This window comes from Anastrepha ludens, chromosome X (genome assembly GCF_028408465.1).
Source record: "Anastrepha ludens isolate Willacy chromosome X, idAnaLude1.1, whole genome shotgun sequence".
NCBI lineage: Eukaryota > Metazoa > Arthropoda > Insecta > Diptera > Tephritidae > Anastrepha > Anastrepha ludens.
Genome location: NC_071503.1, coordinates 54,435,219 through 54,579,397, shown reverse-complemented (window position 1 = coordinate 54,579,397; position 144,179 = coordinate 54,435,219). Strand labels below are relative to the sequence as shown.

Sequence of the window (144,179 nt, the reverse complement as noted above, 5' to 3'; positions counted from 1 at the left end):
GTCTTAGGTATAGAAAATGTATAGCTCTCTTTCTCCTTCTCTCTACGTTGTACCTTTTTTTCTCTTTCGCGTAACGAAATCTCTAAACGTAATATAAAATTTTTTCCAATTCACTCTCCATTCTCGCTCAAATATCAGACCGCCGCTAAAGAAGTTTCACTTCAAAAGTATTATAATTTCATATCCATAATTTGACTAGTAACAGAATTTAGGTTTCACTATTTTTATTCAAAATACGGCCGTATGGCCCAGGACTTCACAACGTCATCTAGGCGCCACTTCTGAAAGACCCTTTAAATACGGAGTTGCCGGTACTTGCTTTGCTTCGAGAAATATGCACTTGCGTTTATGAACGGAATAGTGTTTGTTGTATTAAAGAACATTGAATGATTGGCGGAAGAGCGGCCATCGCGTTAGGTATGCTACTGTCTTTGCGTCTATGAAGGTATTTTGCTTTTTGTGAGTACAATATTTGAAATATGGACTGGAGGACGGCAAATTTCATTGAACAAATAATGAATAAAGGGCATACATGTTTTTTAACATTTGTGGATGTATGCATATACATTTATTACATAAAACCCTCTAACTTTTAGTTGAAGCATAGGGCGTCTAATGATAACGTATGCCCCTCTGCTTATGTGCTTAATAACTATCGTAATTTTAATATCTGATAGATCGTTTCTCCTGGCTAGTTCTGTGCTGCCATCTGCTGTCGCCATCAAGGCGAATTTATGTTTTCGTTTTGGTATCTCATTCGCTCGCTTTTGTTACCCGTCGGTTCGCGAAGTCTCCCGTTCGCAACAATATTTTATGTAAAAACTAAAAAATTGGCAAATCAAGATGTCGCCATGGCATCAAATATGCTACATTTATGCGTACATACAAATGAATCCATGGAAATTTTATATGTACATCTGCATGTACGTTTACCGTGCGCTTGCTCAGTGCTTAGGCAAGAAAAAGTCGGCAGTTGATTCGTGTCTCATTCTTTTTGTGGATACGAGCAAAGACATTTACTCGCTCCTACAACTCGTCACCATGTTATATCCTTCTTATTATTTTCACCCCACCGACCGCATCAATATGCCCGTTTGCCAAAAATTTAGTGGTTGTGACTCTATCTTATTACTTACTCAATACTTAACCCAAATTGAGCATCATCGAAGCTTTCAGAGCCACAAATAGGGAATATATGTGGAACCAAATTCAAAAGTCTTGGTACTCTATTTCTTGGGATAAATGTTCAAATTAAGTGAAGTTTTTTATTTTGTAGTTAATATTTGGAAAATTCGCTTTTACGACAGATGAAATTGGCAAACTGAGTTCCCATTTTTTGTTCAGTAAGATTTGACAAGTTATCATGAATCTAACGCCAAAACAACTCCTCCAAATTGTGAAAATAAGCTTTGAAAGAAAAAAAACTGTTTGCGAAGTTCACAGATCACTTCGTCCATTTAAAAAGCGTTTTACACGCTGGCGACATCATCGGTCCTTATATCTTTCGAAATGAGGAAGGAGATGCTGTTACGGTAAGTGGCGAGCGCTATCGAGCAATGCTGACTGATTTTTTGTTTCCAAAAATTAATCAGCTTGACATCAACCTAATTTGGTTCCAACAAGACGGCGCATTCAATGCGCCTAAAAATCGATTTATTGGACTGATCTCGCAGCCGCGGCAGACATATCTGGCATATAACCAATAAATCCGGCACAGTATTACAACTGCAGCAGTTTTAGTTTACTAGATCAAATACGTGTGCTTTAATAACCATTTTCTTCCATAAAAATTATAGCCTATAACCAAGTGAACCGGGCTGTATGTCTTGCCGCTTTTCTCTTTAATCTTCTTATAAGTTGTTGTTGCTTCATTACTTCGTACGAAATCTTCTTGTAAGCTGTAGTTGCTTCATTACTTATTACGAAAACTTCTGCATAAATGTGCGTTTTTATCCTTTCAGCTTGTTTCATGGAAAAGAGATTGCCTGAATCTGATACAGTTTTTACAGATACAGTCATTACGCCCGTACCCCAGATTGTTTTAGTTTGGAAACGCTGTATAACATCAATGTTTGTCTGTGCGTACATCCCCATATTTAAAGACCATAGGTCCATACCTATTTTAGCACTTGGGTGTATATGTGGAGCTTGTTTTGAGTTGACAGCTCAGAATTTCTACCAATTAACCTTTGAAGCTTCTGCATTTTTAAATTAAGTTCAAAAGCTCTGATTTGAATGTGCTCCATTATGCCATTTGTTCAGAATTCGTCCAATCTGGCACCACCTTAATTTATAGCAACTTCCTATGTACCATAACATATCTACTATGTATTTGTATTATTTCTTCGTACGCATCTGTTATTTACTTCATGATGTACATACATACATTTGGTATTTATGCGCAGTTAGCTTTAAACAGTTATTTTCCTGATATTCTGCTTTGTACTTAAAATGAGACGCTCAATAAATTTCATTGCTTGTACAGCTTCGAAGTGATCACGTTGTATATTTTTGCTTAAACATTTGGTGCCTCCTGTGAGGACAAATAATTAAATTGTGGAATAGAACCGTTTATTTAAATTATTTTTTCGCTAATGGCAGCATTAAATTTGCGCGCTTCGGCAATAAAGGCCATTAAACGCATACACGATCGGGTGAGTGGATTCCAGCAGGGTGTATTTGATGAATTTCATCTTGAGCAAGAGTTGAAATCATTGTCAGCACATTATGCACGTTTCGTGACCAACTGACCTGTTGGTGGGCAATGCAGCAAACGCCGAGTTGGAGGCCCACGAGAAGTTATGGGAAGAGATTGAAGGTATTTATAACAATGCATGTACCCACTTGAACCGTGCAATCATGGGTGCGAAACCGAGTCAGTCTGCTGTGATGCCTTTGCGAGAGTGTGAGGTTAAGTTAGAACCGCTTGCAATTCCAACATTCGATGGAACTGTGCAGAATTGGCTGGCGTTTAAGGACGTTTTTGAATTGCTTGTCCACAATACAGACTATCCTGAGGCCTACAAGTTAGGCAAGTTCCGCTGTACCGCTCGTCGGGAGTGTATATTCTGGGGGATACGCTGATTTATGGAAGGCGCTTAAAGAACGTTTTGACAATAGAAGGCAACTGGCTGAGACTCATGTGTCACGCTTACTCAATATCAAGCCGACAACTGAGGACACACCAACTGCGTTACTGTTCATCGTCGACAAACTTCTAAAAATGTTGTTCCAAAGGTTTAACGTGGCCACCATTCAACCTCCGTAATGGTTTGGTGGCGAGTGTCTTATAGAGGCGTTACATCTCTTCATTTCTGCGGAAAAGGGGATAAGACCGTGGCAAAAGTGTACCAGGAAGATATCTTAGAAGACGTGGTGAACCAATAGAGCAGCACTCTCTTCAATGCAGAGCGTTGGCTCTTCAAGCAAGATTCCGCTCCAGCCCATAAGGCAAAAAACACCCAGCAGTGGCTAAAAACAATATTCCTAGGTTCATAGCCACAGAAGATTGGCCGTCTGGAAGTCCAGATCTGAATCCATCGGACTATAGTTTATAGTCAGAATTGGAGAACATGGCCTGTCGAAGACCTCACAGAAATTTGGAGAGTCTGGAGAGAGTCAAAGATTGCTTGAGCAGCGACGTCAATATCCATGGAAACCGAGCGTGCTGCAGTAGGTTAACACGTTCCCTGTCCGCTGAGCCACATATGGTTCAGGAAACGTGCGCCTGTTAAGCACTGATACGTTCCTGAGCCATATGTGTGTCAGCATAGAAAAAGTTCCCTGAACCACATGTGTTTCATGAACATGCAGAAGCAAAAATGTCCCTCTACGCTCATGGACCATATGTGTTTCAGGTAGAAATACCCTACATCCGTTTTTTTTTTAGTTATTATTATTACTAAAGCTATCCTATGACTACAAAAAAACCAATTTTTCCAAAAACCTTGTTGGACTTGTCGGTAAATTTTGCATTTTTGTATTAGGACAGGGAACGTGTTAATGACGTAATGGTTCGAAGGATTGTGTAAAATAAAATGGAGATTATTTCGAGTGAAAATAAATTTTTTTTTTTAATATTTACATGATTAAATGAAACTAACTTCTTTAAAACAAATCATGTGCAGCATCGTACACGTGGTAGAAGTGAAACTACTGTGTGTGAATGAGTGTGAATAAGAGAGAGAGAGAGAGAGAGAGAGAGAGCGAGAGAGGAAGAGAAGGAGACAGGGATAATTTCAAAAGAAATACAACAGTATAAAATTTGTGTAACCAAAATTCGAAGTGAATAAGAGAGAGAGAGAGAGAGAGAGAGAGAGAGAGCGAGAGAGGAAGAGAAGGAGACAGAGATAATTTCAAAAGAAATACAACAGTATAAAATTTGTGTAACCAAAATTCGATTTTATTAACTATACATGCATTATGCTATCATCTGTTGGTGGTTCAATTGGTAATACTGATATAATTGGTTTGTAATAGCTGAAATATGAAATATATATACGTGATTCAATATTTTCTAGATAACGTGTGAAAATTGCATCTAGTGTAGTTCCGCATTTTGTTGTTGATTCGTTAGGGTTATTGTTTATCTGCAAACCGAATGTTTCTCGAAGAAATTGAATCAACGGCAAAGAATCATTGGATCCGAAATTTGCGTTGAAATCTCCCCCGAGAATCAATGGAATTTTGTCTTCGCCTCTTCCAAGTGCATTTGCAAATGCGTGGCTGTAAACCAGTAGTGAGCGGTGAATGAAATATATTATGTCATCAAGATTTTGGTTCGGTGAGATATAGATGGCGGCTATGACAATAGTTTTTCCATTCAGAGTGTGACATTCTGCAATGCAAACATCGCCAACTGGTGTGACTGTTGATGAATATGACTGAGACTGCCTTGCAGTCATTTCCATGTTTGGTGTGACGATATTTACGCTATCATCTTGATTGTGGTAGATTGCCACACCGCCAGCTCTAACATTTAGTCGCTTATATTTGATGACGCAATTGAAATTTGGTATACTAATATCCTCGTTATCGATTTGCGGATGACAGAGTCTGTTAAACCTGCGGAATGTGCTCGTATGCTCTGACAATTAAGAGTATATACAGATAGCCCTCTTCTCTGAGTCAAGAAATCGATTATTTGTTTATCCACAGTTTCCAGTCTATTTAACGATAGTCTCCGGAATTCATCTTGTAAATGAGACATACTGACTGATGCTCGTCGACCATGGTAGAATCTAAAATCATTTCCGTTCGTTATAATCCACAAGCCTTCAATACAAGTGACTCGAGATAAAGCAACGTAAACTAATGATTGCGAATGTTTTTTATCATATTCGTAAACAACTTCAGAATACGTGCTTCCCTGAGACTTGTGAATGGTCGTCGCACAAGCACAAACTAATGGTAAATGTGATCGTTTAGTTGTTGTTAAGCGGGATTGTTGATGTGCGTCGTCCGATTGGTACCGCTGTTTTACTGATATTATGCGCTGCAACATTACCAGCAACTTTTTTCTGATTTTTTGACCTGTAGAAGAGCAATCCGGAAATTCAAGCCATGCAACGGTGACTTCTCTATTGTCATCAAATTCGAGATGCACTAACTTGCCCACTGCGCCATTTGCTAAGCCGTCTGCCACATCTATATTCGTTGTTATCATGTACAGTACGCCAATCACAAACACAGTTTCATATGGTGATGTATATGATGTATAGCTCTCCTTCTCTTTCTCTCTATGTTATATATCTCTATACTCTGTCTTTCAACGAAGCCTATGTCTTAGGTATAGAAAATGTATAGCTCTCTTTCTCCTTCTCTCTACGTTGTACCTTTTTTTCTCTTTCGCGTAACGAAATCTCTAAACGTAATATAAAATTTTTTCCAATTCACTCTCCATTCTCGCTCAAATATCAGACCGCCGCTAAAGAAGTTTCACTTCAAAAGTATTATAATTTCATATCCATAATTTGACTAGTAACAGAATTTAGGTTTCACTATTTTTATTCAAAATACGGCCGTATGGCCCAGGACTTCACAACGTCATCTAGGCGCCACTTCTGAAAGACCCTTTAAATACGGAGTTGCCGGTACTTGCTTTGCTTCGAGAAATATGCACTTGCGTTTATGAACGGAATAGTGTTTGTTGTATTAAAGAACATTGAATGATTGGCGGAAGAGCGGCCATCGCGTTAGGTATGCTACTGTCTTTGCGTCTATGAAGGTATTTTGCTTTTTGTGAGTACAATATTTGAAATATGGACTGGAGGACGGCAAATTTCATTGAACAAATAATGAATAAAGGGCATACATGTTTTTTAACATTTGTGGATGTATGCATATACATTTATTACATAAAACCCTCTAACTTTTAGTTGGAGCATAGGGCGTCTAATGATAACGTATGCCCCTCTGCTTATGTGCTTAATAACTATTGTAATTTTAATATCTGATAGATCGTTTCTTCTGGCTAGTTCTGTGCTGCCATCTGCTGTCGCCATCAAGGCGAATTTATGTTTTCGTTTTGGTATCTCATTCGCTCGCTTTTGTTACCCGTCGGTTCGCGAAGTCTCCCGTTCGCAACAATATTTTATGTAAAAACTAAAAAATTGGCAAATCAAGATGTCGCCATGGCATCAAATATGCTACATTTATGCGTACATACAAATGAATCCATGGAAATTTTATATGTACATCTGCATGTACGTTTACCGTGCGCTTGCTCAGTGCTTAGGCAAGAAAAAGTCGGCAGTTGATTCGTGTCTCATTCTTTTTGTGGATACGAGCAAAGACATTTACTCGCTCCTACAACTCGTCACCATGTTATATCCTTCTTATTATTTTCACCCCACCGACCGCATCAATATGCCCGTTTGCCAAAAATTTAGTGGTTGTGACTCTATCTTATTACTTACTCAATACTTAACCCAAATTGAGCATCATCGAAGCTTTCAGAGCCACAAATAGGGAATATATGTGGAACCAAATTCAAAAGTCTTGGTACTCTATTTCTTGGGATAAATGTTCAAATTAAGTGAAGTTTTTTATTTTGTAGTTAATATTTGGAAAATTCGCTTTTACGACAGATGAAATTGGCAAACTGAGTTCCCATTTTTTGTTCAGTAAGATTTGACAAGTTATCATGAATCTAACGCCAAAACAACTCCTCCAAATTGTGAAAATAAGCTTTGAAAGAAAAAAAACTGTTTGCGAAGTTCACAGATCACTTCGTCCATTTAAAAAGCGTTTTACACGCTGGCGACATCATCGGTCCTTATATCTTTCGAAATGAGGAAGGAGATGCTGTTACGGTAAGTGGCGAGCGCTATCGAGCAATGCTGACTGATTTTTTGTTTCCAAAAATTAATCAGCTTGACATCAACCTAATTTGGTTCCAACAAGACGGCGCATTCAATGCGCCTAAAAATCGATTTATTGGACTGATCTCGCAGCCGCGGCAGACATATCTGGCATATAACCAATAAATCCGGCACAGTATTACAACTGCAGCAGTTTTAGTTTACTAGATCAAATACGTGTGCTTTAATAACCATTTTCTTCCATAAAAATTATAGCCTATAACCAAGTGAACCGGGCTGTATGTCTTGCCGCTTTTCTCTTTAATCTTCTTATAAGTTGTTGTTGCTTCATTACTTCGTACGAAATCTTCTTGTAAGCTGTAGTTGCTTCATTACTTATTACGAAAACTTCTGCATAAATGTGCGTTTTTATCCTTTCAGCTTGTTTCATGGAAAAGAGATTGACTGAATCTGATACAGTTTTTACAGATACAGTCATTACGCCCGTACCCCAGATTGTTTTAGTTTGGAAACGCTGTATAACATCAATGTTTGTCTGTGCGTACATCCCCATATTTAAAGACCATAGGTCCATACCTATTTTAGCACTTGGGTGTATATGTGGAGCTTGTTTTGAGTTGACAGCTCAGAATTTCTACCAATTAACCTTTGAAGCTTCTGCATTTTTAAATTAAGTTCAAAAGCTCTGATTTGAATGTGCTCCATTATGCCATTTGTTCAGAATTCGTCCAATCTGGCACCACCTTAATTTATAGCAACTTCCTATGTACCATAACATATCTACTATGTATTTGTATTATTTCTTCGTACGCATCTGTTATTTACTTCATGATGTACATACATACATTTGGTATTTATGCGCAGTTAGCTTTAAACAGTTATTTTCCTGATATTCTGCTTTGTACTTAAAATGAGACGCTCAATAAATTTCATTGCTTGTACAGCTTCGAAGTGATCACGTTGTATATTTTTGCTTAAACATTTGGTGCCTCCTGTGAGGACAAATAATTAAATTGTGGAATAGAACCGTTTATTTAAATTATTTTTTCGCTAATGGCAGCATTAAATTTGCGCGCTTCGGCAATAAAGGCCATTAAACGCATACACGATCGGGTGAGTGGATTCCAGCAGGGTGCATTTGATGAATTTCATCTTGAGCAAGAGTTGAAATCATTGTCAGCACATTATGCACGTTTCGTGACCAACTGACCTGTTGGTGGGCAATGCAGCAAACGCCGAGTTGGAGGCCCACGAGAAGTTATGGGAAGAGATTGAAGGTATTTATAACAATGCATGTACCCACTTGAACCGTGCAATCATGGGTGCGAAACCGAGTCAGTCTGCTGTGATGCCTTTGCGAGAGTGTGAGGTTAAGTTAGAACCGCTTGCAATTCCAACATTCGATGGAACTGTGCAGAATTGGCTGGCGTTTAAGGACGTTTTTGAATTGCTTGTCCACAATACAGACTATCCTGAGGCCTACAAGTTAGGCAAGTTCCGCTGTACCGCTCGTCGGGAGTGTATATTCTGGGGGATACGCTGATTTATGGAAGGCGCTTAAAGAACGTTTTGACAATAGAAGGCAACTGGCTGAGACTCATGTGTCACGCTTACTCAATATCAAGCCGACAACTGAGGACACACCAACTGCGTTACTGTTCATCGTCGACAAACTTCTAAAAATGTTGTTCCAAAGGTTTAACGTGGCCACCATTCAACCTCCGTAATGGTTTGGTGGCGAGTGTCTTATAGAGGCGTTACATCTCTTCATTTCTGCGGAAAAGGGGATAAGACCGTGGCAAAAGTGTACCAGGAAGATATCTTAGAAGACGTGGTGAACCAATAGAGCAGCACTCTCTTCAATGCAGAGCGTTGGCTCTTCAAGCAAGATTCCGCTCCAGCCCATAAGGCAAAAAACACCCAGCAGTGGCTAAAAACAATATTCCTAGGTTCATAGCCACAGAAGATTGGCCGTCTGGAAGTCCAGATCTGAATCCATCGGACTATAGTTTATAGTCAGAATTGGAGAACATGGCCTGTCGAAGACCTCACAGAAATTTGGAGAGTCTGGAGAGAGTCAAAGATTGCTTGAGCAGCGACGTCAATATCCATGGAAACCGAGCGTGCTGCAGTAGGTTAACACGTTCCCTGTCCGCTGAGCCACATATGGTTCAGGAAACGTGCGCCTGATAAGCACTGATACGTTCCTGAGCCATATGTGTGTCAGCATAGAAAAAGTTCCCTGAACCACATGTGTTTCATGAACATGCAGAAGCAAAAATGTCCCTCTACGCTCATGGACCATATGTGTTTCAGGTAGAAATACCCTACATCCGTTTTTTTTTTAGTTATTATTATTACTAAAGCTATCCTATGACTACAAAAAAACCAATTTTTCCAAAAACCTTGTTGGACTTGTCGGTAAATTTTGCAATTTTGTATTAGGACAGGGAACGTGTTAATGACGTAATGGTTCGAAGGATTGTGTAAAATAAAATGGAGATTATTTCGAGTGAAAATAAATTTTTTTTTTTAATATTTACATGATTAAATGAAACTAACTTCTTTAAAACAAATCATGTGCAGCATCGTACACGTGGTAGAAGTGAAACTACTGTGTGTGAATGAGTGTGAATAAGAGAGAGAGAGAGAGAGAGAGAGAGAGCGAGCGAGAGAGGAAGAGAAGGAGACAGGGATAATTTCAAAAGAAATACAACAGTATAAAATTTGTGTAACCAAAATTCGAAGTGAATAAGAGAGAGAGAGAGAGAGAGAGAGCGAGAGAGGAAGAGAAGGAGACAGAGATAATTTCAAAAGAAATACAACAGTATAAAATTTGTGTAACCAAAATTCGATTTTATTAACTATACATGCATTATGCTATCATCTGTTGGTGGTTCAATTGGTAATACTGATATAATTGGTTTGTAATAGCTGAAATATGAAATATATATACGTGATTCAATATTTTCTAGATAACGTGTGAAAATTGCATCTAGTGTAGTTCCGCATTTTGTTGTTGATTCGTTAGGGTTATTGTTTATCTGCAAACCGAATGTTTCTCGAAGAAATTGAATCAACGGCAAAGAATCATTGGATCCGAAATTTGCGTTGAAATCTCCCCCGAGAATCAATGGAATTTTGTCTTCGCCTCTTCCAAGTGCATTTGCAAATGCGTGGCTGTAAACCAGTAGTGAGCGGTGAATGAAATATATTATGTCATCAAGATTTTGGTTCGGTGAGATATAGATGGCGGCTATGACAATAGTTTTTCCATTCAGAGTGTGACATTCTGCAATGCAAACATCGCCAACTGGTGTGACTGTTGATGAATATGACTGAGACTGCCTTGCAGTCATTTCCATGTTTGGTGTGACGATATTTACGCTATCATCTTGATTGTGGTAGATTGCCACACCGCCAGCTCTAACATTTAGTCGCTTATATTTGATGACGCAATTGAAATTTGGTATACTAATATCCTCGTTATCGATTTGCGGATGACAGAGTCTGTTAAACCTGCGGAATGTGCTCGTATGCTCTGACAATTAAGAGTATATACAGATAGCCCTCTTCTCTGAGTCAAGAAATCGATTATTTGTTTATCCACAGTTTCCAGTCTATTTAACGATAGTCTCCGGAATTCATCTTGTAAATGAGACATACTGACTGATGCTCGTCGACCATGGTAGAATCTAAAATCATTTCCGTTCGTTATAATCCACAAGCCTTCAATACAAGTGACTCGAGATAAAGCAACGTAAACTAATGATTGCGAATGTTTTTTATCATATTCGTAAACAACTTCAGAATACGTGCTTCCCTGAGACTTGTGAATGGTCGTCGCACAAGCACAAACTAATGGTAAATGTGATCGTTTAGTTGTTGTTAAGCGGGATTGTTGATGTGCGTCGTCCGATTGGTACCGCTGTTTTACTGATATTATGCGCTGCAACATTACCAGCAACTTTTTTCTGATTTTTTGACCTGTAGAAGAGCAATCCGGAAATTCAAGCCATGCAACGGTGACTTCTCTATTGTCATCAAATTCGAGATGCACTAACTTGCCCACTGCGCCATTTGCTAAGCCGTCTGCCACATCTATATTCGTTGTTATCATGTACAGTACGCCAATCACAAACACAGTTTCATATGGTGATGTATATGATGTATAGCTCTCCTTCTCTTTCTCTCTATGTTATATATCTCTATACTCTGTCTTTCAACGAAGCCTATGTCTTAGGTATAGAAAATGTATAGCTCTCTTTCTCCTTCTCTCTACGTTGTACCTTTTTTTCTCTTTCGCGTAACGAAATCTCTAAACGTAATATAAAATTTTTTCCAATTCACTCTCCATTCTCGCTCAAATATCAGACCGCCGCTAAAGAAGTTTCACTTCAAAAGTATTATAATTTCATATCCATAATTTGACTAGTAACAGAATTTAGGTTTCACTATTTTTATTCAAAATACGGCCGTATGGCCCAGGACTTCACAACGTCATCTAGGCGCCACTTCTGAAAGACCCTTTAAATACGGAGTTGCCGGTACTTGCTTTGCTTCGAGAAATATGCACTTGCGTTTATGAACGGAATAGTGTTTGTTGTATTAAAGAACATTGAATGATTGGCGGAAGAGCGGCCATCGCGTTAGGTATGCTACTGTCTTTGCGTCTATGAAGGTATTTTGCTTTTTGTGAGTACAATATTTGAAATATGGACTGGAGGACGGCAAATTTCATTGAACAAATAATGAATAAAGGGCATACATGTTTTTTAACATTTGTGGATGTATGCATATACATTTATTACATAAAACCCTCTAACTTTTAGTTGGAGCATAGGGCGTCTAATGATAACGTATGCCCCTCTGCTTATGTGCTTAATAACTATTGTAATTTTAATATCTGATAGATCGTTTCTTCTGGCTAGTTCTGTGCTGCCATCTGCTGTCGCCATCAAGGCGAATTTATGTTTTCGTTTTGGTATCTCATTCGCTCGCTTTTGTTACCCGTCGGTTCGCGAAGTCTCCCGTTCGCAACAATATTTTATGTAAAAACTAAAAAATTGGCAAATCAAGATGTCGCCATGGCATCAAATATGCTACATTTATGCGTACATACAAATGAATCCATGGAAATTTTATATGTACATCTGCATGTACGTTTACCGTGCGCTTGCTCAGTGCTTAGGCAAGAAAAAGTCGGCAGTTGATTCGTGTCTCATTCTTTTTGTGGATACGAGCAAAGACATTTACTCGCTCCTACAACTCGTCACCATGTTATATCCTTCTTATTATTTTCACCCCACCGACCGCATCAATATGCCCGTTTGCCAAAAATTTAGTGGTTGTGACTCTATCTTATTACTTACTCAATACTTAACCCAAATTGAGCATCATCGAAGCTTTCAGAGCCACAAATAGGGAATATATGTGGAACCAAATTCAAAAGTCTTGGTACTCTATTTCTTGGGATAAATGTTCAAATTAAGTGAAGTTTTTTATTTTGTAGTTAATATTTGGAAAATTCGCTTTTACGACAGATGAAATTGGCAAACTGAGTTCCCATTTTTTGTTCAGTAAGATTTGACAAGTTATCATGAATCTAACGCCAAAACAACTCCTCCAAATTGTGAAAATAAGCTTTGAAAGAAAAAAAACTGTTTGCGAAGTTCACAGATCACTTCGTCCATTTAAAAAGCGTTTTACACGCTGGCGACATCATCGGTCCTTATATCTTTCGAAATGAGGAAGGAGATGCTGTTACGGTAAGTGGCGAGCGCTATCGAGCAATGCTGACTGATTTTTTGTTTCCAAAAATTAATCAGCTTGACATCAACCTAATTTGGTTCCAACAAGACGGCGCATTCAATGCGCCTAAAAATCGATTTATTGGACTGATCTCGCAGCCGCGGCAGACATATCTGGCATATAACCAATAAATCCGGCACAGTATTACAACTGCAGCAGTTTTAGTTTACTAGATCAAATACGTGTGCTTTAATAACCATTTTCTTCCATAAAAATTATAGCCTATAACCAAGTGAACCGGGCTGTATGTCTTGCCGCTTTTCTCTTTAATCTTCTTATAAGTTGTTGTTGCTTCATTACTTCGTACGAAATCTTCTTGTAAGCTGTAGTTGCTTCATTACTTATTACGAAAACTTCTGCATAAATGTGCGTTTTTATCCTTTCAGCTTGTTTCATGGAAAAGAGATTGACTGAATCTGATACAGTTTTTACAGATACAGTCATTACGCCCGTACCCCAGATTGTTTTAGTTTGGAAACGCTGTATAACATCAATGTTTGTCTGTGCGTACATCCCCATATTTAAAGACCATAGGTCCATACCTATTTTAGCACTTGGGTGTATATGTGGAGCTTGTTTTGAGTTGACAGCTCAGAATTTCTACCAATTAACCTTTGAAGCTTCTGCATTTTTAAATTAAGTTCAAAAGCTCTGATTTGAATGTGCTCCATTATGCCATTTGTTCAGAATTCGTCCAATCTGGCACCACCTTAATTTATAGCAACTTCCTATGTACCATAACATATCTACTATGTATTTGTATTATTTCTTCGTACGCATCTGTTATTTACTTCATGATGTACATACATACATTTGGTATTTATGCGCAGTTAGCTTTAAACAGTTATTTTCCTGATATTCTGCTTTGTACTTAAAATGAGACGCTCAATAAATTTCATTGCTTGTACAGCTTCGAAGTGATCACGTTGTATATTTTTGCTTAAACATTTGGTGCCTCCTGTGAGGACAAATAATTAAATTGTGGAATAGAACCGTTTATTTAAATTATTTTTTCGCTAATGGCAGCATTAAATTTGCGCGCTTCGGCAATAAAGGCCATTAAACGCATACACGATCGGGTGAGTGGATTCCAGCAGGGTGCATTTGATGAATTTCATCTTGAGCAAGAGTTGAAATCATTGTCAGCACATTATGCACGTTTCGTGACCAACTGACCTGTTGGTGGGCAATGCAGCAAACGCCGAGTTGGAGGCCCACGAGAAGTTATGGGAAGAGATTGAAGGTATTTATAACAATGCATGTACCCACTTGAACCGTGCAATCATGGGTGCGAAACCGAGTCAGTCTGCTGTGATGCCTTTGCGAGAGTGTGAGGTTAAGTTAGAACCGCTTGCAATTCCAACATTCGATGGAACTGTGCAGAATTGGCTGGCGTTTAAGGACGTTTTTGAATTGCTTGTCCACAATACAGACTATCCTGAGGCCTACAAGTTAGGCAAGTTCCGCTGTACCGCTCGTCGGGAGTGTATATTCTGGGGGATACGCTGATTTATGGAAGGCGCTTAAAGAACGTTTTGACAATAGAAGGCAACTGGCTGAGACTCATGTGTCACGCTTACTCAATATCAAGCCGACAACTGAGGACACACCAACTGCGTTACTGTTCATCGTCGACAAACTTCTAAAAATGTTGTTCCAAAGGTTTAACGTGGCCACCATTCAACCTCCGTAATGGTTTGGTGGCGAGTGTCTTATAGAGGCGTTACATCTCTTCATTTCTGCGGAAAAGGGGATAAGACCGTGGCAAAAGTGTACCAGGAAGATATCTTAGAAGACGTGGTGAACCAATAGAGCAGCACTCTCTTCAATGCAGAGCGTTGGCTCTTCAAGCAAGATTCCGCTCCAGCCCATAAGGCAAAAAACACCCAGCAGTGGCTAAAAACAATATTCCTAGGTTCATAGCCACAGAAGATTGGCCGTCTGGAAGTCCAGATCTGAATCCATCGGACTATAGTTTATAGTCAGAATTGGAGAACATGGCCTGTCGAAGACCTCACAGAAATTTGGAGAGTCTGGAGAGAGTCAAAGATTGCTTGAGCAGCGACGTCAATATCCATGGAAACCGAGCGTGCTGCAGTAGGTTAACACGTTCCCTGTCCGCTGAGCCACATATGGTTCAGGAAACGTGCGCCTGTTAAGCACTGATACGTTCCTGAGCCATATGTGTGTCAGCATAGAAAAAGTTCCCTGAACCACATGTGTTTCATGAACATGCAGAAGCAAAAATGTCCCTCTACGCTCATGGACCATATGTGTTTCAGGTAGAAATACCCTATATCCGTTTTTTTTTTAGTTATTATTATTACTAAAGCTATCCTATGACTACAAAAAAACCAATTTTTCAAAAAACCTTGTTGGACTTGTCGGTAAATTTTGCATTTTTGTATTAGGACAGGGAACGTGTTAATGACCTAATGGTTCGAAGGATTGTGTAAAATAAAATGGAGATTATTTCGAGTGAAAATAAATTTTTTTTTTTAATATTTACATGATTAAATGAAACTAACTTCTTTAAAACAAATCATGTGCAGCATCGTACACGTGGTAGAAGTGAAACTACTGTGTGTGAATGAGTGTGAATAAGAGAGAGAGAGAGAGAGAGAGAGAGAGCGAGCGAGAGAGGAAGAGAAGGAGACAGGGATAATTTCAAAAGAAATACAACAGTATAAAATTTGTGTAACCAAAATTCGAAGTGAATAAGAGAGAGAGAGAGAGAGAGAGAGCGAGAGAGGAAGAGAAGGAGACAGAGATAATTTCAAAAGAAATACAACAGTATAAAATTTGTGTAACCAAAATTCGATTTTATTAACTATACATGCATTATGCTATCATCTGTTGGTGGTTCAATTGGTAATACTGATATAATTGGTTTGTAATAGCTGAAATATGAAATATATATACGTGATTCAATATTTTCTAGATAACGTGTGAAAATTGCATCTAGTGTAGTTCCGCATTTTGTTGTTGATTCGTTAGGGTTATTGTTTATCTGCAAACCGAATGTTTCTCGAAGAAATTGAATCAACGGCAAAGAATCATTGGATCCGAAATTTGCGTTGAAATCTCCCCCGAGAATCAATGGAATTTTGTCTTCGCCTCTTCCAAGTGCATTTGCAAATGCGTGGCTGTAAACCAGTAGTGAGCGGTGAATGAAATATATTATGTCATCAAGATTTTGGTTCGGTGAGATATAGATGGCGGCTATGACAATAGTTTTTCCATTCAGAGTGTGACATTCTGCAATGCAAACATCGCCAACTGGTGTGACTGTTGATGAATATGACTGAGACTGCCTTGCAGTCATTTCCATGTTTGGTGTGACGATATTTACGCTATCATCTTGATTGTGGTAGATTGCCACACCGCCAGCTCTAACATTTAGTCGCTTATATTTGATGACGCAATTGAAATTTGGTATACTAATATCCTCGTTATCGATTTGCGGATGACAGAGTCTGTTAAACCTGCGGAATGTGCTCGTATGCTCTGACAATTAAGAGTATATACAGATAGCCCTCTTCTCTGAGTCAAGAAATCGATTATTTGTTTATCCACAGTTTCCAGTCTATTTAACGATAGTCTCCGGAATTCATCTTGTAAATGAGACATACTGACTGATGCTCGTCGACCATGGTAGAATCTAAAATCATTTCCGTTCGTTATAATCCACAAGCCTTCAATACAAGTGACTCGAGATAAAGCAACGTAAACTAATGATTGCGAATGTTTTTTATCATATTCGTAAACAACTTCAGAATACGTGCTTCCCTGAGACTTGTGAATGGTCGTCGCACAAGCACAAACTAATGGTAAATGTGATCGTTTAGTTGTTGTTAAGCGGGATTGTTGATGTGCGTCGTCCGATTGGTACCGCTGTTTTACTGATATTATGCGCTGCAACATTACCAGCAACTTTTTTCTGATTTTTTGACCTGTAGAAGAGCAATCCGGAAATTCAAGCCATGCAACGGTGACTTCTCTATTGTCATCAAATTCGAGATGCACTAACTTGCCCACTGCGCCATTTGCTAAGCCGTCTGCCACATCTATATTCGTTGTTATCATGTACAGTACGCCAATCACAAACACAGTTTCATATGGTGATGTATATGATGTATAGCTCTCCTTCTCTTTCTCTCTATGTTATATATCTCTATACTCTGTCTTTCAACGAAGCCTATGTCTTAGGTATAGAAAATGTATAGCTCTCTTTCTCCTTCTCTCTACGTTGTACCTTTTTTTCTCTTTCGCGTAACGAAATCTCTAAACGTAATATAAAATTTTTTCCAATTCACTCTCCATTCTCGCTCAAATATCAGACCGCCGCTAAAGAAGTTTCACTTCAAAAGTATTATAATTTCATATCCATAATTTGACTAGTAACAGAATTTAGGTTTCACTATTTTTATTCAAAATACGGCCGTATGGCCCAGGACTTCACAACGTCATCTAGGCGCCACTTCTGAAAGACCCTTTAAATACGGAGTTGCCGGTACTTGCTTTGCTTCGAGAAATATGCACTTGCGTTTATGAACGGAATAGTGTTTGTTGTATTAAAGAACATTGAATGATTGGCGGAAGAGCGGCCATCGCGTTAGGTATGCTACTGTCTTTGCGTCTATGAAGGTATTTTGCTTTTTGTGAGTACAATATTTGAAATATGGACTGGAGGACGGCAAATTTCATTGAACAAATAATGAATAAAGGGCATACATGTTTTTTAACATTTGTGGATGTATGCATATACATTTATTACATAAAACCCTCTAACTTTTAGTTGGAGCATAGGGCGTCTAATGATAACGTATGCCCCTCTGCTTATGTGCTTAATAACTATCGTAATTTTAATATCTGATAGATCGTTTCTCCTGGCTAGTTCTGTGCTGCCATCTGCTGTCGCCATCAAGGCGAATTTATGTTTTCGTTTTGGTATCTCATTCGCTCGCTTTTGTTACCCGTCGGTTCGCGAAGTCTCCCGTTCGCAACAATATTTTATGTAAAAACTAAAAAATTTTCAAATCAAGATGTCGCCATGGCATCAAATATGCTACATTTATGCGTACATACAAATGAATCCATGGAAATTTTATATGTACATCTGCATGTACGTTTACCGTGCGCTTGCTCAGTGCTTAGGCAAGAAAAAGTCGGCAGTTGATTCGTGTCTCATTCTTTTTGTGGATACGAGCAAAGACATTTACTCGCTCCTACAACTCGTCACCATGTTATATCCTTCTTATTATTTTCACCCCACCGACCGCATCAATATGCCCGTTTGCCAAAAATTTAGTGGTTGTGACTCTATCTTATTACTTACTCAATACTTAACCCAAATTGAGCATCATCGAAGCTTTCAGAGCCACAAATAGGGAATATATGTGGAACCAAATTCAAAAGTCTTGGTACTCTATTTCTTGGGATAAATGTTGAAATTAAGTGAAGTTTTTTATTTTGTAGTTAATATTTGGAAAATTCGCTTTTACGACAGATGAAATTGGCAAACTGAGTTCCCATTTTTTGTTCAGTAAGATTTGACAAGTTATCATGAATCTAACGCCAAAACAACTCCTCCAAATTGTGAAAATAAGCTTTGAAAGAAAAAAAACTGTTTGCGAAGTTCACAGATCACTTCGTCCATTTAAAAAGCGTTTTACACGCTGGCGACATCATCGGTCCTTATATCTTTCGAAATGAGGAAGGAGATGCTGTTACGGTAAGTGGCGAGCGCTATCGAGCAATGCTGACTGATTTTTTGTTTCCAAAAATTAATCAGCTTGACATCAACCTAATTTGGTTCCAACAAGACGGCGCATTCAATGCGCCTAAAAATCGATTTATTGGACTGATCTCGCAGCCGCGGCAGACATATCTGGCATATAACCAATAAATCCGGCACAGTATTACAACTGCAGCAGTTTTAGTTTACTAGATCAAATACGTGTGCTTTAATAACCATTTTCTTCCATAAAAATTATAGCCTATAACCAAGTGAACCGGGCTGTATGTCTTGCCGCTTTTCTCTTTAATCTTCTTATAAGTTGTTGTTGCTTCATTACTTCGTACGAAATCTTCTTGTAAGCTGTAGTTGCTTCATTACTTATTACGAAAACTTCTGCATAAATGTGCGTTTTTATCCTTTCAGCTTGTTTCATGGAAAAGAGATTGACTGAATCTGATACAGTTTTTACAGATACAGTCATTACGCCCGTACCCCAGATTGTTTTAGTTTGGAAACGCTGTATAACATCAATGTTTGTCTGTGCGTACATCCCCATATTTAAAGACCATAGGTCCATACCTATTTTAGCACTTGGGTGTATATGTGGAGCTTGTTTTGAGTTGACAGCTCAGAATTTCTACCAATTAACCTTTGAAGCTTCTGCATTTTTAAATTAAGTTCAAAAGCTCTGATTTGAATGTGCTCCATTATGCCATTTGTTCAGAATTCGTCCAATCTGGCACCACCTTAATTTATAGCAACTTCCTATGTACCATAACATATCTACTATGTATTTGTATTATTTCTTCGTACGCATCTGTTATTTACTTCATGATGTACATACATACATTTGGTATTTATGCGCAGTTAGCTTTAAACAGTTATTTTCCTGATATTCTGCTTTGTACTTAAAATGAGACGCTCAATAAATTTCATTGCTTGTACAGCTTCGAAGTGATCACGTTGTATATTTTTGCTTAAACATTTGGTGCCTCCTGTGAGGACAAATACATTTGGTATTTATGCGCAGTTAGCTTTAAACAGTTATTTTCCTGATATTCTGCTTTGTACTTAAAATGAGACGCTCAATAAATTTCATTGCTTGTACAGCTTCGAAGTGATCACGTTGTATATTTTTGCTTAAACATTTGGTGCCTCCTGTGAGGACAAATAATTAAATTGTGGAATAGAACCGTTTATTTAAATTATTTTTTCGCTAATGGCAGCATTAAATTTGCGCGCTTCGGCAATAAAGGCCATTAAACGCATACACGATCGGGTGAGTGGATTCCAGCAGGGTGCATTTGATGAATTTCATCTTGAGCAAGAGTTGAAATCATTGTCAGCACATTATGCACGTTTCGTGACCAACTGACCTGTTGGTGGGCAATGCAGCAAACGCCGAGTTGGAGGCCCACGAGAAGTTATGGGAAGAGATTGAAGGTATTTATAACAATGCATGTACCCACTTGAACCGTGCAATCATGGGTGCGAAACCGAGTCAGTCTGCTGTGATGCCTTTGCGAGAGTGTGAGGTTAAGTTAGAACCGCTTGCAATTCCAACATTCGATGGAACTGTGCAGAATTGGCTGGCGTTTAAGGACGTTTTTGAATTGCTTGTCCACAATACAGACTATCCTGAGGCCTACAAGTTAGGCAAGTTCCGCTGTACCGCTCGTCGGGAGTGTATATTCTGGGGGATACGCTGATTTATGGAAGGCGCTTAAAGAACGTTTTGACAATAGAAGGCAACTGGCTGAGACTCATGTGTCACGCTTACTCAATATCAAGCCGACAACTGAGGACACACCAACTGCGTTACTGTTCATCGTCGACAAACTTCTAAAAATGTTGTTCCAAAGGTTTAACGTGGCCACCATTCAACCTCCGTAATGGTTTGGTGGCGAGTGTCTTATAGAGGCGTTACATCTCTTCATTTCTGCGGAAAAGGGGATAAGACCGTGGCAAAAGTGTACCAGGAAGATATCTTAGAAGACGTGGTGAACCAATAGAGCAGCACTCTCTTCAATGCAGAGCGTTGGCTCTTCAAGCAAGATTCCGCTCCAGCCCATAAGGCAAAAAACACCCAGCAGTGGCTAAAAACAATATTCCTAGGTTCATAGCCACAGAAGATTGGCCGTCTGGAAGTCCAGATCTGAATCCATCGGACTATAGTTTATAGTCAGAATTGGAGAACATGGCCTGTCGAAGACCTCACAGAAATTTGGAGAGTCTGGAGAGAGTCAAAGATTGCTTGAGCAGCGACGTCAATATCCATGGAAACCGAGCGTGCTGCAGTAGGTTAACACGTTCCCTGTCCGCTGAGCCACATATGGTTCAGGAAACGTGCGCCTGTTAAGCACTGATACGTTCCTGAGCCATATGTGTGTCAGCATAGAAAAAGTTCCCTGAACCACATGTGTTTCATGAACATGCAGAAGCAAAAATGTCCCTCTACGCTCATGGACCATATGTGTTTCAGGTAGAAATACCCTATATCCGTTTTTTTTTTTAGTTATTATTATTACTAAAGCTATCCTATGACTACAAAAAAACCAATTTTTCAAAGAACCTTGTTGGACTTGTCGGTAAATTTTGCATTTTTGTATTAGGACAGGGAACGTGTTAATGACCTAATGGTTCGAAGGATTGTGTAAAATAAAATGGAGATTATTTCGAGTGAAAATAAATTTTTTTTTTTAATATTTACATGATTAAATGAAACTAACTTCTTTAAAACAAATCATGTGCAGCATCGTACACGTGGTAGAAGTGAAACTACTGTGTGTGAATGAGTGTGAATAAGAGAGAGAGAGAGAGAGAGAGAGAGAGAGCGAGAGAGGAAGAGAAGGAGACAGGGATAATTTCAAAAGAAATACAACAGTATAAAATTTGTGTAACCAAAATTCGAAGTGAATAAGAGAGAGAGAGAGAGAGAGAGAGAGAGAGAGAGAGCGAGAGAGGAAGAGAAGGAGACAGAGATAATTTCAAAAGAAATACAACAGTATAAAATTTGTGTAACCAAAATTCGATTTTATTAACTATACATGCATTATGCTATCATCTGTTGGTGGTTCAATTGGTAATACTGATATAATTGGTTTGTAATAGCTGAAATATGAAATATATATACGTGATTCAATATTTTCTAGATAACGTGTGAAAATTGCATCTAGTGTAGTTCCGCATTTTGTTGTTGATTCGTTAGGGTTATTGTTTATCTGCAAACCGAATGTTTCTCGAAGAAATTGAATCAACGGCAAAGAATCATTGGATCCGAAATTTGCGTTGAAATCTCCCCCGAGAATCAATGGAATTTTGTCTTCGCCTCTTCCAAGTGCATTTGCAAATGCGTGGCTGTAAACCAGTAGTGAGCGGTGAATGAAATATATTATGTCATCAAGATTTTGGTTCGGTGAGATATAGATGGCGGCTATGACAATAGTTTTTCCATTCAGAGTGTGACATTCTGCAATGCAAACATCGCCAACTGGTGTGACTGTTGATGAATATGACTGAGACTGCCTTGCAGTCATTTCCATGTTTGGTGTGACGATATTTACGCTATCATCTTGATTGTGGTAGATTGCCACACCGCCAGCTCTAACATTTAGTCGCTTATATTTGATGACGCAATTGAAATTTGGTATACTAATATCCTCGTTATCGATTTGCGGATGACAGAGTCAGTTAAACCTGCGGAATGTGCTCGTATGCTCTGACAATTAAGAGTATATACAGATAGCCCTCTTCTCTGAGTCAAGAAATCGATTATTTGTTTATCCACAGTTTCCAGTCTATTTAACGATAGTCTCCGGAATTCATCTTGTAAATGAGACATACTGACTGATGCTCGTCGACCATGGTAGAATCTAAAATCATTTCCGTTCGTTATAATCCACAAGCCTTCAATACAAGTGACTCGAGATAAAGCAACGTAAACTAATGATTGCGAATGTTTTTTATCATATTCGTAAACAACTTCAGAATACGTGCTTCCCTGAGACTTGTGAATGGTCGTCGCACAAGCACAAACTAATGGTAAATGTGATCGTTTAGTTGTTGTTAAGCGGGATTGTTGATGTGCGTCGTCCGATTGGTACCGCTGTTTTACTGATATTATGCGCTGCAACATTACCAGCAACTTTTTTCTGATTTTTTGACCTGTAGAAGAGCAATCCGGAAATTCAAGCCATGCAACGGTGACTTCTCTATTGTCATCCAATTCGAGATGCACTAACTTGCCCACTGCGCCATTTGCTAAGCCGTCTGCCACATCTATATTCGTTGTTATCATGTACAGTACGCCAATCACAAACACAGTTTCATATGGTGATGTATATGATGTATAGCTCTCCTTCTCTTTCTCTCTATGTTATATATCTCTATACTCTGTCTTTCAACGAAGCCTATGTCTTAGGTATAGAAAATGTATAGCTCTCTTTCTCCTTCTCTCTACGTTGTACCTTTTTTTCTCTTTCGCGTAACGAAATCTCTAAACGTAATATAAAATTTTTTCCAATTCACTCTCCATTCTCGCTCAAATATCAGACCGCCGCTAAAGAAGTTTCACTTCAAAAGTATTATAATTTCATATCCATAATTTGACTAGTAACAGAATTTAGGTTTCACTATTTTTATTCAAAATACGGCCGTATGGCCCAGGACTTCACAACGTCATCTAGGCGCCACTTCTGAAAGACCCTTTAAATACGGAGTTGCCGGTACTTGCTTTGCTTCGAGAAATATGCACTTGCGTTTATGAACGGAATAGTGTTTGTTGTATTAAAGAACATTGAATGATTGGCGGAAGAGCGGCCATCGCGTTAGGTATGCTACTGTCTTTGCGTCTATGAAGGTATTTTGCTTTTTGTGAGTACAATATTTGAAATATGGACTGGAGGACGGCAAATTTCATTGAACAAATAATGAATAAAGGGCATACATGTTTTTTAACATTTGTGGATGTATGCATATACATTTATTACATAAAACCCTCTAACTTTTAGTTGGAGCATAGGGCGTCTAATGATAACGTATGCCCCTCTGCTTATGTGCTTAATAACTATCGTAATTTTAATATCTGATAGATCGTTTCTCCTGGCTAGTTCTGTGCTGCCATCTGCTGTCGCCATCAAGGCGAATTTATGTTTTCGTTTTGGTATCTCATTCGCTCGCTTTTGTTACCCGTCGGTTCGCGAAGTCTCCCGTTCGCAACAATATTTTATGTAAAAACTAAAAAATTGGCAAATCAAGATGTCGCCATGGCATCAAATATGCTACATTTATGCGTACATACAAATGAATCCATGGAAATTTTATATGTACATCTGCATGTACGTTTACCGTGCGCTTGCTCAGTGCTTAGGCAAGAAAAAGTCGGCAGTTGATTCGTGTCTCATTCTTTTTGTGGATACGAGCAAAGACATTTACTCGCTCCTACAACTCGTCACCATGTTATATCCTTCTTATTATTTTCACCCCACCGACCGCATCAATATGCCCGTTTGCCAAAAATTTAGTGGTTGTGACTCTATCTTATTACTTACTCAATACTTAACCCAAATTGAGCATCATCGAAGCTTTCAGAGCCACAAATAGGGAATATATGTGGAACCAAATTCAAAAGTCTTGGTACTCTATTTCTTGGGATAAATGTTGAAATTAAGTGAAGTTTTTTATTTTGTAGTTAATATTTGGAAAATTCGCTTTTACGACAGATGAAATTGGCAAACTGAGTTCCCATTTTTTGTTCAGTAAGATTTGACAAGTTATCATGAATCTAACGCCAAAACAACTCCTCCAAATTGTGAAAATAAGCTTTGAAAGAAAAAAAACTGTTTGCGAAGTTCACAGATCACTTCGTCCATTTAAAAAGCGTTTTACACGCTGGCGACATCATCGGTCCTTATATCTTTCGAAATGAGGAAGGAGATGCTGTTACGGTAAGTGGCGAGCGCTATCGAGCAATGCTGACTGATTTTTTGTTTCCAAAAATTAATCAGCTTGACATCAACCTAATTTGGTTCCAACAAGACGGCGCATTCAATGCGCCTAAAAATCGATTTATTGGACTGATCTCGCAGCCGCGGCAGACATATCTGGCATATAACCAATAAATCCGGCACAGTATTACAACTGCAGCAGTTTTAGTTTACTAGATCAAATACGTGTGCTTTAATAACCATTTTCTTCCATAAAAATTATAGCCTATAACCAAGTGAACCGGGCTGTATGTCTTGCCGCTTTTCTCTTTAATCTTCTTATAAGTTGTTGTTGCTTCATTACTTCGTACGAAATCTTCTTGTAAGCTGTAGTTGCTTCATTACTTATTACGAAAACTTCTGCATAAATGTGCGTTTTTATCCTTTCAGCTTGTTTCATGGAAAAGAGATTGACTGAATCTGATACAGTTTTTACAGATACAGTCATTACGCCCGTACCCCAGATTGTTTTAGTTTGGAAACGCTGTATAACATCAATGTTTGTCTGTGCGTACATCCCCATATTTAAAGACCATAGGTCCATACCTATTTTAGCACTTGGGTGTATATGTGGAGCTTGTTTTGAGTTGACAGCTCAGAATTTCTACCAATTAACCTTTGAAGCTTCTGCATTTTTAAATTAAGTTCAAAAGCTCTGATTTGAATGTGCTCCATTATGCCATTTGTTCAGAATTCGTCCAATCTGGCACCACCTTAATTTATAGCAACTTCCTATGTACCATAACATATCTACTATGTATTTGTATTATTTCTTCGTACGCATCTGTTATTTACTTCATGATGTACATACATACATTTGGTATTTATGCGCAGTTAGCTTTAAACAGTTATTTTCCTGATATTCTGCTTTGTACTTAAAATGAGACGCTCAATAAATTTCATTGCTTGTACAGCTTCGAAGTGATCACGTTGTATATTTTTGCTTAAACATTTGGTGCCTCCTGTGAGGACAAATAATTAAATTGTGGAATAGAACCGTTTATTTAAATTATTTTTTCGCTAATGGCAGCATTAAATTTGCGCGCTTCGGCAATAAAGGCCATTAAACGCATACACGATCGGGTGAGTGGATTCCAGCAGGGTGCATTTGATGAATTTCATCTTGAGCAAGAGTTGAAATCATTGTCAGCACATTATGCACGTTTCGTGACCAACTGACCTGTTGGTGGGCAATGCAGCAAACGCCGAGTTGGAGGCCCACGAGAAGTTATGGGAAGAGATTGAAGGTATTTATAACAATGCATGTACCCACTTGAACCGTGCAATCATGGGTGCGAAACCGAGTCAGTCTGCTGTGATGCCTTTGCGAGAGTGTGAGGTTAAGTTAGAACCGCTTGCAATTCCAACATTCGATGGAACTGTGCAGAATTGGCTGGCGTTTAAGGACGTTTTTGAATTGCTTGTCCACAATACAGACTATCCTGAGGCCTACAAGTTAGGCAAGTTCCGCTGTACCGCTCGTCGGGAGTGTATATTCTGGGGGATACGCTGATTTATGGAAGGCGCTTAAAGAACGTTTTGACAATAGAAGGCAACTGGCTGAGACTCATGTGTCACGCTTACTCAATATCAAGCCGACAACTGAGGACACACCAACTGCGTTACTGTTCATCGTCGACAAACTTCTAAAAATGTTGTTCCAAAGGTTTAACGTGGCCACCATTCAACCTCCGTAATGGTTTGGTGGCGAGTGTCTTATAGAGGCGTTACATCTCTTCATTTCTGCGGAAAAGGGGATAAGACCGTGGCAAAAGTGTACCAGGAAGATATCTTAGAAGACGTGGTGAACCAATAGAGCAGCACTCTCTTCAATGCAGAGCGTTGGCTCTTCAAGCAAGATTCCGCTCCAGCCCATAAGGCAAAAAACACCCAGCAGTGGCTAAAAACAATATTCCTAGGTTCATAGCCACAGAAGATTGGCCGTCTGGAAGTCCAGATCTGAATCCATCGGACTATAGTTTATAGTCAGAATTGGAGAACATGGCCTGTCGAAGACCTCACAGAAATTTGGAGAGTCTGGAGAGAGTCAAAGATTGCTTGAGCAGCGACGTCAATATCCATGGAAACCGAGCGTGCTGCAGTAGGTTAACACGTTCCCTGTCCGCTGAGCCACATATGGTTCAGGAAACGTGCGCCTGTTAAGCACTGATACGTTCCTGAGCCATATGTGTGTCAGCATAGGAAAAGTTCCCTGAACCACATGTGTTTCATGAACATGCAGAAGCAAAAATGTCCCTCTACGCTCATGGACCATATGTGTTTCAGGTAGAAACACCCTACATCCGTTTTTTTTTTTAGTTATTATTATTACTAAAGCTATCCTATGACTACAAAAAAACCAATTTTTCAAAGAACCTTGTTGGATTTGTCGGTAAATTTTGCATTTTTGTATTAGGACAGGGAACGTGTTAATGACCTAATGGTTCGAAGGATTGTGTAAAATAAAATGGAGATTATTTCGAGTGAAAATAAAATTTTTTTTTTAATATTTACATGATTAAATGAAACTAACTTCTTTAAAACAAATCATGTGCAGCATCGTACACGGTAGAAGTGAAACTACTGTGTGTGAATGAGTGTGAATAAGAGAGAGAGAGAGAGAGAGAGAGAGAGCGAGAGAGGAAGAGAAGGAGACAGGGATAATTTCAAAAGAAATACAACAGTATAAAATTTGTGTAACCAAAATTCGAAGTGAATAAGAGAGAGAGAGAGAGCGAGAGAGGAAGAGAAGGAGACAGAGATAATTTCAAAAGAAATACAACAGTATAAAATTTGTGTAACCAAAATTCGATTTTATTAACTATACATGCATTATGCTATCATCTGTTGGTGGTTCAATTGGTAATACTGATATAATTGGTTTGTAATAGCTGAAATATGAAATATATATACGTGATTCAATATTTTCTAGATAACGTGTGAAAATTGCATCTAGTGTAGTTCCGCATTTTGTTGTTGATTCTTTAGGGTTATTGTTTATCTGCAAACCGAATGTTTCTCGAAGAAATTGAATCAACGGCAAAGAATCATTGGATCCAAAATTTGCGTTGAAATCTCCCCCGAGAATCAATGGAATTTTGTCTTCGCCTCTTCCAAGTGCATTTGCAAATGCGTGGCTGTAAACCAGTAGTGAGCGGTGAATGAAATATATTATGTCATCAAGATTTTGGTTCGGTGAGATATAGATGGCGGCTATGACAATAGTTTTTCCATTCAGAGTGTGACATTCTGCAATGCAAACATCGCCAACTGGTGTGACTGTTGATGAATATGACTGAGACTGCCTTGCAGTCATTTCCATGTTTGGTGTGACGATATTTACGCTATCATCTTGATTGTGGTAGATTGCCACACCGCCAGCTCTAACATTTAGTCGCTTATATTTGATGACGCAATTGAAATTTGGTATACTAATATCCTCGTTATCGTTTAACCAAGTTTCGGACAAAAGTACTATACTCGATTTGCGGATGACAGAGTCTGTTAAACCTGCGGAATGTGCTCGTATGCTCTGACAATTAAGAGTATATACAGATAGCCCTCTTCTCTGAGTCATGAAATCGATTATTTGTTTATCCACAGTTTCCAGTCTATTTAACGATAGTCTCCGGAATTCATCTTGTAAATGAGATATACTGACTGATGCTCGTCGACCATGGTAGAATCTAAAATCATTTCCGTTCGTTATAATCCACAAGCCTTCAATACAAGTGACTCGAGATAAAGCAACGTAAACTAATGATTGCGAATGTTTTTTATCATATTCGTAAACAACTTCAGAATACGTGCTTCCCTGAGACTTGTGAATGGTCGTCGCACAAGCACAAACTAATGGTAAATGTGATCGTTTAGTTGTTGTTAAGCGGGATTGTTGATGTGCGTCGTCCGATTGGTACCGCTGTTTTACTGATATTATGCGCTGCAACATTACCAGCAACTTTTTTCTGATTTTTTGACCTGTAGAAGAGCAATCCGGAAATTCAAGCCATGCAACGGTGACTTCTCTATTGTCATCAAATTCGAGATGCACTAACTTGCCCACTGCGCCATTTGCTAAGCCGTCTGCCACATCTATATTCGTTGTTATCATGTACAGTACGCCAATCACAAACACAGTTTCATATGGTGATGTATATGATGTATAGCTCTCCTTCTCTTTCTCTCTATGTTATATATCTCTATACTCTGTCTTTCAACGAAGCCTATGTCTTAGGTATAGAAAATGTATAGCTCTCTTTCTCCTTCTCTCTACGTTGTATCTTTTTTTCTCTTTCGCGTAACGAAATCTCTAAACGTAAAATTTTTTCCAATTCACTCTCCATTCTCGCTCAAATATCAGACCGCCGCTAAAGAAGTTTCACTTCAAAAGTATTATAATTTCATATCCATAATTTGACTAGTAACAGAATTTAGGTTTCACTATTTTTATTCAAAATACGGCCGTATGGCCCAGGACTTCACAACGTCATCTAGGCGCCACTTCTGAAAGACCCTTTAAATACGGAGTTGCCGGTACTTGCTTTGCTTCGAGAAATATGCACTTGCGTTTATGAACGGAATAGTGTTTGTTGTATTAAAGAACATTGAATGATTGGCGGAAGAGCGGCCATCGCGTTAGGTATGCTACTGTCTTTGCGTCTATGAAGGTATTTTGCTTTTTGTGAGTACAATATTTGAAATATGGACTGGAGGACGGCAAATTTCATTGAACAAATAATGAATAAAGGGCATACATGTTTTTTAACATTTGTGGATGTATGCATATACATTTATTACATAAAACCCTCTAACTTTTAGTTGGAGCATAGGGCGTCTAATGATAACGTATGCCCCTCTGCTTATGTGCTTAATAACTATCGTAATTTTAATATCTGATAGATCGTTTCTCCTGGCTAGTTCTGTGCTGCCATCTGCTGTCGCCATCAAGGCGAATTTATGTTTTCGTTTTGGTATCTCATTCGCTCGCTTTTGTTACCCGTCGGTTCGCGAAGTCTCCCGTTCGCAACAATATTTTATGTAAAAACTAAAAAATTGGCAAATCAAGATGTCGCCATGGCATCAAATATGCTACATTTATGCGTACATACAAATGAATCCATGGAAATTTTATATGTACATCTGCATGTACGTTTACCGTGCGCTTGCTCAGTGCTTAGGCAAGAAAAAGTCGGCAGTTGATTCGTGTCTCATTCTTTTTGTGGATACGAGCAAAGACATTTACTCGCTCCTACAACTCGTCACCATGTTATATCCTTCTTATTATTTTCACCCCACCGACCGCATCAATATGCCCGTTTGCCAAAAATTTAGTGGTTGTGACTCTATCTTATTACTTACTCAATACTTAACCCAAATTGAGCATCATCGAAGCTTTCAGAGCCACAAATAGGGAATATATGTGGAACCAAATTCAAAAGTCTTGGTACTCTATTTCTTGGGATAAATGTTCAAATTAAGTGAAGTTTTTTATTTTGTAGTTAATATTTGGAAAATTCGCTTTTACGACAGATGGAATTGGCAAACTGAGTTCCCATTTTTTGTTCAGTAAGATTTGACAAGTTATCATGAATCTAACGCCAAAACAACTCCTCCAAATTGTGAAAATAAGCTTTGAAAGAAAAAAAACTGTTTGCGAAGTTCACAGAGCACTTCGTCCATTTAAAAAGCGTTTTACACGCTGGCGACATCATCGGTCCTTATATCTTTCGAAATGAGGAAGGAGATGCTGTTACGGTAAGTGGCGAGCGCTATCGAGCAATGCTGACTGATTTTTTGTTTCCAAAAATTAATCAGCTTGACATCAACCTAATTTGGTTCCAACAAGACGGCGCATTCAATGCGCCTAAAAATCGATTTATTGGACTGATCTCGCAGCCGCGGCAGACATATCTGGCATATAACCAATAAATCCGGCACAGTATTACAACTGCAGCAGTTTTAGTTTACTAGATCAAATACGTGTGCTTTAATAACCATTTTCTTCCATAAAAATTATAGCCTATAACCAAGTGAACCGGGCTGTATGTCTTGCCGCTTTTCTCTTTAATCTTCTTATAAGTCGTTGTTGCTTCATTACTTCGTACGAAATCTTCTTGTAAGCTGTAGTTGCTTCATTACTTATTACGAAAACTTCTGCATAAATGTGCGTTTTTATCCTTTCAGCTTGTTTCATGGAAAAGAGATTGACTGAATCTGATACAGTTTTTACAGATACAGTCATTACGCCCGTACCCCAGATTGTTTTAGTTTGGAAACGCTGTATAACATCAATGTTTGTCTGTGCGTACATCCCCATATTTAAAGACCATAGGTCCATACCTATTTTAGCACTTGGGTGTATATGTGGAGCTTGTTTTGAGTTGACAGCTCAGAATTTCTACCAATTAACCTTTGAAGCTTCTGCATTTTTAAATTAAGTTCAAAAGCTCTGATTTGAATGTGCTCCATTATGCCATTTGTTCAGAATTCGTCCAATCTGGCACCACCTTAATTTATAGCAACTTCCTATGTACCATAACATATCTACTATGTATTTGTATTATTTCTTCGTACGCATCTGTTATTTACTTCATGATGTACATACATACATTTGGTATTTATGCGCAGTTAGCTTTAAACAGTTATTTTCCTGATATTCTGCTTTGTACTTAAAATGAGACGCTCAATAAATTTCATTGCTTGTACAGCTTCGAAGTGATCACGTTGTATATTTTTGCTTAAACATTTGGTGCCTCCTGTGAGGACAAATAATTAAATTGTGGAATAGAACCGTTTATTTAAATTATTTTTTCGCTAATGGCAGCATTAAATTTGCGCGCTTCGGCAATAAAGGCCATTAAACGCATACACGATCGGGTGAGTGGATTCCAGCAGGGTGCATTTGATGAATTTCATCTTGAGCAAGAGTTGAAATCATTGTCAGCACATTATGCACGTTTCGTGACCAACTGACCTGTTGGTGGGCAATGCAGCAAACGCCGAGTTGGAGGCCCACGAGAAGTTATGGGAAGAGATTGAAGGTATTTATAACAATGCATGTACCCACTTGAACCGTGCAATCATGGGTGCGAAACCGAGTCAGTCTGCTGTGATGCCTTTGCGAGAGTGTGAGGTTAAGTTAGAACCGCTTGCAATTCCAACATTCGATGGAACTGTGCAGAATTGGCTGGCGTTTAAGGACGTTTTTGAATTGCTTGTCCACAATACAGACTATCCTGAGGCCTACAAGTTAGGCAAGTTCCGCTGTACCGCTCGTCGGGAGTGTATATTCTGGGGGATACGCTGATTTATGGAAGGCGCTTAAAGAACGTTTTGACAATAGAAGGCAACTGGCTGAGACTCATGTGTCACGCTTACTCAATATCAAGCCGACAACTGAGGACACACCAACTGCGTTACTGTTCATCGTCGACAAACTTCTAAAAATGTTGTTCCAAAGGTTTAACGTGGCCACCATTCAACCTCCGTAATGGTTTGGTGGCGAGTGTCTTATAGAGGCGTTACATCTCTTCATTTCTGCGGAAAAGGGGATAAGACCGTGGCAAAAGTGTACCAGGAAGATATCTTAGAAGACGTGGTGAACCAATAGAGCAGCACTCTCTTCAATGCAGAGCGTTGGCTCTTCAAGCAAGATTCCGCTCCAGCCCATAAGGCAAAAAACACCCAGCAGTGGCTAAAAACAATATTCCTAGGTTCATAGCCACAGAAGATTGGCCGTCTGGAAGTCCAGATCTGAATCCATCGGACTATAGTTTATAGTCAGAATTGGAGAACATGGCCTGTCGAAGACCTCACAGAAATTTGGAGAGTCTGGAGAGAGTCAAAGATTGCTTGAGCAGCGACGTCAATATCCATGGAAACCGAGCGTGCTGCAGTAGGTTAACACGTTCCCTGTCCGCTGAGCCACATATGGTTCAGGAAACGTGCGCCTGATAAGCACTGATACGTTCCTGAGCCATATGTGTGTCAGCATAGAAAAAGTTCCCTGAACCACATGTGTTTCATGAACATGCAGAAGCAAAAATGTCCCTCTACGCTCATGGACCATATGTGTTTCAGGTAGAAACACCCTACATCCGTTTTTTTTTTTAGTTATTATTATTACTAAAGCTATCCTATGACTACAAAAAAACCAATTTTTCAAAGAACCTTGTTGGACTTGTCGGTAAATTTTGCATTTTTATATTAGGACAGGGAACGTGTTAATGACCTAATGGTTCGAAGGATTGTGTAAAATAAAATGGAGATTATTTCGAGTGAAAATAAAATTTTTTTTTTAATATTTACATGATTAAATGAAACTAACTTCTTTAAAACAAATCATGTGCAGCATCGTACACGTGGTAGAAGTGAAACTACTGTGTGTGAATGAGTGTGAATAAGAGAGAGAGAGAGAGAGAGAGAGAGAGAGAGAGAGAGCGAGAGAGGAAGAGAAGAAGACAGGGATAATTTCAAAAGAAATACAACAGTATAAAATTTGTGTAACCAAAATTCGAAGTGAATAAGAGAGAGAGAGAGAGAGAGAGAGCGAGAGAGGAAGAGAAGGAGACAGAGATAATTTCAAAAGAAATACAACAGTATAAAATTTGTGTAACCAAAATTCGATTTTATTAACTATACATGCATTATGCTATCATCTGTTGGTGGTTCAATTGGTAATACTGATATAATTGGTTTGTAATAGCTGAAATATGAAATATATATACGTGATTCAATATTTTCTAGATAACGTGTGAAAATTGCATCTAGTGTAGTTCCGCATTTTGTTGTTGATTCTTTAGGGTTATTGTTTATCTGCAAACCGAATGTTTCTCGAAGAAATTGAATCAACGGCAAAGAATCATTGGATCCAAAATTTGCGTTGAAATCTCCCCCGAGAATCAATGGAATTTTGTCTTCGCCTCTTCCAAGTGCATTTGCAAATGCGTGGCTGTAAACCAGTAGTGAGCGGTGAATGAAATATATTATGTCATCAAGATTTTGGTTCGGTGAGATATAGATGGCGGCTATGACAATAGTTTTTCCATTCAGAGTGTGACATTCTGCAATGCAAACATCGCCAACTGGTGTGACTGTTGATGAATATGACTGAGACTGCCTTGCAGTCATTTCCATGTTTGGTGTGACGATATTTACGCTATCATCTTGATTGTGGTAGATTGCCACACCGCCAGCTCTAACATTTAGTCGCTTATATTTGATGACGCAATTGAAATTTGGTATACTAATATCCTCGTTATCGTTTAACCAAGTTTCGGACAAAAGTACTATACTCGATTTGCGGATGACAGAGTCTGTTAAACCTGCGGAATGTGCTCGTATGCTCTGACAATTAAGAGTATATACAGATAGCCCTCTTCTCTGAGTCATGAAATCGATTATTTGTTTATCCACAGTTTCCAGTCTATTTAACGATAGTCTCCGGAATTCATCTTGTAAATGAGATATACTGACTGATGCTCGTCGACCATGGTAGAATCTAAAATCATTTCCGTTCGTTATAATCCACAAGCCTTCAATACAAGTGACTCGAGATAAAGCAACGTAAACTAATGATTGCGAATGTTTTTTATCATATTCGTAAACAACTTCAGAATACGTGCTTCCCTGAGACTTGTGAATGGTCGTCGCACAAGCACAAACTAATGGTAAATGTGATCGTTTAGTTGTTGTTAAGCGGGATTGTTGATGTGCGTCGTCCGATTGGTACCGCTGTTTTACTGATATTATGCGCTGCAACATTACCAGCAACTTTTTTCTGATTTTTTGACCTGTAGAAGAGCAATCCGGAAATTCAAGCCATGCAACGGTGACTTCTCTATTGTCATCAAATTCGAGATGCACTAACTTGCCCACTGCGCCATTTGCTAAGCCGTCTGCCACATCTATATTCGTTGTTATCATGTACAGTACGCCAATCACAAACACAGTTTCATATGGTGATGTATATGATGTATAGCTCTCCTTCTCTTTCTCTCTATGTTATATATCTCTATACTCTGTCTTTCAACGAAGCCTATGTCTTAGGTATAGAAAATGTATAGCTCTCTTTCTCCTTCTCTCTACGTTGTACCTTTTTTTCTCTTTCGCGTAACGAAATCTCTAAACGTAAAATTTTTTCCAATTCACTCTCCATTCTCGCTCAAATATCAGACCGCCGCTAAAGAAGTTTCACTTCAAAAGTATTATAATTTCATATCCATAATTTGACTAGTAACAGAATTTAGGTTTCACTATTTTTATTCAAAATACGGCCGTATGGCCCAGGACTTCACAACGTCATCTAGGCGCCACTTCTGAAAGACCCTTTAAATACGGAGTTGCCGGTACTTGCTTTGCTTCGAGAAATATGCACTTGCGTTTATGAACGGAATAGTGTTTGTTGTATTAAAGAACATTGAATGATTGGCGGAAGAGCGGCCATCGCGTTAGGTATGCTACTGTCTTTGCGTCTATGAAGGTATTTTGCTTTTTGTGAGTACAATATTTGAAATATGGACTGGAGGACGGCAAATTTCATTGAACAAATAATGAATAAAGGGCATACATGTTTTTTAACATTTGTGGATGTATGCATATACATTTATTACATAAAACCCTCTAACTTTTAGTTGGAGCATAGGGCGTCTAATGATAACGTATGCCCCTCTGCTTATGTGCTTAATAACTATCGTAATTTTAATATCTGATAGATCGTTTCTCCTGGCTAGTTCTGTGCTGCCATCTGCTGTCGCCATCAAGGCGAATTTATGTTTTCGTTTTGGTATCTCATTCGCTCGCTTTTGTTACCCGTCGGTTCGCGAAGTCTCCCGTTCGCAACAATATTTTATGTAAAAACTAAAAAATTGGCAAATCAAGATGTCGCCATGGCATCAAATATGCTACATTTATGCGTACATACAAATGAATCCATGGAAATTTTATATGTACATCTGCATGTACGTTTACCGTGCGCTTGCTCAGTGCTTAGGCAAGAAAAAGTCGGCAGTTGATTCGTGTCTCATTCTTTTTGTGGATACGAGCAAAGACATTTACTCGCTCCTACAACTCGTCACCATGTTATATCCTTCTTATTATTTTCACCCCACCGACCGCATCAATATGCCCGTTTGCCAAAAATTTAGTGGTTGTGACTCTATCTTATTACTTACTCAATACTTAACCCAAATTGAGCATCATCGAAGCTTTCAGAGCCACAAATAGGGAATATATGTGGAACCAAATTCAAAAGCCTTGGTACTCTATTTCTTGGGATAAATGTTCAAATGAAGTGAAGTTTTTTATTTTGTAGTTAATATTTGGAAAATTCGCTTTTACGACAGATGGAATTGGCAAACTGAGTTCCCATTTTTTGTTCAGTAAGATTTGACAAGTTACCATGAATCTAACGCCAAAACAACTCCTCCAAATTGTGAAAATAAGCTTTGAAAGAAAAAAAACTGTTTGCGAAGTTCACAGAGCACTTCGTCCATTTAAAAAGCGTTTTACACGCTGGCGACATCATCGGTCCTTATATCTTTCGAAATGAGGAAGGAGATGCTGTTACGGTAAGTGGCGAGCGCTATCGAGCAATGCTGACTGATTTTTTGTTTCCAAAAATTAATCAGCTTGACATCAACCTAATTTGGTTCCAACAAGACGGCGCATTCAATGCGCCTAAAAATCGATTTATTGGACTGATCTCGCAGCCGCGGCAGACATATCTGGCATATAACCAATAAATCCGGCACAGTATTACAACTGCAGCAGTTTTAGTTTACTAGATCAAATACGTGTGCTTTAATAACCATTTTCTTCCATAAAAATTATAGCCTATAACCAAGTGAACCAGGCTATATGTCTTGCCGCTTTTCTCTTTAATCTTCTTATAAGTTGTTGTTGCTTCATTACTTCGTACGAAATCTTCTTGTAAGCTGTAGTTGCTTCATTACTTATTACGAAAACTTCTGCATAAATGTGCGTTTTTATCCTTTCAGCTTGTTTCATGGAAAAGAGATTGACTGAATCTGATACAGTTTTTACAGATACAGTCATTACGCCCGTACCCCAGATTGCTTTAGTTTGGAAACGCTGTATAACATCAATGTTTGTCTGTGCGTACATCCCCATATTTAAAGACCATAGGCCCATACCTATTTTAGCACTTGGGTGTATATGTGGAGCTTGTTTTGAGTTGACAGCTCAGAATTTCTACCAATTAACCTTTGAAGCTTCTGCATTTTTAAATTAAGTTCAAAAGCTCTGATTTGAATGTGCTCCATTATGCCATTTGTTCAGAATTCGTCCAATCTGGCACCACCTTAATTTATAGCAACTTCCTATGTACCATAACATATCTACTATGTATTTGTATTATTTCTTCGTACGCATCTGTTATTTACTTCATGATGTACATACATACATTTGGTATTTATGCGCAGTTAGCTTTAAACAGTTATTTTCCTGATATTCTGCTTTGTACTTAAAATGAGACGCTCAATAAATTTCATTGCTTGTACAGCTTCGAAGTGATCACGTTGTATATTTTTGCTTAAACATTTGGTGCCTCCTGTGAGGACAAATAATTAAATTGTGGAATAGAACCGTTTATTTAAATTATTTTTTCGCTAATGGCAGCATTAAATTTGCGCGCTTCGGCAATAAAGGCCATTAAACGCATACACGATCGGGTGAGTGGATTCCAGCAGGGAGCATTTGATGAATTTCATCTTGAGCAAGAGTTGAAATCATTGTCAGCACATTATGCACGTTTCGTGACCAACTGACCTGTTGGTGGGCAATGCAGCAAACGCCGAGTTGGAGGCCCACGAGAAGTTATGGGAAGAGATTGAAGGTATTTATAACAATGCATGTACCCACTTGAACCGTGCAATCATGGGTGCGAAACCGAGTCAGTCTGCTGTGATGCCTTTGCGAGAGTGTGAGGTTAAGTTAGAACCGCTTGCAATTCCAACATTCGATGGAACTGTGCAGAATTGGCTGGCGTTTAAGGACGTTTTTGAATTGCTTGTCCACAATACAGACTATCCTGAGGCCTACAAGTTAGGCAAGTTCCGCTGTACCGCTCGTCGGGAGTGTATATTCTGGGGGATACGCTGATTTATGGAAGGCGCTTAAAGAACGTTTTGACAATAGAAGGCAACTGGCTGAGACTCATGTGTCACGCTTACTCAATATCAAGCCGACAACTGAGGACACACCAACTGCGTTACTGTTCATCGTCGACAAACTTCTAAAAATGTTGTTCCAAAGGTTTAACGTGGCCACCATTCAACCTCCGTAATGGTTTGGTGGCGAGTGTCTTATAGAGGCGTTACATCTCTTCATTTCTGCGGAAAAGGGGATAAGACCGTGGCAAAAGTGTACCAGGAAGATATCTTAGAAGACGTGGTGAACCAATAGAGCAGCACTCTCTTCAATGCAGAGCGTTGGCTCTTCAAGCAAGATTCCGCTCCAGCCCATAAGGCAAAAAACACCCAGCAGTGGCTAAAAACAATATTCCTAGGTTCATAGCCACAGAAGATTGGCCGTCTGGAAGTCCAGATCTGAATCCATCGGACTATAGTTTATAGTCAGAATTGGAGAACATGGCCTGTCGAAGACCTCACAGAAATTTGGAGAGTCTGGAGAGAGTCAAAGATTGCTTGAGCAGCGACGTCAATATCCATGGAAACCGAGCGTGCTGCAGTAGGTTAACACGTTCCCTGTCCGCTGAGCCACATATGGTTCAGGAAACGTGCGCCTGATAAGCACTGATACGTTCCTGAGCCATATGTGTGTCAGCATAGAAAAAGTTCCCTGAACCACATGTGTTTCATGAACATGCAGAAGCAAAAATGTCCCTCTACGCTCATGGACCATATGTGTTTCAGGTAGAAACACCCTACATCCGTTTTTTTTTTTAGTTATTATTATTACTAAAGCTATCCTATGACTACAAAAAAACCAATTTTTCAAAAAACCTTGTTGGACTTGTCGGTAAATTTTGCATTTTTGTATTAGGACAGGGAACGTGTTAATGACCTAATGGTTCGAAGGATTGTGTAAAATAAAATGGAGATTATTTCGAGTGAAAATAAATATTTTTTTTTAATATTTACATGATTAAATGAAACTAACTTCTTTAAAACAAATCATGTGCAGCATCGTACACGTGGTAGAAGTGAAACTACTGTGTGTGAATGAGTGTGAATAAGAGAGAGAGAGAGAGAGAGAGAGAGAGAGCGAGAGAGGAAGAGAAGGAGACAGGGATAATTTCAAAAGAAATACAACAGTATAAAATTTGTGTAACCAAAATTCGAAGTGAATAAGAGAGAGAGAGAGAGAGAGCGAGAGAGGAAGAGAAGGAGACAGAGATAATTTCAAAAGAAATACAACAGTATAAAATTTGTGTAACCAAAATTCGATTTTATTAACTATACATGCATTATGCTATCATCTGTAGGTGGTTCAATTGGTAATACTGATATAATTGGTTTGTAATAGCTGAAATATGAAATATATATACGTGATTCAATATTTTCTAGATAACGTGTGAAAATTGCATCTAGTGTAGTTCCGCATTTTGTTGTTGATTCTTTAGGGTTATTGTTTATCTGCAAACCGAATGTTTCTCGAAGAAATTGAATCAACGGCAAAGAATCATTGGATCCAAAATTTGCGTTGAAATCTCCCCCGAGAATCAATGGAATTTTGTCTTCGCCTCTTCCAAGTGCATTTGCAAATGCGTGGCTGTAAACCAGTAGTGAGCGGTGAATGAAATATATTATGTCATCAAGATTTTGGTTCGGTGAGATATAGATGGCGGCTATGACAATAGTTTTTCCATTCAGAGTGTGACATTCTGCAATGCAAACATCGCCAACTGGTGTGACTGTTGATGAATATGACTGAGACTGCCTTGCAGTCATTTCCATGTTTGGTGTGACGATATTTACGCTATCATCTTGATTGTGGTAGATTGCCACACCGCCAGCTCTAACATTTAGTCGCTTATATTTGATGACGCAATTGAAATTTGGTATACTAATATCCTCGTTATCGTTTAACCAAGTTTCGGACAAAAGTACTATACTCGATTTGCGGATGACAGAGTCTGTTAAACCTGCGGAATGTGCTCGTATGCTCTGACAATTAAGAGTATATACAGATAGCCCTCTTCTCTGAGTCATGAAATCGATTATTTGTTTATCCACAGTTTCCAGTCTATTTAACGATAGTCTCCGGAATTCATCTTGTAAATGAGATATACTGACTGATGCTCGTCGACCATGGTAGAATCTAAAATCATTTCCGTTCGTTATAATCCACAAGCCTTCAATACAAGTGACTCGAGATAAAGCAACGTAAACTAATGATTGCGAATGTTTTTTATCATATTCGTAAACAACTTCAGAATACGTGCTTCCCTGAGACTTGTGAATGGTCGTCGCACAAGCACAAACTAATGGTAAATGTGATCGTTTAGTTGTTGTTAAGCGGGATTGTTGATGTGCGTCGTCCGATTGGTACCGCTGTTTTACTGATATTATGCGCTGCAACATTACCAGCAACTTTTTTCTGATTTTTTGACCTGTAGAAGAGCAATCCGGAAATTCAAGCCATGCAACGGTGACTTCTCTATTGTCATCAAATTCGAGATGCACTAACTTGCCCACTGCGCCATTTGCTAAGCCGTCTGCCACATCTATATTCGTTGTTATCATGTACAGTACGCCAATCACAAACACAGTTTCATATGGTGATGTATATGATGTATAGCTCTCCTTCTCTTTCTCTCTATGTTATATATCTCTATACTCTGTCTTTCAACGAAGCCTATGTCTTAGGTATAGAAAATGTATAGCTCTCTTTCTCCTTCTCTCTACGTTGTATCTTTTTTTCTCTCTCGCGTAACGAAATCTCTAAACGTAAAATTTTTTCCAATTCACTCTCCATTCTCGCTCAAATATCAGACCGCCGCTAAAGAAGTTTCACTTCAAAAGTATTATAATTTCATATCCATAATTTGACTAGTAACAGAATTTAGGTTTCACTATTTTTATTCAAAATACGGCCGTATGGCCCAGGACTTCACAACGTCATCTAGGCGCCACTTCTGAAAGACCCTTTAAATACGGAGTTGCCGGTACTTGCTTTGCTTCGAGAAATATGCACTTGCGTTTATGAACGGAATAGTGTTTGTTGTATTAAAGAACATTGAATGATTGGCGGAAGAGCGGCCATCGCGTTAGGTATGCTACTGTCGTTGCGTCTATGAAGGTATTTTGCTTTTTGTGAGTACAATATTTGAAATATGGACTGGAGGACGGCAAATTTCATTGAACAAATAATAAATAAAGGGCATATATGTTTTTTAACATTTCTGGATGTATGCATATACATTTATTACATAAAACCCTCTAACTTTTAGTTGGAGCATAGGGCGTCTAATGATAACGTATGCCCCTCTGCTTATGTGCTTAATAACTATCGTAATTTTAATATCTGATAGATCGTTTCTTCTGGCTAGTTCTGTGCTGCCATCTGCTGTCGCCATCAAGGCGAATTTATGTTTTCGTTTTGGTATCTCATTCGCTCGCTTTTGTTACCCGTCGGTTCGCGAAGTCTCCCGTTCGCAACAATATTTTATGTAAAAACTAAAAAATTGGCAAATCAAGATGTCGCCATGGCATCAAATATGCTACATTTATGCGTACATACAAATGAATCCATGGAAATTTTATATGTACATCTGCATGTACGTTTACCGTGCGCTTGCTCAGTGCTTAGGCAAGAAAAAGTCGGCAGTTGATTCGTGTCTCATTCTTTTTGTGGATACGAGCAAAGACATTTACTCGCTCCTACAACTCGTCACCATGTTATATCCTTCTTATTATTTTCACCCCACCGACCGCATCAATATGCCCGTTTGCCAAAAATTTAGTGGTTGTGACTCTATCTTATTACTTACTCAATACTTAACCCAAATTGAGCATCATCGAAGCTTTCAGAGCCACAAATAGGGAATATATGTGGAACCAAATTCAAAAGTCTTGGTACTCTATTTCTTGGGATAAATGTTGAAATTAAGTGAAGTTTTTATTTTGTAGTTAATATTTGGAAAATTCGCTTTTACGACAGATGAAATTGGCAAACTGAGTTCCCATTTTTTGTTCAGTAAGATTTGACAAGTTATCATGAATCTAACGCCAAAACAACTGCTCCAAATTGTGAAAATAAGCTTTGAAAGAAAAAAAACTGTTTGCGAAGTTCACAGAGCACTTCGTCCATTTAAAAAGCGTTTTACACGCTGGCGACATCATCGGTCCTTATATCTTTCGAAATGAGGAAGGAGATGCTGTTACGGTAAGTGGCGAGCGCTATCGAGCAATGCTGACTGATTTTTTGTTTCCAAAAATTAATCAGCTTGACATCAACCTAATTTGGTTCCAACAAGACGGCGCATTCAACGCGCCTAAAAATCGATTTATTGGACTGATCTCGCAGCCGCGGCAGACATATCTGGCATATAACCAATAAATCCGGCACAGTATTACAACTGCAGCAGTTTTAGTTTACTAGATCAAATACGTGTGCTTTAATAATCATTTTCTTCCATAAAAATTATAGCCTATAACCAAGTGAACCGGGCTGTATGTCTTGCCGCTTTTCTCTTTAATCTTCTTATAAGTTGTTGTTGCTTCATTACTTCGTACGAAATCTTCTTGTAAGCTGTAGTTGCTTCATTACTTATTACGAAAACTTCTGCATAAATGTGCGTTTTTATCCTTTCAGCTTGTTTCATGGAAAAGAGATTGACTGAATCTGATACAGTTTTTACAGATACAGTCATTACGCCCGTACCCCAGATTGCTTTAGTTTGGAAACGCTGTATAACATCAATGTTTGTCTGTGCGTACATCCCCATATTTAAAGACCATAGGTCCATACCTATTTTAGCACTTGGGTGTATATGTGGAGCTTGTTTTGAGTTGACAGCTCAGAATTTCTACCAATTAACCTTTGAAGCTTCTGCATTTTTAAATTAAGTTCAAAAGCTCTGATTTGAATGTGCTCCATTATGCCATTTGTTCAGAATTCGTCCAATCTGGCACCACCTTAATTTATAGCAACTTCCTATGTACCATAACATATCTACTATGTATTTGTATTATTTCTTCGTACGCATCTGTTATTTACTTCATGATGTACATACATACATTTGGTATTTATGCGCAGTTAGCTTTAAACAGTTATTTTCCTGATATTCTGCTTTGTACTTAAAATGAGACGCTCAATAAATTTCATTGCTTGTACAGCTTCGAAGTGATCACGTTGTATATTTTTGCTTAAACATTTGGTGCCTCCTGTGAGGACAAATAATTAAATTGTGGAATAGAACCGTTTATTTAAATTATTTTTTCGCTAATGGCAGCATTAAATTTGCGCGCTTCGGCAATAAAGGCCATTAAACGCATACACGATCGGGTGAGTGGATTCCAGCAGGGAGCATTTGATGAATTTCATCTTGAGCAAGAGTTGAAATCATTGTCAGCACATTATGCACGTTTCGTGACCAACTGACCTGTTGGTGGGCAATGCAGCAAACGCCGAGTTGGAGGCCCACGAGAAGTTATGGGAAGAGATTGAAGGTATTTATAACAATGCATGTACCCACTTGAACCGTGCAATCATGGGTGCGAAACCGAGTCAGTCTGCTGTGATGCCTTTGCGAGAGTGTGAGGTTAAGTTAGAACCGCTTGCAATTCCAACGTTCGATGGAACTGTGCAGAATTGGCTGGCGTTTAAGGACGTTTTTGAATTGCTTGTCCACAATACAGACTATCCTGAGGCCTACAAGTTAGGCAAGTTCCGCTGTACCGCTCGTCGGGAGTGTATATTCTGGGGGATACGCTGATTTATGGAAGGCGCTTAAAGAACGTTTTGACAATAGAAGGCAACTGGCTGAGACTCATGTGTCACGCTTACTCAATATCAAGCCGACAACTGAGGACACACCAACTGCGTTACTGTTCATCGTCGACAAACTTCTAAAAATGTTGTTCCAAAGGTTTAACGTGGCCACCATTCAACCTCCGTAATGGTTTGGTGGCGAGTGTCTTATAGAGGCGTTACATCTCTTCATTTCTGCGGAAAAGGGGATAAGACCGTGGCAAAAGTGTACCAGGAAGATATCTTAGAAGACGTGGTGAACCAATAGAGCAGCACTCTCTTCAATGCAGAGCGTTGGCTCTTCAAGCAAGATTCCGCTCCAGCCCATAAGGCAAAAAACACCCAGCAGTGGCTAAAAACAATATTCCTAGGTTCATAGCCACAGAAGATTGGCCGTCTGGAAGTCCAGATCTGAATCCATCGGACTATAGTTTATAGTCAGAATTGGAGAACATGGCCTGTCGAAGACCTCACAGAAATTTGGAGAGTCTGGAGAGAGTCAAAGATTGCTTGAGCAGCGACGTCAATATCCATGGAAACCGAGCGTGCTGCAGTAGGTTAACACGTTCCCTGTCCGCTGAGCCACATATGGTTCAGGAAACGTGCGCCTGATAAGCACTGATACGTTCCTGAGCCATATGTGTGTCAGCATAGAAAAAGTTCCCTGAACCACATGTGTTTCATGAACATGCAGAAGCAAAAATGTCCCTCTACGCTCATGGACCATATGTGTTTCAGGTAGAAACACCCTACATCCGTTTTTTTTTTTAGTTATTATTATTACTAAAGCTATCCTATGACTACAAAAAAACCAATTTTTCAAAAAACCTTGTTGGACTTGTCGGTAAATTTTGCATTTTTGTATTAGGACAGGGAACGTGTTAATGACCTAATGGTTCGAAGGATTGTGTAAAATAAAATGGAGATTATTTCGAGTGAAAATAAATTTTTTTTTTTAATATTTACATGATTAAATGAAACTAACTTCTTTAAAACAAATCATGTGCAGCATCGTACACGTGGTAGAAGTGAAACTACTGTGTGTGAATGAGTGTGAATAAGAGAGAGAGAGAGAGAGAGAGAGAGAGAGCGAGAGAGGAAGAGAAGGAGACAGGGATAATTTCAAAAGAAATACAACAGTATAAAATTTGTGTAACCAAAATTCGAAGTGAATAAGAGAGAGAGAGAGAGAGAGCGAGAGAGGAAGAGAAGGAGACAGAGATAATTTCAAAAGAAATACAACAGTATAAAATTTGTGTAACCAAAACTCGATTTTATTAACTATACATGCATTATGCTATCATCTGTAGGTGGTTCAATTGGTAATACTGATATAATTGGTTTGTAATAGCTGAAATATGAAATATATATACGTGATTCAATATTTTCTAGATAACGTGTGAAAATTGCATCTAGTGTAGTTCCGCATTTTGTTGTTGATTCTTTAGGGTTATTGTTTATCTGCAAACCGAATGTTTCTCGAAGAAATTGAATCAACGGCAAAGAATCATTGGATCCAAAATTTGCGTTGAAATCTCCCCCGAGAATCAATGGAATTTTGTCTTCGCCTCTTCCAAGTGCATTTGCAAATGCGTGGCTGTAAACCAGTAGTGAGCGGTGAATGAAATATATTATGTCATCAAGATTTTGGTTCGGTGAGATATAGATGGCGGCTATGACAATAGTTTTTCCATTCAGAGTGTGACATTCTGCAATGCAAACATCGCCAACTGGTGTGACTGTTGATGAATATGACTGAGACTGCCTTGCAGTCATTTCCATGTTTGGTGTGACGATATTTACGCTATCATCTTGATTGTGGTAGATTGCCACACCGCCAGCTCTAACATTTAGTCGCTTATATTTGATGACGCAATTGAAATTTGGTATACTAATATCCTCGTTATCGTTTAACCAAGTTTCGGACAAAAGTACTATACTCGATTTGCGGATGACAGAGTCTGTTAAACCTGCGGAATGTGCTCGTATGCTCTGACAATTAAGAGTATATACAGATAGCCCTCTTCTCTGAGTCATGAAATCGATTATTTGTTTATCCACAGTTTCCAGTCTATTTAACGATAGTCTCCGGAATTCATCTTGTAAATGAGATATACTGACTGATGCTCGTCGACCATGGTAGAATCTAAAATCATTTCCGTTCGTTATAATCCACAAGCCTTCAATACAAGTGACTCGAGATAAAGCAACGTAAACTAATGATTGCGAATGTTTTTTATCATATTCGTAAACAACTTCAGAATACGTGCTTCCCTGAGACTTGTGAATGGTCGTCGCACAAGCACAAACTAATGGTAAATGTGATCGTTTAGTTGTTGTTAAGCGGGATTGTTGATGTGCGTCGTCCGATTGGTACCGCTGTTTTACTGATATTATGCGCTGCAACATTACCAGCAACTTTTTTCTGATTTTTTGACCTGTAGAAGAGCAATCCGGAAATTCAAGACATGCAACGGTGACTTCTCTATTGTCATCAAATTCGAGATGCACTAACTTGCCCACTGCGCCATTTGCTAAGCCGTCTGCCACATCTATATTCGTTGTTATCATGTACAGTACGCCAATCACAAACACAGTTTCATATGGTGATGTATATGATGTATAGCTCTCCTTCTCTTTCTCTCTATGTTATATATCTCTATACTCTGTCTTTCAACGAAGCCTATGTCTTAGGTATAGAAAATGTATAGCTCTCTTTCTCCTTCTCTCTACGTTGTACCTTTTTTTCTCTTTCGCGTAACGAAATCTCTAAACGTAATATAAAATTTTTTCCAATTCACTCTCCATTCTCGCTCAAATATCAGACCGCCGCTAAAGAAGTTTCACTTCAAAAGTATTATAATTTCATATCCATAATTTGACTAGTAACAGAATTTAGGTTTCACTATTTTTATTCAAAATACGGCCGTATGGCCCAGGACTTCACAACGTCATCTAGGCGCCACTTCTGAAAGACCCTTTAAATACGGAGTTGCCGGTACTTGCTTTGCTTCGAGAAATATGCACTTGCGTTTATGAACGGAATAGTGTTTGTTGTATTAAAGAACATTGAATGATTGGCGGAAGAGCGGCCATCGCGTTAGGTATGCTACTGTCGTTGCGTCTATGAAGGTATTTTGCTTTTTGTGAGTACAATATTTGAAATATGGACTGGAGGACGGCAAATTTCATTGAACAAATAATAAATAAAGGGCATATATGTTTTTTAACATTTCTGGATGTATGCATATACATTTATTACATAAAACCCTCTAACTTTTAGTTGGAGCATAGGGCGTCTAATGATAACGTATGCCCCTCTGCTTATGTGCTTAATAACTATCGTAATTTTAATATCTGATAGATCGTTTCTTCTGGCTAGTTCTGTGCTGCCATCTGCTGTCGCCATCAAGGCGAATTTATGTTTTCGTTTTGGTATCTCATTCGCTCGCTTTTGTTACCCGTCGGTTCGCGAAGTCTCCCGTTCGCAACAATATTTTATGTAAAAACTAAAAAATTGGCAAATCAAGATGTCGCCATGGCATCAAATATGCTACATTTATGCGTACATACAAATGAATCCATGGAAATTTTATATGTACATCTGCATGTACGTTTACCGTGCGCTTGCTCAGTGCTTAGGCAAGAAAAAGTCGGCAGTTGATTCGTGTCTCATTCTTTTTGTGGATACGAGCAAAGACATTTACTCGCTCCTACAACTCGTCACCATGTTATATCCTTCTTATTATTTTCACCCCACCGACCGCATCAATATGCCCGTTTGCCAAAAATTTAGTGGTTGTGACTCTATCTTATTACTTACTCAATACTTAACCCAAATTGAGCATCATCGAAGCTTTCAGAGCCACAAATAGGGAATATATGTGGAACCAAATTCAAAAGTCTTGGTACTCTATTTCTTGGGATAAATGTTGAAATTAAGTGAAGTTTTTATTTTGTAGTTAATATTTGGAAAATTCGCTTTTACGACAGATGAAATTGGCAAACTGAGTTCCCATTTTTTGTTCAGTAAGATTTGACAAGTTATCATGAATCTAACGCCAAAACAACTGCTCCAAATTGTGAAAATAAGCTTTGAAAGAAAAAAAACTGTTTGCGAAGTTCACAGAGCACTTCGTCCATTTAAAAAGCGTTTTACACGCTGGCGACATCATCGGTCCTTATATCTTTCGAAATGAGGAAGGAGATGCTGTTACGGTAAGTGGCGAGCGCTATCGAGCAATGCTGACTGATTTTTTGTTTCCAAAAATTAATCAGCTTGACATCAACCTAATTTGGTTCCAACAAGACGGCGCATTCAACGCGCCTAAAAATCGATTTATTGGACTGATCTCGCAGCCGCGGCAGACATATCTGGCATATAACCAATAAATCCGGCACAGTATTACAACTGCAGCAGTTTTAGTTTACTAGATCAAATACGTGTGCTTTAATAATCATTTTCTTCCATAAAAATTATAGCCTATAACCAAGTGAACCGGGCTGTATGTCTTGCCGCTTTTCTCTTTAATCTTCTTATAAGTTGTTGTTGCTTCATTACTTCGTACGAAATCTTCTTGTAAGCTGTAGTTGCTTCATTACTTATTACGAAAACTTCTGCATAAATGTGCGTTTTTATCCTTTCAGCTTGTTTCATGGAAAAGAGATTGACTGAATCTGATACAGTTTTTACAGATACAGTCATTACGCCCGTACCCCAGATTGCTTTAGTTTGGAAACGCTGTATAACATCAATGTTTGTCTGTGCGTACATCCCCATATTTAAAGACCATAGGTCCATACCTATTTTAGCACTTGGGTGTATATGTGGAGCTTGTTTTGAGTTGACAGCTCAGAATTTCTACCAATTAACCTTTGAAGCTTCTGCATTTTTAAATTAAGTTCAAAAGCTCTGATTTGAATGTGCTCCATTATGCCATTTGTTCAGAATTCGTCCAATCTGGCACCACCTTAATTTATAGCAACTTCCTATGTACCATAACATATCTACTATGTATTTGTATTATTTCTTCGTACGCATCTGTTATTTACTTCATGATGTACATACATACATTTTGTATTTATGCACAGTTAGCTTTAAACAGTTATTTTCCTGATATTCTGCTTTGTACTTAAAATTTGTACAGCTTCGAAGTGATCACGTTGTATATTTTTGCTTAAACATTTGGTGCCTCCTGTGAGGACAAATAATTAAATTGTGGAATAGAACCGTTTATTTAAATTATTTTTTCGCTAATGGCAGCATTAAATTTGCGCGCTTCGGCAATAAAGGCCATTAAACGCATACACGATCGGGTGAGTGGATTCCAGCAGGGTGCATTTGATGAATTTCATCTTGAGCAAGAGTTGAAATCATTGTCAGCACATTATGCACGTTTCGTGACCAACTGACCTGTTGGTGGGCAATGCAGCAAACGCCGAGTTGGAGGCCCACGAGAAGTTATGGGAAGAGATTGAAGGTATTTATAACAATGCATGTACCCACTTGAACCGTGCAATCATGGGTGCGAAACCGAGTCAGTCTGCTGTGATGCCTTTGCGAGAGTGTGAGGTTAAGTTAGAACCGCTTGCAATTCCAACGTTCGATGGAACTGTGCAGAATTGGCTGGCGTTTAAGGACGTTTTTGAATTGCTTGTCCACAATACAGACTATCCTGAGGCCTACAAGTTAGGCAAGTTCCGCTGTACCGCTCGTCGGGAGTGTATATTCTGGGGGATACGCTGATTTATGGAAGGCGCTTAAAGAACGTTTTGACAATAGAAGGCAACTGGCTGAGACTCATGTGTCACGCTTACTCAATATCAAGCCGACAACTGAGGACACACCAACTGCGTTACTGTTCATCGTCGACAAACTTCTAAAAATGTTGTTCCAAAGGTTTAACGTGGCCACCATTCAACCTCCGTAATGGTTTGGTGGCGAGTGTCTTATAGAGGCGTTACATCTCTTCATTTCTGCGGAAAAGGGGATAAGACCGTGGCAAAAGTGTACCAGGAAGATATCTTAGAAGACGTGGTGAACCAATAGAGCAGCACTCTCTTCAATGCAGAGCGTTGGCTCTTCAAGCAAGATTCCGCTCCAGCCCATAAGGCAACAAACACCCAGCAGTGGCTAAAAACAATATTCCTAGGTTCATAGCCACAGAAGATTGGCCGTCTGGAAGTCCAGATCTGAATCCATCGGACTATAGTTTATAGTCAGAATTGGAGAACATGGCCTGTCGAAGACCTCACAGAAATTTGGAGAGTCTGGAGAGAGTCAAAGATTGCTTGAGCAGCGACGTCAATATCCATGGAAACCGAGCGTGCTGCAGTAGGTTAACACGTTCCCTGTCCGCTGAGCCACATATGGTTCAGGAAACGTGCGCCTGTTAAGCACTGATACGTTCCTGAGCCATATGTGTGTCAGCATAGGAAAAGTTCCCTGAACCACATGTGTTTCATGAACATGCAGAAGCAAAAATGTCCCTCTACGCTCATGGACCATATGTGTTTCAGGTAGAAATACCCTACATCCGATTTTTTTTTAGTTATTATTATTACTAAAGCTATCCTATGACTACAAAAAAACCAATTTTTCAAAAAACCTTGTTGGACTTGTCGGTAAATTTTGCATTTTTGTATTAGGACAGGGAACGTGTTAATGACCTAATGGTTCGAAGGATTGTGTAAAATAAAATGGAGATTATTTCGAGTGAAAATAAATTTTTTTTTTTAATATTTACATGATTAAATGAAACTAACTTCTTTAAAACAAATCATGTGCAGCATCGTACACGTGGTAGAAGTGAAACTACTGTGTGTGAATGAGTGTGAATAAGAGAGAGAGAGAGAGAGAGAGAGAGAGAGAGAGAGAGAGAGAGAGAGAGAGAGAGAGAGAGAGAGAGAGAGAGCGAGAGCGAGAGAGGAAGAGAAGGAGACAGGGATAATTTCAAAAGAAATACAACAGTATAAAATTTGTGTAACCAAAATTCGAAGTGAATAAGAGAGAGAGAGAGAGAGGGCGAGAGAGGAAGAGAAGGAGACAGAGATAATTTCAAAAGAAATACAACAGTATAAAATTTGTGTAACCAAAATTCGATTTTATTAACTATACATGCATTATGCTATCATCTGTTGGTGGTTCAATTGGTAATACTGATATAATTGGTTTGTAAAAGCTGAAATATGAAATATATATACGTGATTCAATATTTTCTAGATAACGTGTGAAAATTGCATCTAGTATAGTTCCGCATTTTGTTGTTGATTCTTTAGGGTTATTGTTTATCTGCAAACCGAATGTTTCTCGAAGAAATTGAATCAACGTCAAAGAATCATTGGATCCGAAATTTGCGTTGAAATCTCCCCCGAGAATCAATGGAATTTTGTCCTCGCCTCTTCCAAGTGCATTTGCAAATGCGTGGCTGTAAACCAGTAGTGAGCGGTGAATGAAATATATTATGTCATCAAGATTTTGGTTCGGTGAGATATAGATGGCGGCTATGACAATAGTTTTTCCATTCAGAGAGTGACATTCTGCAATGCAAACATCGCCAACTGGTGTGACTGTTGATGAATATGACTGAGACTGCCTTGCAGTCATTTCCATGTTTGGTGTGACGATATTTACGCTATCATCTTGATTGTGGTAGATTGCCACACCGCCAGCTCTAACATTTAGTCGCTTATATTTGATGACGCAATTGAAATTTGGTATACTAATATCCTCGTTATCGATTTGCGGATGACAGAGTCTGTTAAACCTGCGGAATGTGCTCGTATGCTCTGACAATTAAGAGTATATACAGATAGCCCTCTTCTCTGAGTCATGAAATCGATTATTTGTTTATCCACAGTTTCCAGTCTATTTAACGATAGTCTCCGGAATTCATCTTGTAAATGAGACATACTGACTGATGCTCGTCGACCATGGTAGAATCTAAAATCATTTCCGTTCGTTATAATCCACAAGCCTTCAATACAAGTGACTCGAGATAAAGCAACGTAAACTAATGATTGCGAATGTTTTTTATCATATTCGTAAACAACTTCAGAATACGTGCTTCCCTGAGACTTGTGAATGGTCGTCGCACAAGCACAAACTAATGGTAAATGTGATCGTTTAGTTGTTGTTAAGCGGGATTGTTGATGTGCGTCGTCCGATTGGTACCGCTGTTTTACTGATATTATGCGCTGCAACATTACCAGCAACTTTTTTCTGATTTTTTGACCTGTAGAAGAGCAATCCGGAAATTCAAGCCATGCAACGGTGACTTCTCTATTGTCATCCAATTCGAGATGCACTAACTTGCCCACTGCGCCATTTGCTAAGCCGTCTGCCACATCTATATTCGTTGTTATCACGTACAGTACGCCAATCACAAACACAGTTTCATATGGTGATGTATATGATGTATAGCTCTCCTTCTCTTTCTCTCTATGTTATATATCTCTATACTCTGTCTTTCAACGAAGCCTATGTCTTAGGTATAGAAAATGTATAGCTCTCTTTCTCCTTCTCTCTACGTTGTATCTTTTTTTCTCTTTCGCGTAACGAAATCTCTAAACGTCAAATTTTTTCCAATTCACTCTCCATTCTCGCTCAAATATCAGACCGCCGCTAAAGAAGTTTCACTTCAAAAGTATTATAATTTCATATCCATAATTTGACTAGTAACAGAATTTAGGTTTCACTATTTTTATTCAAAATACGGCCGTATGGCCCAGGACTTCACAACGTCATCTAGGTGCCACTTCTGAAAGACCCTTTAAATACGGAGTTGCCGGTACTTGCTTTGCTTCGAGAAATATGCACTTGCGTTTATGAACGGAATAGTGTTTGTTGTATTAAAGAACATTGAATGATTGGCGGAAGAGCGGCCATCGCGTTAGGTATGCTACTGTCTTTGCGTCTATGAAGGTATTTTGCTTTTTGTGAGTACAATATTTGAAATATGGACTGGAGGACGGCAAATTTCATTGAACAAATAATGAATAAAGGGCATACATGTTTTTTAACATTTGTGGATGTATGCATATACATTTATTACATAAAACCCTCTAACTTTTAGTTGGAGCATAGGGCGTCTAATGATAACGTATGCCCCTCTGCTTATGTGCTTCATAACTATCGTAATTTTAATATCTGATAGATCGTTTCTCCTGGCTAGTTCTGTGCTGCCATCTGCTGTCGCCATCAAGGCGAATTTATGTTTTCGTTTTGGTATCTCATTCGCTCGCTTTTGTTACCCGTCGGTTCGCGAAGTCTCCCGTTCGCAACAATATTTTATGTAAAAACTAAAAAATTGGCAAATCAAGATGTCGCCATGGCATCAAATATGCTACATTTATGCGTACATACAAATGAATCCATGGAAATTTTATATGTACATCTGCATGTACGTTTACCGTGCGCTTGCTCAGTGCTTAGGCAAGAAAAAGTCGGCAGTTGATTCGTGTCTCATTCTTTTTGTGGATACGAGCAAAGACATTTACTCGCTCCTACAACTCGTCACCATGTTATATCCTTCTTATTATTTTCACCCCACCGACCGCATCAATATGCCCGTTTGCCAAAAATTTAGTGGTTGTGACTCTATCTTATTACTTACTCAATACTTAACCCAAATTGAGCATCATCGAAGCTTTCAGAGCCACAAATAGGGAATATATGTGGAACCAAATTCAAAAGTCTTGGTACTCTATTTCTTGGGATAAATGTTCAAATTAAGTGAAGTTTTTTATTTTGTAGTTAATATTTGGAAAATTCGCTTTTACGACAGATGAAATTGGCAAACTGAGTTCCCATTTTTTGTTCAGTAAGATTTGACAAGTTATCATGAATCTAACGCCAAAACAACTCCTCCAAATTGTGAGAATAAGCTTTGAAAGAAAAAAAACTGTTTGCGAAGTTCACAGAGCACTTCGTCCATTTAAAAAGCGTTTTACACGCTGGCGACATCATCGGTCCTTATATCTTTCGAAATGAGGAAGGAGATGCTGTTGCGGTAAGTGGCGAGCGCTATCGAGCAATGCTGACTGATTTTTTGTTTCCAAAAATTAATCAGCTTGACATCAACCTAATTTGGTTCCAACAAGACGGCGCATTCAACGCGCCTAAAAATCGATTTATTGGACTGATCTCGCAGCCGCGGCAGACATATCTGGCATATAACCAATAAATCCGGCACAGTATTACAACTGCAGCAGTTTTAGTTTACTAGATCAAATACGTGTGCTTTAATAACCATTTTCTTCCATAAAAATTATAGCCTATAACCAAGTGAACCAGGCTGTATGTCTTGCCGCTTTTCTCTTTAATCTTCTTATAAGTTGTTGTTGCTTCATTACTTATTACGAAAACTTCTGCATAAATGTGCGTTTTTATCCTTTCAGCTTGTTTCATGGAAAAGAGATTGACTGAATCTGATACAGTTTTTACAGATACAGTCATTACGCCCGTACCCCAGATTGCTTTAGTTTGGAAACGCTGTATAACATCAATGTTTGTCTGTGCGTACATCCCCATATTTAAAGACCATAGGTCCATACCTGTTTTAGCACTTGGGTGTATATGTGGAGTTTGTTTTGAGTTGACAGCTCAGAATTTCTACCAATTAACCTTTGAAGCTTCTGCATTTTTAAATTAAGTTCAAAAGCTCTGATTTGAATGTGCTCCATTATGCCATTTGTTCAGAATTCGTCCAATCTGGCACCACCTTAATTTATAGCAACTTCCTATGTACCATAACATATCTACTATGTATTTGTATTATTTCTTCGTACGCATCTGTTATTTACTTCATGATGTACATACATACATTTGGTATTTATGCACAGTTAGCTTTAAACAGTTATTTTCCTGATATTCTGCTTTGTACTTAAAATTTGTACAGCTTCGAAGTGATCACGTTGTATATTTTTGCTTAAACATTTGGTGCCTCCTGTGAGGACAAATAATTAAATTGTGGAATAGAACCGTTTATTTAAATAATTTTTTCGCTAATGGCAGCATTAAATTTGCGCGCTTCGGCAATAAAGGCCATTAAACGCATACACGATCGGGTGAGTGGATTCCAGCAGGGTGCATTTGATGAATTTCATCTTGAGCAAGAGTTGAAATCATTGTCAGCACATTATGCACGTTTCGTGACCAACTGACCTGTTGGTGGGCAATGCAGCAAACGCCGAGTTGGAGGCCCACGAGAAGTTATGGGAAGAGATTGAAGGTATTTATAACAATGCATGTACCCACTTGAACCGTGCAATCATGGGTGCGAAACCGAGTCAGTCTGCTGTGATGCCTTTGCGAGAGTGTGAGGTTAAGTTAGAACCGCTTGCAATTCCAACGTTCGATGGAACTGTGCAGAATTGGCTGGCGTTTAAGGACGTTTTTGAATTGCTTGTCCACAATACAGACTATCCTGAGGCCTACAAGTTAGGCAAGTTCCGCTGTACCGCTCGTCGGGAGTGTATATTCTGGGGGATACGCTGATTTATGGAAGGCGCTTAAAGAACGTTTTGACAATAGAAGGCAACTGGCTGAGACTCATGTGTCACGCTTACTCAATATCACGCCGACAACTGAGGACACACCAACTGCGTTACTGTTCATCGTCGACAAACTTCTAAAAATGTTGTTCCAAAGGTTTAACGTGGCCACCATTCAACCTCCGTAATGGTTTGGTGGCGAGTGTCTTATAGAGGCGTTACATCTCTTCATTTCTGCGGAAAAGGGGATAAGACCGTGGCAAAAGTGTACCAGGAAGATATCTTAGAAGACGTGGTGAACCAATAGAGCAGCACTCTCTTCAATGCAGAGCGTTGGCTCTTCAAGCAAGATTCCGCTCCAGCCCATAAGGCAAAAAACACCCAGCAGTGGCTAAAAACAATATTCCTAGGTTCATAGCCACAGAAGATTGGCCGTCTGGAAGTCCAGATCTGAATCCATCGGACTATAGTTTATAGTCAGAATTGGAGAACATGGCCTGTCGAAGACCTCACAGAAATTTGGAGAGTCTGGAGAGAGTCAAAGATTGCTTGAGCAGCGACGTCAATATCCATGGAAACCGAGCGTGCTGCAGTAGGTTAACACGTTCCCTGTCCGCTGAGCCACATATGGTTCAGGAAACGTGCGCCTGTTAAGCACTGATACGTTCCTGAGCCATATGTGTGTCAGCATAGAAAAAGTTCCCTGAACCACATGTGTTTCATGAACATGCAGAAGCAAAAATGTCCCTCTACGCTCATGGACCATATGTGTTTCAGGTAGAAATACCCTACATCCGTTTTTTTTTAGTTATTATTATTACTAAAGCTATCCTATGACTACAAAAAAACCAATTTTTCAAAAAACCTTGTTGGACTTGTCGGTAAATTTTGCATTTTTGTATTAGGGCAGGGAACGTGTTAATGACCTAATGGTTCGAAGGATTGTGTAAAATAAAATGGAGATTATTTCGAGTGAAAATAAATTTTTTTTTTAATATTTACATGATTAAATGAAACTAACTTCTTTAAAACAAATCATGTGCAGCATCGTACACGTGGTAGAAGTGAAACTACTGTGTGTGAATGAGTGTGAATAAGAGAGAGAGAGAGAGAGAGAGAGAGAGCGAGAGAGGAAGAGAAGGAGACAGGGATAATTTCAAAAGAAATACAACAGTATAAAATTTGTGTAACCAAAATTCGAAGTGAATAAGAGAGAGAGAGAGAGAGAGCGAGAGAGGAAGAGAAGGAGACAGAGATAATTTCAAAAGAAATACAACAGTATAAAATTTGTGTAACCAAAATTCGATTTTATTAACTATACATGCATTATGCTATCATCTGTTGGTGGTTCAATTGGTAATACTGATATAATTGGTTTGTAATAGCTGAAATATGAAATATATATACGTGATTCAATATTTTCTAGATAACGTGTGAAAATTGCATCTAATGTAGTTCCGCATTTTGTTGTTGATTCGTTAGGGTTATTGTTTATCTGCAAACCGAATGTTTCTCGAAGAAATTGAATCAACGACAAAGAATCATTGGATCCAAAATTTGCGTTGAAATCTCCCCCGAGAATCAATGGAATTTTGTCCTCGCCTCTTCCAAGTGCATTTGCAAATGCGTGGCTGTAAACCAGTAGTGAGCGGTGAATGAAATATATTATGTCATCAAGATTTTGGTTCGGTGAGATATAGATGGCGGCTATGACAATAGTTTTTCCATTCAGAGTGTGACATTCTGCAATGCAAACATCGCCAACTGGTGTGACTGTTGATGAATATGACTGAGACTGCCTTGCAGTCATTTCCATGTTTGGTGTGACGATATTTACGCTATCATCTTGATTGTGGTAGATTGCCACACCGCCAGCTCTAACATTTAGTCGCTTATATTTGATGACGCAATTGAAATTTGGTATACTAATATCCTCGTTATCGTTTAACCAAGTTTCGGACAAAAGTACTATACTCGATTTGCGGATGACAGAGTCTGTTAAACCTGCGGAATGTGCTCGTATGCTCTGACAATTAAGAGTATATACAGATAGCCCTCTTCTCTGAGTCATGAAATCGATTATTTGTTTATCCACAGTTTCCAGTCTATTTAACGATAGTCTCCGGAATTTATCTTGTAAATGAGATATACTGACTGATGCTTGTCGACCATGGTAGAATCTAAAATCATTTCCGTTCCTTATAATCCACAAGCCTTCAATACAAGTGACTCGAGATAAAGCAACGTAAACTAATGATTGCGAATGTTTTTTATCATATTCGTAAACAACTTCAGAATACGTGCTTCCCTGAGACTTGTGAATGGTCGTCGCACAAGCACAAACTAATGGTAAATGTGATCGTTTAGTTGTTGTTAAGCGGGATTGTTGATGTGCGTCGTCCGATTGGTACCGCTGTTTTACTGATATTATGCGCTGCAACATTACCAGCAACTTTTTTCTGATTTTTTGACCTGTAGAAGAGCAATCCGGAAATTCAAGCCATGCAACGGTGACTTCTCTATTGTCATCCAATTCGAGATGCACTAACTTGCCCACTGCGCCATTTGCTAAGCCGTCTGCCACATCTATATTCGTTGTTATCATGTACAGTACGCCAATCACAAACACAGTTTCATATGGTGATGTATATGATGTATAGCTCTCCTTCTCTTTCTCTCTATGTTATATATCTCTATACTCTGTCTTTCAACGAAGCCTATGTCTTAGGTATAGAAAATGTATAGCTCTCTTTCTCCTTTTCTCTACGTTGTACCTTTTTTTCTCTTTCGCGTAACGAAATCTCTAAACGTAATATAAAATTTTTTCCAATTCACTCTCCATTCTCGCTCAAATATCAGACCGCCGCTAAAGAAGTTTCACTTCAAAAGTATTATAATTTCATATCCATAATTTGACTAGTAACAGAATTTAGGTTTCACTATTTTTATTCAAAATACGGCCGTATGGCCCAGGACTTCACAACGTCATCTAGGTGCCACTTCTGAAAGACCCTTTAAATACGGAGTTGCCGGTACTTGCTTTGCTTCGAGAAATATGCACTTGCGTTTATGAACGGAATAGTGTTTGTTGTATTAAAGAACATTGAATGATTGGCGGAAGAGCGGCCATCGCGTTAGGTATGCTACTGTCTTTGCGTCTATGAAGGTATTTTGCTTTTTGTGAGTACAATATTTGAAATATGGACTGGAGGACGGCAAATTTCATTGAACAAATAATGAATAAAGGGCATACATGTTTTTTAACATTTGTGGATGTATGCATATACATTTATTACATAAAACCCTCTAACTTTTAGTTGGAGCATAGGGCGTCTAATGATAACGTATGCCCCTCTGCTTATGTGCTTCATAACTATCGTAATTTTAATATCTGATAGATCGTTTCTCCTGGCTAGTTCTGTGCTGCCATCTGCTGTCGCCATCAAGGCGAATTTATGTTTTCGTTTTGGTATCTCATTCGCTCGCTTTTGTTACCCGTCGGTTCGCGAAGTCTCCCGTTCGCAACAATATTTTATGTAAAAACTAAAAAATTGGCAAATCAAGATGTCGCCATGGCATCAAATATGCTACATTTATGCGTACATACAAATGAATCCATGGAAATTTTATATGTACATCTGCATGTACGTTTACCGTGCGCTTGCTCAGTGCTTAGGCAAGAAAAAGTCGGCAGTTGATTCGTGTCTCATTCTTTTTGTGGATACGAGCAAAGACATTTACTCGCTCCTACAACTCGTCACCATGTTATATCCTTCTTATTATTTTCACCCCACCGACCGCATCAATATGCCCGTTTGCCAAAAATTTAGTGGTTGTGACTCTATCTTATTACTTACTCAATACTTAACCCAAATTGAGCATCATCGAAGCTTTCAGAGCCACAAATAGGGAATATATGTGGAACCAAATTCAAAAGTCTTGGTACTCTATTTCTTGGGATAAATGTTCAAATTAAGTGAAGTTTTTTATTTTGTAGTTAATATTTGGAAAATTCGCTTTTACGACAGATGAAATTGGCAAACTGAGTTCCCATTTTTTGTTCAGTAAGATTTGACAAGTTATCATGAATCTAACGCCAAAACAACTCCTCCAAATTGTGAGAATAAGCTTTGAAAGAAAAAAAACTGTTTGCGAAGTTCACAGAGCACTTCGTCCATTTAAAAAGCGTTTTACACGCTGGCGACATCATCGGTCCTTATATCTTTCGAAATGAAGAAGGAGATGCTGTTACGGTAAGTGGCGAGCGCTATCGAGCAATGCTGACTGATTTTTTGTTTCCAAAAATTAATCAGCTTGACATCAACCTAATTTGGTTCCAACAAGACGGCGCATTCAACGCGCCTAAAAATCGATTTATTGGACTGATCTCGCAGCCGCGGCAGACATATCTGGCATATAACCAATAAATCCGGCACAGTATTACAACTGCAGCAGTTTTAGTTTACTAGATCAAATACGTGTGCTTTAATAATCATTTTCTTCCATAAAAATTATAGCCTATAACCAAGTGAACCGGGCTGTATGTCTTGCCGCTTTTCTCTTTAATCTTCTTATAAGTTGTTGTTGCTTCATTACTTCGTACGAAATCTTCTTGTAAGCTGTAGTTGCTTCATTACTTATTACGAAAACTTCTGCATAAATGTGCGTTTTTATCCTTTCAGCTTGTTTCATGGAAAAGAGATTGACTGAATCTGATACAGTTTTTACAGATACAGTCATTACGCCCGTACCCCAGATTGCTTTAGTTTGGAAACGCTGTATAACATCAATGTTTGTCTGTGCGTACATCCCCATATTTAAAGACCATAGGTCCATACCTATTTTAGCACTTGGGTGTATATGTGGAGCTTGTTTTGAGTTGACAGCTCAGAATTTCTACCAATTAACCTTTGAAGCTTCTGCATTTTTAAATTAAGTTCAAAAGCTCTGATTTGAATGTGCTCCATTATGCCATTTGTTCAGAATTCGTCCAATCTGGCACCACCTTAATTTATAGCAACTTCCTATGTACCATAACATATCTACTATGTATTTGTATTATTTCTTCGTACGCATCTGTTATTTACTTCATGATGTACATACATACATTTTGTATTTATGCACAGTTAGCTTTAAACAGTTATTTTCCGGATATTCTGCTTTGTACTTAAAATTTGTACAGCTTCGAAGTGATCACGTTGTATATTTTTGCTTAAACATTTGGTGCCTCCTGTGAGGACAAATAATTAAATTGTGGAATAGAGCCGTTTATTAAAATTATTTTTTCGCTAATGGCAGCATTAAATTTGCGCGCTTCGGCAATAAAGGCCATTAAACGCATACACGATCGGGTGAGTGGATTCCAGCAGGGTGCATTTGATGAATTTCATCTTGAGCAAGAGTTGAAATCATTGTCAGCACATTATGCACGTTTCGTGACCAACTGACCTGTTGGTGGGCAATGCAGCAAACGCCGAGTTGGAGGCCCACGAGAAGTTATGGGAAGAGATTGAAGGTATTTATAACAATGCATGTACCCACTTGAACCGTGCAATCATGGGTGCGAAACCGAGTCAGTCTGCTGTGATGCCTTTGCGAGAGTGTGAGGTTAAGTTAGAACCGCTTGCAATTCCAACGTTCGATGGCACTATGCAGAATTGGCTGGCGTTTAAGGACGTTTTTGAATTGCTTGTCCACAATACAGACTATCCTGAGGCCTACAAGTTAGGCAAGTTGCGGCAGGCAGTAAGCGCAAGTGCTGTACCGCTCGTCGGGAGTGTATATTCTGGGGGATACGCTGATTTATGGAAGGCGCTTAAAGAACGTTTTGACAATAGAAGGCAACTGGCAGAGACTCATGTGTCACGCTTACTCAATATCAAGCCGACAACTGAGGACACACCAACTGCGTTACTGTTCATCGTCGACACGGTACATGAATCACTACGAGCCTTACATGTCATGGGTCTACCAGTGGCCGAATAGGATGCTGTGGTTGTATCGATAGTAGTTTGAAACTTTCGATAACTACACAGCGCGAATGGAACATGAGCTGTTCACCCACCGAAATTCCGAGCCTCGATGAGCTGCTTACGTTTTTGGGTCAGCGGGCTCATAGCCTCAGCACAACAGTTGTCACATGGAGCAATGGGGTTGAATTTACGTCCAAGAGTCCTCAACGCGCTGGTGGTCCGTCAAGAGCTATTAAATCGCACGTCGTATCTGCAGAGGAGGGTATATGCACATACTGCCAAGGTGTACATCGTATTATGAAATGCGCACGCTTTCTTGTGATGAAATACGAAGACAGAATTACTGCTGCAAAGACTGCAAAGCTTTGTTTTAACTGCCTAAAGCATGGTCGTTCAGCAAGACAATGTCCATCGGGGAATTGCCGTCACTGTGGTCGTAAGCACAACTCATTACTTTGCTGCGAATCATTGTCTCAGAATCCATCAGAGTCAGTGTCAACTTGTCCGGAAGGAGCCGTCACTGCTATTGCATCCAGAAATTCGAATCTCTGACTAGAGCCTGCTGTGGTAGGTTGCCTTGCCAACGCGAGTTCAACAGTGTTATTGGCAACTGCGCGTGTATACGTATGCGGCAACTCTACCAATGGACGCCTGGCGCGGGTGCCCTGTGATCCCGGATCACAGGTCAGTTTTATAACAGATAAATTAACTAACTCTTTGTCTCTTCATAGGAGCAAATGCGAAATTTCGGTGGAAGGAATCGGAGCTTCCTCCTACGCTCGTACACGTGGGCGTGTCACACTCGCTCTATTCCAGTTTCAGTTTGGAAATCGTTGCACTGGTCATGCATATTGACATGACACGGTGGCAGCATTTGAATGGTCTAGAATTGGCCGATACACAGTTCGGCATTCCTAGTAATATCGATATTCTTATTGGTGTGGATGTATGGGGAAAAGCAGTCGAAGGGGACATAAGACTCGGTGGCCTCAATGAGCCACACGCCCAGCGAACCCGCTTCGGCTGGGTTGTCTTCGGTCCAGTACCAGCGGCGCAGCCAGCCACGCCACCAACTCTTTCCTTCAGCACCCAGCAAGGCGCAGAGGACGCACGCTTGGAGGAGCTCGTAAGAAGTTTTTGGAAGTTAGAGGAAGTGCCTTCACAAGATTGTAACGGCGAAGATGAATGTGAGAAAATCTTTTTGACCACACACTCCCGCACAAGGGATGGACGCTACATGGTTCATATACCATTTCATCCTGACGCACCGGCTTTGGGCAACTCATACGCCCATGCTTTACGACAATTTCACCTTCTTGAACGACGACTAGCAGCGAATTGTTAGCTCAAGAAAAAATACATTGCCTTCATGCGCGAATACGCGGACCTCGGCCATATGGAATCCGTTAGTCACATTGGAGATGGGGGGGGGGGTCAACTAATACATCCCTCACCACGCGGTTATGGAAAAGTTCCGCGTTGTGTTCAATGCTTCAGCGCGGACCACGAGCGGCCTCTCACTGAACGACGTCCAGTTGGTGGGAGCCACGATTCAAGAACCACTTGTAAATATCATCTTTCGTTTTCGATTTTTTCTCGTAGCATTAACAGCAGACATCGAGAAAATGTTCCGTCAAATTCTGATAACTCCCGAACATAGGGATTTCCAACGCATTATTTGGAGAGAATCACCAGACACTGACCTAGCCGTATACCGTTTAACTACAGTGACGTATGGGATGGCTTGTAGCCCGTACAACGCGGTGCGCGCACTCAATCAATGCAGTTATGATAACTACAACGTAGTCGCAGATGGCCATCAGTCGATTGTTGCGCGCGATGCGATTCTGTCATCATTTTATGTGGATGATTTTCTTATCAGTTGTGACACTGAGGATAAAGCCTTCGAACTCGCTGTCAATGTGAGTGCGATTTTGTCGGCCGGACAGTTCCGTTTACGGAAATGGAATTCTAATAGTGGTGAGGTTGTAAAGCATTTAATTAGTATCAATTCCTCAATCGTAGAGTTAGCAAGTGAACCATCGACGGCAACTGTGCTTGGTTTAAGTTGGGACCCAACAACAGATGAGATTTTTTTCAAAGCGAATCTGAACCAGAACATCGGATGTCTCACAAAACGTCGGGTTTTAAGTGAGGTCGCCAAACTTTTTGATCCTACTGGCATGCTTGCTCCAATTGTTATTGCCGGGAAGATATTTATTCGGAAGTTGTGGTCTGCTGGCTTAGAATGGGATGCACCACTCCCAGATGCACTTCAAAATACGTGGCTCTTATTTTACAGAGAACTTGACGTTATAAACCGTATCCGTGTACCACGATGGTTAGGTTTGGCTGATGGTAAGACTACTACGCTACTTGGGTTTTGTGATGCAAGTCCACTTGCCTATGCGGCTGTCCTCTATACTAGCACAACAGACGGGGAAGGTCGGTCAACGGTATCATTGCTAACAGCTCGCACCAAAGTGGCGCCACTCAAGGGTGCAACGATTCCTCGCCTAGAACTTTGTGCGGCACATTTACTCGCATCCACACTGGACAATGTGCGGACTACTTTACGTCTAACGGACACTTCTTATCATTTATGGTCCGACTCGCGAATCGTGTTATGTTGGTTACGTAAACCTCCAACTACTCTCAAGCCGTACATTTCCAATCGTGTTCGTCACATTCAAGAGCTGACATCACCAGATCGTTGGCATTATGTACGGTCTGCACAAAATCCGGCAGACTGTGCCAGTAGAGGTATCCGAGCATCAGAACTGGTTGAACATCAGTTGTGGTGGCAAGGGCCAGAATGGCTTATGGACAAACAGCTACCAATTTCCTTTGGGATCGATTTAAAAGGTGACGAGCTTGACATTGTACGTGGTGAACAAAGAGTGTCATCATTTGTAGTAACAACGGCCCATGTAGTAACAACTCGACGTCTAGACGGCCAAATAATTCCATTAAATGAACGCTTTAGTTCATTGCAAAAGCTTCTTCGTACCGTGGCAATCGTACTTCGGTGGCTACCAGTTCGCCGACATTTGCGAAGACTGATCGTCAATCCTACAGAAATGGACGATGCTCTTAACGTGCTAATCCGAAACGAGCAATATACCTTTGCGACTGATATGTCTCTGATTCGTAAGGGATCGGAAATATCCAGCTCCAGCAAACTAAGGACATTGAACCCTTACATAGATTGTAACGACATAATGCGAGTCAGAGGTAGTATTGGTCACGCTGACCTTCCAGAAGATCGACGTTTTCCGATAATTTTACCGAAGCATGGGAGTTTGGTACATTTACTCATCCGACACGCACATGAAACCACGCTTCATGGTGGGGCGCAAATCACTCTTCAAACTCTTCGCGCACAGTACTGGATATTGAACGGAAGGCAAGCAGTCCGCAGCTTTGTGCAGACTTGTGTTATTTGCCGACGACATCGAGGCGTAACGTTATCTCAGCAGATGGCATCTTTACCCAGGCATCGCATTACTGCAGCACGGCCATTTATATCTTCAGGCGTCGGCTATTGCGGTCTTTTTACAGTGCGCATCGGCACAAAAAGGTCGCGTACAACGATCAAAACATATCTAGCTGTTTTTGTTTGCATGGCGACCAAGGCCGTGCATATTGAAGTTGTTGATGATCTTTCATCACCCGCATTCTTAGATGCATTTACGCGATTTAAAGTAGACGAGGTCCATGTCGAGATCTCTATAGTGACAACGGTACTACGTTCACAGGTGCTAACCGTTTGCTTAAAGAAGACTTGGCTGCTTGGCAGAACGACAACAACCAACAAAGTTTGGCGAATCTCCTCATCAAGGTGGGCTCTGGGAGGCTGCGGTAAAATCTGCCAAATATCATTTGGTGCGCCTCGTTGGAGCGCAGTCATTATGGTATAGCCAACTTCAGACTTTGGCGACACGCATTGAAGCATGCCTAAATTCTCGTCCGCTAACACCTATATACGATGATCCCAATGATAAGTTAGCTTTGACCCCTGCCGACTTTCTGGTTGGCGCTCCACTGGTTGCAGTCCCTGAAGCTGACATCAGAACAATTCCGTCCAACCGTATTAAGCACTGGCTCTGGCTGCGTCAGATACATCAGCAGTTTTGGCAACGATGGAGCGAGGAATATTTATCTACTCTTCAAACTCGAAACAAGTGGCATACGAAATCAAGGGACGTAAAGATCGGAGACATAGTCATCGTAAGACATGAGAACTTACCACTAACATATTGGCGCTTAGGGCGCGTAACTGCGGTTCATCCGGGCAGCAATGGTCTAATACGTAATGTCACGCTTCAGACGGCGAACGGTATGATGACTCGTGCGGTACAGAAATTGTGCCGGCTTCTGGACGCAGAGCATTTTGAGGCCAGCGCCTCAACCGGGCAGGATGTTCAGAATTCGTCCAATCTCGCACCACCTTAATTTATAGCAACTTCCTATGTACCATAACATATCTACTATGTATTTGTATTATTTCTTCGTACGCATCTGTTATTTAATTCATGACGTACATACAAACATTTGGTATTTATGCGCAGTTAGCTTTAAACAGTTATTTTCCTGATATTCTGCTTTGTACTTAAAATGAGACGCTCAATAAATTTCATTGCTTGTACAGCTTCGAAGTGATCACGTTGTATATTTTTGTTTAAACACCATTATCGCTGACAGGATATATACAGGTTTATATAAAAAAGTCATCTTCTATTGTATGGACTATTCTACGTACCTTCTGCTCAAATATGAACAAGACGTTATCAATAAAACGGTCCGCGGATGACATATGGCAAAAATAAATTTTTTGTTTTTTGGTAGGACTGTTATAAGCTTACATGGCAAATTTCAGCGTGATATGTCACATAGTTTGTTTTCTGTGCTACTGTAAACAATTCAAGCTGGAGTGTGTTCTTCGAATTCTCTTTTATGAATTGTCTCAAAATGTTTTCCACGGAGCGGCAACTTGAGCTTGGGAAACAGGAAAAAGTCACATGGAGCCATATCAGGCGAATACGGTGCTTGCGGAAGGATATTAACATTATTTTTGTTCAAATAATCGCGAACAAGACGTGATGTGTGAGCTGGTGCATTATCGTGATGCAAGAACCATGACTTGTTGTCCCACAATTCCTTCCTTTTAAGACGAATGTTCTCGCGCAAACGCTTTAAAACGTCTAAATAATATTCAGCGCTAACCGATTTTGCGATTCGTGCGATTTTCAAGCACAATTTCCTTTACTTTTCCGATGTTTTCGTCGTTTACTGATGTTGCTGGACGACGTTCACGAGGCAAGTTTTCAACCGATGTACGGCCCTCTTTGAACGATTTGTACCACTGGAAAACACGTGCACGCGATAGAGCAGAGTCCCTATAGGTTGTCTGCAACATTTTTAAGGCGTCTGAAGCCGAAATTTTGCTGGAATAACAAAATTTCAAACAAATTCTTTGTTCAACTTGAATTTCCATCATTAAATTCGAAGAACACACTCGAGCTTGACTTGTACAGTAGCACAGAAAACAAACTGTGTGACATATCACGCTGAAATTTGCCATGTAAGCTTATAACAGTCCTAGCAAAAAACAAAAAATTTTTTTTTGCCATATGTCATCCGCGGACCGTTTTATTGATAACGTCTCGTTCATATTTGAGCAGAAGGTATATACGAGTATGTGATCGATTAAAGAAGCTTTTCGCGGAAGCCAAATTGATGTGGTGGTATGAGGTCTCTGAATGTGATAATTGATTTTAATTGTTCGGGGAACAGGTTTTCGAGGAGTTTACCCATTACTGGAAGCAAGACGATTGGCCGGTAAGGCGTTACTTCATTTAAACTTTTTCCTGGTTTAGATATCATTACTTTTCCGATACTTTTCATTGCAACGGTCAATTTTCTTAGCGTCTTCCTCGTTATGTTTTTCAAAACTTCGACGATGACTAATACAAAGCTTGGACCCTTCATTGATTTTAACTTCTACTACTTCTACTTCTAACGTCTACTTCTTCTGCTGAAAAGTTTTTTAAAGTGTTTCTTAAGATAATGTTTTTATGCTTCTGTTCAATTCAGTTTTCTTGGAAGACACTCTTGTAGATTAGCACTTCTTTCTTTGTTTCCTTCCCTATTTTCGGATAGTTTTTCTAAAATTTTTGTTCACGAAGGAATCTATAACATTAGGAATTTTGTTGAGGCCTGAGGGCCAGTAGGTTTGATTTTCTGTTGAAATATTTTAGCCGTTGTTAAGTGCAAGCCCCAGCTTAAGTTTTTTGCGTGGAAATATCCGCCATTATATCTTCCAAGTAGTTTTTTGTAGTCTTCCGATTTTAGGTTATATGTGAGTAAGGCTGCATAGCGCTATTATTGCCAATTCAAAATCAGGTAGTTTTATGCAAGTTGCTATCAAGCTTACTTTTTCATCCTCGTATTGATCTATTGATTTTTTTATTATAATGGCGCACTTCCTAAAGGAGGATTTGAGCATAACGAATTTCTACGTTTTTATCCAACTAAAAACGTCTCACAATAAATAATTCATCGTAGTTCGATCACTGGATTGTTAAATAAAAGTCACACATTGTTGCCATTAATGTGGCTTGCTTTATTTTCAGCACTTAATAATAATCTTTACTATTCGCGCACACGTGCCTAACTATAGTTTTATCTCAATTGTTATCTGTTACGCGATGTAAGTTGTTATCAGTCTCTCCAACTAAATTGTTATCTATCTTAGGATCTCATTCGCAATGCTAGTATCACAATAGAATGTGTACCACCAGTGGTACGCATCGCTCGCTGAGATAGTTGAGTGCGGGCCACCGGTGGTACGCACCGCCCGACAAGACAGTCTAGTGCTGGCCAAGGGTGGTACACACGGCCCGATAAGACAGTCTAGTGCAGGCCACCGGTGGTATGCGCCGGCGTGAACGTGTTAAGCAAATTATGAATTTTTTCCTTGTGCAACAACAGTTCTAGCTCATGTTTGTGCTTAAAAATACCATTTGCGTCCACAGTCATTATTTTAACATTATTTATGCTCTTCATACACATAGCGTATAAAGTCCGAGAAGACCTAACACATATTTTTCAATTGATTAAAAACACAACATAAATTTATAGTTGAAAACATATTTCATTTATAAATACATTTTTACATAACGGTACGTAATTGCAGCAAGATGTAAATATAGCAACCAAAACGGGACTTAATATTTTGTTGCATTGCCCTGATGTTTTAGGTCTTCTTTCAATCTGTTTGGCATTGAGCTGACTAACTTCTCTGTTTCCTCAGTTGTAATCTCGCCCATTCTGATTGGGAGTGCTAGCGTGTTGTACGTGTTTTCTTAATTTCCAACAAGCAACACATCTCTTTGAACAGTGCAGGTTGATTTAGCTGAGCGTAAGTATAAGCGGATAAACGAAAAATAATAAAGAGATTCACAAAAACTACAATCTAGACTTCGAATCAGAGGAATTATTATGAGCAATTTGTTTGGAAAATAACGTAACAATATCGCCCTGATTTGCTGACGTAACAGGGGTTATGACAGCAGTTTGCTTACAACAGATGTCAACAAAAATCTAGACTGTATCGGTGATACACGAAAAAACTAACGCAGCCACTGCTCATGTTACTTCGCAATTATGCTGAGAAAATCCCGAGACGTAACAGCCAAAATTAATTTCACAATTGTGCTTCCTTGACATAGATCATTTTGTTGTATCTCTCTGTTTACATAATTGATTGTCGATATCATTTAAATATGTATGTACATACGCAGAGTTGCTGTCCTAACATACAATGAACATATCAATTGGCCGCCTCGGAGCTGTGATTAAACCCGTTAGACTTTTTTTTGTGGGGAGCCGTTAAGGACAAATGCTATGCGAACCATCCAGAGACGATTGTTGCTTTAAAACACGAAATCGAAGTTGCCATTCATGAAATTGGAGCCCACAGAATCGAAAATGTGCTTAAAAATTGAGTTGATCGAATGGCCTACTGTAAAGCCAGTCGTGGCAGTCATTTGAACGATATTATTTTTCATTCATAAATGACAACGTTCAATCTTCAAAATAAAAAAAAAAGTTTGAAAAAATATTGATTAGTTTTTTTTTATAGCAAATTTTACATGCCCTCCGTGAATATTACGTTTTCCCAATTTTGTTATGAATTTGTCTTAGCCCGTGCAAGACTTTTTTCCATGTGTGATAATGAGAGTAGTGGTATTTTCAATGTGCTCCAGAATCTGAGATCTGCTGCATGTAAACTTCATCGAATTCACATTTCTGGATACATTGACACCACTTTTCTTTAAAACTGCTTCAGCTTTACGCAAATCAATGATCTTTTGATCTTACTATGGAGAGGTAATTTTTGGGGTCTCGTCCGGGGAAATTGTCAACGTATACCGTCTTCGACTTTTTCAAATATTTTGCTTCAGATGCACGTGACATTTTTGTACGATGGAACGATGCTTCAACCCGTTTTTCATAAGCGGAACTGACTTTGTAAAAACAACGTACGCTTTCTAAATTTCTCACGAAATTAACAAATTGCGCAACGCGTATTACGAGAAAGATACACCTATTTAGCAGTTTTAAGTTTCTTTTTATAACAGAACTCTAAGTTTGAATTTTGCCGGTCACGCTTCCATGCGTATAAATTCAATTGGTTTCATGGTGAGCGCTAACTACTTCAGTACCCCGTTTCTGTAACTATTATTGATCTAGTTAATTCTCTCACCTGTTTTTTGTCTTAAAAATGAGTTGAATTAGTCGACAAGCGTAGTAGTCAACTGACATTTCCCATTCCATTTTAATACGAATACTCGATTGAAAGGGTTTCTGTAACCAAGTTAAATGAAATTTTTCTCAGTCAATATTCTCACTTGGCCGTGATATGGTTCCAACACAAATTTCGTTTGTTATACATAGGTATAAGTGAATACTTAGTAACAAAAGTTAGCGAAGAGTTTTGCAATCAATGGTACTTTACTTTTTCCCTCTTAGTTTAACCATTAAGTAAGTAAAAGCATACAAGACAACCTCGGACAAAAATTATTTTTTATGTGGGGTGCCAGAAAGCACTGTGCGAGTCAGCCAAGCAAGTGCCGTGCTGGGCACACAGAAAAATAGCACGCGTTGTCAAAAGAAAAATGTATAGGTAAACATAGGTACACTACAGATAAAAAACAGCCGTCTTTTTCCAAAGTAAATTACTAAATTTATGACTGTAATAAAAGGTTTTCCAATAACAGATGTTATTTTGAATAGCCCGCTATTTCCGGTAGAAGTCACTTTTAAAACTGTCATTTTTGATATTTGACTAGTAGTAACTACGCCATTAATAAAAATGGAACGATACACGCTTAAACAATGCACTGAAATTATTAAAATTCACTATAAAAATGGTGAAAATTTGGCAGAGGCGGTTCGTTAAACTCGAACATTTTTGGGTCATCGTGAAGCACCTTGTGGGACCGCAATGCAGATATTGGTGGAAAAATTAGAGCTGTGATGTGAAGAATAAAACCAGTGCACGTCGCTCAAGAACAGCCGAAAATATTGCTGCTGTAGCCGAAAGTGTTGAAGAAAACCCAGGTTTGTCCATTCCTCGTCGTTCTTTGGAATTAGGCATTCCACAAACGTCATTACACCGTATTTTGCATAAGGATTTCGGTCTTAAGACTTATAAAGTCCAGTTAACACAAAAGTCGGCCGATCATCAAGAACGTCGCTTTCTTTGCTGATTGGGTCGTTGAAATGCATAAAAATGATCCGGAAATCCATCGAACAACCACCTTGAGTGATGAGGCCCATTTTCACCTCGGTGGCTTCGTCAACAAGCAAAATTGTCAGATCTGGGGCTCAGAAAATCCAAAAGTTATTGTTGAAAAGCCTCTCTATCCTCAACGTGTGATTGTTTGGTGCGGTTTATGGTCCGGCGGAGTCATTGGACTTTACTTTTTCGAAAATGAAGCTGGAGCAATAGTTACGGTGAATGGATTACACTATCGAGAGATGATCAACGATTTTTATGGTGGCAATTGGATGGTATTGATCTGGAGAACATTTATTTTCAACAAGACGGCGCTACGTGCCACACAAGCAACGAAACGATTGATCTTTTATCAAAATAACGCCTCTTATTGGAAAATCCTTTACATATTGCGTGCATTTTTTATATACATATATCTTAGTTAGGAATTTATTTCTATGAAAGAGCAGAAATGAATGGATATCAAATGTTTAATAGTACGAAATGTCAAAGATGTAAACTGGTTTTACGTTAATGGCAGCTTTTGTTTACATCATAGTGTATAATTCTACGCACCCTTAACTCACAGCAGCTGAAACAGTTAGGTACAATTCGCTACGACCATTCTGCCGGGCTCATAGAAAACCTATGTATATGAAAATGCGGGCACTTGCCACGACCAAAATTCACGGTTCACCAAATATTTTTGTCTTCCTCAAGAAAAAAAGGCTTATGGACAGCTCGGGAGCGTGAGAGAAGGTGTGGTGAGCTCGTTTTATGAATGAACGAACCTTGCTTTCAAAAATTGCGCTTGCGTTAATGAATGAAACAATTTTTATTGTATTCAAGAACATTCAAGATTGCTTAGCCACGAAGTGTAAATATGTGGACTTTTTGAAACGTGTGAAAACAGAGCCATTTTTACAGAAGCTCAATCAGAAAATGCATGGTGATAAGAAACTGCAAGTGGAGACTTGCTGGTGGTGCTCGAACGATCATCTGATCCAAACACCGTGAAAATCAATGAAGCGGTTAAAGCTGTCCCGCCCCTCCGAGAAGACTGTCCCAGTAGCGCTGGACCTGAAGAAGGCTTTTGATACAGCCACTCTATGCTGATAAATGACATTATACAGTCGACCCTCCCGCTAGGGCTGAAGAGATGGTTCGCGAACTATTTGAGTGGTCGGCACTCGTCCGTCTTCTTTCGAGACTAAAACTCAAAGCAGAGGAGGGCAGAGCAAGATGTTCCAGAAGGTAGTGTCCTATCTCCATTGTTTTTTAACTTCTACACATCGACCCTCTTCCAACCACCAGAGGGAGTCTCCCTGGTCTCCTATGCTGACGATTGTTCGATAATGGGGCCTTGCAAAGACATCGATGGCCTGTATTCTAAAGTGAACGACGGGGACGAGATCCAGGACAAAACGCACTTACAACTATTGTACCGGACTGTATACAGACTGACACTTAACGACATTCATCGGTAGACACTTACCACCTTCCTAAACTCCCGACCTCTGAATACCGCTATCGGAGTCCAACCACCACCTATTGTAAATGGAGAGCTTCAGATACCCAGAGAGACCCACGTAACTTTTGCCCAATTGCGTTCTGGATACTGTAGTAGACTAAATTTCTACCTATCCAGAATCGACCCCAACATACTCAACATATGTTCAGTATGTGAAGGCACGCCGCATGATACTAACCACCCCGCACCTACCCCATCAAACCTTCTCACCTAACACCTTTCTCTCTGTACCCAACCTGTCAAAACAGCACTTTTCTTGGGTCTACCGTTAAATGAGTTACATGAATTAGGGGTGCTCCCGAACCACCCTTCTGGAAGCGTTCGTTATGCTTGATATAACGCTTATGAATGCTAGGAACCAGGAAGCATTCCAAAAACCAGAGAATAGGACAATAATAATCCACCTCACATTTGTTAGCTCCAGCCTCGCAACTAGCACGAAATGACCAGCATTACACTGGTAGTGACCATTTCGTCATAAGCAAACATGATAGGCCTAGATGACCTAACACTTACGATGTGAGATACCGAGTTAGACCTTTGGATCCTGAAGTATTCAAGATGATGATGGCAAACCTTACGCTCACTAGAAATGCGGCTAAAAAGACAAATAAAGTCATGAAGCAACTCACTGAAGCATGTGACACAGCTATGAGTAAATAAATACCACAGAGAGCCCGTTTACTGGTGGACGAAAAAAATCTTCGCTGCACGCGAAGAATGCAATAGAGCAATGCAAACATACCACCGGTCAAGAGAAACGGCCTGTTGTGAAGGAAACATACTCAAGGAAAAAAGAAAAATGCTAAAACATTAAATCAAAAGCATGTGCTTTCAAAAATATGCAATTATGCTGACAACAATCCATTGGGATTTGCATATCAGCTTGAGATGAAAAAAACAAAACCTTTTAACCGCTGCCCACGATATGCCCGGTCATCCTGCACAACCTGGTCGAAACATTGTTCCGCCAATAGGAAGGCAACTGAGTGAAATCGATGAAAATCGGTGTTTAACAGGCAATGATGAAATGTTGCCAATTTGCAAACAGATTAAAAATATTAAGGCCTTCGAACCCGATGCGATCCCGAATAAAGCCCTTAAGTTGGCAATCCAAACGCACCTAAAAATCTTTATAGATGTTTACAACACTTGCTTAGAGGAATGTACACTCCCGAAAGAGTAGAATGTGCAAAAAATAGTGCTAATACAAAAAAGGGTCTAAGCCGATGGGCGATCCCTCAGACTACGGTCCACTTGGCTTGCTGGACACGGCAGGCAAAATATTAGAAAATCTGATCGTGAAGCTACTATTGATATTGCCGGAGGGTTGCCGCTGCATCAATATGGTTTCCCTAAACCACACTCGCCCATAGATGCTGTTATAGCGGTAAAGCGAATGACTCGCAAAGCGATCGAAGATTCTCGCTGGTTCTACGGATATAAACAACTAGCTTTAAGCCGCGGCCCCGCTCGCGTAGGAGTAGTTTTGAGGGATTTAGGATATGTATGCGTATAAAATAATTACAAACAACAATTTCATAGAAAATAATTTTTTATTAATAACCATAATATTACAATACCCGGCATCCGTTGCTATGCCTCGTTGAATAAAATCAAAACAACCCATCAGAAAAATATCAAACAAAATTATTTTTATTAAGTTTGTATCTCAAACCGTTTTTTAACTTTGTATTTGGGTCATAGTTGAACAGCTTATGCGGATTATAAAGTCTAGAGTGTACTATAAATAGTGCGAAATAAGAAAAACTAAGATTTTTTAGATTAAATTTAAGCAAATATTCGATTATTAGTGACGAATGGGAGTGGTGGCGCGGCCTGGGACTGTGGGAAGGGAGTTCCATCATAAAAACATGCCTATAACCTTCATTCGGTGAAAATATGAATGTATAAACATTTTTACATCATTTGGTGTTGTCGTTTCGTAGTGATGCGCCGACAACGTACAGACATTCTCCTTTATAGTATAGATATTGCCTAGTCACAACGCTAGATGTAAAAAATGCATTTCAATACAGCTAGCTGTGGCAAAATTCTTAATGCGCTGTATAATTTTCGTGTCCCAGTATATATTCCTAAAATGGTTGCAAGCTACTTCTCTAACAGAGCCCTGCAATATAAAACCGACGAAGGAATCAAAAGATACAGAGTAACGGGAAGAGTCCCACAGGGGTCAGTGCTGGGCCCACTTCTTTGGAATATAATGTATGACGGAGTCTTGCGTCGCAAACTACCTCCAGTATCCCACGTCATAGGGTTTGCGGGTGACATTGCAATCGTGGTCGCTGCTAAACTCCTTAAGCAATCTGCAACCAAGCGGTCGAAATCACAAAAGATTGGCTGCGCAATAGTGATTTATGACTTGGAAACCATAAAACAGAAGCAGTTCTTATGAATAGCAGGAAAATATATTAGTTGAGACTGCAAATCTCACAGTAGGTGACCGCGAACAAATCTAAGCTGTGCATCAAATATCTTGGGTAATTACTGACCACGGGTTGAGCTTTAGCAGCACCTAACATACGCCAGCGATAAAGCAACAAAGGCGTTAAAACTGCATTGACACGCATCATGTTGAATACGAGAGGCCCTAGGCAGGCTTTTAGGATACTACTACTTAGCAGTGTGGCATCGTCTATCTTGCTATATGTTGTACCAGCCTGGGACGAAGCAACAGGCTCATGCATGAAAGGCATTATAACGGTATACCGGTACATGGCTCATTCTGTACAGTATCGTAGGATGCTGTATTAGTCCTCGCGGGTATGCTATCGGTTTAGCTGACTGCATTCGAGTTCGCCGAAATCAAAATACACCGAGCGGATCCAGCACAGCTGACTAACCGAAAGGCTTAACGGGAGCGAAGAATCCGTACGTGGCAGAAACGGAGAAACTCGATGAATGGACGATGGACGTATCAATTATTTCCGAATATCACCGAATAGATAAATCGAAAACATGAACAGATATATTTCTACCTGACCCAAGTTCTTAGTTGACATGGATGCTTTAAACCTTATCTGCATAGATTTAGGCATAAAGAAGACTCGTACTACACCTTTTGTGACAGTCTAGTTGAAGATGCAGAGCAGGTTTTCTTTTTCTGCTCTCGTTTTGAGCTGGAAACGGAAGATTTGGGTAATAAGGTTGAGAAGCCAATAATGATTAGTAACCTAGTAGATATCATGCTTGACTTAGAAGAACATTGGTCCGCTGTCAGTAGGTAATATGGCAAAAATAGTAATTACCAAATTGCGCCGCGCTGAACAACAACGCAGAGTTTCATGAAGAGGCAATACGCCGCACCCCTTCCCTTGAATTAATGCCTAACGGTTGCCCCGCGCGAGGGAAACGGTGTTGGCGTTGGTTTTTGGTGAGTGAGTCGAAAGACAAGTCTCACACTTTTCGGCTTTCAATGCATTTTGCCAGCTCCATAAAAAAAAACATTTATCGATCAGCTTTGTGTGCGTGTTTATGGCTCATCTGGAACAGTTTATGTGTGCATCCTACATTCCGCCGAATAGACCAGATTGTTTATATATTGCACACGCTGACAATGTTGTGTCATTAGCATCGCTGGTGACAGTGATCTTTGTGGCCTCGGTGATTTGAATTTATGCCGCTTGAGTTGGTCCCCACTTAGAAACTCGGCTGCTTTTATGGCTTCTAAAGTAAATTCTTCCGCCGAAATTCATGACATTGATAATTTTTTAAGCATTGATTTATCACAAATTAATGATTTTTATAATAGCCTTAATAGCATCCTGATCTAGTGTTTATTTCCAATAACATCAACTAAACTTTGTCGGAAGGTATTGATCCCATACCTTTAACTGATAAACATCGTGTTCCTCTTTCTCTTGAGTTGGAATTTTATGAATTTTTTGAGGTATATGATGAGTCTAACATCAAATCCAGCTACAACTCATGCGATTTTTAACAAAATTCTATTAAGTATTGACTGGAATAATGCCTACCATGACAATGATGTATTTTCATTTCTTTCAGACTAAGGTTTCTGAGCTGTGTTTGAAGCATATTTCTATTTATCATTAGAAAGTATATAAGACACATTGGCATACCAAACGGCTTAGGCATCTAAAGAATCTAAAACACAAGTTTTCAAACTTTATACAGTGCATTACTCTAAATTTCAGTGCCATTTAAAAGAATTTAACCGTTTGAACAAGTTCTTATACAGAAATTTCGAAAACAATATTATTTTGAACTCGAAGGCCTTTTGGCAATTCATCAAATCAAAAAAATCTTGCTCGACGGTGCCAAACAATGTTTTTGACAACAGTAAATATGCAAATGCTGGTATAGAATCTGCCAATTTATTTGCTGACTTTTTTGCTCTAATTTTGAGCTTGACTTTAACTTTGATTTTGGTTTCCCTCTAATAGCTTTTCACCTGTTAATTTTGGGTCATTACGCCTATCTGTTACTGATGTCGTCAAGGGTATTATGAAGCTCTGGCCCACATAGAAAACTAGCTCGGATGGCCTCTCGACCATCTTGCTTGTGTCTTGCTAAGCCTCTTAGAACTATATTTGATAGATCGTTTGCTCTGGTATCTTTGTTGATGACTGGAAATTAACATCAGTTACCTCTATATTTACAGATATCTACAGACCGATTTCGAAGCTATCGTTTATCTCAAAACTTTTTGAGATATCTGCGAATGATAAATTATATTTTGCTGTGAAAGGCCGAATATCTACCAACCAGCATGGTTTCGTTGCAAGCCGCTCTACCGTCACTAATTTGTCTATTTTCAATGATTACTGCATTTCAGCCTTCTAGAACAACTCTCAAGTTGATAAAATTTATACAGACTTCTCTAAAACGATTGACAAAGTACGAGTATCACACCGAATACTCTTGTCGAAGCTTGCGTCAATGGGTATACACTCTACTTTTTTGTTGTGGATCCAATCATATTTGTCCAATAGGCACTGCGTTGTAGCCGTTGATAATACGACATCCCGTTCATTTATTGCGTCCTCTGGTGTCCCAGAGGGAAGTATTCTAGGACCCCTCCTTTTCATTCTCTTTATTAACGATATGCTTCATGCTTTTCATTTCCTGAACATCTATTGTATGCTCATGATCTTAAAATATTAACGGTGATTAACAGTGTTATTGACTCTGAAAAGTTGCAAATCGACTTACACAATGTCCGGACGGGTGTTATTTAAATTGTTTGTCACTAAATATAAGCGAATGCTTTACATACTTCGTATAGAATTGCTGGCTCACCTCTGCAATCCATTGAAGAAATTAAAGACTTATGCGTTATTTTCGAGTCTAAGCTAAATTTCACTGGCCACGTTAACTATGTCATAAGACAGTCATATTCGATGCTTGCATTTGTACGTCGAAATTGTTCTGCATTTACTACTTTTCGACTTTTTTCTGACCCCTGTGCTGGTAGTCGCGGCATTCTGTCACCTGAGTATGCTGAGGTGAAACTCAGCAGAAATGGCTGATGGGCTAATGACGTGACTGCCCCCGTCCCGTTAAAACCCTGGCAGGCCTCGGAGTACGTTCCAAATCCGTAGCCATTGGGTTGGCGGTGTAGGTGCGGTTGAGACGACACCCGTCTTTGTGTCCGGTCTGGCTCTGAACGCATGCCCCATAAGGACATGCGTCAAACCTCGCATGGTCTCCCTGCTATGGCACAGACAACCATGGGACCATTTAAGGACGACTACACACTACGGGTTTGGATAGCGGCTTCGAGTGGGGACCCAACAACAACAACAATGAACAATAACAATAACAAAAACACAACAACAACAAACAATAACAACACAATAACCCTGCAGAAAGCTTCAGGGGGTAGCGGGAGTTCGGAACCGAACCCCAAAACCACCTCTCTCAGGACTGGAGGAGGGAAATCACCTCCCAAAAAACCTACGCCCCGGGGGGTAGTCTCTAGTGGGGGTAAGGCGTCGGAATCGACGTGTAGGGCAGTGACCAAGGGGGACACCGGGGGAAAGTCGGAACCGACTTTCTCCATAAATCCGGGGGTTAAAGGTGGGAACCCACCTTTAATAGGTAGCGGATCACAGACGGAACCGTCTGCGACTCCTAGAGCAGTGGCGCTGGATGGGGTAGCCAGCACCAGCAAAGGACTTTCACCTAGCTTTCTGGGGACTTCGGGGGTATCTCTTCCAGGACCCTCCGTTAAGCCTAAACGGCAGCCTGGCCAGAGTAAGCGGTCCTTCTCTGACCTTCGTATGGCTACCAGGATCCTGGAGCGCTACGGTGGCCAGAATGACCCTCAGTTATCTGAGAAGCATTCTCAGACGCTCGAGTGGGCCAGGAAGGTGGTCAGAGGAGTAGAGGAGGGCAGCGGAAAGGGAGTGGAAGCGAGTGCGCCACACCTGGGCTCGGGAGTAAAAAGGCAACGCTCCCAGGAGGAGGATGTCTCCCAAGAGAAGAGACCCAAGATTGGTGGTGGCCCACCAAAATCGTTTAGCGAAGTCGCTAAGCAGGCGGGCTCCATCATTCTCGGGGTGATGGACAGCGGTTGAGAAGACGGCGCTATCTCTAGGGAGGAGTGGAAGAGGGTAGCGTCCGCCATCTCTGCCGTATTCATGAAGGTGGTGAGGGAAAACCCTGGACCACCTCCAAGCTGTGAAAGTGCCGGATGGCACTACGGTTCCTACAAGAAGCTGCGGTTCCTGCGCTGACGAACGGTCAGCCTCGATGTATAGGGCGGCAGTAGCCTTGGTGGGAGAGGTATGGGAGGGAGCCAAGCTGAAGGTAGTGGACAGAAGGGATCTACCTGTGCATCCGCGAGCACGTGTCTGGCTCCCCTCCGAACCCTCTGCTTCGAAGGAGATGGAGGAAATCCTCCGCTACTGTAACCCCAAACTTCCCACGCACAACTGGAGGGTGGTTAAGGTGGAGAAGACTGAAGGATCCTATCGGCAAGCACTGATTCTGCTGAATGCAGAGTCTTTTAGTCCTCTTGCTGAAGCAAAGGGGGTCATCAACTATGGCTTCGAGAAGGTAGTCCTTAAGGTCTACCAAACCGATGCCAGAGGAGATGCCCCCGCACATCCGGAAGTGCTGGGAGAAGCAAGGCCCACAGTAGAGGAAGCTCCTGTGGACATGGAGGTAGATTCCGTCACGTCGGAGGGTGACAATGCTGATGACGTCCGCTCTTTTCCGGGGTCCGTCATAAGCATCGGGTCGTTCTTCGACAGGGCGGAGGAGGAGAGGCTTCTGGCCTCGGAGAGCGAGGACGCCGTCCTGGAGGTGATGGAGAGGATCCTGGAGGATGAATATTCTTCAGATAAATCTTCAGCACTCTAAGGCGGCGTCCGCCAACCTACTTATCCACCTTGAGCAAGGTGGAGCTGATATAGTCCTGATTCAGGAGCCGTGGTTGAGCAGCAAACGGCATTTCTGGGCTCAGGACGAAAAGCTACAAACTGGTGGCGTATAGCAGGACAGGTAAACCAAGATCCTGTATACTCATCAGGAGGGAACTTAACGCATTTATTTTGCCTAATTTCTGCAATGAAGACATTGTGACGGTGAGTCTGGAGGGCCCGGCTGGAAAGCTATGGCTGATGTCCGTATATAGGGCACACGATGACGAGGTGGAACCACCTCCGACGCTGCTAAGGGAAACCCTGGCTGAAGCAAAACGCAGGAAAATCGACGTTATCATAGGCACTGACGCGAACTCCCATCACACCTGCTGGGGAAGTTCTAACATCAATGCACGAGGTGAGTCACTTTTTGATTATATTTTAAACGAGGACTTGTTTATATGTAATAGGGGTAAGGACCCCACTTTTATTACCGCAGCCAGAGAAGAGGTGCTTGACCTTACTCTGGCTTCTTCCTCACTGATAAACCGAATCTCCGATTGGAGGGTGCTAAACACTCATTCCTTCTCGGACCATAGGTACATTCAGTTCTCTCTCTCTCAAACTCGTCCAATAAGATCCCCCTACAGGAACCTGAGGAGGATGGACTGGGATGTATATTATAGAAATTTGCTGAGCTTACTCCCCAAAGCACCGGGAGGAAATCTAGATCTATCGGAAGAAGCGATCGACGAACTGGTGGAAACTTTCCCCTCAGCTTGCAACAAGGCCTTGGAAACCTCTTGTCCATTAACAGCTTTTCTTAGGAAGGAAAAACCGCCCTGGTGGACAACGGAGCTATCTGAGCTTAGGGCTTCATGCAGACGCCTTTTTAACAGGGCTAAAAGAATTAGGTCTCCCTCGGGATGGGAACTGTATAAAGCAGGGCTAGGAATATACAAGTCCGAAATTAGAAAGGCTAAGAAGGACTCCTGGAGAAGCTTCTGCGAGAGCGTAGAGGGCTGCCATGAGTCCTCCAGGTTTAGACGAGTACTCACGAAGAGTTCCGCTCCCGTGGGGTACCTAAGAGACGAATCGGGGCGTTGGGCGATAAGCGGCGAGGAGTCACTGAAGTTACTTCTCGACGCCCATTTTCCGACGAGCCCAGCACCTAGCAGCACCGGCCTGGATAGCATTTCAACTTGCATTCCGGAGCGGGGCTGGTTGCTGGATAAGCGTCGCCTGGCTTGGGCCATTGACTCCTTTAGGCCCTTCAAGTCTCCTGGTCCTGACGGCATCATTCCTGCCCAACTACAGAAATCTGTGGAGGTATCATGCCGTTGGTTGAGCCCCATCTATGCGAGCTGCGTAGCCAGGGGCTACATACCAAGATCATGGAGGGCCGTGAGGGTTGTCTTTATACCCAAGGCAGGTAAGAGCTCGCACGTCTCCCCTAAGGACTTCAGACCAATTAGTCTCTCATCTTTCTTACTGAAAACCCTTGAGAGACTGATTGACCTGCACATAAGAAGCGAAATTCCTCGGGGTCGACTGTCGCATACCCAACATGCTTATTGCAAGGGTAGATCGGTGGAATCTGCCCTACATACAATCGTGGAAGAAATCGAAGAGTCTCTTCTTCAGAAGGAGTTTGCGGTAGGCGCCTTCCTCGACATTGAGGGGGCTTTTAACAACGTCCTCCCGGAGGCAATTAGCAGGTCTCTAGGTAAACTAGGGGTCGAAACCGACCTTATAAGATTTATCCACAAAATGCTTAGCGACAGAACTGTCACGGCAGAGTGGGGCGGTATCTCCATCCACCGGCAGGTGAGTAGAGGCACTCCGCAAGGTGGTGTTCTCTCACCATTCCTCTGGGTTGTTGTTCTAAATGATCTGTTGGAGGAGCTGGTGAAGGGGAGCTGCAGGGTAATTGCCTACGCGGATGACGTGGCACTAATTGTTAGAGGAAAATTTTTGGATACTCTGTACAACTTGATGCAGGGATATCTGAATGCAGTTGTTAGATGGGCAACGGATTGTGGCCTGTCGGTGAATCCTCTTAAGACGGAGCTCGTCCTATTTACGAGGAAATATAAAATACCCAGAGCTCAACTTCCCTCACTAGGGGGCGCTCCTCTGATGCTTTCTGACAAGGTGAAGTACCTTGGTATTATTCTTGACAGCAAGCTTACATGGAAGCCCAATATTGAGGAAAGGGTGAGGAAGGCAACAATCGCCTTGTATGGGTGCAAGGGCGCAATTGGCAAAAGATGGGGCCTCTCGCCTTGAGTTGTTTTCTGGCTGCATAATACTATTGTAAAGCCTATCTTGTTATATGGAGTCATAGTCTGGTGGAACTCACTAGAGAAGACGACATTGGTGAAGAAGCTGGAAAGAGTTCAGAGGTCGGCACTCATTGGAATCAGTGGGGCGCTTCGAACGTCTCCTACTCTGGCGCTCAACGCAATGTTAAATGTGGTACCCATAGATATCGCAGGCAGAACTGCCGCTACACGTACCGCAATCAGACTGAGGGGCTGGAGCTATAAGCTCAACTTCCCTTATGGGCACTCAAGCATCCTTAGAAACTTTGAGTTCATCCCTCTGTCAACAGACCAGTGTATACCCTCGTTTAGTCCAACCGGAACATTCTCCACTCACATCCCGTCAAGGGAAGAGTGGACGGGGGGCTACACTTGGGGGCAGGGCCTGGTGAACTTGTTCACGGATGGATCGAAGTTAGAAGGAAAGGTTGGCGGAGGAGTCTTTTGCGAAGGGCTCCCCATCAGACTAAAATTCAGGTTACCGGACCACTGCAGTGTGTTCCAGTCAGAGGTAGCCGCAATCAAGGAGGCAGCTGATTGGCTGCTCAAATGTGTACTAACAGTCAAGAAGGTAAATATTTACTCCAATAGCCAAGCGGCAATAAGGGCCCTCGGGTCTATGACGGTGCATTCGGAATTGGTCAAGGAATGCTTGACCTCACTTTCGACTGCATGCGAATTCTTTGACATCAGCCTCATCTGGGTTCCCGGTCACAGCGACATTGCGGGAAACTGTGAGGCGGATGAGCTGGCCAGACAAGGGACATACGAGGTGATTTCCCCGCGGAGGGAGAAAATTGGAATCCCCCTGACTACCTGCGGTCTGCTCCTGGAAAGATGGGCATCGCGAAAACTCAGCGAGCGCTGGGAAAATGCACAAACGTGCAAAGTCACGAAATCCTTCTGGCCACGTGTGGACCGAAGGCGCCCGGGTGAGCTTCTGAGGCTGACAAAATATCAGCTCTCCAATCTAGTGGGTTCTCTCACAGGACACAATGTGCGAGGAATGCATGCTGTAAGACTTGGAATCATCTCGAGTCCTTTCTGTGCTGGATGTATGGAGGATGAGGTGGAATCATCTCAGCACCTTCTCCTTAGCTGCCCTGCCCTGGCGGGGCTAAGATTCAGACATCTTGGCTCTTACTTCTTTGCCACGCCTGCTGAGATAGCTGGCGCTGACATTAAAAATCTGATGAGTTTCATCAGCAGCATTAAGCGGTTGACGCAAACATAGTCATCGTTCATGATCCGCACGCTCCTAACCTTCCCATCACCACCTCTCCCCGCCCTCTCCCTGCACCTCATCGGTCCTTCCCCTCTCCTCACTTCCTTGACAATGGTATCACAAAGGACGAATCTCTCTTCGTCCAAGTGTGCCCACTCCCTGGGCAACCATACTAACCTAACCTAACCTAGATCAAGATTAGAGTATGCCGCTGTTTTTTAGAGACCGTACTAAATAGGTCTTTCGAATCGGATTGAGAGAGTTCAGACATTTTTTCTTCGTTTTGTACTACTACCTTTAAACTTTTCTGAACCTTCACCATCGTACCGCTCTCGATGTTAAAACCACTTGATAGATAGATTTTTATTCAAATTCTGTGATCCATTTTTTTGATAGCAAGAGTTCGCCGAACACGCAAAACACTTGTCTTATTTATGTCTCTCATAAACAAACTAAAGATGGTGTATTGCTAAAACCGTGACACGAGTGTACCAACAAAAAAAAAGTCGAATGTTCGTAGCCCGCGAAATTTTAAAATTCACCTTATTTTTTTAACAAACCTCGTATATGAAATATATTTGCATTGTCCATGAAATAAGTTATTTACATTCAAATATAAAATTAAATTTAAAAATTAACCGGATCGGAACAGATCGGAATACTGAGTTGGATAACCATGAAAACAAAAAATGCATGCATACGCACTGTAATTTATTACATTTATCACAAAAAGAGGTTTTCATTAATAGTAGGACTACCACTCCGCTATAGAGACAATAAGATCAAACAATAGAAATATATATGGATTTCTCACTAGTAAACTTAGTTGTAGGGAGCCGTTAATAGTAGAAAATAATATCAGGCAAATGACCACCACGACCACGCTTACAGCACAATATCCTTTTCATGAAATATTCCATCACCGAATTGCAAAGTGGCTGCCAAATGTCCTCGATAGCCTCACGTCTTGAAGTCTTGAATCGACCCTGGGCTGTTGACGTAGACCTTCTCTTTCACGTGGCCCCAAGGAAAAAAGTAACAAGATGTTAAATCACAAGATCTCGTTGGCCAATTGTGATCACCTCTTCGAGAGATAACACGGTCCGGAAACTTTTCTCGTAAAATATCAATGGTTTCGTTGTCTGTGTGGCACGTAGCGCCGTCTTGTCTTTATATAGGGTTAGTTCGAGTTGCAAGCACAACCTCTGTGTTGCACGATTTTCTCTAATATCATGTTCGATGTTAAATTCGACAACTTTGGCTTAAGTATAGTAATGTACATAAACTTAAAACTTTAGGACGGATTATGGTTACAAGTACAAAGTTTGTATGAAAGAAATTTCATGCCAGATAGTGCTGGAATCGGGTTATCACTAATAAACATATTTAAAGTCAGACTCGGTTCCTATTGGAAATACGTATTGATAACGTGAAGAGGAATACTTTTCCAAAACACTGGGTCACGTAAGATTGAGTTGTTACTAAAAATCATATTTATGGTCCGATTTAGTTCATATTTATAATATATTGTTACGAATTTTTTACGTTTTTATCCTAATAAAATATATCAAATAATTCCTCTTAGTTTGATCATTTGATTGTTAAATAAAAAGTCACAAACTAATGCCAACACAACTTGCTTGCTTTATTACTTTTCGTTTAAACGTTCACGCTCTTAACTTCAGACTGAATACCCTATGCTCTAGCATTTTTCTTTTATACGTGTGTTTTTTTTTCTTTGTCGGGAAAACTAACAAGTACAGCACTCAGACAACATTAAGTCCATTGTATTGCATGCGTGTTCCCTTTTTTAATTTTCTTCAAATATACCTGACCTCTGAAGAAATCTAAGTAGATGTTGTGATGCCAAGAAGCCAAGCAACACATCATTGCCAAAGACCTCAAGCCTGATTCGCGCGAAGGCCGGGAAGACGCACAGAAAGTGATTCGCCGTCTCATCCTCCTCTCCACATGATCGGCAGAGTGCACTGTCTGAGATGCCCACTGCTTCGCCCATAGAAAGTGGCCCGTCATCAGTCCAACCAGGTGCCTACAGTCCCTTCTGCTTAATGACAGGAGGATTCGTGACAGTCTGCCGGACATGACAGGTAACATCAGTTTGGTCCATCTGCAGCCTCTCTCAGCCTGCCCAGCTCGCTTGAGGGTTGAAGCAAATCGTTTGCTAATCGTGGCTTTGATGACTACAGAAGGGAATAGCAGAACGGACTTCGGGCCAAAGAAATTGTCCACAGAGCCCATCCTGACTAAGGAGTCAGAGATATCCACTTGTTTCAGGACCCATATTAAGTCAGGAATGGATATTATGTTTATCGACATGATCCAGCCTGGATTAACAGGACTCAACTACCCTTGAAGTGGTTGGAGAGCTGTCTAAGGCCATGGGCGCAGCTTTGCTGTCACTGCAGACCCATAAAAATTTGCCTGTTTATTTGTTTTCCACAACATATTGTAGTAGAAAGTGCTTCTTCAATAGCATACACCTCCGTTTGAAACACATATGTGTACATTCCAAGAGCAAAGTGTAGTTTTATACCACTGGATTCCACGTAAACACCAGAGCCGGAACCGTGCTCGGTCCTAGAGCCATCCGCCAAAGTGCGCAACAGTATTTGCCGAGCTTATTTTCAGGATTTGACTACAATTGAGCCTCTGACAGCACCACAATGTATCTCTTTTCAATTACGACTCCTGATGACATGGAATCAAGGAGCATGGAGAGGATCGTTGGATTGAAATCCATGACTTTTCTGTTGTCGAATGCCAGACAGGGGCCGTACGGATGCCCTTTATATTCCAGCCTGCAGATGGCCTTCAAGGTGTGTGCTTAATAACTATCGTAATTTCTAAATATGGCAACTCGAATTTTCTGGCGAGTTCTGTCTCGCCATCTAGTGTCAAGGCGAATTTTTGTCTTTGTTTTGTTAAGACAGAAGTCTACATGTAGTTCAAGCGTAAAAAAAACAATTTTTTCATTATAAAACTAGAGTTTTTGATTCTCTCTCAAACATGCTCTATCGGGATTTAGTCCGGACTCTGCGACGGTGTATTTAATTGTATGGGTGCGTAATAAAAGAGCCATTCATTGACACTTAGTGCAGGCTCATTGTTCTGTTGGAAAACTCATCATTGCCCAAGACAACTGATGGCCTAAAATGTTGTTCCAATAATTTTTGTTTTATTTAGTTTGGTCCATAGTACATTCAATAAAGATCATCTTTCCAACACCAGATGCGGCTATAGCTTCTCAAACAATTACGCTACCTCCGCCGTGATTGACGGGAATCCATTGCCTTGTCAATATGGGCCCGCGCAAACTCAAGTGGAAGGCGACGGTTTTTTTCTGAAGTCAGAGGATTTTTACTTGGTGTCCTGTAGAAATACCCGCTATTTTTAAGATATTTTCTAATAGCTCTCGGATGAACACTTTTTACGGATACCTCGACGATATGTTGGACCGATTTCAAAGGACCAAGTCTCGGAGTTTTGTTGACTTCTCTTAAAAGGGAACTTACATCTCTTCTAGACAGCGTCTTTGGGCGCCGGGTTCGCTTTTTATTTTCATACAAATTACTCTCTTCGTAGTTTTTAATATGGTAAAACGACCGCTCCTTGGTATTTACCCCAATTTCGCCGCAAGATTTATTATCTTTTCTGTGCTTAACTACCAATTTTCTTAAATCAGAATATAGTTGTTTTTTCGGTCTTATTATTTTATCCACTTGACAAGATCAGCGACAAGCCACGAAATAAATAATCATACGTATGTAATAACAACGATGATTTATTAATTGAAATTTTGGAATAACGGTACTTTCCAGCTACTTTTTCAATGCTTCCTTTGCTTGGGTGAACCAAATCAGATGCATGCATGTAGACTTGTTTCATACCGTTTTTTTGTTCTCTTATTAACTTTCTTCCGTTGTGCGAAGACTTAAATCCTTTACTATACATAATGCAAACGTTTAAACAAAACTGATCTAAGTTAATATTAACTTTTCAACAAAGTAAGACACTCAGCCAAAAGATTTTCTCTAAATGCAGCTGGTCACAGCAACATTGTGGATTCAAACGGAAGATCAGATTACATAATTCTACAGGTTAAATTTGGTTAAAAGCCCACCGTCATTATAGAGCAAAATGGATGGCAGAAGGGTTTAGAATCCATTTACCATTCATACAATTTATCAGACTCCCTAATTACTGTATTATATTGTTACAATAGCGAAGTTTCGCGAACCGACTGGCAAGAATAGCGAACGAGAAGTCAAAACAAAAACATGAATTAGCCTTGATGGCGACAGCAGATATCGAGACAGTACACTCTTTCTGGGTCTACCGCTATATGAGTTAGACGAAGACAACAGGTGACTAGTAAGCTGCTGCTCCAACAGAACACGCCAAAAGATACGAGCTGCGCGATCTAGAAATTACGATAGTTATTATGCACATGTATGTATAAAAGCCGATGTGCATGCGCATGGGGTATTCAATTAGAAATTAAACTTGTGAGCGAATAAACGAAAATTCATTCTTATGCTGAACGTATATATTTAGAAGTAAAGTGTTGTAAAGAAAGTAAAGCAAATGTGTTGCCATTAATTTTTTGTATTTTATTCAACAATTCAGTGATCGAATTCAGAGAGTTATTGTCAGAAATTTATTTGAATTTTATGGTAAGAAAATTCTTAACAGTTGGTGTCAGAAATGGTATTGTTGAGTAAAGTTCCAAGAACAGGATCGTGAAAATTGGAAAGTTGAGCGAACTCAACGTTCAGCAGCTTAAGAAAAAGCTGGAACAGGGTGGATTGATAACTACCGCGAACAAGGCAGAGTTACAAGTACGACTTCGCGAAGCTGTGGAGACAGAGAGCATCGATGTAAACGAATATATGTTCCAGCCAGAAGATGAGGAACTATCAACCAAAATGAAAGAAAATACATGAGCGAGATTATGGCTGGATTTTCGCAAATGTCAGTCGAATTATTGTCGAAAGTAGATGCGTAACTGGAAAGCAGGATACACGTATATCCAAGTTAGAAGCTGAGAAGACACATATGACGTCGCCACTGCAAACTGTTGAGGTTGAGGCACATGCTGTGAGGACACATATGAGGTCGCAACTGGAACCGATCAGGTTGAGGTAGATGAAGTGAAGACTCGCCTCTGCGAGTTGCAATTGAATCGATCGAATATTTTAACCAGCGGTCCGAAAGTAAAAACACCATTATTCGACGGCACTGTACCATTCCCGATATTTAAGCTCCAGTTCGAAACAACAGCAACGACAAATCACTGCAGCACTGCAGACAAAGTTGCTGCGTTGGGTTATGAGATGATAGATGCGTAACTGGAAAGCAGGATACACGTATATCCAAGTTAGAAGCTGAGAAGACACATATGACGTCGCCATTGCAAACGGTTGAGGTTGAGGCACATGCTGTGAGGACACATATGAGGTCGCAACTGGAACCGATCAGGTTGAGGTAGATGAAGTGAAGACTCGCCTTTGCGAGTTGCAATTGAATCGATCGAATATTTTAACCAGCGGTCCGAAAGTAAAAACACCATTATTCGACGGCACTGTACCATTCCCGATATTTAAGCCCCAGTTCGAAACAACGACAAATCACTGCAGCACTGCAGACAAAGTTGCTGCGTTGGGTTATGAGAGTCTGAGCTTGCGAAGTCGTTATTGGAGATTTGTCAGTAGTTCGACATTTTACTTACTGAAATCACGTATGAAGTAATAATTAGCGATGATTTCATGCAGTTGCACGGGTTTACGTGGAATTTGGGTAAAAGAGTTCTGTCGTGTCAAAATATAGAGATACCGCTGAGCACCGGGTATGAGCCAAGTGTATAGTCCAGAAAGGTTATCCTACGTCATCGTCAACGAATTCCACAAAAATTGAATCAGTCATATAGACGGCAAACATATTCGTGGCAGGACGCTAGTGAGGATGGAAAAATACAAGAGGGTTCCAGCAAGGCTCCGAAATAATTTCAAGGCACCAGTTATTTTAGATAAATGAGCTGTAATTGGAAAAATTCGGGCTGTAGAAGCCATAGTAAGCTGCGATGGTGCACAAAAGGAATGGGAAGAGCTTCGGAAAACAGGAACAAAAACCTGCTATGAAATCGGACTTAGTTTCAGGAAGCAAGAGGCCTCGAGACGACGAAAGCTAAGAGATTGCTGGAGAAATACGGCTACCTATTCAACGGCGATTTTGGAAAGTCTAAATGTGAAACATCGAATAAATACAGGAGATGCAAATCCAATTCACGAAGTTCCACTAGCAAAGCGTGAAGAAGCAATTAGACAATCCAGGATATTTAGCGAAGTGGAGTTATTGAGCCATAAATAAGCCCGTGGAGCTGAGTGGTTGGGCAGGTTAAGAAAAAAGACGGAAGCACCCAATTTTGAGTGGATTATAGAGAGCTGAAGGAAGTCATGGAATGAAAGGACAGATACCCATTACTATGAATAGATGACACTTTTACCCCAGCGGGTTAAGGGGTTAGAATTTGCCCGCGGCAAGGAATGCTTGTCGTAAGAGGCGACTAAAATCCAGATCTCGGCCTATTGATCTTGAGCATCAACTCAACGTCAATGGGCTGAGCAAAACAGGTAAAGCAACTGCTTGGTGGTAATGGGAACACTATTGTCATTGAGGCGTTGAACTACCTGGCACCTGCCTGAAGGTGTGTTTCAACCAAGAAAATGCTAAGTGTAAGCAATTATGTAGTTGTGAAATCCCATCAGCGACTGTCCTATAGTAAGCGGCTGTTGAGTCAGCGTCTGACTCAGAATGAGCGGGTGAACCAGCCCGGAAGGTTGACTAAAAGTAGTTAAAACGGGCATTTGACGACTTCATGCTACCACAACGGATACTGGATTCTCAGCCTAGTAGGATTCTGGTATTAAGTCACTGGAAAACGATCTGAATTCTTTATGTAAGCTGGCAACTGTAGTGACTGTCCCATTAGTATGTGGATTGAAAGCCCACAGAAACTGCGGTATAGATATTGCTACAATAGCTTCCGTCCCGATAAAACCATGGCAGGCCTTGAGGTACGTTCTCAGTTCGTCGCCGTTAAGTTGGTGGTACAGGTTAGGTTGAGCTTGCCTCCTATTAACGCTGACGCGGCTCTGAACACATGCACTCATAAGGTCATGTGTCAATCCTCGCATATGCATAAATATATTATCAGACGGTGTAGCATCATCAAACGACTTCATACTGAAGTCATGCTAGAGATGGACAAAGAGGAAAGGCGGAGGGGGTTAGATGAAAAGAATTCTCGAACCCAAGAGATGAAGGCTCCCCTTGCAGAAGGACTAGTGGAGATCAGCCAATCCGCTAAGAGAGTCAGGATAAAATCTCGCCCTAAGGAAGCAGGAAAAACTAGATCCCCAGCTGCTAAAAAGCAAAAGTCCCTTGGCGTGGGGACGGAGATAACCCCAAGGATAAGGGACGAGAAGGAGGAGTGGATCAAGGTTCAAAAAAGGCCCAAACAGAAACCCTAGAAGAAAATAGTTCGGACGAAAGCTGATGCAATCCTCATTGCGACTAAATCAGAAAAGATGTCATATGCTGATATCCTGCGGGCGGTCAAAGCCAATGATGCCACACAGTCGCTGATTGAAGAGGTCTATACATTGGGGCGTACCCAAAAAGGAGAGATTTTGCTTGAGCTCAGCAGAACAAAAAACACTAGTACCTGTATACTATAAGCAGCAATACAGGGAGTACTTAAGAAAGACGCATCGGTGCAGGTGAAGACCTACATGATGACCATTCGCTGTAAACGCCAGGTAACGGATATTAACAGCAAGGAAGAGCTGTTGGATGCCATAAGGCACAAGCTTAAGTCAGAAGGCCAGAAGACTCTGCCGTAAGATTGGCAAAAATGGAGTATGGAGGTACGCAGACAGCATACATATCCTTCCTTGCAATAGACGCCAAAATGGTTCTAGATCTGAAACATCTTCGTGCAGGATGGGTCCGGTGCTCGCTATCGGAAGCAACATCCCCGATTAAATGCTACAAATTTTGGGAGTATGGACATGTAGCTACAAAATGTAAAGGAATATATCAAATCTTTGCAGAAGATGCGGGGAGATTGGCCGCAGAGGTGCAACATGCAAGAATCTAGAAAGATGTGCACTTTGCTGTGGTGCACATAACGAAGGGAGCACAAAATTTTCTAGATTCCACGAGGCAGTTAATAAAAAGCGCGCATGAGGATAGTACAAATTAACCTCAACCATTGCAGAACTGCTCAAGATATATTGTGGAGGAATAAGAGCGAGCTTAAAGCTGACATCGCTCTAATCTCCGATCTATGTTCTGCTATTGACACCTATAACTGGTTAGCTGATGCGATATACATGGACACAAGTAGACGCCCTTTTCATTGCAAGCTGGTATGCACTACCGAGAATGACCTCAGATGAATTCGCAGATATGTTGGCGCGGATAGCAACAGATCTCCGACACAAGAGACCTATCATCATTGCAGGTGACTTTAACGCGTGGTCGACCACGTGGGGAAGCAGAGGGAGAATACTGGAAGAAACGTCTGGATCTGACGCTTTTAAACACGTCAGGATGCAACACGTTCGATACAGGTACTACACGATCAGTCATAGACCTTGCCTTCGCCGATAGATCCACGGCAACTCACGTGCAGTGGCATATTTCAAGCATGTACACCCACAGTGATCACCATGCAATCATAATGTACCTGTACACAACTTGCACGCCCAAGCCGACAAGATAAGTGCAAAGAGTGTCTTGGAAGACGAATACTTTTGACGCAGAATCTTTCCTAGCGATCTGGAGCGGGAGGTACTTTGCTGCTGAATCTGCAGAACAGCGAGCAAACCAAGTAGCAAAGTGATTGGAAAAAGCCTGCGACGCAGCGTTGCCAAGACACAGAGGAACTTCAAACCGGGAGCCCGTATATTGGTGGACAGACGAAATCGCGAAACTTCGAAAACGATGCAACAAAACTCGCAGAAGAGCTCAAAGAGTGCGCTGCCGGCCATCTTATCCTGCTCAGCAGGCCCTTCATAAAGAAGCCGGACACGCATTGCAACAGGCAATACAGCAAAGCAAATTCCGTTGCTTTATTGAATTAAGAAATTCCGCAAATACTGGCCCATGAGTTAAAGCATATAGGACAGTTATGAAGAAAGCGAGAGGACCAAAAACCTTTCCTTCCCACATACCCTGTCTTGATGGGAAAGGGGGTCCCTTACCTATTACCACCCCAGAGCCCTGTAAAGGTAACGGATTTACATCCCTCCCCTCGCAGTCAGAAGAGTATACGGTCTCAAAAGAAGAGGTATTGGCTACTCTTACGAGAATCAGCGAGGCAAAAGCTCCTGGTCAGATGGTGTCCCCAATATTGCATTCAAAGCAGCGGTCCAAGCGAGCCCAAAAATGTTTGCCGAACTTTACACTGAGTGTATCAAGTGTGGTACATTTCCCAGGAGATGGAAGCGACAGTGTTTAGTGCTACTGCTAAAACCGGGCAAATTGCCAAATGATCCATCAGCATACCGACCCTCATGTCTATTAGATAAAAGGTACTAGAAAGAATCATCTGTGGGCGGTTGCAGAAATACCTAGAGGGGCCAACAGGAACAGCGGAGCGACAATTTGGCTTCAGGCGAGCAAGATGCTCTGTCGACGCCATTCGATTGGTGGTCGTAATAGCGAGCGAGGCTATTAACAGGACAGGAGGGGCATCCGGCTCTATGAAATATAGCGCTGTCATAACGTTGGACATAAAGAACGTTTTCAACTTAGCAAAGTGGAAGCTAATTCTTCCAGCACTGAGTGGTCTTGGAGTGCCTTCGTACCTGCTCAGGATTATCCGGAGCTATTTCGATGGCAGGCTTCTTGAATACGACACAGACGACGGACCTCAGAAATACACAGTGACAGGCGGAGTACCGCAAGGCTCGGTTCTCGGCCCTACTTTGTGGAACGCAATGTACGATGGCATCCTCAAAATGGAGCTACCCATGAATGCGACACTGGTAGGATACGCAAACGATATTGCGCTGGTTGTAATGGGGAAACAGGTCATTGATGTGGAACTCACTTGCAACGATGCGATAGCGAAGATTATACAATGCCAAACTCCAGCTAGCAGCGCGAAAAACTGAAGCAGTCTTGTTGAGCAAAACGAAGAAGAGGGAGAGTTTGACGGTAAATGTCGGAGGTCTCAACACCCAGTCCAACCCGGCTATACAGTACTTATGATTATGATTGGGTTATGATTGACTCGCGCATGACACTCAGAGAGCACGCGGTGAAAGTCAGTACGAAAGGCGTCGTAGTTGCAAATGCTCTAACACGGTTGCTGCCGAACATTGGGGAGCCCAAGGTGCAAGAACGAGACTTCTATATACTGTGACAGACTCCATCCTGTTATATGCCGCTCCCATTTGGTCATAAGCCCGAGAAATACACCTACGAGGGGCCAGGCAGATATATAGAGTGAGTGCTTTGCGAGTAGCCTGTGAATACCGGACAGTATTTGATGATGCAATTTGCGTGATTGCGGCAAAAATTCCGCTGAATATCCGGGCACGTGAACTAAACCGTCTCTTTCCAAGGCAAGGTGCAAAACCTACAAGAGACCAAAAGTTGGTACAGCGAATGGGGTCACTTGACGAATGGCAGCGAAGATGGAATCATGCCGCTGGACGCACGAACTTATCCCTAACCTTAGCACGTGGTTACGGCGAAGGCACGGAAAAGTGGACTACTTCCTCTCCCAGATGCTGAGCGGACATGGGTGCTTTCGGTATTATCTGCATAGGTTTGGTCTCTCCGCTTCACCACTCTGCGCTGCCTGCCCAGAGAATGTTCAAGACGCACGACACGTACTCTTTTACTATCCAAGGTTCGCGAGAGAACGTGAGGAGTTAGCCACTATCCTTGGAAGACAGCCAAGTGAGACTAATATAATTGGCAGTATGTGCATTTCAAAACATTGCTGGGATGCTGCATACAAGTTTTCCAAGCAAGTATTGCGTACACTACACAAGCAGGACGAAGAAGGGCGAATAGTAGAGCTGCTTCAGTACCGGCAGCTAGAGCAAAATATTATTAACGACCTGTGCCGCGTCTGATAACACTGAACGTCCCGACAAGTGCTAAAGCTAACATGAAACAGTGTTCTAGAGGAGATCGACTCAGACATACCCAGAACAATTACGGACGCTTGAGTTAATGACTCACACCATATCATACGCAGACAAGACGGTAATGCACACGACATTACCGCACACTTTTGAAGTTCCACTTACTTTGTGGGGCATTGCCTGTAATTGCATGTACGCACTGAACAACGCGTTGATACAACAATCGCAGCGTGTGTGCTGGGCGTAAGGATTGTTGATACAACAAAAGCAGCGTGTATACGTTGCTTTAGTATTTTTGTTTTGAATTATTACTTTTTACTTTGGGTCTTGATAAGAGCTTCTTTTTTCGCAACGAATGTTTTTAATAACTGATAACTAAAAATAAGAGGAAAACAATTGAAATTAAAATAAAAGTTCCGCGCCGCATAGATTGGTCGCAATATATCAATGGCTGTTTAAGTTGCTTCGAGTTGGAGTTGAAGGGTGAGAAAAGTGCAAGAACGTAGAGTCGGTGTAGGAGCGATTACAAACGGCAGCAATTAGAATCTGGAAGCGCCGTATAAATTAGAAAAACCCAAATTGGTTTCGGGGTCACCAATTTCATAAAAAAGTGTTTTCCGAGAAAATTGTGGGCATTTGGTACTACACCAAAGTTCGGAACTTAACGGCGAAATTTAACACAAACATTTGAAAGGGGTTTTTATTGATGCAACGCGGTTGGTAGGAATTACCTTCCGCATTTAACTCACAATTATATGCAACCATACAAACAATTGTACGATTAATGCAACTTTAAACGTAATTCAACGTGCAAATACAACATTTTGGATGCAATATTTTTTCGAATGAGAATATCATCAAACAACGAGAAGCCTTATCTACGACCAAGAGAGCAAATACCAATCGAGGTTTTGGAAGCCATTCAAGGGAACCTACAATCAATATTTACCAGAATGATCCAAGGAGACTGCACACCTGGAACCTCATCAGGAGCCTAACAACGGCAACTACAACAAGAATTTCGAGAAAATGTGAGTACCTTCACCGATCAGCCTTTAGAAAGTAGTCATATTGCGGTTAAACCACCCGTTTTCTTGAAAAGTAGCCCTCATATATTTTTCATTCAAATAGAGACGTCTTTTCGACGCGCTAACATTTCTCGCGATGATACAAAATACGACCACGTGGTCGGCGCATTAGACGCGCAAATTCTCGAACTGGTCAGTGATTTTCTTCGCAATCCTCCCGAAACGGACAAATACGAGTGTCTCAAAAATAGAATTATCGCGGAATTCGCGGACTCCGAATCGAAAAAAATTCGAAAGTTATTTAATGACGTTGAGCTTGGTGACCGTAAACCATCTCAGCTTTTGCGCCACATGCGTGACCTGGCCGGAAGCTCAGTTTCGGAAACAATTTTAAAAAACTGGTGGATTGAAAGATTGCCTGTTACACTTCGAGCTTGCTTGATAATTGGTGATGAAGATTTAGACATATGCGCCAAACGCGCCGATACGATCATGGACTTTGTTGGATCCACATCCGCACAAGTCATGGCAGTGAAAGCTGGTGCCAGTACACCACATAAAAATGAACAATTTGAGGAAATCCTCAACAATATTAAAGCTTTGACACAGGCAGTTGCTAATTTGGCAACCCAGTTGACCACCCCCGGTGATCGTTCACGGTCACGATCACGAAGTGGCAACAACCAGAATGCACGTTCAAGCTCCGGCGACAACGGTAATGCCAAACCGTTTTGCCGATACCACTACAAGTTCGGTGGCGCAGCACTCAAATGTGTTCCCCCGTGCAAATTTAATGATAAAAGGCCGGAAAACTAAAAGCCGCTTCCTTAGAGACGACAGACGAAGCGGAAGTCATGACCAGTCGTCGATTGTTCATTACGGACAAAAACACCTGCAGGAATTTTCTCATTGACACCGGCTCCGATATCTCAATTCTACCGCGTATTTTTGGTAACAAATCGGCCGGCCCGTCCTCATATCGTTTATTTGCCGCAAACGGCACTCCCATTAAGACTTTCGGCCAACATCAGCTTAGCCTGAACATTGGCCTCAGGCGCAATTTCACGTGGCCATTCATAATTGACGAAGTAGATAAGCCAAACATCGGCATAGATTTTTTAAATTACTACGGTCTCATTATTGATGTCAAAAAGCGCAAAATTATTGACGAAAACACCCAACTGATGGTTAAATGCAATTCCATTATGACTCCATATGAACGTTTACCCACCATCAATGTCGGGAATAACAATATGGCTGATCTCATTAGCGAATTCAAGGCTCTGACGCTTCCACCGATTTTTAGCAATACGGATTTAGTCCCATCTCATGACATTACTCATCAAATCATTACCACGGGTCAGCCCATATTTTCGGCAGCACGTCGTCTCAACCTGGAGCGACTTAAAATTGCCAAAACAGAATTCGAAGCCATGCTCAATGCTGGCATCTGCAGTCCAAGCAAAAGTGCATGGGCAAGTCCATTACACATGGTTCCCAAAAAAGATAGGCGCTGGCGATTCTGCGGTGACTATCGGCGTCTCAATGCCATTACAGTACCAGATCGCTATCCCTTGCCTCATATCCATTACTTTACACAAAAGTTTGCTGGATGCAGAATTTTCTCGATCATTGATTTGGTTAGTGCTTACAACCAAATTCCAATTGATAGGGCTGACAAGGAAAAAACGGCCATAATCACCCCATTTGGCCTATATGAATTTAACGTTATGACATTCGGTCTCAGAAATGCTTCTCAAACATTCCAAAGGTTCATGAACAAGCTGTTCATGAATTTGGATTTCGTTTTCGTCTACATAGACGATATTTGCGTGGCTTCGGTTAACGAAACCGAACACCGGAAGCATCTTCGCATAGTTTTCGAGAGATTAAACGCTCACAATTTGAAGATTAATCTCGCCAAATGCACCCTCGGCCAGCCCGAAATAATTTTTCTCGGCCACACTATTACGGCAGATGGCGTCGCGCCTCCTAAGGCCAAAACCGAGGCCATTTGTCAGTTCAAAAAGCCGACAGTAGCTCATGAGTGGCGCCGTTTCTTGGCACTCCTCAATTATTATCGTCGTTTTTTGGCTAATGCTGCTTACACGCAGGGTAAACTACAATCTCTCATTGTCGGAAATACAAAAAAAGACAGAACGTCATTGATCTGGACTGAAGAGGCGTCCCAGGCGTTTGAACAATGCAAGTCTGATCTGGCTAAGGCCACACTGCTGGCACATCCTTTGCCGAATGTCCAACTGATTTTAAATGTTGATGCCAGCAATTTTTCGGTTGGTGCAGTTTTACAACAGCGAATGGGTAATGATTTACAACCCCTAAGTTTTTTTTCCAAACGAATGTCTGAGACCCAAAAGAAATACAGTACCTACGATCGTGAATTATTGGCAATCTACTTGGCTGTCAAGCATAATAGATACATGATCGAGGGTCGTGAATGCATCATTCTCACCGACCACAAGCCCATTACGTTTGCTTTGAAGCAAAAACCGGAAAAAGCTTCGCCCAGACAGTTAAGGCATCTTGACTTGATTGGCCAATATTGCACAGACATCCGGTACATATCGGGCAAAGATAACGTTGTGGCAGACACTCTATCAAGAATCGAATCCATTTCCAAAGCGAAATTGGCCATTGTGATATCGCTCAGTTGCAAAGCAATGACGAGGAGCTGACATCATTGTTGAGTCCAGATTCCAACACTCATATCAAGCTTCACAAAATCACAATTCATGATTCCGAGTTACCCCTATTTTGCGACATTTCCCAGGAGAGGGTTCGCCCTTTCATTCCACAAGCTTTACGAAAACAAATTTTCAATCTGGTACACAATGTTTGTCATCCCGGCAAACATGCTACAAGCAAGCTTATCACAGAACTCTATTTCTGGCCAGACATGAAAAAAGACGCCACGCGTTGGACAAGTCAATGTCTCGATTGCCAAAAAAATAAAATTTCTCGACATAATCGAGCAACTCTTGCTGAGTTTAAAATTCCTGACGGTAGATTTCATCATGTCAACATCGATTTGATTGGTCCTCTGCCGGTCTCAAATGGTTTCCGTTATTGTCTCACTTGCATTGACAGATTCTCCCGATGGCCCACGGCCACTCCACTGCAGGATATGTCGGCGGAGGCTGTCGCAAATGCCCTCTTAAACGGATGGATCTCTCACTATGGTGTTCCACGCGTTATCACAACGGATCAAGGTAGGTAGTTTGAATCCGCTTTGTTCAGGGAATTATCGAAAATTCTTGGATTCAAACACAATCACACGACTGCGTATCTTCCACAAGCGAATGGCATGATCGAACGTTTTCACCGCACGCTTAAAGCTGCGATCATGTGCAAAAACGATGCCAGTTGGTCCAATTCACTTCCTCTCATTATGCTTGGCCTCAACGCTTCACACAAGCCAGATTTAAACGCCTCGCCGGCCGAGCTCGTTTACGGTACAACCTTGCGTCTCCCCGGAGATTTTTTTGAGTATTCCTAAGAACCTGAGTATTCGACCGAATTCGTGAGCGGATTGAGGAGTACCATTGAGCAGTTACGTCCGATCGCGTCCTCCAACCATGCCAATATTAAAAGCTACATTTAGAGTGGGCTTGCCAACTGCACTCACGTTTTCTTACGCGACGATTCAGTTCGCAAATCGTTAAAACGTCCCTATGACGGGCCTTACAAAATCATTAAACGTGGGCATAAAACCCTTGACATTGACATTCGAGGCAGATCGGTGACGGTAACCACAGATAGAGTCAAGGCTGCATGCTTAGACTCAAATTTTATTAACAAAAATTTACCTCCTAGTATTAATAGAAATCAAGAGGCTCAACCAACAATTACTCATAAGCAAAATGTACAGCCATTAGATTTAAGTTACGAAAAACAATCTATTAGTAATAAGAATGGGGATGCCACACATCCAATGGCTACCAAAACCACTCGCGCTGGTAGACAGATTGTAAGACCACAGCGCTTCGTTTCTTTTGTATCGTGATCGGTTGATCACTGGTGGGGGAGTGATGTGGGGCATTGCCTGTAATTGCATGTACGCACTGTACAACGCGTTGATACAACAATCGCAGCGTGTGTGCTGGTCGTAGGGATTGTTGATACAAAAAGGCAGCGTGTATACGTTGCTTTAGTATTTTTGTTCCTCGCGTTCGTGCAGGTTGATAGAGTTAGTGGAGGTTTGATTGTATTCGATAGCAGTTGGTTGTTTGGTTGGTGCTATTTATCGTTCGCAGCTAAAAAAGACATTACTATCATTTATTAATATTTCATTGTGTAATAAATATTTGCCTGTACATACACTTAAAATTTGCCTATAATAATAAATAAAATATTCATTGGAAAAATCCAAAACTTCTTAATGGAGTAATGGAGACTATCACCAACGTACAACCTCCGTGCGTCTTAGGTAGAGAGCCTGGACGCAGGTTTCTTTTGTGGTTGTTATCCACAATCACGGCTTCTTGATGTAGTGCAAATGCGGTCCCGGGGTGGAAGTCAGGCGAAGAGGGGAGGTCTGTTTTAGTGGGAGCGTGACCCACATATCATTGGCGCGACGGCATCAATTGAATGTTTCTGACATTTTTATCCTCCTCTCCCACAAAACAATAAAAAAAGCAAACACTCTAGACACTTTATCCGGCGCAAAATGGTTTTCTACGTTTGTGCGGTCGACGATTCCAGTTAAGAACAGACCACGCAGCATTGAGATAGTTACACCAATTCAAGCACTCGGGAGGACAAATTGCTCGATGGATTAAAAGGCTGCAAAATTTCGACTTCGAGATCGAGATCGAGCATCGAAAAGGGGAATACCGCTGGAGAAGATTATGCAGCGGTCTTACTGGTTGTTGCAGAGAATCCGTAAACGAATGGAATCTAAATTGCGCGGAGGTTATGGACTTTCAGTACGTGACCAGCAGTGCATGCTCTACCAAACAAAGAGGCCAAATCCATTACTGCGGTTTCTGTACAGAATTGGGTGACTAGGCTTGGAGTACCTATTGAGTTGCATGCAGACCAAGGCCCTTCGAATCCGCAGTATTCAATAAAATGTGTTGCTTGTTGGGAATTATGAAAACAGGAACAACACCCTTATACCCCCAATCAGATGGAATGGTCGAAAGACTCAACCGCACTCTGGAGGAGCACTAGCGAAAGGTAGTTGGAAAGTGAGAGATCGGGATAAACACATCCAAATGTTCCTGCTGGCCTGTCGCTCATCTGTACATGAAACTTCTGGCCAGTCGCCTGCTAGGACCATTATGGGAAGCGGTTTAAGGCTTCCGGGTGATTTATCATTCGAAAGAGGTGCCGTTCCTTGAGAAACACTGCAGGATGACATGGAAGAATTACACCATCATGAGAGGCAGCATACAGAGCTAAAGTGTGACAAGATGAAGGACAGATTTGACCGTGTTGTGAACCCCGAAAAATTCAGCGAAGGAAGTTTGGTACTTCTTTATAATCCGCAAAGAAAGAAACGGATCCCTCCAAAACTACAACCATCCTGGGAAGGTCCATACAAGGTGATTAAAAGATTGAATGATGTGGTGTATCAAATACAGCAATGTAAAACTGGACAGGGAAAAGTCAAAGTATGTTATTGATTTAGTCTTTGCAGATCGTGCAACTGCATCAAAAGTTAGGTGGAAACTGGCGTAAGATATTCACACCCATAGCGATCATCTTGCCATTGTACTAGAGGCCAATATAGCTGCGAGTAAACCTCGCCCCAGCAAAGTCTAGCAGCTTGCGTTGAAACGTGGGTCTTTCAATGAAAGCGCTTTCCGCAAAGCATGGTAAGGCTGCGAAGTAGAGTTCGATTCGGCAAAGATGATGGCAGGAGTTATAGAGAAGCGACTAATGGCAGCATGTGAAGCAGCAATGCCCAGATGCAAAACTTATAACAGGAGAAAACCGGTGTACTGGTGGTCAGATGAAATAGCAGATCTGCGAAAAATATACAGATACCAGAGAGTAAGGGGCAGACCGTTTTTCGAACAACTGCACGAAAAATTCCGAGCGCAACGCAGAAAACTAAGAAAAGCCATTGAAGCGAGTAAAACCAAGTGCTTTAAAAAGATGGTGGATGGTGCTGATGGCAATCCGTGGGGTCTTGCGTACAAAGTGGTGATGGCAAACGATAAAGGTTTTAAGTCTTCCCAACCAACATGCCCTATTCTGCCAGAAAAAATTGCCGCAACACTCTTTCCCCAACAGGAAGTTAATAATGACGTGCGCACGCACTTGGATGTACCTGCAGTATAGGTAGCAGAGGTGCTGAACACATTGGTTCGTATAAGCGGAAACAAAGCGTCGGGCCCTGACGGTATACCCATCATTCCTTTTAAGACCACGGTTCGTGCAACTCCAATTGGGTTTGCTAACCTTTATAGCAGGTGTCTGGCCGAAGGCACATTCCCCATAAGTTGGAAAAAACAGCGCTTATTCCTACTGTTGAAGCCCGGTAAGCAACCTGGCAAGCCGACAGCGTACAGCCTCTCTGCTTGCTCGACACTATTGGAAAGGTCTTTGAGCGCATAATAAGTGAGCGATTACAGGAACATTTGGAAGCGCCTGGCGGACTCTCTGACAAGCAGTTCGGATTCCGAAAAGCTAGATCTACAATCGATGCTATAAGAACGGTGGTTGATATTGCAAAGGATACTGTCAATAAGGGGGAAAAATGCGCAGTGATTACGCTAGACGTACAAAATGCGTTTAACTCTGCAAACTGGAAGAACATCCTATCCGCACTCAGAAGCTTCGCAGTCCCACGTTATCTGATTCGTATCACTAGCAGCTATCTAAGCCAGCGAGTCCTGTTTTACAACACAGAAGAAGGTCCAAAAAGATACGTAGTAACGGGAGGCTTCCCACAAGGATCCGTTCCAGGGCCAACACTGTGGAATGCAATGTACGACGGGATGCTTAAGATTATGATACCAGCAAATGTAACTGTGGTGGGTTACGCAGATGATTTGGCTCTAGTGGTAACTGATAAACGTAACGACTGCTTGAAGCGTGTGTGCAATGATGCCGTAGCGAGAATCCAAAGGTGGTTGAGCAACGCTAACCTAGAGCTGGCGGCGCAAAAAACTGAGCTGGTCCTTATCAGTAAATGTAGGCGGAGTGAGAGCCTCACTATATCGGTTGGAGGACATGACACTGCATCCCAAATACATCGATGAGAAGCTAACATTCAAGGAGCATCTGAAAATAACAAGTAACAAGGCAATGAGAGTGAATAACGCACTCATGCGTATGCTATTAAACGTTGGAGGACCCCAAGAATGGTCAGGAGGACGAACGAGACGTTCAAAGGAGATGCTGCAAGCTAGCAGACTTAGCGCGCTCAGAGTAGCATGTGCGTACAGAACAGTATCTGATGATGCCATCTGTGTTATAGCGAGTGAAGTTCCAATCGATATACGAGCAGAAGAACTTAAGCGACTGTATCACTCACGTGGGCACAAACCAATATCTGAAGATAAAATAACCGAGCACGAACGTACGATAGCAAAGTGTCAAAATAGATGGGATCACTCCTCTAAAAGACGATGGACGTATAAGTTGATCCCTAAACTAGATGAATGGATAAAAAGAAAGCACGACGAAACGGATTACTATCTAACGCTTTCTTGCGTACCTCCAGCGAAGATGAGAGTGCAGAGCACGTGACTTTTCACTGCGCCAGATTTTATAAAGAGCGTTTCGAGCTCGCAAAAGTCCTCGGTATCATCCCCACACCAGAAAACCTTGTAAAGCAAATGCTAAACTTGAAAGAGAAATGGGAAGCTGTAAAACAGTTTGCAGCAAGGATATTAATAAAGCTGTAAAACTTAGAATGGGAGCGCAAAGCGGAAGCAAAGCGAATGCGACCGATATAGAACACCCAAGAGATGCCTAGATGCGTCACCCAAAGAAGCCATTTTGAAAAAGATCTCCTGTGGGGATGACTGTATTCACGAACAGACGACAAACACGAACGCGTGAGGTAAAGCCTCAAGACGAACCCAAAGAGACGAAAAGTCGATATCGAATAACGATATTGCAATTTTACGATGACCCATTGGTGTCAAACTAATGGATGCTATCGATAGCGTATAACCCCAAAACGCAATTAAGAGAGGAACCTGGACGCAGGTACCTGGTGTGTCTAAAAGGCATAAACCCGGCTGCACCTTGATGAAATTGCTTTTAGTAGTCCCAGAGTGGAATCAGCTGAGAGGGGAGGAATGCTATAGGGTTAGTGGGAGCATGCCCCACATAACATTGGTGTGACTGCACCTTTGATGATGTTTCTGACATTTTCAATTTTAACCTCCTCTGCAAAAAAAAGGACATAAAGAAATAGAAAGAAATGAGCGAGCCGATGTGCTCGGTAAGGCAGGTATTTGCTTGCCAAGATTGAGCGCGTCATATCCATAACCTTCTTTTTTGAAAGCAGAACTAAATGAGCAACCAAAATACAACGCAAAACAGAATTTCTTTGGAGTTCAGGGAACAAAATTCAGATTTAACAACAGAATTTAAAAAAGAGACAAACCCTTTGTTGAATGAATATGGGTGCTGCCTACACATCAAACGAAAGCATCATGGTTGGAGCTGGAATACCTTGCCTCAACTGCTCTTATTTTTATGTCACCGTCGCAAACCTGAGTCAAGTAATTGAAGTAAAGAAGAGGAAGTAATTAAAAAATTTAAGGATACTTCATTTTGCCATAAGTTCTGTGAAAACTTTTAAAATGCATAGGGTGAGAACAAATTCGAAGAAAATTCACTTTTTTCGTATGCCTCGTCTACTCATAAATTACATAAACTCAGTTTGTGGCAAATTTCACTTGTTAACAATAGAGTGCGGAGCTAATAAAAATCGTATTACATAAGTGTGGTAACAGTGCAAGTGAGATTTACAAATTGCTGAAAATACCTAATAACAGGTGGCGCTAAAGTAATCCTCCTATCAGAAAATGCTATAAATTTTGCGATTGGTCCCTAATGTCAGTTCTGTTTTGACATTTGTGTAGTAAGCACATGCGAAATACTAAATAAACAATGTTACGCTACACTGCTTCAGAACGCGGAATATTGCTGACTATTTATTTGACCAATAATCGGTCGGTGACTTTGGCACAACGTGAATTTCGTCGCAGATTTCCTCGCCGTCCAACGCCTACTGCGACGTTCAGCCGCTCGCCTCGAAGAGGACTGGCACAACACGAGATGCTGCCAGGCGTGGCAGACCCCGGAGTAGCCGTTCCACACAGAATATTGCTGCTGTAGCCGAGGATGTCATGGAAGCACCGTCGACATCGACCAGACTACGTGCCACGCAAATGGGTATCAGTCGACGGCCTTTACAGCGAATTTTGGTACAAGATTTGAAGATGTTTCCGTACAAAGTCCAGACGGTGCATCAGCCGTTAGCTGTTGACCGCCAATCGCGTCTAACATACGCTCAAGCCATCCTTAATCACGAAGAGCCATTACACCCGCTCAAAGTCACTGTATGGTGTGCTGTTTTCGCTGAAGGAGTTATCGGACCTTTTTTCTTCGAAGACGTCGCGGGCCAAACGGTTACTGCGAATGGTGAGCGCTACAGAGCAATGATCAACGAGTTCTTTTTGCCGCAACTTGATGAATTGGAATTGAAAAACATGTGGTTCCAACAGGACGGAGCGACGGCACACACTGCACGTGCCAGAACCGATATGCTGAAGGATGCATTTCCCGGGCGCCTAATCTCCCGTTTTGGCGATTTGCACTGGCCAGCAATATCGCCTGATTTGACTGCTCCAGACTTCTTTTTGTTTGGCTTTTTGAAGTCGCGGGTTTATGTCAACAAGCCTCAGACTCTTGCAGCTCTTAAAGACAATATCCGTCAAGAATGTGAGGAATTATCGCCGGAAGTTTTGGCCAAAGTGATGGAAAATGCCATAAAAAGGGCTCAAATGGCGATCAACTGATCAACTGGGGCGGCGGCCATTTACATGACATCATATTCTCGACTATATGTAAAAAAATTAAAAGACCAAATAAAAATAATCCACAAGAAGAATCAAAGTTTTTAATTTTTTTTTTAAATTACAGCCAAAAAACATTGCAAGGTTACTTTTGCACCACCTTGTATATCCAGAATGTTTGTTTACCGTACGATCAATAGTTTTCACCAAATGTCTGAAGTGACCGACAGAAAAAGAATTGGTCGTCCTCGAGTGATTCGAACCAGTGCAGGCATAAGGCCGTTCGAGAAAAAATTCACAGAAATCCTCAGACGCGGTGAACGGCCATAAAAATATTATTTTCACAAATGACAAAATTTTCTCTGTTGAAGAAGTTTTTAATAAGCGGAACGCCAAAATCGATGCTAAAACGTCTAAAGCCGCAAAAAATGTTGTTTCAAGGGTTCAGCTTGGCCGCCATCCCGCCTCCGTTATGGTTTGGATATTTTGTGAAGGCGTTAAAAGGGGCTAAGACCGGGAGCACAAATGTAGCAGAAGGATTTTTTTGAAGGTGTGGTGAAGCAGTTAAACAGTACTCTCTTCAATGGAGAGCGTTGGATCTTCCTAAGGCAAAAACCACCCAGCAATTGCTAAAAAACAATATTTCTGGGTGCATAGTCGCACGGCCAATCCGTCTGGGTATTATTATGACTAACTTCATTAAAAAAAAAATGGCAGCGGTTTGTTTATGAATACGGTGAATACAAATGGAGGGACCTACAGTTTCAACCTCATCATGTTGGTCTCCTTGCCGCGGGGATGAGGCTTAAGTGTTGGTTTAACTCCCATATTCATGGAGGTTAACCCACCACGATCTAAGAGGGAAGCTCCCTATGGGTATTGGCTAGCCACCCATCCGTTAAACGGTGGCGGTGGCCCTTCAATCACCATGCGGAGATTACCGTACCGACGATCCCAATGTTACTCCATAGCCTGGTATCCTATCATTTCCTTCCCCTGCCCCCCCTAACCCAGGGTGTTACGCGTAACCGTGCCCAATGGATGGTTTGCAGCCAGGGGTATCCGGCTGTATTCTAACGGCGCCCTCCTGAAACTGGGTCACCTCAGGAGGTAGAATGACTTTGCCATGGTAGAGCGGCCTGTCATGGTCGACGTTTCCCCCCTAAAATACTTAGTCCGCCACGCTTGCCACGTCGAGCAGCGCGGACGATTTTGAAATATGAATAATGAACAAAAAACACCTAGCCTCGGAAAACCAAGGTACAACAAAACCAAAACCTAGTCCCTCGGGAAGGTCAGGTCTTTCTACAAAAAAGACCACTCACACAAGCGGAGTGAAGCATTTGGCTAAGCCTTCAGGGACTGCCTCCACGGCAGCGAGGTCTCTTGCTAGCCACCATAGCAACAATCCCAGCCCTGTCATAAGACAAGTTGGGGACAACACTCCATCCGCGGCTGGTGCCAGCAGTAGACCCCCCCTCGTAACACAACTCTTGGGAAGCATAATCTGCCCTGTCAAAAGGCAAGCGGATCTTGCTGTCCCTGTCACTCCAGGTGACACGGGAGCTCCGGGAGGAGAAACACCCACAGCAACGTCGGCAGCACCGGACCACATGGCTCAGCCAATGGCTCCTGGTGCCTGCCCTTCTGACACTATCACTGCCCCGGGTAGTACCCACCCCCGGAAGCAAATAAGTGCCTCAGAAAGGTACTATCGTACTAGGCGATCCACCTTCAGAATCCTGGAGAAACTGAAGGACATCAGACTAGAGGACCTGACTGAGGAACAGTCAGACTCCAAGCTTTCATCACCGAACACCGGGAGAAGGAAAAAATAGACTCTGCGCAAAGCAAACGCAAACGATCGAGGGAAGGGGCATCGGCTGTAGCCAAAAGAACTAAGATGCTCGCCACTCAGACGATAAATGTCACGGCAAAGAAGTCCTTCGCGGATATAGCGAGAGAAAGCTACATACGGGCGGTGATTGATCGCAGCTCCCATGATGGTGCGATCTTTCAAGGAAACTGGGACCTGATAAACAGGAGTCTTTGGAAGGTGTACAGGGACATCCTGAAAGAGAATCCAGGACCTCCACACAGCTGCTCGGATGCGGGATGGTTTCAATCCCGCGTCAAACTAATAAGGTGCGCTGATCAGCGATCCTTCGACCTTTACACCCTGGCGATTAATCACATAGATGTCGTCCCTCGAGAAGACATCCCCAATCGGCCAAGATCGAGAGCCTGGATACCAGACTTCCATACTGACACAGAGGAAGTACTGGAACTGATTAAACTAGGCAACCCTGAGTTACCTACCAGCGACTGGAAGGTAGCAAAGATTGGCGAAGTGGATGGCCAGAGAAGACCAGCAGTGATAATCCTAAACGAGGAATCATTAGACCCACTCGCCAAAAGCAAATGGAAGATAAATTATGGCTTCCAAGCACTAACTCTCCATGTCTGCAGACAGGATGTAGCTAGTAAGAGCACCTCCACAGAAAATACGACCACATCTGCAGAGGCGAACGAGGTTGTCAAAGACACCGATGAGGTGGCATTCAACTCCGGCATGGTTGGTGAACTCTTTGAAAGGGTTACCTTAGAGGATATGGGGGAGTACTCTGATCTCTCCGCTATGGAGGATGAGGAGTCTCTCCCCCATACATCCGATGAAGAGAACGCCGACCAAATCGTGGTTGGCTGCCCTTCAATAACGCATACAAGCGATGGTGAGGGTTGTACAAATCAATCTTCACCACAGTAAGGGGGCCTCGGCCGCACTCATCCTCCGTCTCGCAGAAAGAGAAGAGGATATAGTGCTCATACAAGAACCATGGGTCGTAAAAGATCAGGTTTGCGGTTTGAACAATAAAGAATACAAATTGATCTATGTCACTGACAAAGGTAAACCCAGGTCGTGTATACTAGCAAAGAAATGTATTAATGAATATTTACTAATGCAATTTAGCGATGCGGATAACGTCATCATGTCGGTGGAGTCCTGCGGAAGGACGATATGGCTTGCCTCCTCATATATGGCACACGGCGCGGAGCAACCACCTCCATCACCACTCATAAGAAGTGCCACTGAGCAAGCATCGAGAAGCGGTACCCCATTCATACTGGGAGCAGATGTAAATGCACATCATCATGTCTGGGGCAGTTCAGACACAAATGCACGCGGTGAGTACATTTTTGAATTCATTATGTGCAACAATCTTTATATTAGCAATATAGGCAATACCCCTACCATTGTAACTACTACAAGAAGAGAAGTTCTAGACATCACTTGTGTCAATGAACAAGGGGCGCAAATCTTACAAGAATGGAGAGTGTCTAAAGACAACTCCTTCTCAGATCTAGGTACCTATGATGTACAATATTTCATTACCAACTAAGAAGTGCAAGCCGGTCATAAACCGCAGACGCACAAACTGGGGTGTGTTTGAAACCACACTGGCCAGCAAACTCCCTGACGCGACATACCAAATTGACTCCGAGCTACAGCTCGACTCAGCGGTTGACGAGATAACCTCAGCATTTCAACAAGCTGCGAAAACAGCATGTCCTCAGAGAACAAGAAGAAGCAAACCGAAACCTCCTTGGTGGTCCACTAAAATAGCAGACCTTAGAAAGGAGTGTAGAACTATGTATAACGACGCGAAGAGAACTTACTCGTGGGATAGATACAAACGTAGATTCAAGTATGCCATAAGGGCAGCAAAAACCGCGTCTTGGAGAGACTTCTGTCAAAAGATAGAAAGTGTTTCAGAGACTAGTAGGCTCCGGAAAGTCCTATCAACGAGCCCAATCAACCTTAGCTACCTCATAAAAGAGAACGGCAACTGGACAACTAGCAGTGCAGAAACACTAGAATTACTAATGCAGACACACTTTCCAGGTTGTCTCTGCAACAAAGACAGTAGAACTCAAACTATAGTTCACTACGGGAATCCCCCAACAGATTCATATCGGAGGATAACATAAACTTTGCCATTGGCAGCTTCAGACCTTACAAATCGCCAGGTCCAGACGAAATCATCCCCGCTGATCTGCAACATACAAGAGATGTGATCGCACCTATACTCGCCTTAATCTTCAAGGCGGCGATACGACTCAATTATATCCCCAAAAAATGGGCGGAAGTAAAAGTGGTATTCCCAAGGGAGGGAAAACCACACATACGAAACCGAAGGACTTCAGGCCGATAAGCCTATCATCCTTTCTGTTAAAAGCCCTAGAGCGTTTACTAGATATGCATATCAAAGGAGAAATTGGCAATAAGCTATCACCGTCCCAACACGCATACAGCAAAGGCAAATCAGTGGAAACAGCGCTCCACGCGCTAGTTGACACGGTTGAGAAATCCCTTCACTATAAGGAATACACCCTCGCTGCCATTCTAGACATCGAGGGTGCCTTCAATAATATATATCCGGATGCTATTACAACTTCGCTAACGGAAATGGGTGTAAACAGGGCACTAGTCTCGTTTATAGAACGAATGCTAACTGGGCGAACAATAATCGCAAATTTGGGTGACACATCCACCGAGAAATTCCCGATCAGGGGGTACACCCCAAGGTGAGGTAATCTCTCCACTTCTGTGGAACTTAACTGTCAATAATCTTCTTCAAGAACTTGAAAAAATGGGAGGGTAAATAATCTCATATGCGGATAATATTGTTATAGCAATCTCGGGGAAGCACCTTCCAACTTTATGCGATCTTCAACAAAGATGGGTCAATAGACTATCACTTTGGTGTAAAAGTCGAGGACTTGAAGTAAATCCGGAAAAACGGATCTGATACTATTTAGCAGAAAACATAAAACACCTGCTCTTAAATACATATTCCGAGGAGGGAAACCACTTAGAGTAACAGAAAAGGCGAAATATCTAGGACTTGTACTGGATAGGAAGCTAAATTGGGGGCTCAAAGTCGCAGATAGAGTACGCAAATCTATGATGGCGTTGTACTCCTGCGGAAGGCTAATTGGAAAGAGATGGAGATTGGAACCCAGAATGATACACTGGCTGTACACAGCAGTGGTTAGGCCTATTCTCTACCGTGGCATTGCAATATGGTGGAATGCCCTTGAGAAGGAGTGAACATCAAAAAACTTGACAAGGTTCAGAAACTAGCATCTGTTCTCATAACTGGCGCGATGTCAACCACACCATCGAAAGCATTATATGCGCCATTAAACTTCCTGCCGGTATATCTGCAGGCAAAATACATCGCGCGCAGCACGACAATAAGGCTGAACGCTCTAAGTAAGTGGTCAAATAAGAGGTACGGTCACGGCAAAATCTTGGCTGGCACTTCGGAGATTCCCGGATTGGTGGACTATGCACTCCCGCCCACACTTGCCATTACATCGTTAACGACCCTCCTACCCTCAAGGGAAGAGTGGGAACGGGACGATGTAAGACAGGGCGAGTCAGATGGCTCAAAGCTCGGGGGCAGGCTGGGCGGAGGTGTCTACTCCGAGCATCTGGGGATCTCCTTCAGTTTTCGGCTCCCCGACTACTGTAGTGTCTTTCAGGCCGAACTGATGGCAAAAACGAAAGCCGCGACACTGGTAGTGTAATGCGATATCCGGAAATGACATCTTTATTTTCACTGACAGCCAGGCGGCGATAAAATCCCTCACAAAGCAGTCGACAACCTCCAAGATAGCCATTTAATGCCGCACATCTCTTAACGAGATGGCTGAGTCATTTCGCCTAAGGATAATTTGGGTTCCTGGCCATCGCGACATTGAGGGTAACTGTAGAGCCGATGAACTAGCAAGACTCGTCACCAAGCTGACCGATGAGTGCATAGACAATGACATAGGCATTCCCTTACAAACATGTAAGCTACTTATCCTTGAAGAAATCGTAAGGAAAGCAAACGAAAGATGGTACAATGAAGACACCTGCAAAATCGGCCATCAACTGTGGCCGACTCTTGGTGCTAAACGCACAGAATCTTTGCTAAGCCAAAATAAACACAGTCTTAGCACACTGATTTCAGTCATAACGGAACATCGCCTAATAGGTAGGCACGCCCAAAGGATGGGTGTGCAAGCACATGACTTCTGTAGAAGTTGTCTTGATGAGGAAGAGGTGGAGACAATCTTGCACCTTCTATGCCATTGTCCTGCTCTATCCAGACGGCGATTTGCTATTCTAGGCAAACAATTTTTTAACGAATTGGAAGATCTCAGTTCCACAGAAATAGGAGATCTTCTAAGATTTTTGAAAAGCGCACAATGGTTTTAGGAGAAATAGGGAAAGCTCCCCCACGCGGCATCACAATTGGCTATGAGCCTGAGTGTGTCCCACAAGACAACCGCTTCAACCTAACCTAACCTACAGTTTCAAGCCGACCCCGAACGGCAGATATTTTTATGAGCAGCTTTTTCATGGCAGAAATACACTCGGAGGTTTGCCATTGCCTGTCGAGGGGCGACCGCTTTTAAAAAATAATGTTTTCTTAAGTTTGGTGTTTCATCGAGATCCGAACCTACGTTCTCTCTGTTTTAATAGTTTAAAATCAATCAGTCTTTAAGTTGATTCGGTTTCCCACATACTCACATTTAGCTCTTGCGTATAACTCGAACATAGCTGCAAAATGGTGCGCAAACGCTGCGTAAAAGGAAGCGTAAATTATGCTGTTTCTTTTTTTCAAGGTCCTAAATTTTATTTAAAACACACAGCTTTTCAAAATTTAGGATTTTTCTAACCACGTTTGTTTCTTGTTTTGTATTCAACTAACCACATTTTTCACATTTTGTTTTCATTTCATTCGCCTCTCCCAAGAGATGTGGCAGCGAGAGTTTCTCCTAGCACAAAAGCTTCTTTATTAAAGCAAATCCCGAAACTGCAACGTTTTCATTTAGTTGAAAATAAGCATACAAAAATATACGTACGCTAATTTCGGCACCTCCAAAGGAAATTTCCTCCTTTTTGGAAATTTCCTCCTTTCTTTTTATTAATGAGAATTTTAACCTTGCAAAAGTAAGCAGTTTTGGCAAAATATAAACACATATTTTTCTAGTTAAGAGCAGAAAAAGCTATTTCGACAATCCATTTTGTTTATATTCCAAAAATTAAAAAACGTATCAGAATCTGCAGCATCAAATGAAATCAGAATCGATTTTAAATACTGATAATTTTCAATTCTGACTTGGACTTCACAACAACCCTGAATAGAACCTTCCGCGTTGAATATTGAAATTTGTTTGAATATAATTCAGTGATATAATTAACGTGTGATTGATGCTATAATTAATAATATGATTGAGAAAATAAGAATGGGTGAAATTGGCGCAATCATTTGTGATTACAAACAGACCCTGAGTTTTATGAAATAGTGACGAAATATTATATATAATTCATGTAGCGTGTGGCAGTCACAACCAGGAATAACCGTGTATGGAGGAAAATGAATGTTCCAAACGTTATGCGTCTTGTGTGACACAATCACAGATAATGATGGTTTTATGTATTGTATCAGCTGTCAAAACATATAATGTGACTTAAGTGGGAAGTTAGCTGTAAAAAAATACAATTAAATCATCTGTTGGAAAAAAACGAAACTACTTTCCAAACAACCAAATATCTAGTTTGGGTCTGGGGCAAAAATTCGTTTGCAGACGTAAGCTTAGGAATACTCGGTGCCTTGTACTTTCATAAGCCACTTCAGATTGTTAGATTTGATTGACAGTCACAGGGACACTATTAAAATATTAATAACTTATTCATTAAAACATTTGAGATTACGAGCGCATATGTTAGCTTGCCTAAATAGTTTTATCATTTAGCAATCTCAGCAAAGTCTACAGAGATGCTTGATATCGAAGACCGAAGCGCCTTTCATCGGCTAAGTTGGCAGAAACAAAAGCAAGTTCAATAAGTTAATATTATTAGACATTTCACCCGTCGAGCAGCAGTTGGGCCAGTCCCTCTATATGGTGGGGAAAGTAGACAGTACATGGCGACCGTGTGGTGCTTTTAAAGCCCTTAATAGCGTTACTATGCCAGACAGATACCCAACCCCGTTCTTACAGTACTTTACCAGCAAATGCAAAACTATATTTTTATAGTCTTCCATCAGGCCCCGTGCTCGGATATCACATATCCGTGAACGAAAAAAATACGTGATACGTCAATCGTATTATCTAATAGGATGATGCTAAACAAATGCAAACGAATTGTAATATCTTTTTGGGGTTTTTTAGGGGTTTGGAATTCCACTGCGTTTTGTATTGTTTTTTTTTTTTAATTCACAATAAATGTGCAACGGTTCCAGAGGAAAACTATACAAACGTTTCAGTTTGTATGCGAGGTGCTAGGGCCCCTTCTCCAAAACTTAGCATATTTTACCATGAAACAGCTATTGGAAATAATGTGCAACTGTTGCCCTCGCCACGACATAAAACTCGTGCTTGACGACTTCAACGCTAGGGTGGGCAATGAGGGAATTTTCGGCCCCACAGTCGGAAAATTCAGCCTGCACAACGAAACATCCGGTAACGGACACGGGCTGATCGACTTCGCCAGGGCCCGAAACATGGTAGTCCGCAGCACCAGATTCTTCTTAATCCGCGTCGTACCAACTGTATTTTCGGGCTCGCCAGAATCCGATTTCTTCTTCGGCGGCGGTACGTAGAGAACGAGAAATGTTGCTCCAATACTCGTGCATTGTCGTTTTTATTGGGGAAGGATTTTCATGCGGCGGGTACCAAACCTAGCGCACAACCAGATATCCTGGAATGCTTCGCCTTCTTACATTAGCTCGCCCTCGAACGGATTTTCGGAATCTACCCAGAGGATGTTTGTGCAAGTCCCGGGGGTTGTGAGCTGCTTAAGCCATATGAATCAAGCAAAACCGCACACAAATATATCAAGAAAACCCCACATCTTAATAATAGGCGACAAAATACTATTAAGTGAATTTGTGTAAAAGTAACGGAAAGGAGTTGTGGAATGTATGCAAAGATTATTAATGAAATACAAAAAAAATATACACTCTAAATTTGTATAGCTCTTACTTATTCCTACTTCTTTGTCGGCTGTACGTGAGAAGTGAAGTAAGTAGAAGCCATTACATTTTCAAGATTTTAGGTACTTATATACTTAACAGAGGTGTTACAATGTAGCAAAATTATTAGAGAAATGTATTGTAAAAAAATATTTTTAATGTATATAAAAAATGTATTTCATAAATTTTTTAGTGTTACAAGGCTAACTCGGGTATTAAAGGCAAAATTAATAATGGATTATAGTTCCATGACCTACATTTAGTTTAGTTTTTAAACGTTATTTTACTTCGAAAAATCTTTTCTATGCATTAGAGGGTTAAGATGTCGCTACCCGTTGCATTAATTCTATAAGTATATATAATATCATTCTACACTTGACATGCTTTCTAGGATCTCAACACTGCACTTGCCACCCTGGAACATGTCCAGCAGCCAGGTTATTCGCAAGAACTTTGTGTGACCGGGAAGCGCTTCGAATCGGGCTTTACGCAATTTGTTCATATTATTATACTGTTCATGTTATTTGACATGGTTGGAAATTAAATTAAAAAAAAAAAAACGACTAGATATTTGTGTTATATGAAAAGCAAAATAACTTAGGTACCTAAGCTTAGGTACTACTAACATGCCGGTCAACTTCGATTATTTCTGTGATTTTATCGACATTATCAACGTTTTCTTCATTTATTGCAGTATCGGTACCTTAAACACAATTCACAATTTCAGCGGCTTGACTCGCATTTTCGCATTTATCGAAAAAAAACTGTAACATGTACCGAATTTTCTCTTTGTTGACTTCCATTGTTAACACCCGGTAACTCACAACTGAATGGAACAAAGCAAATACAGCAAAAGGATTTTTTTGGTGTAAAATGTCACTGTGACAACAAACATAACTTTAAATTGTTTCATCGATACTTTCGAAAAAAATATATACAATATGTAATATAATATAATAAAAGACCTGCGAAAGGTCTAAGTGTGTCTTTAGACAACCACCCTACCTACCTACCTATAATAGTCCAAAAGAAATAAGGGATAACAGTATCACATGATACTTCAGATATGACTGATTGTTTTTAATAAACACATCTCCAATTCAGTACTTATTTGAAAAAATGTATATATACATATATACTTATGTAACATATATACAGCCCGGTTCACTTGATTAGATGCAATAATTTTTATAGAAGAATATGGTTATTTAAGCAACCGTATTTGATCTAGTAACACAAGGGTTTCTGATAATTCGAGTGAAGATTGTACTTTGCTCGAAAATAAGCATGCATCAAAGTATTATATTACATTATACCATCTCACGGTATTTCGCAGCAGTAAAACTTCAACAGCTGTAATACCAGAGAATGTTAATGCAATGAGAAGGAGCAAATGTTAAATGAGCTTTCTTCGAGTTCTTATTTATAGATTCATAATAAGGTAATTTCAAATTCAACTTTCCTCACGAGGTGGGAATTGCAGATATTTACCACGCGAGTGACGCGAGTGGAGGGTTTCTATATTTACTTACCACGCTAGGACAGTAATTCAGATATTTTCTGCGTTTACCAAACTACTGAGGAAGTTCATAAGATTTTTCGTCACACTACTAAGGAAATCGAAGCGAATAAATTTGCGATTAAGAAGGCTGCGCGGCAGTTAGTTTGTGGTGCAGAAGCTAAAGTCGGCGGAATTATTCGTTTTGTTTTTTGGCACATATTTAATTCAGGTTCAAGTCCTGAAGTCATATTTTATTTTTCTTGCACATTTAATTAAAATTTCTTTAAAATACTGTTTTTTTTGTATTTCATAAATGCAAATTTCTTTTCGGTGTAAAATAGTTCATACTGGATATGATCTGATTTTTATATAAATCAATCAAAACAGAAAGTATGTATAATACATATGTTAATCTCTTTCATCAAATCCAAATTATATTGATGAGAAAATATCATTCTAATATCCGTCCAGAAAGCCAAACGCGCATACACAGATGCATAAGCATATAATTAGGTATACAAACTTTCAACTAACGCAGAATATGTGCATATAAAAGTGCGAATCGAATAAATGAGTGATTTAGATAACTTCATTAGTAATTGTAAATTAACGCAATCGTGAAAGACGTGTTGTGTATGCGGTACATAGTCTCAGGTTTGACTCAGGTTCAAATCCTGTACACAGTTTTTTGTTCGATATTTTTATTTCATTTTTTATATTTGATTTAATTAGAATTGATTTAAAATAGTGTATTCAGGTTTTTCTAATACCTGTTATTTAGAAATTTATTTTCTATATAACATTATTCATACTTCTTTTGAATTAATTTATATGTAAAACAGCCATAAAGGGAATCATATGAATATGCATTCCTATATTTAATCTCTTCAGTCAAATCTGAACTACTTACATACACATATTGATGAGAAAATATTCTAATATCCATGGATGCATCCAGAAAGCCAAACGCGCATACACGCATATGTATACAAATATATACAAACCTTCAACGAACGCAAAATGTATGCATATAAAAAACAGCAACTGCGACCGTCTTCTTGTCCGTCAGTGAAAAGATGGGATATGTATACCCTATGAGCAAAAAGAACCGGGAAGGTGATGTTGACTGTTTCCTTCGATTGCCAAGGCATAGTCCACCATGAGTACCTTCCATCGGGCCAGACAGTCAATAGAGAATATTATTTATCCGTTTTGAAACCTTAGAGAGATGCTGTGTGTTGGAAACCCCCGGAAATGTGAGCAAACAATTCTCAGATTTTGCATGATGATAACGCGCCATCGCACTGATCAAAGAGAATACAAATCGGCCTGCCGGGGGTGTTTGGAGGACTGGGTTAAACGTTGGCACATGTGTGTTGCTTCAGACGGGTCAAATTTTGAAGGAGATAATATAAATTTGCCTTAAATTTAACTGATTCGCTGGAAGTCGCATTAACTCGCGACTGTCGCACAGTTAGAAGACATATTTACATACATATAAGGGTGCATACATACATACGGAGCCGCGGCCACTCGACATGACAAAAATTTAAGATTTATCAAATATTGGCAAATAATTCCACGCGAAATATTCCAATATTGACTATTTTCGAATGGTCGCGAAAATTGGCATATGGGCGGCTCGTTTTATGAATGAAATTGAAATATGAGCTCTAACTTATGAATGAACTTTTTGTTTTTGTTCTAAATTGTTCAGCGCCGTCGCTGATAGAATCATGGCCGCTGCGACTGCGTCTACGAATGTATTTTGTTTTTGTAGTCGCTAGGCTTCGATTTTAGCTTTGGGCGACATGCGCATGTGAGGTATGTATGTGTTTTTGTTGTGTTCTAGAACATTTTAGAATGTGTGGTGGCAAAGCGGCCATCGCGTTGTGCTTGCTGTTGCTTTTGCGTCTATCAAAGTATTGTGTTTTTGTAAGTACAATACTAGGAATATCGACTGGTGAAAGACAAAAGTACACGGAAGCAAGAAGGGAGCGCTGTGCTCGCGCATATGTATATGTATGCTTGAATGTATGAACGTGCATGGATGTAGTAACATATGAATACAATTATTTTGTAGGAAGTTTAGAAGGCAAGTAGGTATATATGTATGTATGTATATATGCTAGGACATAAACTCGGTATATATGCATACATAGAGCAGAATTGTTTTTGCACTTGTTAGGAAGAAACTCGTTCACTAGTGCGTATGTGTATTTGATTTCTTGTAAGAATGTGATGTGGTATGACATGAGGTTCATACATAAGTCAAGGTTATTTGGGCATACTTGCATATGTGATATGATGTTCTTGCGCTTGTGCATTATTGTTTTTCATATACAAATGTACATACATACATATGTAATATATGTAAATGCTGTCGAATACATAAACTATAAATTGACATACAATATAAAATAAGTGTTGATTTATCTTAAACCGTTCTTTTTTTCTGAATGCAAATACCTCCTATTGACATGTACATACATATTATGTACTTATGTATATTTCATGTACCATCATTTATTTACATATAAAGTATACGTTCATTTATGTACATATGTGTGTAATGAAAAACTTCATGAATTACTTTCAGAACTTTATTAAAATTTATTCGCGTCGCGCGCATGCACAAAACCTTTTGTTCACAGGCGCAGAAATAAACGCTCTGCGTATTTATCCTCCCCACGTGACTCGCCATCAATTCTCGGCACAAATTTTTTTTTTCGTTTTTAAATTTTTTTTTTTTTAATGTAATCGTAAAAAAATTTTTAATACATTTTATGTATCCGCTTATCATTTCAAAAGTAACAAAATGGACAAAAAAAAAGCAGTCGAAGAAATAAACGCACCGCCTATTTTTCCTCGCCACATGTTAGACTCGAGTTCAATTCCCGGCGCAAACTTTTTTTTATAAATTTTTTTTTTTAAATCGTTTTTTTTTTTAATGTAATCGTAAAAAAATTTGTAATACATTTTATGAATCCGCTTATCATTTCAAAAGTAACAAAATGGTCAAAAAATAAGCATTCGAAGAAATAAACGCACCGCCTATTTTTCCTCGCCACATGTTAGACTCGAGTTCAATTCCCGGCGCAAACTTTTTTTTATAAATTTTTATTTTTAAATCGTTTTTTTTTTTAATGTAATTGAAAAAAAAAATTATGTAATAAATTTTACGTATTCGCTTATTATTTCAAAAATACGAAAATAGTAAAAATTTAATTGGTTTAATGTCGAGGTGAGAAATGTGTTGTGTGTTGAGGTGAAAAATGTGTGGTGTTTCTAATTTTTGTGTGGGCAAAAGTCAGTGAGGTGTCTATAAACTCGGTGTGCTAAATGACCTTATTACAAATCTTTCAAATCTCAATTGTACTAAAAAAAGCTCACAGTAACATTTGCACCTTCTCATTGCATTAACATTCTCTGGTAATACTGTGCTTGATTTTTTGGTTCACTTCAATAGTTTGATTCACTTCAATAATGATCAAGTGAACCGGACTGTATATACAAATAGATAAAATAGTAGCGTTATTTTAATTTATAATCTTCTTAAAAAGATAAATGCTCATTTATTTACCACAACGGATAGCGGTAAATAGGTGACGTTCATTAAGCCATAAACAACTAAACTGCGAAGAGTATTTGACGCGAAGGGTGGTCAAAAGTTCTGTACAGCGATTAAATATGAATCCATTTTAAGAGAATGGATGGACTTCATTGTTGTTGGCAGGACAAACGATTTCAAAATCAAATTTCCACGAGTTGAGCGGAATTAATTTCTTTTTATGATGAGGCTCCCGTGCGAGAAGGATCTTCGCTAACGGATTACACTTAAACATAGCCAAGGACTTGAAAACTGCGATTGAAGATAAAACATTTTGGGTTGAGGAATAAGTTCGTAGTGTGGCATTCTTTTCGAGCATTTTCCAGTACACCATGCCCTCCCAGTCCCACCATTCTTCTTTGGAGGAAGATCCGGCTGAACTCTAGGCTTTCGCGTATCTCTTGGAGCCACCCACTTCTTTCTTCTCTTCATATTGGTGTATAGGCACAATTTCTCATCTCTCGTGACACTTCGGTATAAACAGCGCTATTTAAGACCGCGCGTTGCTCGTTAGCGGGCGAGATGCTGAGAAGCAGTTTGAAGGCGACTTTCTTTGTTTTCTCCGTTGAGCTTGTGAGACACCCAGGCTCCCAATTTTTCGGTAAATCCCACTAAATGAAGGCCATTGAGAATCGTTTTATGATCGTAGCTCATTTTTTCCGTCAACTCACGGCTTCTTCATCGAAGTCAAAAGGCCTTTCGCTGCGGGACGTGCCATCGATGACAAAGCCGTCATTTTTTGAACTGTGCAAACCGTTTACGTGCTGTAGACTCTACTATAGCACCTTCTCCATACACGTCGCAAATGTCCCGCGCTGCTTAAGCAGTTTTTTGACCCCGATAAAAAGCAAAAACGAGCCAGTGTCGAAAATGTTGTATTTTGCCTCATGGGTATTCCATTTCCAAGCCTCAAAACTAATAAAAAATTTAATAACTCAAAAATTCAATTAACATACAAGTAGTTTTGCTGAATTGCTTTTTTAGTCCGGTCAAATTAGGCCTAAACGTAAGGGTGAAGCTACTAAAATTCATAACAAGCTGAAAATGGATCAAATAGTTCAAAACATATCGCATTTGTTACGTTAAAGCGTAACAACTCAAAATCTGAACATTTTCAGTAGAGACGAAAAACTGTTTCCGTAAATATTAATAATATATTACAGGGAAAAAAATATGTAATTGCACGAAAATATCATTAAAAACAATATAACGGTTGTTTCATTCTTATTTTTTAGTAGTTCCGCTAAAATAACAAATTTTTGAGTTGTTACTCTTTTCCCGAAAATTTTTTATACACTTAGTGGTATATTTTAAGCAAACCGTTTGGTTGTAAACAGGCACAAAAAATTGACTCGAGGTCAAAGGTTAAAAAAATGGGCTATTCGTGAATCTCTCGAAAACGGTCAGTTTTATCGCAAAATTAGCTCAGACAAAAATTGTAGATCATAAAATTATCTACAAAAAAGGTATCAACGATTTTTTCCCTAAATACCACCGTTTCTAAGATATAACGAGGTTACAAGTGTAATAATATGTATAAGCAGGCCACGTATAAACATTTTTGTAGCTGTAATATAAGAAAGCATCCTTTTCTATCGGTGATTTTAACTGAGATTTAAAATATAAAACATACACATAAGTATAATTCTCAGAATATTAGGTATAATGAAACCCAGTAGCTTATTTCATACGCTAGTGTAACCTTGAAATGACAGCTGCCCATCTGTTCAATTGTGTGCGCGGATACGTTCTTATACCTGCTTTGTGTGAGAATTCCCCCTAAATGAACTTACAATTAGTCTTGAGCGTCACTCCGTAGTGAAAACCCGGACCTATTTTATGTTGCTTTAATTTGTATTATAAAAATGTCAGAATTTTGTTTTATTTGTGCTAAACTTTTAACTGAAATTGCAACTGTTACTGTCGAACGTGGTATGACGACATTCATCAATGCAAGTATCGAACGAGCAGATGAATATTCGGAATATCTTAAAAAACAAAAATCTGTGACACTACACGATACTTGTCATAAAAATTATACTCGAAAATCTTCTATTGCGTTAGCTAACTGGCTGTGACACCACATCTGCATTTTACAGGAGAGGTAAAACGACTGTCTTTAAAATGTTTGAAAAATAAGATTTAGTTCAATGTGCAGAAGTTTTCAAAAAAAGTTGATTCAACTCCAGAAGAAGATATCACCAGCAGAATTAGTTTTCTTCTCTGTATGTACGGAGCGCCTAAAAAAACTACCTGCTTAGATAAATATCGATATGCATGTTTTGTTATGAATACTCGAAATAAAAAAAAGTGCAATTAACTTGTCTTCCTCCAACGTCTGTCGCTGCTCATTAACATCTTTTCCGGGTGTATTACCCAGTTCAAGTAAGGCTTGGTAAACAGCTAGACCCAACAGATTGGGGTTTGAGGTTGGTCGATAATACATTAGAACCGATTCAGATTTTACTGCCACCTGCACCAGAGAAAATACTGAACAAGATTTTTTGTAACTGTAAAAAAGGAAGCAGTGCCAAATTGTCACAAAATCAAACACTTTATTTTCACGAAGGGTGTCAGAATATTTTTGTATTAGTTAATTCATAGAATTCAAGTGTTTTTCTATTAACATTTCTTTAACTACAACATTTAGTACAGTTCTCTTAAATGAATATAATAAGCAAGTAAAAATATTTCTATGAAGTCCGTTTATGATTCTAACGCGTCTACCCGGCGGAAACGTTGTCTACGAAGTGGCAGGTACTCGATAAGCGGTGCTGTAGTATGCTTCCGCAGAATCATCTGTTACTATGGCCATGACACAGGAGTAAAATCGAGTGACACTATGGCGTTGCCACAGTAGTAAAATTATGTGACAGCTCGGCCTCTCCTGATGACATCGCCCCGATGTCAGCAGCTTCGTTGTCTTCTTCGTCGGATGGATTATCGTCGATAGATGGCTCAAGTTCAGGTGGCATAGAACACGACAGTTTCATCTTATCTGCCGAATAGATTGATGCACATTTTTGTCGACTGTTTTGCATGCCGTCGAGATCGGTATGTAGATAGCGATCTTTTCCAAGTACTTTAGCCACCACAAATGGACCACGGTACGTTGGTTCTAATTTACGAGGTTCGCCTGTTGCGGGTGGTTCATTGTGAATTACGACTAAATCATGCTCTTTATAACCAGTGGGCGTTTTATGCTTTTTATCAAAACGCTCTTTCCACAGGTTACGGTGTTCTTGAATCGAAGACCATGCGATGTCACGTTTTTCTTGTATAGTGGGTTGTTCACCCTCGTCGTTAACAAATGCAGCCATTAATTGATTTCGTATTATATCGTTTAATTTAAAATCGAATATAAGTTCATTCGGTGTATACCCAGTTGTAGAATTTGCTTGGGAATTTACTGACCATTGCAACTGCCGCAAATGGTCATCCCATTCTTTCGGATTTGAAGACGTAGTACGGAGATATGTTAGAATTAGCTGGTTTGCACGTTCCACTTGTCCATTAGCGCGTGGAGTTCGGACAGTAGTTTTGATATGTACCAAATTATTGTCAGTGCAATGCTTTACGAACTGTTTTGAAGTAAATGATGAACCACGGTCGGTGACAATGCGAGCAGGTAACCCTAGATACCTCGTTAAATGCTTGTATAACCGGTAAAGTTTTAGTACTATGTACCGGTTTTACCACTAAATATTTTGCAAACGCGTCACTAATCGCAAGAATATGTGTATTACCTCGTTTACTTTTAACAAATGGCCCTAAATGGTCAAGATGTAAAAGTCGAAATGGAATTGGCTCCATGGGTTCGGTGTATAACACACCTTCTGGTTTTCCACCTTTCGATTTGGAGTAGCAGCATTCTACACAAGATGCCACGTAATCTTTTACATACTTTCTAATTCTTGGAAACCAAAAATGTTGAAGAATTCGTTTTAAGGTTTTTTCGATACCAAAATGACCAAAATCATCGTGACAATAACGAGCTACACGCCATCGTACTGCCTTAGGCACGACAAACAATAAATTGCCATTTATGCGCCTATATACATAGGCGATTTCACTGAAGACAGTAATCTTTTCGAATCTGTTTTGATTGCGGTGATTCGTTGTCGCCTTTAAATACTGCTATTGTATCGCGTATGGATTGGTCTTTCAATTGCATTGTCAATAACTAATCATCATCAGCATAGTCAACACGAAGAATTTCGTCCGGCGGTGCAGGTGCACGACTTATTGCGTCGACGTGAGCCATTTTACTCCCAGATCGATGAATTATTTCAGCGTAGACGGACTAACCACCTCGAGATACGTGGTATTGGTGGGGTTTTAGCTTTCAGAGATGAAATCGCAGAACAATCAGTGAAAATTTTAAACGATTTGCCTAATAAGTATATGCGAAACCGCGGCAATGCTTCCACAACCGCCAATACTTCGAGTTCATAGCTATGATAACTCGATTCTGCAGGTGTACAGTGACGACTAAAATACATAACTGCTTGCCACTTGTCACCTTCACATTTTGCTTGTAACAAGACTGCTGCGATACCTACACTGCTTGCATTAGAGTGTACTTGATGTTGAGCATTAAAATCGTATAAAACTAGCACTGGTGAGTTACAGAGTCTATCAATTAAAGTGGCAAATGCTTTCTGTTGACACTCGCCCCATTCAAACTGTTCTTTACACACTTTCGTTGTTAGTTTCGTTAACGGTCGTGCAGTTAATGAATACTTTTCCACGAATTCCCAAAAAAATCCGGTTAACCCGAGAAATCTTCTCACTTCAGTCTGTGTTGTGGGCATTTTAAAATGCTTTATTGCTTTTTCTTTCACCCGGTTTTATACCGTCACGTGATATTTTATGTCCCAGAAAGTCAATTTCATCTTTCAAAAATTCGCATTTATCTAATCGTAAAGTTAGATCGTTTTCTTTAACAACACACAAAAAATTGTCAAGTTTCCGTATACCTTCTTTTACCGATTGACTGGGAATAATTACATCATCCAGATACGCAATAATGTTTTTCGATTCTCATGATTAAACAAGTTTGTTCATAGTTTCTTGAAACACGGCAGGGGCATTCACTAACCCAAACGTCATACGATTGTATTCGTAATGACCTTCGGTGGTCACAAACGCGGTGTATCTCTTCGAACACTCACTCACTTCAATTTGGTGATAACCCATTTTAAAATCTAACGTGGTAAAGAAGTTATTACCCGACAACTGAGCAAAGAGCTCGTCGATAATCGGCATCGGGTACGACTGTTTTACAGTAATCTTATTCAATTGACGATAATCAACACACATTCAGAAGCTGTTATCCTTTTTCTCAACAAGCACGATTGGAGACGCGTATGCTGTTAAAACAACAACAACGTGTACAGAGAACTCGACGGACGGATTATTTCGCATTTCAATAAATCTTCGATCATGTTCTTTACAATCGACCGGCGCGCGAACGGAAGTCTATAGGGTTTCCCATTAACAGGGGTATCTGACGATAACACTATATTCATTTTTACTATACTTGTTTTACCTACTGTACCCATTTCGTTTGTAAAACACTGTTTTTATTTTTGCAACATCTTGCTCAAGTCGCCAAATTCACCATCTTCAAGTTTCAATATTTCGTTATTCGGTTTTTCAATAACCCACATTTGATTTCCTTTGAACACAAAATGTTTATCGTTACCATGTATTACGTTAATACCAAGTGGCACCGGATAATCAATCATATTATCGTCTACCACTAACATTTCTGTGTTACACATATTACCGTCTATATTCAACGCAACATTAAGTTTCGAAGTACACTCGTGTGACGCTCCTCCGAAACCCTTCAATGTTATACAACAGTTTTTCAATTGTCCAATTTTACACGCCAAAGACTTTCTAATCAACGTACGACAACTACCCGTATCCAAGAACGCATTCGTTTTTAAACCATTTACTTCGATTTCTTTAATAGTAAAATCACTCTCAACTTTATTGACAGAATTACAATTTGTCTTTGCTACCGTCGTTTTGCAATTATTCGTGGAATGACCCACCTTCAAACACTTTGTGCATCGCTCACGTCTTTGCGGCTCAGAACAATTTCGGGAAAAGTGTCCGGGCTTATTACAATTATAACAAATACTTTTTTTCGTTTGATTATCTTTCTTTGCACTGGACTGAATTGGCTCTTCAACGCGCTTTACCAAATTTGACGTTTTCACCGTATTATATTTGCAATAATTAATTATCGCCCGTAAAAGTTCATTACACGTACTGTAATTATTAACCGAAATACTTCTCTTTAGATCAACGTCATTCATTCCGTTTACAATGTATTTTATTATAGATGCATCGTCAATATTACCGCGTCGACCCGTCGCTAAAACTCTATAATAAAAAGATTCGGCACTTTCACTATAATTTCTTTTCATATTCATTAGCTCCATTTGAACGTCAGCAGCATTTACAAAACATGGAAACTCGTTCAAAAATTCATTAGCAAAATGTGACCAATTTAGAAAAATTTCCGCACTGGCATCTATCCACATTTTTGCTACGCCTTCAAGTTTTGTTTGCACTGCATACAACAATATTTTATCGTTCCAATTATACACATTTCGTAGTTATTCAACACGCTTCACAAATTGTTCAGAGGTTAAATTCTTTTTACTCGGATCATGCGTAGGCAAAATTGCAATAATATCGCGAACGTCACCAAAAAATACTGATTTATTAGTATTCATTTCATTGTTTACATTTCTACACACTTCATGTGGCAACATTCGTTCTTCTAATGTTGGCATTACATTATTTCGTATTTCATTGCTTCTTACATTCGTTTGTTGTATTGGATATTGGATCGGTGTTTGATTTTTCCAACGAAAATGTTGACCGTTGCCGTTTAAAATTTCGTTTCTACCGATTACGTTAGGCATTTCGACATGTTGTTGCCTGTTCGTGCTGTAGCTATACCGAAGCTCGTTTTGTACTACGTCGTTTCGTTTTTGAATCGCGATACCTGCGCTGTCAGCAGAGAACGTCGGCTGCGACATTATCGTTTGCGCACCCCAATGAACGTGTCTGCTGTCTACGCTAGCAGGTAAATTTTGGATCGGTGGTTGGCTTTGAACACAAGACATAGCGTTGTTTGTGTATGTATGTGCCACGGTTGGTACACTACTGTACTGTACTTACATTAGCTCGACCATTAGCGTCGGCTGATGACATATATATTTTCGGTTGCCCGTGAACGTTGGGCAAAGTAACTGGGTAGACCGGCGCTGCGCCACCATAATACGTCGGCTGCGAGATGCCATCGTTGGGTTCCCAATTACTTTTATATGTATCTGTTTGCAAAGGTGCCGTAAATGTTGCACCATTTGCCGTTGTGGTCACACGCGTATATGAAGTTGAAGGCACCATCACTGTAACCGGAGACGAGCTACTCAGTGGTCTTTCTTCCTCACGCGTATGCTCAAAGGAATTTCCTACTTCCATTAAATCGCGCACTATTATAGGTAGCACTCGTAAAGCGTTTTTCATTAAAATGTTCGCACAGTTTTTCCACAAGTTGCGCTTTATTACCGGCAGCGGATAACATAAATTCACGCAATTCCTGCCGCAATTGCTCAACTTTTAATTCACTGAATCTCGGCATATCGTATGCATTAACAAAAAAATCTGTTTTTATTTTTCGCGTAGGGCGCAAGTAAATTCCACTTATGAAAATTGTCACAAAATCAAACACTTTATTTTCACGAATGGTGCCAGGATATATTTTTATTAGTTAATTCATAGAATTCAAGTGTTTTTCTATTAACATTTCTTTAACTACAACATTTAGTACAGTTCTCTTAAATGAATATAATAAGCAAGTAAAAATATTTCTATAAAGTCCGTTTATGATTCTAACGATGATTCTACTCGATAAGCGGTGCTGTAGTATGCTTCCGCAGAATCATCTGTTACTATGGCCTTGCCACAGGAGTAAAACCGTGTGACACTATGGCGTTGCCACAGTAGAAAAATTATGTAACAAAATGTGATTGCAAAAAAGGTGGTACGTATTGTTCTCTGGCGTGCACAAATTGTCAAGGCCGATCGTGTTCTAATGTTGAATCGTCAACAGCAGAAGATTCGTTCGGTTCCGACGAACTGGCATGCGATACTTCGTTATTGACGCAATTCACTTGCAGACAGGATGAAGATTAAGAAGAAGAAAAAGAAGAAGAAGAAGACTGCAACATATATGACTGTAACCCGGAATAATAAATTTTTTATCTACGATTTTTTAATTTTAATTCCGTTTTAAATCCTGAAAATCCATTTTTTACTTCCGTTTTTTTATTTTAATCCCAACAGTCCACGGGTCTGGGCCTACTGGAGAAATTACGTTAAAAAAACGCGCTAAGTACACTACTTCCGATGTGGCGTGTAGAAAATTTTATGATCTACAATATTTTCCCCCCGGCCGGATCGATTGGAAGCTTTAAAATTTTATTTATACATATGTTTTGAACAATTTGATCCATTTTCAGCTTGTTATGAATTTTGGTAGGTTCGAATGTCTAAATTGACCGGACTATTTTTATAACTGAGTTTATGTGATTTATTAGGTAAAAAAATATTTATTAACATAAATTTTCTAGAACTTGAAAGCGCTTGAGTTTAGTCTTGATATTTTTGTTTAGTTAATGGTAATAAATAGTAGGGCGGATGCTATAGCCGAATGGGTTGGTGCAAGACTACCATTTGGAAGTGCAGAGTTTCGAATCTGTGGGCATCTACCAAAGAGCGTAAGCGATAATTATACTATATATTAGTAATATTGATAAGTTAGATTCATTTTATTCATACTCATCTTAACTCCAAACGTTGTCTAAAAATTTTAAGAAAAATAATAAAGTTCATTTTAACGTAACTCAACAGAAAGTTGTTTGCAAGGATTCAATTAAGGATTAACAAACATTCGTTATTTGAGCTAAACTCGAAAAAGCCATTACCCTAGTATTATTGACCTATCCACTTTCACTTAGTTTCCCTCAATACCGATTTGGTCTGGCACTCTGTGTAATATACGTAGCCATAAAGAAAGAATAGTAGTATCCCCGCGTAAGTAGTTTTAGAGGTAAAAATCATTGTTATATAAAAGGTTTCCCCTTGCCGATATTTCGAAACTAAGCTTCTGGCGTATCAGAGAAAAAATTATCTTCAAAACGGCATTGAGACATTTTATCTCGACTCAAAGAAATCAAACTTTTGTTATCATCTTATTTTTGTTGCACTTTTGTACATTAAAATACTTGTCTATTTGCTCAGGAGAATAGAATTACGGTTGAATGGGATTTTAATTTTTGTTGGACATCTTCGCTTCGCTTTACAGTATTTTCACCATTAAGCTCCAAAATTAGTATATTAAAATACAGTCTTTTACAAATTTTTTTAACCCTTTTGTGTCTTTTTCGGTGTGCGTCTTTATGTTGTTCCACAAATGGAGGGGCCTACAGTTTGAAGCCGACTCCGGACGGCAGATATTTTCTATGAGGAGCTTTTTCATGGTAGAAATACACTCGGAGGCTTGCCATTGCCTGCTGAGGGGCGACCGCTATTAGAAAAAACTTTTTTTTTTTTAAGTTTGGTGTTTCACCGAGATTTGAACCCACGTTCTCTCTCTGAATACCGAATGGTAGTCACGCACCAACGCCACGGCGGCCGAGTATCTACTTACTACAAAAAGGGAGAGTGAGCTTTGTTCAGCTGGTCTTTGTTTAAACTAAATTTCTTTAATTTTCTTATATTCAATATATATATACATATAGTATATAATATATAAAAAATATACATATATATATTAAAAATATACATACATATACTTGGTGGAAGTGTTCAATTTCTCTTCTTCTATACTCATATGAAGTACGCAATAGTTTAAAAACGCATTTCATTATTGTAGAAAAATTGAATTATTTAATGTTATATTGAAATTTATGTCAGTGCGTGCGGGTATGTTTTTTTCGCTTTACAGTTTTCTTTTTAAGTAAGCTTTAACTGTCTCGTGTGGAGTTGCCTAATCTCTCAGCGCGCGCATCCCAGGTGGTGGATAGGGAAGCTCTAGCATCACAATAGTGGCCTTCCCAGCTGGGGTAGGTTCCAAGACTCGTGTGATGACTCAAAGTTGGCATTGAATCAGGGTGCCATTCGCGAACCAAACTCCCTAGCCAGTCCCGAACAAAAACCGATAATCATTACCCAAGTCTCTCGCCTTTATCAGCGAGAGCGCATCCTCGAGGAGTCGGGGGTTGCGATCGCAATCTCCTCTCTTTCAGAGGCAGAGAATCGTTCCCTGGTTTCGGAGGGCTTGCGATGTGAAGTCAATGCGGTTGCGACATGATCTCCCAGGGAAGCTGGGAAACTGAAGAGTAAGGCGAAGAATGAAAGGAGGATGTGGATGCCGAAGCTCATGCGGGTGAAATCCTCACGTGGCTCTGCCGGTTCTTTTGCGTCTGTGTCTTCCGAAAGACATCGGTCGGCGAAAGTGACTCCGACGGAAGCTACCGAGTCCTCGGGGGGCACAGGCGCTGCCAAATCGTCTCGCTCTCGACATAAGCGGAGGAAGACAGTGGCTGAAAGCAGCAAAACTCCCTGCCCTGAAGTTGCTGCTGAAGTCCGCGCCACGACCCCCCCACGGTACGGGCGTGAGCTCCGCGCCAGTCAATGTGGCCAAACCAAAATGCAATGTGCCTGGAGGGGGTTGAGTATTTGTGGATTACGAACAGTGACAGTTATGTTAGCTGCTTTATGCTGCTGATGAAGCTCATCAAATTTTTGATATCAAGGCTTGCTATATCAGCAGGCGTAGGAAAGAAGTGAGAACAAAGTTGCTTAGATCTTAGTCTCGCAAGAGCTGTGCAGCTAAGGAGAAGGTGCTAATATGATTCCATTTCATCCTCCATACAGCCCAAGCAAAAAAGACTCGAAGTAATCCTAAGTCTCACGGCACGCATACCTCGCGGATAGAGTCCCGTCTGGACACCCACGAAGTTTGGTAACTGAGGTTTCGTCATCCTCAGAATATCCCTTCGAACGTCTCCGGTCCAAACGTGGCCAGAAGGATTTCGCGACTTCACAAGTTTGTGTCTTGCACAGCGCTCGCTGAGTTGGCGCGAATACTATCGTTCCATGACTAGAGCGCACATTGTCAAGGGAGTCCCGATTCTCTCCTTTCGCTGGGAAACTACCTCCCAGGTAGCTTGATTGGCCAGCTCGTACGCTTAGCAGTTTCCCCCAATGTCGCTTTGACCAGATTAGCCGTATGTCACAGAATTCGGATGCAATCGGAAGTGAACCTAGGCATTCCCTGACCAGTCTCAAATGCTGCATAATTGAGCCCAGGACCCTAACTGCTGCTTAGCTATCGGAGTAAATATTTAATTTCTTAACAGTTATTACACAAGTGAGTAGCCAATCAGCTGCTTCTTTGATTGCAGCTACTTCTACTTGGAACACACTGTAGGGATCCGGTAACCTGAATTTGAGTTTGATGAGGACCTCTGCGCAGAATACTCCTCCTAGCTCCGTCTTAAGAGGATTCACCAACAAGCCGCAGCCCGCTGCCCGTCGAAAAACTACTTTCAGATATCCCTGCATCAAATCATACAGGATATACTTTCCCGTAACTATTAGTGCCACGTAGTCCATGTAGGCAATCGCTTTGCAGTCCCTTCTTACCAGCTCCTCCAACAAGTCATTGATAATGATAACCCAAAGAAATAGTGAGACAACACCGTCTAGCGGAGTGCCCCTACTCCCCTGCCGGTGAAGATAGACGCCGCCCTACTCCGCCAAGACCATTCTGTTGCTAAGCGTTCTGCAGATAAACCTGGTAAGGTCAGATCCAACCCACAGTGATTTAGTGATTGCCCCCTCAATGTCGAGGAAAGCGTTTACTGCGAGTTCTTTCTGATATGGAAACTCCTCAATATCTTTAACAATTGTGTGCAGGGCAGATTCCAGTGATCTGCCTTTACAGTAAGCATGTTGGGTATGCGACAAACGCCCCCGAGGAATTTCCTTTCTTATGTGGAGATCAATTATTATCTCAAGGGCTTTCAGCAAGAAATTTGAAAGGCCGATTGGCCTGGTACTAACAACTCTCACGGTATCGGATCGCTCATATGCTCCTTTGGCAGAATCGACTGTAATGCAGATGTTACTATGCAAGAGCGGTTAACTGCGCACGAAAAATAAGCCACCTCTATTTATGCAGATGTACTCGGTGCTGGCGCTGGTAAAGCTACTACTGCTAAAATGGCCCCTTTGCGCTCTCTTTCTTGTGCAAATTTTGCTTCCATTGCTCAAAATGGCAATGTTAAAATTGACAGCCATCCGAGTAAGAAATTACAAGGCTAGATGGATTCACTTTTCATCTTTTGCGAATTCTGTCACAACTGATAGCATTGTTACATACGTTTCAAAGCAAACGTCTATGCTTCAAATTTGATTTCTAGCCATATGCTTGTTAAAAAAGCTATTGATATAAAAACATTAAAGCGAATTAATTTTAAACTAAGCATCCCGGCATCATATTATGATATTATTCTGAATTCAGCATTATTATTAGTTATTGTAACACTGTGTGTAGGTAAGAAAAATTGTATGGTTTTTCTTGCCAAGAGCTGAGATAAATTGGCCTTATTTTAATCCTTAATAATTGTGGAAATATTGCAATAAGTCCCATTTGTAATTAAATTCAGTGTTATAAAATATAATAAATCGAACTTTAGTTGTAATCTGTCAGAAGTATCGACATTACAATTTACCTTATGAGGTAATTCCTCTATGTCAAAACCAACGTGATCATCCCATTTCAAAGAAACTTGTATCTGGAAATAAAAGAAAAATGGATTAATAGGTTAATGAGAAACAATTGCACCATACCACAGTTGGATTTTTATGTACTCCGAACAACCAAGGTTTTTTTTTTAAAAGAGGTTTTTGAAGCGTGTATTTAATATTTTTATTATCCATTGTAATAATACTTTCAGTGGTTAGAATGGAATCATTTGGTGCAGTGCTGGTAGATGGATACGAAAGTGAGTGAAGTTTTCTATCCGTCTCATTTTGCTGCTCAGCAGATTCTTCAAGGTCTTTGAACTGATGTAGGTTTCCTCGGCGGTTATATAAATTTCTGTACTGATTCACAAGGTTGTCGTGACTATTTAAATTATGCTTACTTAGTATTTGTTCCTCAGGATGTTGTCCAATTTCTTTTCCTTCATTATGATTGGAGTTTTCATGGATAAATTGCTGGTGATACCGTATTATTTCATAATTTATCAGATCCTTAGCAGTCTTCCTTGTAAATATGCGAGCAATGTCATATGGAGGAGGTTTAAGTAGAGTGACTGCTAAGTTATTACTCACGTCATCCAAGTTAGAAGTTAAGTGGCATTGTGAACGCTGATTTGGTAATGAGGTTAAGTAACTAGATTCTTGTGGATCGCTTTCAGAGACTGACTCGAACTGTGTAAGGCCATTGGTATTGTGATCCATTTGATGATGATTTCTCGTTACATTACTATTGTCAGCTAGTACTGATGAATCATCTATATTCAGTACATCTGTTCCCATATTTTCAATTAAGCTATATGAATTGCAGTTGTCACTACTAAAAAGCACGCGTGCCTCTTGTACTCTTAACAGCTCCGATCCATACGGTCTTCGATCGTTGCGAATATACTTAGCCAACAAGCGTAATTCTTTCGGATACGGTGTAGGAGAGCGCATTAAGCGCATACTCCCATCCCCGACATCATTATATGATAAGTTATTTTTTGAAACACTAATATTTTGAATAGTGTTTGCTTCTTGGTTGTTCGTCGTATCGCTAACAATTTCGAAGCTGCGAGGCAATACTTCTTTCGGTGGAGCACTCATAATAATTGCCTTTTCTGCAAAACAGATTCGACGTAATGGATAAGAGTTATTTGCCTGGGACTCATGTCGGTAAGAATTATCATATTCAATATTTTCTATTGATCGTTTGAAAGTATGAGGTTCATTAGAAAAACTTGGTGAGCGGGTTTCATAATTGAATGTACTCATACATTTGCTTACTTGCGGTAGCATAAAACAAGTTAGTTCTAGTTTTGTATTGATATCCAGATATTGTAAAGGCACGAGAGGTTGTGACTGGTTATCACTTATCCACAATGACGTTAAATTCGTTAGGTTCAGGACAGATAGAGGTAGTGAGGATATTCGATTATTTACTATATTAAGAACTCTAAGATTAGTAAGTCGGCCGGTACTTTTTGACAACTCGGATATCTTGTTTCTGCTTATGCTCAAAATCCTTAATTCGCTGCAGCTGCATATTTCATCTGGTAAAGAAATAAGGTCATTGTCATCGACAAAGAGGTAACGTAACTTCCGCAACATTCCTATTGTAGTTGGTAAACAGGTAAGATTGTTGTGACTGAGTTCCAGCTCTTCAATATGTTCCAAATTAGAAATGCTATCAGGTAATTGTCGCACATTGTTCGATTCGCATTTCAATGTAACTAGAGACTTCAACGAGCCAAGACTAAATGGAAATCTACTTAAATTATTTCCGCACAAGGACAACATCTCAATGTTCCGCCAATTACACATGTCCATTGGAAGTATACTAATGTTATTGCCAGCGCCATCGAAATGTAAAAGATCACGCAATTTGCCAACACTAGCCGAAACTCGATTAATTTGGTTAAAATCTATCCACAGTTCACGCAGTTGTTTCAATTCACCAACTACTTCCGGCTAAAACAATACTTTATTTTAGCAAGTAACAATGAGTACGCAAATATCTTCGACTATGCCGAAGAACCAAAACCTTTCACTAAAACGAAATTTCAGCTCTTTAAACTTAACATCAACCTCTTTGTCAAGGGTGATTTAGTGCAAGTGACGTTAATTCTTTACTTAATTCAACTATTCAAATTTCGTTAGCTAGCGCCATGGTAACGCAATTGAAAATAAAAATTAGTGGTCCGTTCCCATGAATGTTGGGTTTACACTACCAAAACGACCATAAGTTTTATTTGACCTAGAGATGTCACTTCAGCAGCATTCCCCAACAGTATACAGTTATTGTATTTATGCTGAAACAATAACTCTTAAACTATCTATAAGAGTTTTTGAACCCATTTGCACAGAACAGAAATATAAAAAAATACCAGCTAACTCGCGAAAGGATGGTTCCATGTGTAGAAGTCCCCGTAAGTGGAGAAAGTTACTGATCGCCATTCACTTGGAAGCGGCCAGGATGATCCTTCTGCCTACGGTTCAAGAAGCTCACAAGCTCTGGGTACCTTCCGAACACCCGTTCGGGAGTGAGCTAGCGTGAGAAGGGGAATCATTCCAGGATAGCTGGTTGTGCGCTGGGTTTGGGACCCGCCACTTAAAAATCCCCGCAATGAAAAGATATACAAAGCCTCGGATGAGAACTACTGATGACGACCCCTTCAAGCGAAATAAGGAATATGATTTGAGGGCATGCACCTCGAATTTCCGGTCCCTTAATGAGGTGACTCTGCCGTGCTTGGCGACTGCAACGCCCAGGTGAGCAAGGATAGAACTTTTGGTCACACAGTGGGAAAAATCAGCCTGCACAACGGAACATCCGGTAACGGACAGAGGCTGATCGACTTCACCGTAGTGGTAGTCTGCAGCACCAGATTTCTGGCTGTCTCCTGATCGAAAAACGCGAAACCAAATCGTATCCGACCATATTTTGCATAGAAGCTGATGCATGCACCTTACCACCTCGTATCATTACCTTGTTGCAGCCAAACTGCGCATACTCCTCTGGACAGCAACAAACGTACACCTACCTACGTAAAGAATGTTCAACATCGAAAAGCTGCAATCTCCACAGACAGCCAGAAGATTCGCCACTCGATTCTCACTTCTGCTCTCAGAGAGCACTGCCCAACAAACCGGCAAGCACAAGCAACGGAGCAACATTTCTCGTTCCCTACGTACCGCCGCCGAAGAAGAAATCGGATTCTGGCGAGCCCGAAAAAACAGTTGGTACGACGAGGAATGTCATGCTGCCGCAGAAAGAAAAGATGCTGCCTATAGAGCCACGCTGCGATCGGGCGCAACGGGAGCCATGTGGGATCGCTACCGAGAGCTAAAAAAGGAAGAGAGATGTATTATCAGAACGAAGAAATGTGAAGCCGAAATACGTGACTGCGAGGAGCTTGAGATGCTGGCAAATTGGAACAACGCCCCAAAATTCCACCAGAAAGTTCGGCGGCTTAAAGAAGGCTTCAAGACCGGGGCGTTCTCCTGTAAGAAGAAAGACGGCGATCTGGTCACTGATATCCAGAGCATACTTAAATTATGGAGGGAACACTTTCCGAACCTATTAAATAGTGATAGCTGCGCATGTCCCAGAGAATGTGAAGATCCCGATACCTCAATCGTTGACGACGGAGTTGTCGGCCCGCTACCCGACCATGACGAGGTGAGAATAGCGATAACGCGGCTAAAGAACAACAAAGCCGCGGGCGCCGACGGACTGCCGGCTGAGCTATTCAAACGTGGCAGCGAGGAGCAGGTAAGGTGCATGCATCAGCTTCTATGCAAAATATGGTCGGATGAAAGCATGAAGTGTACCATCGACCAAATATTCACAATACGCCAAATCTTGGAAAAGACCCATGAAAGGAGAATCGACACACACCATCTTTTCGTCGATTTCAAAGCAGCATTCGACAGTACGAAAAGGAGTTTCCTTTATGCCGCGATGTCTGAATTTGGTATCCCCGCAAATCTAAAACGGCTATACAAGATGACGTTGCTCAACACCAGCAGCGCCGTCAGAATTGGGAAGGACCTCTCCGAGCCGTTAGATACCAAACAAGGTTTCAGAGAGGGTGACTCGCTGTCGTGTGACTTCTTTAACCTGATGTTGGAGAGCATCGTACGAGCCGCAGAGTTAATCGCTCAGGCACAATATTTTATAAGAGCATATAATTGTTGGCGTATGCCGATGATATTGACATTATCGGCCTTAGCAAGCGGTGTTAGTTCTGCCTTCACCAAACTGGATAAAGAGGCAAAGCGAATGGGTCTGGTAGTGAACGAGGACAAAACGAAGTACCTCCTGTCATCAAACAAACAGTCGGCGCACTCGCGTATCGGCACCCACGCCACTGTTATGGCGAAAGTTATGATTTCGAGGATGTAAAAGACTTCGTTTATTTAGGAACCAGCATTTACACCTATAATAATGTCAGCCTGGAAATCTATCGTAGAATCTCTCTTACCAACAAGTGCTACTTTTGACTAAGTAGGCAACTGAGCAGTAAAGTCCTCTCTCGACGAACAAAACTAACACTCTACAAGACTCTCATCACGCCCGTCCTAACGTATGGAGCAGAAGCGTGGACGATAAAGCGACGTTTGGAGTGCTTGAGAGAAAGATTCTTATTTTTTTATTTTTTATTTTATTGTTTATTTCTTTTAAAAATTGACATACATCCTGTCTTCATTTTAATGAAAGGTGTGAGAATATAAAAATTTACCAGATCAGTAAACTCGTTATATCCTATATCAAGTCGCAAAAGATTTGTCAGACGCGCCATAGACCTTGGTAATGTGATAAGGTTGTTTAGCCGTAACTCAAGGACTTCCAAATTAATCAAACGACCAAAATTTGCTGGCAAAAATTCCAAATACGTTTCGTTTAAAAATAATTCTTTTAGGGTAATAAGGCTGCTTAACGCGTTAGGAAGGCGCCTTAAATTATTACAGCTCAAATCTAAATGCGTTAAGTTTTTACACGATTTCATATTGTCCGGGACAGTGGAAATTGCTGAAATGTGAACAATTTAAAACATGTTTTGGCTAGTTCAGTAATACTCACAATTTCGACTTAAATTTAGTGTTTGTAACTGCCGTAGTGCAGAAATAGCATTCGGAATTGATTCTAAATTATTGTTATTCACTACCAAAACACGTAGATTCTGACAATAAAAAAGTTCAGGCGGAAGGCTTTTTATCTGTAATTAATGCATACTAAAAATATGTTAAGTATATATATATGGAAATGGTACTTACGTGTGCCGAACTCAAATAGAGTTCTTCTAATGTTCTCTCATGCTGCCAAATATTAGGGAAGATATCGGTTAGCGCATTATTGCTAAAATCTAGTTCTAAAATAATTTCATCATTTTCCTTCGCAAGGCAGGAGAAGCAACGAAGAAGTGCCATTTTATAAAATCCTGCTAGAAAGCCGACCACTTCGTTTTACACGTCAGTAACCCACACTGAAAATATAGGTACACAGAAAATAAAAACCAAAAATATCTTAAACAGGTATATATATATATATATATATATATTGTATATAATTGGCGCGTACACCCTTTTTGGGTGTTTGGCCGAGCTCCTCCTCCTATTTGTGGAGTGCGTCTTGATGTTGTTCCACAAATGGAGGGACCTACAGTTTTAAGCCGACTCCGAACGGTAGATATTTTATGAGGAGCTTTTTCATGGCAGAAATACACTCGGAGGTTTGCCATTGCCTGCTGAGAGACGACCGCTATTAGAAAAATGTTTTTCTTAATTTTGGTGTTTCACCGAGATTCGAACCCACGTTCTCTCTGTGAATTCCGAATGGTAGTCACGCACCAACCCATTCGGCTACGGCGGCCGTAAACAGGTAATGATGGCTAAACTCGCTTCGAATTGAACTTTATATACCTGCGCACATTTTAGTAAACTTTAATTTGGATTGGCTTTTAATTACTATTACTACTACTACTACTATTTAGTAGAAATTAGAGAAAGAGAAATTATGACAGTTCAATTATTGTACATTCACTAAATAGAATTAAAATAATCGTATACTATCCGTGTGTGGTTACTCTTACTGATTACATCCTTAACAGATTCTGGAGTCGTATTCCATAGCCTCAGAGCATTAATGAAGTACAGCCTCGATGAGGACAATTAGGAATATTTGGGGACAATCGGAGTTTGGTGCCTATTAGATCTCATCAATCCTAGATTATCGTAAGGATATTTGCGAGTTTTGAATGCAATTAGTTTATATATTAATATATTGTACAATTTTTAGCCGCCAGATATTCAAAAATGCTGCATCCTAAAATTTTATTTTCTCACAGAGAAATGTGGTCATATCTTTTGAGACCATAAACGTGACGCGTAATATTATTAAATGCAACATGAGTTTTCTGAGATGCAATAGAGTCAAGCGCACTATATATGAGTTCAGAGTGATCTGGTTTGTTTTTGATTTTTTTTTTTGGAAGGTGAGGGTAAACATATCAGAAACATTTCGATTGATACCGTCGCGCTAATGATATGTGGTGCATGCTCCCACCTAAACAGACCTCTCTCTTCGGCTGACTTCCATCCCGGGGCCGCATGTGCATTACATCGAGGATGGAGCCGTGATTGTGGATATAAACCACAATCTTGTCGACACACACCATCTTTTCGTCGATTTCAAAGCTGCATTCGATAGTACGGAAAGGAGTTAGTTGTATGCCGCGATGTCTGAATTTGGTATCCCCACAAATAGAATGCGGCTATGCAAGATGACGTTGCTCAACACCAGCAGCGCCGTCAGAATTGGGAAGGACCTCTCCGAGCCGTTTGGTACCAAACGAGGTTTCAGACAGGGTGACTCGCTGTCGTGTGACTTCTTTAACCTGATGTTGGAGAGCATCGTGCGAGCCGCAGAACTTAATCGCTCAGGCTCACTATTTTATAAGAGCGTACAATTGTTGGCGTATGCCGATGATATTGACATCATCGGCGTTAACAACCGCGCTGTTAGTTCTGCCTTCTCCAAACTGGATAAAGAGGCAAAGCGAATGGGTCTGGTGGTGAACGAGGACAAAAGGAAGTATCTCCTGTCTTCAAACAAACAGTCGGCACACTCGCGTATCAGCACCCGCGACACTGATGACAGTTATGATTTCGAGGTTGTAAAAGACTTCGTTTATTTAGGAACCAGCAGGAACAATGTCAGCCTTGAAATCCATCGTAGAATCTCTCTTGCCAACAAGTGCTACTTTTGACTAAGTAGGCAACTGAGCAGTAAAGTCCTCTCTCGACGAACAAAACTAACACTCTACAAGGCTGTCATCATGCCTGTCCTAAGGTATGGCGCAGAAGCGTGAACGATGACAACATCCGAAGAAGCGATGCTTGGATTGTTCGAGAGAAAGATTGTGCGTAAGATTTTTGGACCTTTGCACGTTGGCAACGGCGAATATCCGGACGATGGAACGATGAGCTGTATGAGCTTTACGACGACATAGACATAGCGCAGCGAATAAAGATCCAGCGGCTACGTTGGCTGGGTAATGTCGTCCGAATGGATACAAACGCTCCGGTTCCGGTAGCAGAGGAAGAGGAAGGCCTGCTCTGCGTTGGAAAGACCAGGTGGAGAAGGACTTGGCTTCACTTGATGTGTCCAATTGGCGCCGGTTAGCACGAGAAAGAAACGACTGGCGCGCTTTGTTGAACCTGGCCAAAATAGCGTAAGCGGTTATCGCGCCAATTAAGAAAAAGATGTGCCAAGTTTGCGAAGCTGCGTTCAGCGCGAATAAGCAGGCAAACCAAAGATGAGAAAATGTTTGTTCACGTTGCTCATTTGTTTTGTTGCTTACTGATTTTCCGGTTTTTGCGTTTGGCGATGTCACCCACAATTGCTTTTGCATTTCTATTATTTTGATTGTAATTTGCGTTTTAGCCTTATTAGCGGTATGAATATATGTATTTATTAGGTTGAGGAATAGGTTCGCAGCGTTTTTACCGAAACTTGGTTGGCACAACGCCTCCATTGAACCCTTCCCGAGCGGGCCGACTGGTAATAGGTACCATAATTTCTCATTCTGTACGCAAACAAGATTTAGCTAGCTAAGATAAGACTTCACGTGCAAGCGTTCGGTACTCTTCAATAGTGCAGGATTTGAAAATGGAGTTTCAAACTAAAATCTCCGGGACATAGTAGATGAAGAGGATATCTCTTGGGTATCCGCAGTGTCCAAGGACCAGATTGCAAACCCCACAGCTGGGTCGTCACTGACCCGAAAACCAAATCGGATGACGCTCCAAAGAAGCCTGTGGCGGACAAAATACTGCAACAGAAGATGAAATCGGGCTACAAAAGCTGAGTCATGTTGTGCTGAGCAAAGTGAATAAGCTGAGCCAACGTGACCCAAATTCTCTCTCCACACGAGGTAAGGCGTTGATGAAGAAGCACGCATATTACGTCCGGAAGTATGAGAATCAACATGCTTTGAATACTACGGTAGTAGAAAGTGAAGCTCCTAATCAAACCAGCCGAAAAAAGACAAACGAGACTGTACCTCGTTTGCAAAAGCTGGAACAGCCTTCAACAGAACAAGCAGCAGGCGCATCGTCAAAAAGCCAAAGATCATGGCGTCTGTGAACAAGCGTATGAAGCCTTCTTCTAGCTCAAACTCGCCGGCGGAGCTACAAAAAGCCATTATCGACCGTGGTCAGCTGGAAAGCAAGGAGTCAAAGTGATCCGGATGCAGCAAAATAAGTCCTTAGAGCTTCTTACAACTTGTATCCGTAGCCTTGACGAACTATGGCCTGGATGCAAAATTGATGTGACACCGTTGATGGATGTACCGTTTCGAACGACTGTGAGGGTGTGGATCCCACCTCCATTAATAGACGATGAAACTACACTCTCACTGATAAAAGGTCAAAACAAAGAGGCGCATCCTGAAGATTAGACCATAGTGAGTACCGTACAAGGGATAAGGGAAACGGCAAAGAGCTGTGGGTAAGAATTAGCAAACGGGATAGGGCATCTTAAAGGGGTCCTACCCGTAGTAACAGAAAAGAGCGGCAATGAAACCGCAGCCGCTGAAGATGGTGCAAATTAATTTGCATCACTGTATGGCGGCAACGGAGGACTGGCTGCTCTTTATGGAAGAGGAAGGAGTGGGGGTGGCCCTTATACAACAACCGTGGATTGTGCAAAGCAAAGCCGCTGGCCTTGACAAGCCCACCAACACGCTATTGGTTCCTGCCACTGAAGGTAGGATCAGAAGTAACATCTTGGTTAGGAAAAACTCTAATGGCAAGTTAATTAACATATTTCTCTTCCCACAGTTTTGCAGCGCAGATCCGACGACGGCAGTATGTTAACAGAGTGGAGGTCCTAAGTAGGACTTACATCAGCATACCTGCCGTTTTAAGGAGAGGATTCGCCAACGGGTTCTTAGAGACCTGGTCCAATGGACCAACGGAAGAGAGCCGGATCTGGTGGTAGGCTGTGATGCGAATGTGCACCATTCGGCTTGGTGCAGCAGCGACATTAATGTACGAAGTGAGTCCCTTTTTGAATATTTAATTTCAATATACATATGTAGCAAGGGTAATCATATAATAATAAGGAACCCTTCAAGCCAAGCTTTTTGAAAAGACCGAATGGCAGCTTCATAGAAACAAGGCAGGAAAAACTTGAATATCTCACGCACTTCGTTTTTACTTAAAATATTAGAAAGGCTAATTGATCTACACATCACTCTAATACACAGCACTCTTAATACCGATAACTTCAGCAAGGCACAACATGCATACCTGAAAGGTAAGTCTGTAGGAACAGCAATGCACGAAGTTGTTGGAACAATAGACTTCTCTTAAAAATAAGGAATTAACTATGGCAGCTTTTCTGGATATCGATAGATAGTTGCTTATGTCATTCTGATGACAGGAAAGTTTCTCTCGACTATCAGCGGGCTCATGAAATCAGCGTTAAGGGAACTCTCCGAGTGCGAACCCTCAAACGGTCTAATGGTTAATCCAGCCAAGACTGAACTAGTTCTGTTCACTAGAAGATACAAGATAACGAGTTTTCAGTTACCAGCTAAAGCTGGAGTAACATTAACCCCATCGAATGAAGCCAAGAATCTTGGCATAATTCTGAACTCAAAGCTTTTTTGGAAAAGGCACACCGAAGAAGGGATGAAGAAAGCTTGTAGTGCCCTCTTTATCTGTAAAAAGATATTTGGCAAAAAATGGGGACCGAAACCGTATATCAACCACTGCTCGTACAATACGATCATCATACCCATATTGAGTTATGGAGCTTTCGTGCGGTGGGAGGCGGTGCAGACAATCCAATCTAAAGAGTCTCATACAAGTACAACGATTAGTTTGTGCCGGAATAACAGATGCGCTCCGCTCGAAGCCTCAGACGGCGCTGGAAGTGATCCTACATATTCCATCCATTGATATATATGTTAAAGGGACAGCGGCCAAATCCGCTTCCAGGATTAGAGCAGCATGCGTGCTTTAAGTACACACGTACTGTCATGCATCAGATCTACAGGTACTATCTATGGAACACTTGTTAGACGAATCGAAAACAGACTATCTGGTTGCAAAGATAGTATAAAATAGAAATGTCCGACAGAAAGGATTGGCAAACCAGAGTCATATCAGATAATAATAGTCACCATATTTATACTGGCGACTCAAAGATGGAAAATAGCACTGGATCAGGCGTTTGCTCAGAATGATTATCTTTAAATTGCTAATTTAGACTCCCATATTATATATATATATATATATAATTGGCGCGTACACCCTTTTTTGGGTGTTCGGCCTCTTATTTGTGCCGTGCGTCTTGATGTTGTTCCACAAATGCAGAGACCTACAGTTTCAAGCCGACTCCGAGCGGCAGATATTTTTATGAGGAGCTTTTCCATGGCAGAAATACACTCGAAGGGTTTACCATTGCCTACCGAGGGGCGACCGCTATTAGAAAAACTTGTTCTTAATTTTTGTGTTTCACCGAAACTCGAACGTATCTTCTCTCTGTGAATTCCGAATGGTAGTCACGCACAAACCCATTCGGCTACGGCGGCCGATTAGTGCAACGTTTTCCACGCTAAAATATACGCTTTAGACCAAGCAGCAAAACGATAAGATTGATGAACTTACCTCTAGCAAATTTTACCATTTTTGTTCATAGTCAAGCCGCGATCAAGGCACTGGCCTCAACGCTCATCAATTCAAGATGTGTAGAGAATGCAGGTCTTTCTCGCTCATATAACAACACAAAAACGCACTTTGTTGGGTACCCGGCCACTCTGGAGTGGACTCTCTGACTACTAACTATCTCCAAAGCGCTCTGGCTTAAACTGTATCTTAAAAAAAAAACAAAATGTCTACGTGGGCTCAACAGATCAACTAGCAACATCCTCACAGCAGTTATAACGGGTCACTGCACTATTGGCACC

The 144,179-nt window shown here is 40.7% G+C and overlaps 1 protein-coding gene across 9 annotated transcripts; it reads right to left on the bottom strand.

Moving 5' to 3' along the window:
• Window positions 1-68,606: 68,606 nt before the first annotated feature.
• LOC128869165 (protein lap1) lies at window positions 68,607-138,215 on the bottom strand. Of its 9 annotated transcripts, XR_008455213.1 has the most exons (7): window positions 137,980-138,215; window positions 137,786-137,921; window positions 137,445-137,734; window positions 132,808-134,670; window positions 132,690-132,752; window positions 120,531-120,774; window positions 114,198-120,470 (listed from the first exon to the last, which is right to left on the bottom strand). XR_008455213.1 is itself a non-coding variant. In XM_054111658.1 (6 exons), the coding sequence occupies exons 1-6, from the start codon at window positions 138,130-138,132 to the stop codon at window positions 68,622-68,624; spliced, it is 2,577 nt and encodes an 858-aa protein (XP_053967633.1). In that variant the 5' UTR covers window positions 138,133-138,215; the 3' UTR covers window positions 68,607-68,621. The 9 variants fall into 9 exon arrangements, 8 of the variants coding, with proteins under 8 accessions (XP_053967633.1, XP_053967637.1, XP_053967639.1 ...); XM_054111658.1 differs by lacking the exons at window positions 114,198-120,470; window positions 120,531-120,774 and adding an exon at window positions 68,607-68,693; XM_054111662.1 differs by having other exon boundaries at window positions 114,198-120,774.
• Between the last annotated feature and the right edge of the window lie 5,964 nt (window positions 138,216-144,179).

What these genes read in the sequence shown, in the direction of transcription:
- LOC128869165 (XM_054111657.1), bottom strand. Translation starts at nt 138,132, where the DNA reads ATGGCACTTCTTCGTTGCTTCTCCTGCCTTGCGAAGGAAAATGATGAA. An exon ending in TCTATTTGAGTTCGGCACAC is followed by an intron (nt 137,922 to 137,979) that starts GTAAGTACCATT and finishes CATTAATTACAG; the next exon opens with ATAAAAAGCCTTCCGCCTGA. An exon ending in TACATAAAAATCCAACTGTG is followed by an intron (nt 132,753 to 132,807) that starts GTATGGTGCAAT and finishes TTTTATTTCCAG; the next exon opens with ATACAAGTTTCTTTGAAATG.